General features: G+C 35.0%; 21 protein-coding genes and 1 non-coding gene across 28 annotated transcripts; 12 read left to right on the top strand and 10 right to left on the bottom strand.

The window, feature by feature from the left end:
* Nucleotides 1–3,114: 3,114 nt before the first annotated feature.
* On the top strand, nucleotides 3,115–4,541 carry LOC125196181 (polygalacturonase inhibitor-like). Its single transcript, XM_048094589.2, has 2 exons — nucleotides 3,115–3,448; nucleotides 3,653–4,541. The coding sequence occupies exons 1-2, from the start codon at nucleotides 3,270–3,272 to the stop codon at nucleotides 4,461–4,463; spliced, it is 990 nt and encodes a 329-aa protein (XP_047950546.1). The 5' UTR covers nucleotides 3,115–3,269; the 3' UTR covers nucleotides 4,464–4,541.
* A 2,529-nt stretch (nucleotides 4,542–7,070) lies between these two features.
* LOC125192492 (polygalacturonase inhibitor-like) lies at nucleotides 7,071–8,279 on the top strand. Its single transcript, XM_048090084.2, has 2 exons — nucleotides 7,071–7,279; nucleotides 7,355–8,279. Exons 1-2 carry the CDS (start codon nucleotides 7,101–7,103, stop codon nucleotides 8,163–8,165), a joined length of 990 nt encoding a protein of 329 aa, XP_047946041.1. The 5' UTR covers nucleotides 7,071–7,100; the 3' UTR covers nucleotides 8,166–8,279.
* An 11,038-nt stretch (nucleotides 8,280–19,317) lies between these two features.
* Nucleotides 19,318–21,933, top strand: LOC125195349 (ureidoglycolate hydrolase-like). The gene is made up of 9 exons (XM_048126162.2): nucleotides 19,318–19,726; nucleotides 20,277–20,360; nucleotides 20,544–20,618; nucleotides 20,724–20,852; nucleotides 20,956–21,042; nucleotides 21,123–21,262; nucleotides 21,415–21,517; nucleotides 21,662–21,744; nucleotides 21,886–21,933. The coding sequence occupies exons 2-8, from the start codon at nucleotides 20,281–20,283 to the stop codon at nucleotides 21,720–21,722; spliced, it is 675 nt and encodes a 224-aa protein (XP_047982119.1). The 5' UTR covers nucleotides 19,318–19,726; nucleotides 20,277–20,280; the 3' UTR covers nucleotides 21,723–21,744; nucleotides 21,886–21,933.
* Nucleotides 21,934–22,018: 85 nt separating this feature from the next.
* On the bottom strand, nucleotides 22,019–23,654 carry LOC148929382 (uncharacterized). Its single transcript, XM_089057329.1, has one exon. The coding sequence runs from the start codon at nucleotides 23,409–23,411 to the stop codon at nucleotides 22,644–22,646; it is 768 nt and encodes a 255-aa protein (XP_088913455.1). The 5' UTR covers nucleotides 23,412–23,654; the 3' UTR covers nucleotides 22,019–22,643.
* On the top strand, nucleotides 23,654–25,163 carry LOC125223154 (uncharacterized). The gene has a single exon (XM_048126161.2). It carries the CDS (start codon nucleotides 23,981–23,983, stop codon nucleotides 25,079–25,081), a length of 1,101 nt encoding a protein of 366 aa, XP_047982118.1. The 5' UTR covers nucleotides 23,654–23,980; the 3' UTR covers nucleotides 25,082–25,163.
* Nucleotides 25,164–42,063: 16,900 nt separating this feature from the next.
* Nucleotides 42,064–45,054, top strand: LOC125192757 (protein WVD2-like 3). Its single transcript, XM_089070011.1, has 7 exons — nucleotides 42,064–42,186; nucleotides 43,171–43,717; nucleotides 43,827–43,911; nucleotides 44,040–44,125; nucleotides 44,213–44,284; nucleotides 44,384–44,494; nucleotides 44,577–45,054. Exons 2-7 carry the CDS (start codon nucleotides 43,187–43,189, stop codon nucleotides 44,814–44,816), a joined length of 1,125 nt encoding a protein of 374 aa, XP_088926137.1. The 5' UTR covers nucleotides 42,064–42,186; nucleotides 43,171–43,186; the 3' UTR covers nucleotides 44,817–45,054.
* A 1,011-nt stretch (nucleotides 45,055–46,065) lies between these two features.
* Nucleotides 46,066–49,595, top strand: LOC125194290 (uncharacterized). Of its 2 annotated transcripts, none has more exons than XM_048092432.2 (6): nucleotides 46,066–46,713; nucleotides 47,759–47,924; nucleotides 48,264–48,440; nucleotides 48,540–48,623; nucleotides 48,795–48,876; nucleotides 48,949–49,595. In XM_048092432.2, exons 1-6 carry the CDS (start codon nucleotides 46,319–46,321, stop codon nucleotides 49,404–49,406), a joined length of 1,362 nt encoding a protein of 453 aa, XP_047948389.2. In that variant the 5' UTR covers nucleotides 46,066–46,318; the 3' UTR covers nucleotides 49,407–49,595. The 2 variants fall into 2 exon arrangements, with proteins under 2 accessions (XP_047948389.2, XP_047948388.2); XM_048092431.2 differs by having other exon boundaries at nucleotides 46,069–46,713; nucleotides 47,756–47,924.
* Nucleotides 49,596–51,404: 1,809 nt separating this feature from the next.
* On the top strand, nucleotides 51,405–54,710 carry LOC125194228 (uncharacterized). Of its 3 annotated transcripts, none has more exons than XM_048092337.2 (7): nucleotides 51,405–51,795; nucleotides 52,412–52,775; nucleotides 52,854–52,928; nucleotides 53,013–53,904; nucleotides 54,082–54,185; nucleotides 54,263–54,357; nucleotides 54,445–54,710. In XM_048092337.2, the coding sequence occupies exons 2-7, from the start codon at nucleotides 52,445–52,447 to the stop codon at nucleotides 54,583–54,585; spliced, it is 1,638 nt and encodes a 545-aa protein (XP_047948294.2). In that variant the 5' UTR covers nucleotides 51,405–51,795; nucleotides 52,412–52,444; the 3' UTR covers nucleotides 54,586–54,710. The 3 variants fall into 3 exon arrangements, with proteins under 3 accessions (XP_047948294.2, XP_088913210.1, XP_088913209.1); XM_089057084.1 differs by lacking the exon at nucleotides 51,405–51,795 and adding an exon at nucleotides 51,836–52,112 and having other exon boundaries at nucleotides 53,016–53,904; XM_089057083.1 differs by lacking the exon at nucleotides 51,405–51,795 and adding an exon at nucleotides 51,841–52,112.
* Nucleotides 54,711–55,922: 1,212 nt separating this feature from the next.
* Nucleotides 55,923–57,368, top strand: LOC125194229 (small ribosomal subunit protein uS19). Its single transcript, XM_048092340.2, has 4 exons — nucleotides 55,923–56,029; nucleotides 56,112–56,257; nucleotides 56,743–56,800; nucleotides 56,934–57,368. Exons 1-4 carry the CDS (start codon nucleotides 56,027–56,029, stop codon nucleotides 57,180–57,182), a joined length of 456 nt encoding a protein of 151 aa, XP_047948297.1. The 5' UTR covers nucleotides 55,923–56,026; the 3' UTR covers nucleotides 57,183–57,368.
* Nucleotides 57,369–59,732: 2,364 nt separating this feature from the next.
* Nucleotides 59,733–63,398, bottom strand: LOC125197110 (magnesium transporter MRS2-I-like). Its single transcript, XM_048095812.2, has 11 exons — nucleotides 62,972–63,398; nucleotides 62,640–62,669; nucleotides 62,162–62,318; nucleotides 61,847–61,968; nucleotides 61,357–61,431; nucleotides 60,852–61,076; nucleotides 60,650–60,694; nucleotides 60,402–60,446; nucleotides 60,285–60,314; nucleotides 60,082–60,201; nucleotides 59,733–59,998 (listed from the first exon to the last, which is right to left on the bottom strand). The coding sequence occupies exons 1-11, from the start codon at nucleotides 63,227–63,229 to the stop codon at nucleotides 59,912–59,914; spliced, it is 1,194 nt and encodes a 397-aa protein (XP_047951769.1). The 5' UTR covers nucleotides 63,230–63,398; the 3' UTR covers nucleotides 59,733–59,911.
* A 704-nt stretch (nucleotides 63,399–64,102) lies between these two features.
* LOC125197111 (magnesium transporter MRS2-I-like) lies at nucleotides 64,103–66,254 on the bottom strand. The gene is made up of 10 exons (XM_048095813.2): nucleotides 66,012–66,254; nucleotides 65,687–65,716; nucleotides 65,369–65,495; nucleotides 65,149–65,270; nucleotides 64,993–65,067; nucleotides 64,787–64,918; nucleotides 64,669–64,713; nucleotides 64,540–64,584; nucleotides 64,287–64,436; nucleotides 64,103–64,190 (listed from the first exon to the last, which is right to left on the bottom strand). Exons 1-10 carry the CDS (start codon nucleotides 66,252–66,254, stop codon nucleotides 64,104–64,106), a joined length of 1,056 nt encoding a protein of 351 aa, XP_047951770.2. The 3' UTR covers nucleotide 64,103.
* A 1,373-nt stretch (nucleotides 66,255–67,627) lies between these two features.
* LOC125197489 (magnesium transporter MRS2-3-like) lies at nucleotides 67,628–69,157 on the top strand. The gene is made up of 4 exons (XM_048096242.2): nucleotides 67,628–68,127; nucleotides 68,217–68,345; nucleotides 68,423–68,599; nucleotides 68,674–69,157. The coding sequence occupies exons 1-4, from the start codon at nucleotides 67,681–67,683 to the stop codon at nucleotides 68,959–68,961; spliced, it is 1,041 nt and encodes a 346-aa protein (XP_047952199.2). The 5' UTR covers nucleotides 67,628–67,680; the 3' UTR covers nucleotides 68,962–69,157.
* A 1,701-nt stretch (nucleotides 69,158–70,858) lies between these two features.
* On the bottom strand, nucleotides 70,859–72,259 carry LOC125196326 (auxin-responsive protein IAA7-like). Its single transcript, XM_048094797.2, has 5 exons — nucleotides 71,925–72,259; nucleotides 71,606–71,835; nucleotides 71,392–71,527; nucleotides 71,239–71,300; nucleotides 70,859–71,145 (listed from the first exon to the last, which is right to left on the bottom strand). Exons 1-5 carry the CDS (start codon nucleotides 72,143–72,145, stop codon nucleotides 71,108–71,110), a joined length of 687 nt encoding a protein of 228 aa, XP_047950754.1. The 5' UTR covers nucleotides 72,146–72,259; the 3' UTR covers nucleotides 70,859–71,107.
* An 11,802-nt stretch (nucleotides 72,260–84,061) lies between these two features.
* On the top strand, nucleotides 84,062–85,105 carry LOC125196670 (auxin-induced protein 22B-like). The gene is made up of 2 exons (XM_048095277.2): nucleotides 84,062–84,312; nucleotides 84,411–85,105. The coding sequence occupies exons 1-2, from the start codon at nucleotides 84,182–84,184 to the stop codon at nucleotides 84,772–84,774; spliced, it is 495 nt and encodes a 164-aa protein (XP_047951234.1). The 5' UTR covers nucleotides 84,062–84,181; the 3' UTR covers nucleotides 84,775–85,105.
* A 1,517-nt stretch (nucleotides 85,106–86,622) lies between these two features.
* On the bottom strand, nucleotides 86,623–89,752 carry LOC125196418 (uncharacterized). Its single transcript, XM_048094926.2, has 7 exons — nucleotides 89,444–89,752; nucleotides 88,967–89,096; nucleotides 88,729–88,856; nucleotides 88,234–88,372; nucleotides 87,686–87,791; nucleotides 87,317–87,371; nucleotides 86,623–87,237 (listed from the first exon to the last, which is right to left on the bottom strand). Exons 1-7 carry the CDS (start codon nucleotides 89,615–89,617, stop codon nucleotides 86,860–86,862), a joined length of 1,110 nt encoding a protein of 369 aa, XP_047950883.1. The 5' UTR covers nucleotides 89,618–89,752; the 3' UTR covers nucleotides 86,623–86,859.
* A 1,583-nt stretch (nucleotides 89,753–91,335) lies between these two features.
* On the bottom strand, nucleotides 91,336–93,195 carry LOC125191964 (transcription factor UNE12-like). Of its 3 annotated transcripts, none has more exons than XM_048089406.2 (6): nucleotides 92,891–93,195; nucleotides 92,643–92,717; nucleotides 92,338–92,451; nucleotides 92,193–92,258; nucleotides 92,053–92,118; nucleotides 91,336–91,945 (listed from the first exon to the last, which is right to left on the bottom strand). In XM_048089406.2, exons 1-6 carry the CDS (start codon nucleotides 93,104–93,106, stop codon nucleotides 91,688–91,690), a joined length of 795 nt encoding a protein of 264 aa, XP_047945363.1. In that variant the 5' UTR covers nucleotides 93,107–93,195; the 3' UTR covers nucleotides 91,336–91,687. The 3 variants fall into 3 exon arrangements, with proteins under 3 accessions (XP_047945363.1, XP_047945362.1, XP_047945364.1); XM_048089405.2 differs by having other exon boundaries at nucleotides 92,643–92,720; XM_048089407.2 differs by lacking the exon at nucleotides 92,643–92,717.
* A 590-nt stretch (nucleotides 93,196–93,785) lies between these two features.
* Nucleotides 93,786–93,858, bottom strand: TRNAK-UUU (transfer RNA lysine (anticodon UUU)). Its single transcript has one exon. It is a non-coding gene; the product is annotated as a tRNA-Lys (tRNA).
* An 830-nt stretch (nucleotides 93,859–94,688) lies between these two features.
* On the top strand, nucleotides 94,689–95,458 carry LOC125192463 (major allergen Pru ar 1-like). The gene is made up of 2 exons (XM_048090043.2): nucleotides 94,689–94,992; nucleotides 95,074–95,458. Exons 1-2 carry the CDS (start codon nucleotides 94,809–94,811, stop codon nucleotides 95,370–95,372), a joined length of 483 nt encoding a protein of 160 aa, XP_047946000.1. The 5' UTR covers nucleotides 94,689–94,808; the 3' UTR covers nucleotides 95,373–95,458.
* A 135-nt stretch (nucleotides 95,459–95,593) lies between these two features.
* LOC125192464 (thionin-like protein) lies at nucleotides 95,594–96,667 on the bottom strand. Of its 2 annotated transcripts, none has more exons than XM_048090044.2 (2): nucleotides 96,524–96,667; nucleotides 95,594–96,088 (listed from the first exon to the last, which is right to left on the bottom strand). In XM_048090044.2, exon 2 carries the CDS (start codon nucleotides 96,081–96,083, stop codon nucleotides 95,703–95,705), a length of 381 nt encoding a protein of 126 aa, XP_047946001.1. In that variant the 5' UTR covers nucleotides 96,084–96,088; nucleotides 96,524–96,667; the 3' UTR covers nucleotides 95,594–95,702. The 2 variants fall into 2 exon arrangements, with proteins under 2 accessions (XP_047946001.1, XP_088913346.1); XM_089057220.1 differs by having other exon boundaries at nucleotides 95,594–96,091.
* A 1,724-nt stretch (nucleotides 96,668–98,391) lies between these two features.
* Nucleotides 98,392–100,950, bottom strand: LFR (ARM repeat superfamily protein). Its single transcript, XM_048096310.2, has 8 exons — nucleotides 100,721–100,950; nucleotides 100,086–100,255; nucleotides 99,865–100,007; nucleotides 99,508–99,764; nucleotides 99,289–99,394; nucleotides 99,065–99,203; nucleotides 98,855–98,982; nucleotides 98,392–98,760 (listed from the first exon to the last, which is right to left on the bottom strand). Exons 1-8 carry the CDS (start codon nucleotides 100,923–100,925, stop codon nucleotides 98,505–98,507), a joined length of 1,404 nt encoding a protein of 467 aa, XP_047952267.1. The 5' UTR covers nucleotides 100,926–100,950; the 3' UTR covers nucleotides 98,392–98,504.
* A 7,061-nt stretch (nucleotides 100,951–108,011) lies between these two features.
* On the bottom strand, nucleotides 108,012–109,966 carry LOC125196547 (uncharacterized). Its single transcript, XM_048095110.2, has 3 exons — nucleotides 109,176–109,966; nucleotides 108,890–109,082; nucleotides 108,012–108,764 (listed from the first exon to the last, which is right to left on the bottom strand). The coding sequence occupies exons 1-3, from the start codon at nucleotides 109,569–109,571 to the stop codon at nucleotides 108,196–108,198; spliced, it is 1,158 nt and encodes a 385-aa protein (XP_047951067.1). The 5' UTR covers nucleotides 109,572–109,966; the 3' UTR covers nucleotides 108,012–108,195.
* A 9,495-nt stretch (nucleotides 109,967–119,461) lies between these two features.
* On the top strand, nucleotides 119,462–121,565 carry LOC125197023 (uncharacterized). Its single transcript, XM_048095716.2, has 2 exons — nucleotides 119,462–119,790; nucleotides 121,071–121,565. Exons 1-2 carry the CDS (start codon nucleotides 119,599–119,601, stop codon nucleotides 121,428–121,430), a joined length of 552 nt encoding a protein of 183 aa, XP_047951673.1. The 5' UTR covers nucleotides 119,462–119,598; the 3' UTR covers nucleotides 121,431–121,565.
* Nucleotides 121,566–121,896: the final 331 nt, after the last annotated feature.

Here is a 121,896-nt window from a genome sequence, read left to right on the forward strand (position 1 = left end):
TCTTTATTTAGAGTTAAAAATCCTTGGCACTGAATATAAAGTATTTTTAAATATACGAGTGAATTGTTGTTGATGCTCCGGTAACAAATTAAAACAAATAACAATTGTAGGTTTCGATGAAAATACTCATACTAGGAATATTTTTATTTAAGCAATTTTTTAATTTATTACTTCCTTCCTTCATCCACCAATATGAGAGGAGTTTTGATTCGGTACGGATTTTAAGAAATATAGTACTCCCTCCGTCTTAACTAAGTTGAGTCGTACTCCTTTCTGGAACATCCCAATAAAATACCAATCACTTTTACTTTATTCCATCAACTACTAGATTTTCTCTTTATTTTCCTATTTTATTCGCCTCTCTTATCTTTTTAGCATAAATTTTTAATTTCCGTGCCCAAAAATTTGGACTCAACTTAATTGGAATGAAAGGAGTAATTGGTTGAAAAGTTTAGTGGAAGATAAATTCTACTTTTAGTATTTGTTTTACAATAAAATGTGAGTGAATTAAAATTAATGGAATGCGGTGTTCATTACCAAAAAACAATAAAAAATAAATTAATAGACGAAAATGATCAAATTAGAAGTTTATTGATGAATTGAGGGAGCATTTATTATGTACTGTAGTTGACGATTTCCAAATTCAACTTAGTCCTCATTATCTCCCTCTATTTCTGAGCATTGGCATAAATTCCTGGAGTGAACGATACCTTAGCCAAGAGTATTTCATACTTGTACGTATAAAATTGGTGACTAAATGACACGTGGTAGGATTGAGGACAGAAGGAGGTGTGGGAATGGGATTGTAATTGGTTGGTCATATCATCGTCAATTCACTGAGTACCCAAAAACTTTACTACATTCGTCCCATAAAAATATTATATTTTCAAATAAAACGAATTTTAGTATACATCTATAAGAGAGAAAAGTGATTAAAGTATTAATAATGTAAAATAAACATAGCTCATTGGAGAATAAAAAGTTAGTATAAAGTATATATCTTAATGGAAAAGAAAAAAAGTGTCAAAAATTACTTATGTATGAAATTAGATCCTTTAAATTACCATCGATTTCACGTCTGATAAATCTGACCATGCGAGTTCCTCTTTCTAAAATCGCCACTGATTATTACCGTGTGACATGCTAGATTGTTGTGAAAGGCTTTGTTAAATTTTAAAAAGAGCCGTTTCACGGATAGGCTCGGATTGGGCCTATTGGGCTCCCTAAACCCATTACAAGATGAATATCAAAGCAGGCCGGCCCATGATCAAATTTGACTTCGGCCAGATTTACTTTAAAGATGGTGTCATATTAACGTCAGATATATTTCACATATAGTTTGATGTCTCAAGAGTTAATATCTAGTGCTTTAAAAACCGGACCGGACCGGTCGGTTTGATCGGTTCGGCCGCGAATCAGTGAGTGGTCTGGTCCGGTTCTCTCTGTAAAGCTGCCAGCATGTTGGGCCGCTGCGAACCGCCGAAATCGGTGGGTCGAACCGGTCTAGCTAGGAATTGGAAATCGGTTTTCTTTATTGTTAGGGCATTGTATGTATCATGTACCGGGGGTGTTTGGTTGACAAGATTGTATCAGAGATTAAATTTGTAGTGTGTTTGGTTAATGAGATTCATTCACACACTCAATCCTAGATGGATAATCATGGGATAATTAGTCATAGCTAACCTCTTATGACTAAAATAATCTCACAATTCAATCCTAGATTGTATTTTTATATTATTTTATCTTGCAAACCGAACACCACCTACGTGTACTAGAAAGATAACAGGTGTTGGGTTATTTTCATTTGGGCCAGCATTTTGGTAAATGGAATTTATAGTCTCATATTTGTACTAGGTTAACTAAAATATTAAAATCCGATTCGGTATTTTTTAGTACAATATCATACTCCATACACATATAGCATAATGTAATAGAATTAATTAGTGATTGATGATGACAAATATTCCATATACATATAGTGTAAAGTATTAGAGTTAATTAATGATTGATGACAAATGATTTCGATTAATTATCAGGTTGTTATTTGAACGAACATGGTCTAAATAAATAGGGGAAAAGGATTGTGTGTTGAATGGCACCAACAATGCTACTTTCGCAACTAATTTAGAAATAAAATAAAATAATAAAGTACCATATGCTAGAAGCTGTAATAAAAATAGAAGCAATATGCTAGTGGGAGGACATTCAATTCAAAACACTAGGATTTATATCTTGCTTTTTTAGAAGAAAGAGGGAAAAAAACATAAATAGGTATCCATTATTGCACTAGAAGATGAGATCTGCCGCACATCACATGAACTTGGCTAAATGGATTTGAATTTGTCTGAATTTCATGATTGAAGTCCAATTACTAAAACCAATGAATGAATTGAGAGAAAAAGCGAATGATAAACACTTAATTCATAGTTAATGAACAATTAATTAATAATTATTGATCCAGAGCGGTCACCAATCACCATCCATGCTCTCTCTGGCTACTGTAACGAGAATTGAAAGATAATTGAACCCATTAGATTTATGGGCCCATAATAGTAGTACAAAAAATTTTAAAAATTTTAATTTTTAAAGAACAAATTAATATAAAAATAATTTTCTATTTTTATGGGATAGAGTTAGGACATAATTACATATTTACATGAATATAAGTTTATCTAACAAGTAAGATGAGAAAAGAAAATTGTTGGAATCGAAATCTGTATATAATTATTTAATTATAAACCTATATCTTTTATTTGGATCGACTTTATTATTAGAGTGTCAATATAATAATCTCATAACTAAAAGCAAAATATCTTCGTATGATAAATATCTCGTGTTCAAAAACAAATTGTACACACCCCCAAGTTCAAAACCGACATAAACATAATTGCTGCCGTAGACCATTTGGCTTTTCTTATAGTATTACAAGTATAAACAAGTAGCATGAAGCTCGCACTATGAGTGGTCTATTATTGACCTTGATAGATAAGATCATGAAATGTCTGAATTTCAAGATTGAAGTCAAAATACTAATAAATAATTTAAACATACGCGTATACTCCTTCAATAATCCAGTTGTCCTAATCTCTACATAACTCTCCCCTAGCTAACCCCTCCCTCTTCCTCATCAATAAATCCATTAAAATCAAGTTCCTATTCGACCACAAACTCATACATACATTAAACCAAACCATGTGCCTTCTCATTGATACTTACATTACAACTTTGTAGATAATGAATTGAGAGAAAAAAAAGAAGAAGCAAGCATCATGAGGAGCCTCTCTCTCCTCCTCATCCTCTCTCTCATAGCCATCCTATCCCAACCCACATTCTCCAAATCAGTTCGATGCCACCCTCAAGACAAGAAAGTCCTCCTCAAAATCAAACAACACTTCAACAACTCATATGACTTCTCCTCGTGGAACCCCGACACCGACTGCTGCACTTGGTACTTATACAGTCATCTCAGTTATTTATTTACACTTTACACCATTATAAAATATTCTTATATTTTTATTTTTTTCTTTTATTTATTAGTATGTTGTTGCATCTTCTACTTATATAGTGATTTCAATTTTGCTACTTATATAGTGATTTCAGTTCTATTTACACAGATATAATATATTGTTTTTCTTTTTTAATGTGTCAAAAGGTACATAGTCAAGTGCGACCGCCTCACAAACCGCATCACCAGATTCAATCTCATCACCGCGGACGACGTCGCAGGGCCCATCCCGGATGCCATTGGCGACCTCCCCCACCTCACATCCCTAACCTTCCACAAACTCCCAAACCTCATCGGCTCGATCCCACCCGCCATCACGAAGCTAACCAACCTCCAAAGCCTCACCATCACCTGGACCAACGTCTCCGGCCCCATCCCGCCCTTCCTCAGCCAGCTCAAGAACCTCACCGGCCTCTACCTATCCTTCAACAACCTCACTGGCTCAATCCCTCCCTCCCTGGCCCAGCTCAGGCTCCTGACGGGCCTGAGCCTGGACAGGAACAGGCTCACTGGGAGCATCCCAGAAGCGTTGGGGGATATCCCAGCGAGCCTGATGTACATTGACCTGTCGCACAACCAGCTCTCGGGGAGCATCCCCAAGGGCTGGGGCAAGTTCAACTTCACGACACTTCAGCTGGAGCGGAACAGGCTCGAAGGGGACGCTTCGGGCCTGTTCGGGAAGAGTAAGAGCATTGAGAATGCTGACCTGTCGAGGAATATGTTTGCGTTTGACCTGACTAAAGTGGAGATTCCGTACCAGTTGAGGTACTTGGACATGAACCATAATAAGATATTCGGATCGTTGCCGGCGGGGCTCGAGCCGCTGACGTTTGTGAATGTTAGCTACAACCGGCTGTGCGGCCGGATTCCGACCGGCGGGGTATTTCAGGAAATGGATTATTTGTCGTTTTTTCACAATAAGTGTTTGTGTGGGCCACCCTTGCCCGACTGCAAATGAGAGTAGTAATTTTGTACACTCCATTTTCTCTCTATGGAATCTTGAATAAAATTTTATTCCAAATGTTTTACTTTTACATATGATTTTTGTAATATACTCGTATATGGAAATAGTTCACTTTGACAAATTCGATTAAGCAGATAATGACTCAAAAAATCTTCCGTGATATGCGTGGACTATCTCGTGCAAAAAATTTAATGGAAGCAAGTGTGTAGTTTTAAAATACTCCATCTATATTCTTCATTAGAAATCTGTATAGAAAAATTTAATGGAAGCAAGTGTGTAGTTTTTTTTAATAAGAGGCTATCATTAGTAAAAGATTAAAGATGTGTTATTGTGCTACTACTACGGAGTGGTGGTACGTAAAAGAGCAATACTTCTCGTGCTGCCACCAACTAAACATTAATTACATAATTAGATTTATTAATTAAGATAATTAAGTTTTAACTAAAATGATTAGATAATCATAATTATTAAAGTACAGTACCATTTTTGGGACGTGCACAGATACAAGCATATATAATGATGAACTGACCAAACAGTAAAAAACCATAAAAACTAACACGTGGAACCGTAAAAAATGGATTTGTACTTCGCTGGGCCTATTGGGCCCTGTAAACCGCTTCCAAGATGAATAACATAGCAACCCGGCCCGTAATCATACTTGATTGGGAGTGTATGTTTGTGTCTACGTAGAAAAGATAAATGGTGTTGGGCTAGTTTCATTTGGGCCATCGTTTTGGGTTATATTCGATAATTAGAGTTTCTCAAATTCGTACTCCTTGATTAACAAAAATTTTAAGATTTAATTCGGTAATCTTAATGCAATATCATATACAGAAATTACATGTTAAATACCTTATATAAGCACTACATCAGGTTTTGGAGAACTAATTTGAAATACGTTTGCCGTTATTGAATCAAAATGGTCTTAAAATGTATGGGAAATGGGTTGTGTGTTGAACACTTGAATGGCACCAACAACGCCACTTTCACAACTAATATAGAAAAAAAGGAACAATTTAAAATAAAATTCATATCACTAGACGGAATGCAACACATGCATAAACAGGTTATACACATGTCTATTTTCAAATAATAAAAATAGTAGCAATAGATATGTATTATAGTGGGAACACATTCAATTCAAAACACCAGGATTTATATCTTGCTTTTTTTTTGAAGAAAGAAAAAAAAATCATAAATAGGTGCTCCATTATTGCACAGTTGCACTAAATAGATGAGATCTGCCGCACATGAATTTGGCAAAATGGGATTTGAAATTCTCTGAATATCATGATTGAAGTCCAATTACTAATACCAATAAATGAATTGAGAGAAAAAGCGAGCAAGATGATAAACACTTTAATGAAAAATAAATTCATAGTTAATGAACAATTAATTAAAGTATTTTGGTATGTAAAATCAAAATCTTTTATTTCTCATAAACTACAAAAATGACATGAAAAATTATAAATTTTGGCAGAGTGTATTCTAGCCCAACCTGATTGTAAAATATTCCGGCAAAATACGATCTACGTGGAAAATCCTAAAGTCTGCACGCAAACCAAAAATTTAAAACCTTATGACGTTGTTTCCTTCTCTAACTTTTTCGATAAATCTAAGAATTTGACTGATAAATCGTACTTTGAATCGAGAACTATACTATTTTGTTTCTTAAATGTTTAAAGTTGAACCCGATGCTTTTACACATCATACGTCACGTGAAGAGAAGTAGCAATAACTAGGATTAAAAACGTCACGTGCAAATAGAGAGAGAGAGAGGTGAACAGAATGAGATATAAGACCGAGAAGAGGCGGTTCACTTATCTCAGCAAACAAGCACAACCCTAGATCCAACAGCTGACATTCACGATCCACACTGAGATGCCATGTGATGACCATCGGTGCAACCAGATAAACCATAAGTTGGTTCCGGGTTTGAGCCAACATAATAAAAATCTGGGCTGACTGAATTAATCACCGCAGCCAGGCCCAATAATTAAATCATAGACTCAATCAAATAGGTTCATGTATCGACACTCCAGAATTCAATACCGACAATACATAATTGCTGCCGTACAAACATTTTGCTTTTTTAGCATGAATATCGCACAATGAGTGGTCAATTTTCGACCTTGGGAGATAAGATATTCCGCCGCATGTGAAATGTCTGAATTTCAAGATTTAAATCAAAATAATACTATTTTCATTTCAATAATACTAGTAATGTAAACATGCGTGTATACTCATTCAATAATCACTTGTCCTACTCTACATATCTCTCTCCTACGTTAAAATAAAATTGATACGCCTCTACATACATTGATACATATACACCAAACCAAACCATGTGCCTTCTCATTCATACTCCTATATACTCCCTCCGTCCTAATAAATATGAAACATTTGGTTTCCGGCACATGATTTTATGCAGTGTTGTTTTGTGAGTTAATGAAGAGAGAGTAAAGTAAGAGAGAGGGAAAAGTAGAGAGAGTGATGTTTCTATTTTAGGAAATGTTTCATTTTTAGTGGGACAACCTGAAAAGGAAAACGTTGCATTTCTAATGGGACAGATGGAGTATATATTAGTACAACGTTGTAGTAATGAATTAAGAGAAAAAAAAGGCAAGCAACATGAGGAGCCTCTCTCTCCTCCTCATCCTCTCTCTCATAGCCATCCTATCCCAACCCACATTCTCCAAATCAGTTCGATGCCACCCTCAAGACAAGAAAGTCCTCCTCAAAATCAAACAACACTTCAACAACGCCTACACCTTCGCCTCATGGAACCCCGACATCGACTGCTGCACTTGGTACTTATACATTCATTTCAGTTAATTTTCACGCCGATATGAGATATTGTTATATTTATTTTTATTTGGCAACAGGTACATTGCCAAGTGTGACCGTGTAACCAACCGCATCACCAAATTCATCCTGAAAACCGCGGACGACGTCGTGGGCCCCATCCCGGACGCCATGGGCGACCTCCCCCACCTCGAGTACCTAACCTTCCACAAACTCCCCAACCTCATCGGCACCATCCCACCCGCCATCACGAAGCTAACCAACCTCAAAGACCTCACCATCACCTGGACCAACGTCTCCGGCCCCATCCCGCCCTTCCTCAGTCAGCTCAACAACCTCACCGGCCTCTCCCTATCCTTCAACAACCTCACCGGCTCGATCCCACCCTCCCTGGTCCAGCTCAGGCTCCTGGGGAGCCTGTTCCTGGACAGAAACAGGCTCACTGGGAGCATCCCAGAAGCGCTCGGGGATATCCCAGCGAGCCTGACGTACATTGACCTGTCACACAACCAGCTCTCGGGAGAAATCCCGAAAGGCTGGAGTGGCTTCAACTTCGAGAGTGTCCAGCTGGAGCGGAACAGGCTCGAAGGGGACGCTTCGGGCCTGTTCGGGAAGAGTAAGAGCATATGGAGGGTTGACCTGTCGAGGAATGTGTTTGCGTTTGATCTGACCAAAATGGAGATTCCCGACAGCTTGAGGTACTTGGACATGAACCATAATAAGATCTTCGGGTCGTTGCCGGCGGGGTTCGCGCCGCTGTCGTCGTTGAATGTGAGCTATAACCGGCTTTGCGGCCGAATTCCGACGGGAGGGGTATTTCAGGAAATGGAATATTCGTCGTTTTTTCACAATAAGTGTTTGTGTGGGCCACCCTTGCCCGACTGCAAATGAGAGAGTTGTAATCTTTGTAATGTATGCGTTTGATCTGACCTTGCCAGATTGCAAATGATTGTTGTAATGTTTATATTCCATATATGGAATAATGAATAAAATTTTATTCCCAAATGTTACTGTTTCTATAACATAGAAACGTGTTTTAATTAATAATAATAATAATAATAATAATAATAATAATAATAATAATAATAATAATAATAATAATAATAATAATAATAATAAAAGATACATAGTGCCATTAACTAAGCATTAATTACCGAATTAGATTAGTATGGTTAATATATAAATCAAATTTAGTAAATGCAATTTTTGGGGCGCGCATAAATGGAAGCGCGTACAAGATAACCACAGACGTAAAATTACTGTTGAAATAAATTACTCTAGTAGGAGTACATAAATAATTGGTGGATATAGGCTATGATTGATTTTTAAATTAGAACATTGTTCTTTTATACGTACATAAACTAAATGCAGTAATACTCCATCAATAGGTGTCATAGACTCATAAGACTTACCATAAATTATTAATATTGTATATTTTATTCTATTTTCAGTAACTATTTTTACATAACATTTTGCAGAAAATTGTTATAGCAACCAATACAGCTGTATAATGAAATGACACATAAGAATAAGCGACGACACTGTATTTTCTTTGAATTCGCCATTGCCTTTCTCATAGTAGAAAAACTGTGATTTGAAGTGATAAACCGGAGGGTATGTGTCAAAATTTAGCCATGTAATTTTGTTTAGAAAATTTATCATAATCAACACTTATCTTTAAATTATTTCTCAAAAATGGGAAGGAAGAAAATCATTTTGTGATTCTGCCAGTGAGGCAGATGAACACTTATCCTTAAATTATTTCACAAAAATTGAAAGGGAGAAATTGGAACTTGAAAAATGGACTATTTGTACTGTATTATTGAGCTGCTGTTGTTGTAAAAGAAAATTACCAATTGATTGAAACACAAGCAAATATTTGCAAAAAGAATGTGGAATTTTATATTGAAATGTGCGCCAGGGATATTGGGCACTTTGGGAAAGAAGATTGGCGACGTGGAACATACGCTTATTGGAGTCGCTCAGCCGATCGTTACTCATAATTACTATTCTTGAAATATGAGAGGACAATTGGTAGAACGTACTCCTTTCGTTTCACAAACTTTATCTAATCTCATTTGACTATTTTCATCCGTCTCACAAAATTTGTTCCAATTGGTATCTTTTCAAACATAGATCCGTCAATCTCCTCAATATGAGACCTTTATTCCACTACACACCTCCATTTAATACAAAATCAAATAGTTTCTCTAAACTCGCGTGGAGTCAAACTGCGACAAACTTTTTGGGACAATGATTTAGGAAATGGTATGGACAAACTAAGAAGCATTTTATTTTTAAAACATCACAAAGTGTATAAAATGATATAACTCACTCTTATTTATAGAATGGTTATTCTAGAATTATCTATTCTATTTTTTAATATTCTTTATCTAGATTTTTCTCAATCATCAAATTTTCATGGAACATCGGCCGAAATCACCCAAACCGCTTTCCCACACCCAAAATCCAACTCTTAGAGCATCTTCAACCATTCCACTAAACTCAAACTCATTTTAGTGTAAATCTCACACTAAATATTGATTTTACTCCAACCATTTACACTAAACTCAAATTTAAAAGAATATTCTCTATATTATGCTTTTTTTACTCACAAATTTGAAAAACTTTTAGGTATTGGTTTAGTGTAAACCTAAAGATAGGTATTTTTTTCTCAAAAACCAAAAATAGGATTGGTTTTTGAGTACTATTGGAGCTAAATACCTATCCCATTTTAGGTTTTAGTGTACCATTGGAGATGGTCTTAATCCCCAAATTTCGACCAATCCATCATGTAACTCACCTTATAATCCTCCCTAATTAACCCTTTCTCAGCTATTTGTTACAAACTCAATGTCCCACATCGATTGTAAGAATTGTTGGAATCGTGACTAGTCAAAGGGACATTACCGTGTCATTGATGTAACAGAATATTTAGGTGGTGTTCGGTTTCTTAGATAAAGATACAGTTTATGATTAAATTGTGAAATTATTTAATTGAAGGGGGTTGACTATGACTAATTATCATATGATTATCAATCTATGATTCAGTTGAAAGATTCAATCTCATTAACCAAACACACTATATATTTAATCCTGAGATACAATCTTGTAAACTAAACAATCCCTTTAGTATCACTATAGTCTTGTATTTCATATTCAATAAGTGATCTTATATTATGTCTCTAAATATGTTAGAAATATACTAAATTTTGCAGTATTAGATTGACATTTACCGAATTTGACCGCCATTCATTTCTAAAATATTCTACACTGAATTGGGTTTAGTACTAAAGTAAACTAGGGGCTAAGTTGAGTCTCCAGATATATTAAACACTTCTAAGTGCAAAACTCAAATACTATAACTAGTATTAAAATGGAATTTTAATAAACCATGACACGTAGTATTCGCTCTGTTCCATAAGAGTGTATTTTTTTAAATTTTTAAAATTCTCTCTCTTTAATGAAATGAAACTCATTTTTCACTAACAATATTTTAAATATTTTTTTTTATTAATTGTGTATTAAAATTTGTGTTCAATTAAAAATGTATATTCTTGTGGTACAGACGGAGTAAAAGAAATTCTTCCTATCCTTAATCAAAATTAAAGGATCAATCCTTGGCATTACATATGAAGTGATTTTAAATACAGAGTATGAAGTATTAGTGGATGATCCGGTTACAAAACTAAAGAAATAGTAGGTCTTGATGAAAATATTCGTAATAGATTTTTTTTTTTTTATTAATTTTATAACTGTGGTTGACAATTTCCAAATTCAACTTAGTGCACATTATTAAATTTTTCTCTCTATTTTGAGTTTTGGCATAGATTCCTCGAAGGAACAGTAACTAAGGAGTATTTCATACCTGAATATGACGATTGTACTTAGAAAATTGGGGACTAAACAACATGTGGCACGTAGGCCTGTCAAATCGGGCCGCAGATACCCCATCCGAAATTCCAAAAATCCAATACCAGATATTCGACTCGAATTTTATTTCGGGTACCCGGATACCCGACACGGGTATCCAGCCCCGAAAAATCCGGTATTCAGTCACAATTGTGATTGTGATTTTTTTTTAAAAAATTAACCACAAAAATTTACATTTTATTTAATATTTAGTTTGAATTTAATACAAAGATAAAGTAATATTCAAGAGAAAAACTAAACACAAAATAAGCATTTCACAATTCTAAAAAGTATGTATAGCCAAGTTTTAAAATTTATACTGCAACTCTCCATGAACGGCCAAATAGTATAAGTTATACTACTACTACTATATACTGCCAATTCTAAGTATAGCCAAATAATAAAAGTTGTATTAACAAATTAAAATATTAAGGTAGTGATGGGACTACTATTCTGAGAGGAGAGGGAGAGACTGGGCAGTAGAGGATGGAAGAAAGAGCTGCTGGCGGCTGAGAGGAGAGGGAGAGACTATCGAGAGGAGATGGCCGACGGCGGTGGGAAGCGGCGGAGGGAGGCGCAGCGAGAGAACATGAGAGGGGAGGGAGGCGCTGTGCATTTTGGGGTATACCCTATGCTAACTATTTCAGCAAGTATTACTAATATGTAATTAAGAAAGAAACCAATAGTTTATTAATTTTAAATTTTTTTTGGATAATTCGGGTATACCCGATCGGGTATCGGATAACCCGATACCCGAAAATCTAAAATTCTCACTACCCGATCCCGATCTGAAACCCGAAAATTCGGGTTTTGGGTATCCAATTACCCGATTTTTTAGGGTTTGGATATCGGGTATCCAATACCCGTTATTCATTTTGACAGGCCTATTTGGCAGGATCATTGTACCATCATTGACCCACGAGTACCTGGAAATTTTACTACTCCCTACGTTTCGCCATAGTTGAGGCGAAACTTTTCGGCACGGAGTTTTAGAGAGGAATATTGAGTGTGTTAAATGAATAGATAAAAAAGTAAGAGAGGGGAAAAGGTAGAGAGAATAAAGTATAAAGTGAATAAAGTTGAGAGAATAATGTAAGAGAGAGTAAAGTAAGAAAGAGAAAAAGGGGTTACCATATATAGAAATGACTCAACTATGAAGAAACTTCCCGAAATGGAAAAATGACTCAACTATGAAGAAACAGAGGGAATATTAAATTTGATCTTTGAGCTACCAACTGTCGTCTATTCCATATTCATTAACCTTTTCTTAAAATCCGCAGTTGGCACTATGTGACTCGCTAGATGTGTTGTGTTAAGAAATCGTCTCTCAACATCTTTTGAAATTAGTTAAATTGAGAAGGGTGTAGGTGAGCTGCAGCACAGGGGATAAAAGCCTTGTGATATAAAAAAGCTAAACAGTCAGTTTTGCATCGGTTGTAACAGAAATTAGAAATCAAATTTGGGGATTCATTGTGGAGAGAGCTCAGAGGTTCATCGATCAAGAAAGAGGGAAGTTCTTGGTGATCGTTGGTGCAGCTCGCTCAATGATCGTTGCTCATATTGGTTAGTCATTCAGCTGCTGCGTTTCAGTTGTGATAGGCTAGATTGAGTGGTGTTGATTGTTTAGTTTCTGTGGTTGTATGCATCTGTAAACCCTTGTTTCTTCATCAATACAATTTTGCCTGAGTTCTCCCGTGGATGTAGGCCGCATTGGCTGAACCACGTAAATTGGTGTTTGATGTTCTTGTTTTCGATTCTTGTTTGCATTGCTGTCAATTGCATATTTGTGATAATAAATTGGCGCCGTCTGTGGGAACGACTGATTTTGCAATTGATGATGGCTGCCTCTCGATTTGATTTCGAGAAATTCACGGGTAGACACGATTTTGGGCTGTGGAAAGTAAAGATGAAGGCGATGCTTGTGCAACAAGGGCTATGTGAGGCGATGAAGTATGAGCAACCGGATAAATCCGCAGATCTTGAAGATAAGGCAGTAATCAAGAAGGTCGATATGATGGATAGAGCTCATAGCGCGATAATGCTGAGTCTTGGAGATCGAGTTCTTAGAGAAGTGTGTAAAGAGAAAACACTTCTGCAGTTTGGACCAAGCTGGAGACGATCTACATGACGAAGTCTCTGGCAAACAGGCTATTCTTGAAGCAGAGGCTGTATTCGATTAAGTTTCTTGATGGGAAAGAAATCTTGGACTGGATGATTTTGTCAAGGCAGTGGATGATTTGGAGAGTGTAGATGGAGATATAAAGGATGAGGATAAAGCCATTATGTTACTCAATGCACTCCCGAAGAGTTTTGATCAACTCAAAGATGCCATTCTATATGGAAGAGATAGCTCTCTCACATATGAAGAGGTGCTTACTGCCTTGAAAGCAAAGGAATTCCAGAAGGCTTCTACTACCAAACCAGTTGATCAAGTTGGGGAAGTCCTAAATATTAAGAGTGCAGACAAGAAAGGTTCCAAGAAGAAGTGGCAGAAAAAGGGAAAATCAGAGAAGAAAGAAGAAAAGGAAACAAGATCTTGTCACTATTGTAAGAATCCAGGACATATAAAGAAAAATTGTTTCTCATGGAAGAGAAAGAAGGAAGAAGAAGCTGAGGGTCAGAACACTGCAGATGTTACTCAGACTGTAGAAATTGCTCATGCTCTAAATGTTGCAGACATAGACATCAATGAACAATGGATAATGGATAGTGCTTGCAACTTCCACATGTGCCCTAAGTTGGAGTGGTTTCATGATTTACAGCAATCTACTGGATCAGTTCTACTACGCAACAATCAGATTTGCAATGTGAGAGGAATGGGGAATATCAGACTCAGATTGAAAGATGGATCAACAAGGATTTTGACAGAAGTCAGATATATTCCAGACATAAAAAGGAATCTGATATCTTTGGGGGCACTTGAAGGAAAGGGGTACTCTTTTCTATGTTCTAATGGCCAGATGAAGGTACTTAAGGGATCAGAAGTTGTATTAACAGCTAAGAGATGGCACAACTTGTAATACTTAGATGCCGAGGTTATATCTGATGATCTAAACCTGGTGAAGAAGATGGATGGAGATATATGGCATCTCAGGCTTGGGCATGTTTCAATGGATGGAGTGAATCAGCTTATCAAGAAAGGAGTCATTGAATTTGACTCAAAGATGAGATCCAGAGAGTGTGAAGTTTGTGTTCTGGGAAAGAGTAAGAAATTGGTTTATCCTAGTGGAAAGCACAGCTCTACATCAGTGCTTGAGTATGCCCACAGCGATATATGGGGGCCTGCTCAAACTTTATCAGTGGGAGGAGGTAGATACTTCTTGTCAATTGTGGATGATTACTCTAGAAGAGTTTGGTTATACATCATGAAAGAAAAATCTGAGGCATTTAGCAAGTTCAGAGAATGGTGTATAGAGGTTGAGGTGGAGAAAGGTTCTAACCTGAAATGTCTTAGAACGAACAATGGTTTAGAGTTCCTATCTCATGAGTTTGATGATTTCTGCAAATTGAAGGGAATTAAAAGACATAGAACGGTTCCCAACAATCCTCAACAGAATGGAGTGGCTGAGAGAGCCAATCGAACCATCCTTGAAAGAGTGAGGTGCATGCTGATTTCATCTGGAATGCCTCACAAATTCTGGGGAGAGGCAGCATCCACAGCAGTGACACTGATGAATAAATGCCCTGCTGCATCAATCAATAATGAAACCCCAGATTATAGATGGTTTGGACATCATGGAAATTATACAATGTTGAGACCTTTTGGCTGCAGGGCTTACTCTCACATCAAGTAGGGAAAGCTAGAGCCAAGGGCTCTTAAGTGTGTACTTTTGGGGTATCAAAAGGGAGTGAAGGGATATAGGCTCTGGTCAATGGAGCCAGGGAATCAAAAGGTGGTACTTAGCAGAGATGTGATTTTTAGAGAGAAAGAAATGCCTTATAAAGATGCAGAGATCAGTAAGCAGGCATCTAGCTCGAATGCTCCAGTTGAGGTGGAGCTATTGAGGAGTTCTGATGATGTGGAGGCAGATGAAAATGCTAATGTACCAGAAACTGAAGAACCTGTCTATGAGATCAGTGATGATGAAGAGACTACCACAGAGGAAACTAACCTTGACAACTACAGATTGACAAGAGATAGAGAAAGAAGGTAGAATGTAAAAAGGCCGGCAAGATATAGCAATGCAAGTTTGGTGTATTATGCATTTTGTGCAGCTGAAGAAGTGGAGTCTAGTGAACCTGGAACCTATAAGGAAGCAGTTAGATCCAGAGAGAAAGACAGGTGGATAAAAGCAATGCAAGAAGAATTAGATTCATTGCTGAAAAACAAGACATGGATTCTTGTGACCAGAAAAGTGATGCAGAAACTTATTGGATGCAAGTGGATCTTTAAGAAGAAGGTGGAGGCATCAGATGGAGATAGAATCAGATATAAAGCCAGATTAGTGGCTAAAGGATACAATCAGAGAGAAGGCATTGACTACAATGAAATATTTTCTCCGGTGGTGAAGCATAGCAGCATCAGACTTCTTATGGCAATGGTTGCAAAGAATGATTGGGAATTACACCAGCTAGATGTAAAGACAACATTCTTACATGGTGAACTTGAGGAGAGCATATTCATGGAGCAACCAGAGGGTTTTATTAAACTAGGAGATGAGGGAAAGGTTTGCTTATTAAAAAGAAGCATTTATGGCCTTAAGCAATCAAGTAGGCAGTGGAATCTACAATTTGATCAGCATATGAGGAAAATTGGTTTTGAAAGCTCCAAATATGACAGCTGTGTATATATGAAGAAGAGAGATGGGAAATCAGTAGCTTTCTTGCTCCTATACGTGGATGATATGCTAGTTACTGGATCAGATATCAATGAAATTGAGAAAGTCAAGTATGATCTCAAATGCAGATTTGAAATGAAGGATTTGGGTGAAGCTAAGAGGATCTTAGGCATTGATATCATAAGAGACAGGAAGAAAAGAGTCCTTTGGTTAAGTCAGCAGCATTATATTGATGAGTTACTCAAGAAGTTCCAGATGAGTGAATCCAGAATAGTCTCAACACCTTTGGGGCAGCAGTTTCAGTTATCTGCAAATCAGTGTCCTAAGTCAAAGGAAGAGCAGGAATTGATGAGGAAGATACCTGATAAGGCTAATTTCATGCATCGGTTATATGTGAAAAACGTTATAATTTGCTGGGTCTAACACGTTTCCTAAGCCAGGTGTGTGAAGAAAAATCGCTAGATCAAGGAAATGCTGAAGGAGATGGTCTAGCGAAGGAAAGGAATGAAGTGAGCAGGATTTAAAAGAAAAGAAGGCGTGACAGAGGGAGTCAATAGCTGAAGGCAACAAAGTCTTATCTATACCTCGCTGGGCCCCACTCCAACGCCTATATATAGAAGAGCATGCAACGCACATCATAGAACTTTTTCACTCTCTTCTTAGCTCACACACATTACACACACTTGGGAATGTGAGATCTGAGGTAGTCGGGTACGAAGGGTTACTTTTCTTTAGAAGTTTCGCAGTTGCAACACCGTCCGAGTGTGGACGAAGATACAATCTCTCTTAATTTCAGTTGTTTTACTCTTTTTGCTGTCGAACTTCACTTTTGGGAGTCGACTTGGCTGTTGATGATACTTGTTATCTTTTCGCTTTGTTGAATTGTGTTTAGCTGTGATATTTCAAGTTGATTTACGTAGATCTCGCTGTTGGAAGTTTATTTTTACAAGTATTATATCGATCTCTGTTTTATTTTGATATTGTGGTGTTTGATATGGGAATTTGGTGATAGATCTGTGGTTTATTGACTGTTTGGAGGTTGTTGTTCGAATCTGAAGTGATGAAGTGTTTCTGTTGGTTGGAGTTCGTGTTGGACGCTTGGATCCGGAGTGGATTTAGCGTCTGAGGTTGGATCCGAAGTGAGAAAAGGAAGTTGTTAGATGGATTTGAGTTTTCTTCTTGTTTTCTGTTTTGCTTCGTCTAGCGTCTGCAGATCTGTTCAGTTCTTCGTTGATTATGCATTGATTTGACTTAGAATTAGTTTGCTCTGTTTTGATTTCGTTCGTGTTGATTTTCTTATGAGTTTTTACGCAATTTGGTTGTAGAAGATGATGTCGCTGTTATTTAGTACGAGAGTTAGTTATTCTGCCAGCTTTTCGTCCGTACTCTGCTTTTTCAGTCATGGTCCCCACAGTCAGTTTGTTTCCTAGGTCTAGGTAATTGGAGTAGTTTTCTTAGATCTAGTGCTTGAGCAGTTATTTTCTCGCAACGTTCTCTTGTTATTTCGCCTAGGTCTAGTTATTAGCGTAGGAGTTTTAAAATTCCCAAGTCAAGTTTAATTTGTTTTCCTCAACCCAAGAAAAAATGCGTGGCAGCAGCCAACACCAAAAACACATCCAAATCTTTGAACATGAGTATTACGCATCCTTCTCTGTGGGATCGATCCTTACTTCCCTATACTAGGTTTAGTAAAGTGGTTGAGGGTTTTTGAAAGAAGTGCTCTGTGTGTCCGACGACCAGGATTTCCTGCGACCAACGAGTTCCTAGACCGCGTGATCTAATGGATTTGCTGGACCTAGGGAACCTGTTATTTCCTTCTGAACACACTACGAACATAAATCGTACCTTTCAATACCTTATGCTAACATCATTGGAAGTGTGATGTATGTAATGATTTGCACACGGCCTGACCTTGCTCATGCTGTGAGCTTGACAAGCAGATACATGAGCAATCCAGGGAAGGTGCATTGTCAAGCTTTAAAGTGGATGTTGAGATATCTGAAGAGAAGTTCTGAGTATGGGATCATGTATAGAGGATTTGAGGATCAAACAATGGATAGCCTTGTGGGATACTGCGATTCAGATTATGCATCAAATAGAGACAGTAGGAAGTCTCAAACTGGATACATATTTACTCTCTTTGGGTCTGCAGTCACATGGAAGTCTAATCTGCAATCTGTTGTTGCTCTATCTACAACGGAGGCAGAGTATATTGCTTTGACTGATGCTGTAAAAGAAAGTTTTTGGCTGAAGGGTATTATGGAAGACCTTGGGATCAGGCAGAAGAAGGTGGTTGTGAATTGTGATAGTAGCAGTGCGATTTCACTATCGAAGCATCAGACTTTTCACAACAGAAGTAAGCACATAGATGTGCGTCTCCATTTCATTCGTGATGAGGTTGGAAAAGGGATGGTAGAGGTCAGAAAAATAGGCACTGAGCACAATCCGGCAGATGCTCTAACCAAGGTGGTACCAGCTTCTAAGTTTACATATTGCTTAGAGTTGGTGAACGTTCTAAGGAAGTAGTAGAACAGGGTTTTGGAGGACTATGACAGCAGGTGTTGATGTTGGATACGAGGTGGAGATTTGTTAAGAAATCGTCTCTCAACATCTTTTGAAATTAGTTAAATTGAGAAGGGTGTAGGTGAGCTGCAGCACAGGGGATAAAAGCCTTGTGATATAAAAAGCTAAACAGTCAGTTTTGCATCGGTTGTAACAGAAATTAGAAATCAAATTTGGGGATTCATTGTGGAGAGAGTTCAGAGGTTCATCGATCAAGAAAGAGGGAAGTTCTTGGTGATCGTTGGTGCAGCTCGCTCAATGATCGTTGCTCATATTGGTTAGTCATTCAGCTGCTGCGTTTCAGTTGTGATAGGCTAGATTGAGTGGTGTTGATTGTTTAGTTTCTGTGGTTGTATGCATCTGTAAACCCTTGTTTCTTCATCAATACAATTTTGCCTGAGTTCTCCCGTGGATGTAGGCCGCATTGGCTGAACCACGTAAATTGGTGTTTGGTGTTCTTGTTTTCGATTCTTGTTCGCATTGCTGTCAAATGCATATTTGTGATAACATGTTGTGATTGACATTGTTAATATTAAGAAAACTAAAGAGGTTAATTGTGAACGTATATTTCTTATTTACCTCTTAAAATATTTAAATATACATTCTTAAGTAAATTTAAAAGGAAGTAGATAAATTGAAAAATATAACATAAAAATTACTACTAGTACTATAATCTGCACTTTTTGTTGTGTATACAAAATCAATTAAGAGCAATAAACGCGAATCAATGCTTTTATTTGAAACCCAAACGACAATACAAATACAAATACAAAGTACATGAATGACTCTCTAAGGCTATTTCCGGCTTGAAGCTTCGATGATAATTGTGTAGTAGTACTAGTTTTTATCATTAAATAGCCCTCCACAGTCTAATTAGTTTGGAGGGTTTTTTCAAATCAAAATCTTAATGTTTTGAGCTTATGATAGTGATGTAGTGGGAGTAGTATATAATCAGGGATGAATGTTTTTTTTGATGGAAATTTTTTGAAGTGGCGTGACAACGGACAACTCCCCTTCACAATTTCCCAACCAAGAACAATTATTTAACCTGAAAATCTCTCTCCTCATCCACTCTATCTACTTGCTTGCTGGAATCTCATCTCAAAGCAATGAATATGACACCATCAGAACCATGGAGGAGTTTTCCGGGTACCCAATTCATCTCCACTTTCTGTAGACATTGAAACTCTGCAGAAACAGGTATTCTCTCTCAAAACCTAGGAAAATAATGCTATTGTTATAAAAATACTGTGTCTTTTTTAGTCTACTGGGATTGGAAAGATTCGATTTTTTTAATGTTCTGAAGTGGGATACTCGATATTGCTGATAAAGATAAATTTAAATTTGAGGAATAGGGATAATGAGGAAATGATTCTCGATGAGTTTTGAAGTAACTTGATGTCCTTGTGTGATAATCTTGTATGATCTGAAGTGGGCTTAAGTTATTTATTTTGTTGTTGTGAAACAGTTATTTGTATAAATTTCAAAGTATGGAATATAGTATTTAAAAATCCTTAATATATGAGCAATATGATTCTGTCCTCATTGTGGATTATGAGGCATTTTATACATACTCTCCTACCAATGAATGTTAGTATTTGTCAAGAAATGACATGTTTTCTGACTTAGTGGAAATTTTTGATTTCAAAAGCTATCTGTGATTTTGGATAATGATTCCAAGATAACTAATGTTATGTTGGTTGCATAGATGAAGTTATGAACATGTAGTATATTTAATGCTGTGTTGTAGATTCATGAACTTTCAACTCTCTGATACACACGCGCCTTCAGTCACCAGGATCCTTTACAGGGAAAAAGATGTACAAGCGAGGGTGTAAGATTTTGACTAATCTCACATTGTCCGTTTCTTCTATTTATATGCATAAGAGTCACATTTCGTCAATAGTATAAGGTTTCCTGAAAATTCTTCGCTCATGAACTGATGTAGCATCTGTTCGTATCTATGCCAAAGGGTGCATGTGGCAGTTTTTGCTTATAGTGCCACATGAACGTGCAGGTTCGTCAAGAGTTTGATGATCATTTCTGGTCTCTCGGTCAGAGAGGATGCAGTTGGGAACATATTTGGTCGATGGTGAGTCATAAGTTCATTCGTTCTTGTTCTTGTTATTGTTATTCCATTTCTGTTGGTTTTCTCTCAGTAGCTGTAAATAATTTCCCAATTCTGACTTGGACACAGGGTCGGTTCTGAACCAGAGCTGCCGCCCGTTTCCACTGGTTCTCATATCGATGCTATACCGTACTCGGGGAAATATGATGAAGTAGTCGGAGTGTTGGGTGCCATCGAGGCAATTAATGTACTAAAAAGGTACTGACTCTTTTTTGCAAGCACGCATGGGTTTTGCAGTTGTTTTCAATGTTTTCCACATTTATCAGACAAGGAGCTTCTCTCAGAATTTGAAGCTTAACAGGTCAGGGTTTAAGCCTAAGAGATCTCTGGAGGTGATCATGTTTACATCAGAAGAGCCAACGCGATTTGGAATCAGCTGCTTGCGAAGGTTATGGCCTCGTATTTTCTTGAAATGCTCTACCATGTCCATTTTCTCTGGCTGAAACTTGTTTGATTGTTGTGGTGCAGCCGCTTATTAGCTGGAAGTGAAGAACTGGCCCAACTTCTCAAGAGGACAGTCGATGGCCAAAATATATCCTTCTCTGATGCTGCCAAATTCGCTGGATATGCGAACAATGAGGACTTTTCCCAGTGTGGCTTTAAAAAAAGTAACCTATTCTGCTTTTGTTGAATTGCATATTGAGCAAGGTCCCATCTTGGAAGAAGAGGGTTGGATTGCTCATCACGTAGTAATATTTTTTTGTTATGATCGAAAACATTGTATTCTTTCCTATAAATGCTAAAATTTATATTTCTGCAGCAATATCAATTGGCGTTGTCACCGCCATTGCTGCTCCAGCAAGTAGCAAAGTGGATTTTGAAGGCAATGGAGGGCATGCTGGAGCTGTTCTGATGCCAAAGAGGTAGTACTATTATTTATCAAACTTTGAGGTTCAGATATCTGGAAAATGAGAGTCTAAATGAGTAGATTGCTCATCCATAGTTGTATCATTGTATGTAGTGAGAGTAGATTGCAACATAATAATCTATGAATTGTTTTGGGACAGAAACGATGCAGCTGCAGAATTAGCCCTTGCTGTCGAGAAACATGTTTTAGAATCCGGATGAATTGACACTGTTAGGACCGTTGGTGAGTAGCACACCACCTTCATGCTTACGTTTCATTGAGGATAAACAGTATTCCAAGCAAAGCACATTTGGAGATTGGCATGATTCTTTTGCGTTAATTTGTCATTTAAATCACGACCTCTGACCCAAATTGCAAATGCAGATACTCGCGACATAGATGAACGGAAGAGGAATCTCGTGATCGAGAAAATCCATCAATCAGCCCTCAGCATTTCCAAAGCTCGTAATGTGGAGCTCTCAGAATTCAAGATTCACTCTCCGAAGAGTCGATCACCAAAGCAACTGAATAAAAATCAGCCTGCCAAGAACTGAACATGCCTTACAAGAAGATGATCAGCAGAGCCTATCATGACTCCCTCGTCATGGCCAGGTAAAAACTTGCCTACATTCAGACATACAATGCATAAATCTCAATTTGCGCCTCGTCATTCATGCAACCGAACTCTCTGCCTCGTGACATGACTTAAAAAACCTTGTTTGTAAATCTCCAATAGGCGTGATCTTCATTCCATGCTATAAAGGTACTCTGTCAATCTTATGCATCAACACGATTTATATACGGGGATTTTATGACGAGAAATTGTCTGATTTATATACTCTGTTTGATATGATTGTAGTCCTAGATCAAAATAGACTTATTGGATAGTACATTATAGTAGTAATGTCTTCCAAATGCTGTATGTACCTTTCCTTTCCTACCTTACATCATACCAGTAGTAGGAGTAATTTCTAATTTCAGACTCTTTCTATAAATGTCTACTGCCTGTATAGGGTACATATATGAGCTATAATAAAAACATTAATTAATCCAATGTTTATAAATAATAGGAGTACTCCAGTGAGATGATAATTAAGGCAAAACACACAATAAAAAGTAGTAGCAGTAAATAAATAAATTAATTAATGTGGAGTTGGAGTGAACCACATGGCTAGAGCGATCTTGGATACCTGAGAGGCATGAGAGGGATAATAGATGGAAGAAATTTTGGCATCCACGTAATTAAAGATGCCAATATCATGGCCACCGTAACTAAACCTGCTAATATCATGAGACCGATAATTATAAGCATTTTCGACGAAATAGATAGAATCGGGGGTCAAGTTGAAGTGAGGGAAGTCGGCCGCCGGCAGCGCAAATGAGTTGTGGCCTCCGACAAACATTGCGAGACCATCTAATGAAGCGTCCATGTACCTCATGATTTTACCTTCCTTCACATCAATTTCATACACCTCGAAACTATGTGTTTTGTGTGGATAACTCCAGTTCCCGCCACCGCTGTTACTGACGATGTTTTTGGCGTACGATCCGTCGCGCTCGACCAGCTCCAAGCCATCCCGTATCACTATAAACAGCCGCCCGGAATGCTCGTCCATCACCAGATACTTGAGGTAATTGCATCTGCTTATTTTTATATCATCATCGTCTTCTTCAGACTCATCAGACTCATACTCAGAATCATCAGAAAACAGGGGAAGCTTCCATAGAAAGGACGATGGAGAATAATCGAGGTCCCAGCACTCGACCGTTAGTTTCGTGAAGCAGAAGAGGCGGCTGTGGTGGGTGGAGTAGACGAGTTGGTAGTAGAAATCGTGTCGGCCACAGATGGGGAGCCAGTTGGTGGTGGTGTGGGCGGGGAAGCAGGTGGCAATGCGGCTGTTGTACAACATGATGGCGCGGCAGTCGTGGGAGGAGGACGATAGGATAATATTGGTGGGGAAGATGTGGATGTCGGGAAGCTTTATGTGACGGCCGGTGATGGGATCGGAGAGGAAAGTGAGTCGGTTGTCCAGGTTGTATGATGCCACCCAGCCGTGGGACGATCCCACATATTCAACCCGGCCTTGTGCCCACGGCAGCGGGGGCGCTCCTTGTTGATGCTCACCACTTTGCTGTCTCCGAGGCTGTAAAACTTATACGCTTCCGAGGATGGCGGTAGCATCAGCCAAGGGGAGGATGATATTGATGTTTTGCTGCTCATCATCCTACCGCCGCCCTTCATTCCTATTCCTCGGAATATAAATTGGAACGCCATCGTCAATTTTAAAGATTAGAATTCTATTCAAGATTCATCTCAAATTCTCAATATTATATTACTTGCGTCACAAGTCGCATATTTTTTTGTGGTCAAGAATTGAATTCTTCTAGTATTTCCAAATCACAAATCTATTAGGAGTAGTAACTTTTTTCAGGTACTATAAGTAAAGAAGCCCTAGGTAGATAATTAATCAAGTAGTCCATGATGAGTATGATATTCCGAAGTGCAGCCGCCACATTCCAGTATGGGCGTGTGATTAATCCATGGCTGATGCTGCCACCAACATTCGACAGGAGGCACGGCGGCATGGCGTACAACTTCTACATCCCGGCAGACTCCTCAGTGGTGCGGATCAACAAATACGGCCCGGGACGGGACCCTCCCTGGGTCCCGGACGACAATGCCACGGTGGTGGGGTCTTCCCACGGGTGGCTAGCATTGATGAACCGCCGCAACAACGAGGTGTTCCTGTCGAACCCCATCACCCGCCGCCACATCAAGCTCCCCCCCATCGACTCCCTCCCGAACCCCGAGCTCAACCTCCGCTGCGCCCAAGCCCGCGTCTCCAAACTCATCCTCTCCGCCTCCCCCGACTCCAAAGACTGCCGCGCGGTGGCCTCATTCGGCCCGCACGACCGCCTCGCCTTCTGCCGCCCCGGCCACAGCCACGAATGGGCCCCCGTGGGCCAGCTCTTCATGGACCTTGACCAGCCCAGGTTCAAGTACGCTAAGAGCTACCAAGATTTCGTCTTCTCGAGCAAGAGCAAGAGCAATAGCACCGTCCTCACTTGCCTCACCTTTTCCGACCTCCACAGCCGGGGCTTGGAGGACTGGGACCTAACCGTCCTGGACTCTCCAAAACTGGTGTGGATCCGAGCGCAGAACGATGAAGCCAGGCCGGATGATCCGGTGTCGTCGGTGGAGGAGCACCTGGCGTACGCGGAGCAAACGGATGAGATGTTCCTCGTCTCCCGTTTCTTCGATGAAGCCGAACGCGCTACTTTTGGATTCGTTGTAAGTAGAGTGGTGAAGGAGGGCGGCGGATGGATGAGCACCTTGCGATGTTCCTTGGGGGATATGGCGTTGTTTGTAGGAACCAACCACTCCTTTGCCATCCCCAATTTCAACCCCAATTCTATTTACTTCACCGACTCTAAATCTCATCAAGGCCGGGGAGATGTCGGAATATACCATTGCGCCCCACAGACTTTCTCAAATTGCTACTATCCCATTCCCAATAATGATATTATTGATATTGCTGCTGGTCCCTCACCCATTTGGTTTACTCCAACGCTTACTTGATTTTTTTTGTTTTGTTACACTACTATGTTTTGTTTGTAGGACTATTTGATTATACTTAACTTTTGATTGCTTCAATTATTATGCATACGACCAAATCAACCTCATATCAATCTCAAAACTCTCTGATTAATATTTCTATCTATATATCTACCAAATTAAGAATGCTTTTAAAATCGAATCATCGAGTGACCGGAGATGGTGGAGAAGAAAGAAGCACAAAGCAAAGAATGGTGAAAATATTTTTTGACTCTGACAAGTTTAGAAATTGGTACACTACAAATTTTTTTTGGATAAGGTTGCTTTTTAATACGATTAAGGACGCTAATTAGTGTATCTAATGTGTCCTTATTTTTTAGTGTCCCAATCAAAATTAGGGAACACAAATAAAAGCGTTCTGAAAACATAAAAGATTAAGATATTTTATTATATACTTAGGGACGCTTTCTTTTGCATACTAAATGGTTATTCTTAAAAAATTTCTAACGCCAGTAATTGCATCTCAAACAAAGAGAGGTACTTGTTGTTTGATGTATGCATATATGTACCATTTGTTAGAGTGCTAAAACAATAAAGTGAAGAGAAAAATAAGACTAGTCAGCTTTGTTCATCTATATTTGCATTTTCCAAAGTAAAAAACAGGATCATTTGGTACAACACACATTTCCACAAGACCACTACCACTCTGCACACCGCCAAAATTGTAGATACAATCACCACATAACGATTTTAAACTATTGGGGTATGCATTAATCTTGGATACAACTTAAGTAAATACTATAAGAATAGGTTACTAGCTACTCCATCCCATATATCTCTAAAAAAATATTTTTATGTATATCATATTATTTCGTCCCATAAAATAAATTTCATTTTATTTTTGAAAAGTTTATCACTGCATATTATACTTAATAATAAGATTGGTTCCACTATGCACTAATAATATTTTAATTATTTTTTTCTTTTATCTTTCATATTTTACTAGTTTCATGTAGTGAACTTGTGTCATCCTAAAAATCCTTACTTCTATTGAAAATAGAGAGTATTTTATACTCCACTTCGTTTATTTTGACACTCTAAAAACTCAGTCGGATTGTACTATATAAAATTTTGGGAAATCATTATTCTTTAGATAGGCGATAGAATATATTTTCTCTCATAAATGAATTGCGGTCTAATTGGGCCAATATCAATCTAAGAGCATCCACAGTATTTGGTTAATATATTTCTAACATATTTAGAGACATAATATAAGATCACATATTGAATATGAAAAACAAGAATAATGTAGTGATACTAAAATTAAATGTTATGCCACATCAACAATGCGGTCAAAACCCTTTGATTGGTCATGATTCCAACAACTCTTGTGGTCGATGTAAGACATTGACTCCGTAATAGATAGGTGAGAAAGGGTTGATTAAGGAGGTGATTTACGTGACGTATTGGTCAAAATTCGGAGATTATTATGAGTTGGATTTTGGGTGTGGAAAAGCGGTTTGAGCTTAGGCGATGCTCATCTTGAAGAATTGATCAGACCGAGACGTGGGTTTATTTGGATGAGTTGGATATATATGACTTATTTTGAGAACGATCGACACATTCAAATGCTTCTTACAGATTCGTAGATATATTTGAACACATTCAAATGCTTCTTACAGATTCTCTCTCAACGAATTAGCACATAAAATTCAAATCAACATTAGAAAGAGAATTGGCTATGATGGTTGTTGTACGCAAACTGCTGAAAGATAGTTTCTCGCTCAATGCTAGTAGTAATTTATTTATTTTTTTAAATCCAAAATATGATATACTCATTAGAAGAGCATTAACATGATTCTTACAAAAACAACTGCATAAAAATAAAATCTAATTTGATTGACTTGTAGCCCTTCAAATTTGATTAACATCATTATTCTCTGAAAATTTGATTCTCGATCATTGTACAAAGTTTGATTTACTGTTGAAGAAGTAAATGAAGCGGTGATGCTCCTAATTTGATTCTCTTCTCTACAATTTTTTTTATCATCGCTCGATCAAATCTTGATTTACACATTTGTTGAAGATGATTTACAAATTTTGATACTCCGCTAGCTCAATTGTTTTATTATCGCTCAATTGTCGCTAGCTCTTCTTTGCTTATTATTCCTCATTTTCAGAAAATGTGATTCTCGCGCTCAAGTTTGATGCTCTCAAATTTTTTATTATTGCTTATTGTCTATGTGATTCTGCTCTGCTCTGCAAATTTTTTATAATTGTTGCTTGTGGCTCAAGTTTGATTCTCTCAATTTTTTTATTATTGCTCATTTATCTGAAAATGTGATTTTCGCTTCTCTGCAAGTTAATGATTACTAGTGTTAACCCACGTGCGATGCACGACGGAATATTTTTTTGTCATACGATTTTAAATTGTTAATCGATTAATTAAATAAGAAACAATATAATTTTATAAGATTTAAAATGGAAAAATATACTACTATATAATAAAAAATTCAATAAATATATACTCCTCAATTCGTTTTACACCTAAAGACATTAAATTAAACATATTTATAATGGAATTAAGACAAATACAATTATGTGGACAATGATAAAGAGACTATATTAAGTGTTGACATTTTTGAAAAATATGTTTAAAACAATCCTTCATATTTCTCTACTAAAAACAATAAATTGTGTAAAGATGAAGATAAATACTATGTATGTTTGAGTTAAGAATGTTAAATTCTTCCCTCTCTAAGAACTATAAAAAGTATTGCTATAAAATTCTATAACTATATACACGCGGTACTCTAACTATTGTAATCAAAGAAAAAAACAACAATAAATGAAATGGAATTACAATGAAAATTAGTCAAGAAAAACCCTCTTTCCGCAAGACAAATTACATCACGGTTAGTGCTCTCGGATTGACGTATTTTTCCCAAAGATGAAATGACTTCCTCCTAACGTATATGATCAAACCTGCTAGGCACCTATAAACTTGATGGGGCTTCAAAATCGAGCAAAACAGTGTTCCTAAATGTGCAATAAACTGTTGAGGTCTTGAGAGAGAATGAAGAATGTTTTGTTAGTATGTATTTCATCTGCAACTCTATGTCTTTTATAGGTACAAAATTAGTACATGATATATCATGGAATTAAAACATCATAAATTATAAAATCAAGACAATATAGGTTACAAAATTTGTTAAGTGCTCATTATTTTATTTAAATATTTGTAACCACCAATGAGTCATTGTAGTGCTTTAAGAATTAGTCATAGTGCTTTAAGAATTAGTCAAATGCTCATTAAAATATCTAAATAAATATTCATGAGAGTTACTTAAAATATTCAAATTGGTCCATAACTTATAAATATTTCAAAATAAGGTCAAAACATATAAATATTTCAAAAAAAAAGCCAAAACTCGCCTTTTATATATTGTTGTTCTTCTCTTCTCTGCAAGTTTTTTTTATTGCTCAATAATTTGATTCTCGCTAGTTCTTCTCTACTCAATTGTTAATTATTGCTCAATTGTCTGCAAATTTTTTTATTATTGCTCAATTGTTTTGTACATTTTTTATTATTGCTTTTATTCTACTCCTCATTCCAGTGGCATATCCAGAAATTTTGATTTGGGGGTACGAATTGTACGACAAATAATTATGATATAAATAAAATAACATTGTTTATAAAAATAATTTAAATAGTAAGAACTTTTTTATATGAAGTACGAGTTGTACTAACAATATTTCCTACGTCCCACTTTAGGAGTCCCGATTTACCATTTTAGTTCATCCCACATTAGGAGTTCCGGTTAGAATATTCCATAAATGATAATAAGTCACATATTCCATCAACCTTATTTCACTCACATTTTATTATAAAGTTAATATATAAAAATGAGACTCACATTCCGCTATCATTTTTTATCAATTTTTCTTTACATTTTCTAAAACGCGTGTCAAACTCAAATGAGACTCCTAAAATGGGACAGTGGGATTATTACCTAAAATGTTAAAAATAAGAATTTCATATTAAAAAATTAAAGCAATAAAATGAAAAAAAAATCGAGTATAAATAAAGCAATTAAAATAAATAAAATAACAAACATAATAGGGAAAATCAAAATGATTAAAGTGCAGTAAACAATCCTAATGTCTATAAAATAAAATATTAGTGCAAATTTTTACCTAACTAAATAAATTAATTACTGGAGTACTACATTATAAAAACGAAAATGTTGGTAGGAGTGCTGAAAATTTTAGTACAGAAATTTAAAAAAAAATATTCAAACCCTAAACATAATTAAAAAAAAAATGAAAAGGACAATGCATAACAAAAATGAAAATGTGAGTATAGGACTAAAAAAGTATTCAAAGATAGTAATGAAAAAGAAAAAGAAAGAAAACATGATTAAAAAAAATGAAAAGGAGAATTCATAACAAAAATGAAAATGTGAGTATAGAAATAAAAAAGTATTCAAACATAGTAATGAAAAAGAAAAAGAAAGAAAAAGAGAGTAATCATTAGAAAGTTCGGTCCAGCTAGGGATCGAACTCGGAGCAATGGGAAGGCATTTTCAGCAGCTTACCACTGGAGCACCAAGGTTATATCTAAATTTTCATTAAATGTAGTATTAATACAATGATTTTTCGGGGTACAGTTGTACCCCCTTGATCCCACTTCTATACGCCACTGCCCCATTCGTCCCTAAGCATTTTGTAGGAATTTTCACATGTATATATGTTATTGCTCCTCATGATTTGAAAAAAAATGAGTCTATATTGAATGTCGGCAGAGGAGCACTAATATAAAGATTAGTTTTATAAATCCCAAAGTTAATAGGTTAACGTGTAAATAAAAATAATGTTATTAGTGGGTAGTTAATCATGAAAAAAATGAAGAGTCATAGTATTAATATTTTACATAACACGATATTTAAATTTAATAATATAGTAAGTATATTAGAAAAAAAAAATTATATTATCAATGGCATTCATATAATTATTCCCAAAACTCCCCTTTTATATATTTATAGATTATCATCCCACTAATAAATGAAGAGTGTCCTACTTTCAATCATACATACATAATATCGTAGACCATAGTCTAGGGGTGGGTAGGCACGATATACCTTACCGAAACCACCATACCGTATACCTTACCGTAAATACGGTATGCGAAAAATTCATACCTTTACCTTACCAAAGTTTTTGGTATACCGAACTTCGGTATACCTTTTTTCGGTATGAAGAATTTCCATACCGATACCGTAACTCATTTTCGGTATATCGCACCGAAGTTCGGTATACCTTACTTTTGCGGCATATCTGACTTTCAACATCAATTAAAATAGAAAATTAGAGTTTTCAGAATATTATTTATATTTTATAATTTTAAAAATAAATTAAATATAATTTATACATAATTATATTTATATTTCATAAGAGATTTTATAATTTAAAAATATATAAATAACTATATATAATTGTGTTTATATTTTTGTGGTATATACCTTAGTTTACGGTATATACCTTAATTTACGGTATATACCGAATTTCGGTATACAGCGGTACACCGCAGTATTTGAAAATTCATACTATTACCTTACCGGAATCTTTCGGTAAGGTATCATACCGTACCGAAAGTCACGGTATAACGAAAATTGGTATTTTCGATATTTTTTCGGTACGATAAGGCCGGTATTTCGGTATTTTTCTCCAGCCCTAGACCATACACACACTTCACTTTGTTTTAGTTTATAATGATGAGATTGATTTTAATTTTATTTTTCAATTTAGAATTTTATTGTAACTAGTATCACGCATGTTCTATGCACAATTTAATATATTTTGAACGTATTAATTTTCAATTTTAAATTAATTAAATAAAATTAGAATCAATATTAACAATGAGATATATGAGAATAAAAAAACTGTACAAATCAACATGGAAGCATAATATATTTTAAACAAATCACATAATATAATATTTGAAACAAATCAAATAAGAAACATCTAATAGAATTAACCGTGTCATAAGACATATAAATGAAATCATATCATGTGTATCAAATCATATGAAAAGGCCATAATTAACCTCCCACTCACCCCACTTAATCACATAGTCTACTAACATCCCCACTCACTCTAATTGGCGCCCACGGTAATTATCACTGCCCTCTCCTTGGAAGTTGTGATTAACCTCGGTATACCTAATTTAAAATTGGGGTATTTCAGATGGCGCCACTAGACCAATTACCCTGACTGCAGAATATTTACTTTTCATCTTCATCTCCCGACGGTAATTATCACCGAACTCTCATCCTAAATTGAAGTTAACTGCGGTACACCTACTTGCAATTTGTTTGTCGCATTTCAGTTGGTTGGGGTCTTCAGATTTTGAAATCTCCAATGAAGAGGAATACTCCCTCCATCCCAAGATATTATACCCTTATTCCTTTTTGGGTGTCCCAATATATTTGAGTCATTTTTATTTATGGGAAAAATCCACTTTACTACCAACTCCACTTACACCACTAAACAACATCTCATAAATTCCTGTGCCCAAAAGAAAAGGGCTCTAATATCTTGGGACGGAGGGAGTATAAAATACCCGTCCTTCCGGTAATTTCATTTTAAATTTGTTGACATCTAGTTAAATCTTATATTAGTATAATAGTTTCATTGAAATCTTGTTATGGGGTATAGAGTTATGTGAAATGATAATAACTATTGAAACTTCATTATGTATTGACATCTAGTTAAATATTTCATTTTAAGTGAATCTTGTAGATTATGATGATTCCATTTTTAGAATAGTATTTGATTTAGTGTTGATAAAAGAGGTATTGAATTTTGACTCATGTTTGAAGGCTTCCTTCTCATGGAAGAAGAACACTTCGCATATGAATATATCTAATAATTTGAACTGTTACATCGGGATGGAAACGGATTTAGCATTACTACAAATACACTTCAAGAGGTAGGGGGAGATGAAGCCGTAAATGTTGTTAAAGGTGGAGCTTTAAGGCACCTTCTAGACTGTTGCAGAGACAAGTTTTCACAATAGCTCTTACATGTCTTGATACACCGAGAGATCACGGGGATTCAAATCCCGTTGAATGAGCACTGGTTTGAAATTGTTGAGAAACAAATTAAGTTCACGACAACAGATTTTGCCCTTATCACGGGGCTCAGATTCGGGAAATCCCATTTTCAGCCATCAAAGAAAGTGCACAACATTCCTAAAAGTAGTATGTTTTACACACATTTTATGCATACTAAAATTAAGGTAACATTGAAGTCATTGTACTCTGCCTTCATCAACCAAGAATTGGAAGGCATTGATACTTATATCAAGGCAACACATTTGATTATTTGCTACTATTACCTCCTTGCCCGAGAGGATTTCACGATAGATGAATGGGCATGGGTGTTGGTGGAAGATTTAAAGGAATGGAACAATTTTCCATGGGGTGCATACGTGTATCAAATGATGTTTGATTACGTGGACATGGCTCAACCGAAGGAAGGTAAAAAGAAATACCGTTTAAATGGTCCAGTTTGGGTTTTGCATTACTGGGCATATGAGACCTTTCCCAAACTGGAACATGTGGCTGCACAAAAGATTGACGGTGCAAAATTACCTCGATGTCTGAGATGGCGGCAGATTATAAACAAGGGTTCATATGTCCCTTTGCTGGATAAAGCAGACGTAAGTTTTGTTATATTGAATATCTTAAAATTATTTCATGAATATCAATTGTTTGTCTAATATACATTTAAATTTATTCTGCAGTTGATTGTTACACCTATGGAACCGACGACAGAGGAAATAAAAACAATATATTTCATGTCTTTGAGTGAAGAAGACTTGTTCGGTGTTATATATTCACGTCGTCGGAATATAGCAAAAACTGTTGTCAAGAAGAAGAAAACGATGAAGAGAAAAAAAGAAAAAGTCAAGAAGGAGAGGGACGAAGCAATCAACAAGAAGCAAAGTAATGAGGAGCCTAGTGAGGACGAAGGAAATGATATGGACGCCAAATACTCAACTATAAAGGAGTCCATTTTCGAAGTTCTGCCACAATTACTGCAGATTCTGCATGAGATCAGTACGAGCCAAGATGGTGCATCCACTTCGTATGAGTCGATGGACGAAAAATACACAAGTGCGAATAATTCCGTTGTGTCTCTGACTCCATCACTTAAAGGGCTAACTGTTCAGTTCAGTTCTATCAAGGCTCCAATGAAAATGTATCGGAGGAAGAAAAAAAGGTCATACTCATTTTTATTATTAAATAGATTTTACTCTTTTATATTTGATTACTATAGCTAGAATAGTATTTTACAAATTAAATTGTCAATTTTGTTTTTGCTTGAATTCAAGGTCCCTTTGTAGGTGCAGGAAGGATGTTTGCCCGAAACCGGTGGTTTTGGTTGAAAATCGGCAGTTGTCCATAATTTTTTTGATATTGATCACGTTTCCAATTAAATAAAAAGTTAGTTTGAAAATACTAACAATGAAGTTTACAAAAAATTAACTTTTTTAAAAACGTGATAGGATCAAATATGATAATCTCACAAGTCAGTTGACACAACAATTGTGCATGATCATTTATTGCACATTATAATTGTTTGTGAGAAGGCAATTGGAGGAATATATGACAAATGATTTAGGAGATTGTAATGTGGACAAACTAAGAACATTTTATATTACTTCACAACTTACAAAATGATACAACACACTCTTATTTATAGGCATTCCTTGATTATTCTAGAATTCTCTACTTTACCTTTTAATTTATATCTAGATTTTTCTCTAAAAAAGTTAAGTTTATTTATTTATATTCTAACAATAATCTCATAATTAATCTGCAAGAAACATTTGAATGTGTTGATCCTTCTCAAAATAGGTCATATCCAACTCATCCAAATACACCCACACCTCAGTCCGATCATTCTCCCTTATGTTCATCAAAATCATCAAATCTTCTAAGAACAACGCCAAACTCACCCAAACCGCTTTCCCACACCCAAAATCCAACTCATAATTAGGGATGTCAATCGGGTCGGCCCACCGGATTTCGGGCCAATCCTATTCAGGTTGCGGGTCAATAGGGTGCGGGCTAGTCGGATTGTGATTTCTTTCGGGTTATAAAAGTTCAATCCTAATCCTAAAAGGTCGGGTTCCGGGCTAGCCCAGCGGGTTAATTGGTTTGGTACCGGTAATAGTAACATGCGATCAATCCAATAAATAATGATGAAAAATAGTTATATTCATAAAATGTAAAATATTTAATTATGATAAATTTGAGATATATGCTTAAACTTAATCATAAACATGATCAATACTAATATTTGAGATATTTTATGAAATTTTGATGCATGTTTTAGAAATTTTAAATAATTTATTTTGAGAATTTAAAGTTTTTAATTTATTTATATTAATAAAAATTAAATATATAATTTGTATATTTAATATAAAATTGAAAGTTATTTTTTACTTATATATATTATAAAACTAATCAATAAAGTGTCAAATTAGGAGTAGAAATAGAATAATAGAAATTTTATTGGGTTTTCGGGTCTGGTGGCCCTAACGGGTTGCGGGTTAATCGGGTGCGGGCTAATAAGGTTTTAATTTTATCGGGCTATAAATTTTCGGCCCTAAACCTATAAATTTGGCGAGCAATTCGGGCCAGCCCACAGGTTGCAGGCTACACTGACATCCCTTCTCATAATCCCCAAATTTCGACCAATCAATCACGTAAATCACCTTATAATCCTCCCCAATCAACCATTTTTTAGCTATTTGTTACGTACTCAATATCTCATATCGACTGTAAGAACTGTTGGAATCGTGATCGGTAGTAGAACATTTAATTTTAGTATCACTTGTCTTGTATTTAATATTCAATATGTGATCTTATATCCAGAGCGGATCTCCTACACCGCCTTTCCTACTCCATTCTTACTTTATCTCTCACAACTTAATAAAATAATCTTATACTGTAGTGATGGTTAAGTGATGGTAGGATTATTTTATTAAGTTGTGAGTGTGGAGTAGGAATGATGGAGTAGGAGATCCGCTCCGATATACTCCCTCCGTCCCAAATTAAGAGTCACTTTTTGCTATAAAAGTCCGCCCCAGTTTAAGAGTCACTTTTAGAATTTTTCATATTTGGTCATACAATTTTACCCCATTCTTCTTCAAATTTACATAAAAATGTCATTATTTACATTAAAATAAATCAAAAAGGGACTCACCTTCAACCAACTCCACTATCTCACTTCATTTATTACACACTCCACCATCTCACTTCATTTATTACACACTTCAACTCTTTCTTAAAATCCGAACCATAACAATAAGTGACTCCAAATGTGGGATGGAGGGAGTATATCACATCTCTAAATATGTTAGAAAATATACTAAATTTTGTATTAGGTTGCTATTTGCCGAATTCGACCGTCATTCATTTTGAGAAAAAATATTCTACACTGAATTGGTTTTAATATCTATACATATATAAAAGGCGAGTTTTGGGTCATTTTTAAAAATTTATGAATTCTGAGTATAGATTTAAACATTTATAAATATAAGGTGTAAAAATGAAAATATTGATGTGAATTTAGTTTTCTAATAATGATAATAATTTATTTATTGTTTAAGCATAATTTAAACATAATAAGTCAATATCGTTACGACTCTATTTAAACAAAGGAGTTACTACCGTTACAAACATAAATTGATATATTATTATTATAGCAGTACTTATAATTATCAAATTTGGTTGATACTAACATTTTATGTTATAGAATCCAAAAACTTTTATTGTTTAGGGTGGAAAATACTTCCGATTTTGACCAAATAATATACCATTACCACTACTAAAATGAATTTAGACATTAACTACAACTAAATCACAAATTAATGAGCCAACTATTTTATAAGTGACATAATTGCATGAGCCGTTACATGTTCAGTGTCCATTTGAATTCACTAAAAATTAAATTTCTAATCATAAATGGATGAAATTGAAAGGTTTTAGAATAGCCCCCAATTCATTTGTTTGGACTATATATATGATTTGATAGTTTATAATTCACCCACTCGATGCTTTATTTTCTGCAAAAGTTTTGATTGGTTTTAGGTATTCTTCTAAATTTTTCAACGATATTATTTTTGCTTTTAATTTTAATATATATTTATACATTGCTATTGTGGCAAAAGTTCATGTTCCGATCAAACAATTTTCTAATTTAGCATCAAATTTAAATATATGTATTATACTATTGTTATTTTTTGTTGAAAGTTCTTATATAGATGGAGGCAATCTGACCGGAGAAGATGACACCGGCAAGGGCGATGAAGTGCTGGAGATTATGACTGGAAAAGGTGAGGCTATTGGAGATAGAGACAAGCGGATAAAAAACGTTGGGATGGATACTGAAATTCCAGAAGAGAAGATGGAGACGAATTTATTCTTAATTAGTAATTTTTTTTATTAATTCTAATTAGTTGGTCATATTATTTACAAAAAATTTTTATTGAATTTACTGAGCAATATATATTTTTATTTGGTTTCATATATATTTATATAATGAATTTTTATTGCATATTTTTATGCTTTTAGATTTCGTACGATGATATTGTTTATAATTTCATAAAATTATTTCACTATGTAAAATAAGTTGAGGAAAAATAGAATGAATCGTGCAACGCACGTAGGTGATACTAGTTAAGGTAAATTACAAGTGTAGGGGCTAGGGGTGAAAATTTAGTTGTCGGGTTTCGGGTATACCCGATCCCGACCCCGACCCCTGGCATGTTTTGGGTACCCGAAACTCGGAGGTTCGGGTATGGTTTTGGGTAGTTAATGTTAGGATTACATGTGGCAGGATCGAGGACATATGGAGGTGGGATCACATGGGGTCGGTTTGTACCATCGTTGACCCACGAGTACCCAAAAGTATTAAATTTGATCTTTTGAGTTGTCGTACATTCCACGTTCATAATTCTGATCCTGCGACTTCCTCTTCTTAAATCCGGCATTGGTACTACGTGACTCGCCAGATATGTTGTGATTGACATTGTTAAATTTAAGAAAACCTATAAAAGGTAAATTTTGAATGTTTTTCTAATTTACTTCTCAAAAGCTAAATAAACATTATTAAAAAATAGTATTCCTCCACTAGTAAATTCCAAAGGAATTGTGATATTAAAATGAAAAATATATATAAGACCAACGGACGGAGCGCAGTTGGCAGCGCGTTAATCCTCTAACCCGATCATTAAAACAATTGATTAGGATTAGACGGATTCCGCCAAAGGCATGTTAACACAATTGATGAATTAAGAACAAAAAATGCGATTGAATATATCGAGATCGATATTCATCGATGGAAGAGGACCCAATGCTTTTTTTCGAAACAACGGCATGTGAATACAAAGTATGAACTCAAAATAGATGTAGTCGTGGATCTAGAAATTAAAAATGGTGGGGTCGGATGAGAAAATTAATATAAGGAGTAATATTTAAATATATAAAATAGTAATAAAAATACATAAATGAAATATCTCTATTTTATAAGCGCGATAATTGACTTCTACGAGTATTCATGTTTGGAAGCTAACTTAAAGTTATTTCATTGGAAATAGCTATGAATATATCTTTTAATAGTTGTTCGTGTTCAACATTAGTACTAGAAGAACAGATGAAAGCGCAAAATCTTTATAAAAGAAATGTATCCATTAATCTAAATGAAAAGTGATTAAAATCAATGATCAAAAGCAATTATTATATTTATTAAAACTAGAAAAAAATTTTATTAGTTACTACTCCTAATAGTTTAAAATAAAAGTAAAATATAATAAAACATGATTAAAAGATAATCAATAAACTACTAAAAAATAAAACTAAAAAATAATAAATTATGATTAAAAGATGATCAATAAACTAGAAACAGAGAATTCTTATTTAAAAATAAAGTTTAAACACTTACATAAAGATATTTAAAAAGAAAAGTATTGATTGTATTTTTTAATTAATAAAAAGCCCAAACCTAATACATAAAAAGAAGAACGGAAAAGCCGCGCTGCTTGAGGTCATCGGAAAAGCTGCGCTGTGGAAAGTGGAGACTATTTACTAAAAATGGAAAAGAAAAAGAAAAAAAAGCAAAGCAGACCATATTTTGCGGATGAACCGAAATGACAAAATTGGATAACATTTCACGGACGGAGGGAGTAGTTTCGAATGAATTAGTTGAGTGTATTATGAATAGATTGAGTGGAAAGTGAATCTCAATTTTATAAAATTTTATCATTGCCAATTTACCAACATAGTCCATTACTATGTACTTGCGTAAAAGACGAGAATGAATAAATTGAGCGTGAAAGAAACTGATGAAATCTTTTCATGGTGCACCTTCGCAGAGCAAAATAGCTTGAGGTCTGAGGATGAATCGTGGGGCGGAGTTCCGGATGCCGTGGGGTCGGGGGCTGTTGGGAGGAGTCTTCCGGCGGTTCTCCGGGGATGGCGGCGGGGTCGGCCGACCCCGTGCGACCCCACCTGCATCCGCCGCTCATGTAGAACAAATAAAACTCTTCAGGCTATATTCGTCTCTTTGGGGCTAATTCTTTTTGTCAAAAAATTGATGTAACTTCAGTTATTCTGGAGCTGCATCCTGGAGATATAAAACAATGTTCCTTGATGTGTTGAGCTTGTTACTAAGGACTCTGTGCCTGTAAGTATCTAAATAAATTGTTTATGTTTCTAGTTGCATTTTGCTCTTTGTTTTGAAAATTATTGAATTATAACAATAATATTATGGTCTTATTGCTCGTTTTCAGCTTTGTTGATACATATATGACCATATTATAATTTCATCAGTCATCACATCTCTCTCACACACTATCTGATTGCTAAGTTACATGCGAAAATTATCCTAAAAATTGACTAAATAATCCGAAGTGTACAAGTTGGATCGATGTCATACTATCATATTTGTCGAAATCCGAAGGATTAAAATATAGAGCGAATGTGAGATAGATTCTACTAATTTTTTCCACATAGTCTTTTACATTTTTCATTACTCAAGCCAATAAAAAAAGTTATTCCTCTGTTTAATGGAGTATAATCATTTTGCCATTTCAGTAGAAGTTATTTCTCTTCTTAGTAAAAGTCAACACATTTCTAACATTTTACATTTCCTAAAATATTCTTCTTTTATTTTACTTACTTAACATAATTTTTCTAAATTATGTGCCGAAAAAAAACGTGTCTACTACCGCGAAACGAAGAGAGTAAAATATTTATTGACGGACGATAGGTTGGAGTAAATTGACGAATAGAAAAGTACAAACACAGCAATGTTGAAAGATAAAAAAAAAAAGGTCTTATATTCACCTTTAATTGATTATATGATCAGTCGTACCATCCTACTCCAATTATGATAATTACATTGTCATGTATCTCCTACTATATAGGGAGTATATGTTCTGTTTGTATATGTATTAATTTAACTTTAAACATTGTAATAAAATATTAGTAATTGAATTTATGGTATAGATGATTTGAAAGTAGAATAATCTTTTTATACTTGTGTTGGCGGCTGAAACCTCAACAACTTATCAAAATACTTGTTGTATGGCATATTAGTTAAGCGTAGGACAAAGTTACAATATTAATAAAAGCTATCGGTCTCTTTATTCCATTACCAAATGTTACACTAACTATATTTGTTTCCATTATAATATGTATAAGTAGAGGTTTTTGGGGTTTGGTAAGAAAAGAAGGATCATCCTTTTCGATAACCACTTTATAGATTGGATTAAATTAAACACAATAATTAATAGGTTACCGCGCTTTAGTTAAGGTGCAGATAGACCTAAAAAACATGGACAGCAATTCGTTTGCTTGATTTGTAACTTAGCCTTTTTAAAAATATTTATTCTTATTTTTAAATTGTAGAAAATGGATATGATTGAGCTACATTAAAAATATAGAGAGTGCAATAGCATCAAATTACAGAAGTCGTTGTAGAATGTTAGCATATGATAATGTTTTGTATTACGAGAAAAGGAGATTAAAGCAAGTTCCACAGTGTCTACAAACTATCACATATTTCTTTTTCAATAACTATAATTTTATCATAAAAATTAAATCAGACCTCTATACTATCACAAACATTATAAGTAATTTGTAGTTTTGTACTATGATATTACTATACATATTCATTAAATTTCACTAATGCCATTAAAAAAAAAATTGTTTCAAAAAGCGTACAATAAAAGACTAACATACTTTTTTTTTTAATAATGATCATCCCAAAAAATCAAAATACAAGCAAAAGTCAATTTCATTAGCAATATAAAACTCCAAAAAAATACCTTATTAGATTGTATTTACTTTAGAAAGTTAAGAAACACTTTATGCTAATTGAGTTTTTTTTATTTCGGCTTCAATTAGCTAGGCATGTTTCTCGACTAAATTGTCAACCCAAAATAGCTGCTAAATTAAGGATTAGTCGGTAACTAATCGCTACATAATGAAAGCGATCAACCAATATTTGCTGAACATTTTAGATAATTATAAATATTAAGTGGTTGATTACGAAACGATATTCAAAGGTGGTAAAACAAATACAATATTAAAAATTCAGATACAAAGATAATTTAATTATATATGTCATACTTATTGTTTACTCCTATTTTTTAGGTATGAGCTTATCAACCTTATCCAACTAAAAAAAGAAAGATTCAACTCTTGAGCATATATATTAATGGAAAAAGGTTGAGATTTTTGGTATTTGCATGATTAGTTTCTCTTTTTCTCTCTTTCTTTTCCATTTCCTCCAGTATTCAACTCTTGAGCATAGTATTATTTTTTGAGATTAAGTCGTTATTTTGAGTGATCAATAAATCAACATGCTGTACACTAACATTTTAAAAAAAATATTAATCTTTATTTAGTAAATGAGAATTAATCAAAAATATAGAGTAATAAATAATAAGGTATAGGGGCAATATCAAAAGGGTTAGCAATATTAATCAGTGATGGGATCCATCATATGCAATAATTATTGGGCCACAAATGGCAAATACTAATTACTATTGTCTAAACAGTTGAGACTTAAACGTCGTTATGACAATCTATCCCTTCATAGTTAGACTGTCAAAATTATCATTAGCTGTATAACTATGGTTCCACCCATTTATTTCAATAAACAAATCGTAATTAGCATGAATAGATTGAGAAGAAATTACAAATTTTCTTTTCCTTTCTCTCTGTATCAAAAATAATTTTTTTCCTTCAGTTGTTCCTTATTTTGCTTCAAGAAATTCAAGATGCAATATGAAAATAAATTGCGTATTTCATAAAATTAAAGACCGTGACTTTGTTAAGTAATGAAAATATGCAGATTTTCATGATTCAGAGGATAATTTAGGCCAATATTCACAAGGTTTATAAAATGATGTAAAAAATCTTCTTTTACCACAACTACAAGTAACATATTCCTATGTTTGGACTCATATTTTCAACTTCGAGTTAAAGCAAAGTTAGTTCTCTCTTTGAATGGTTGTTTCTTGCACTCTATTACAAAATAATTCAATCTATGCACCATGATAGATTGATAGTAGTAAACAATACATAATTAATTCACAATATTCACTAGTTCATAATATAAAAATAAGAAAAATAAATGTTTCGAATGTATAAGTGCAAGTATGGAAGTTTTTTTCAATATATCCAATAGTCGGAATGAAATATTTTCCCAATTATTTACATATTTCTATTATCATACTATAAAATTTTAAAATTTACAAACAAAAGTAAAAAAGAAAACCATGTACGTACAAAATAATTCAAATTTTTTACCTCCAATTTCCAGGCACAATTTACTTTTTTTAAAAAATAAAATTTGAAAATTTAAACCGCCGTCAACTAACGTCGTTATTTTTTTCCGCTCTACTCTCTATAACTATTTGCAACAGAAGACAGAAAAAGCCCACCGTCACACAGTTCACAGTTCACACACTGGGAGTTGAAGAAGGCTCTTGATAAGGAAAACCAGAAGCCAAATTAAGCAAAAAAGATTTGATTTTTAGCATACCCGTGAGCAGAATTTCCTACATTTTCAATTCTTTATTCTCTTCTCAATATTTATGTTGTGTGCGTTTTGCTTGCACAAAACTGTAACTATTGATCAAATTTTCCTTCATGTTTCGTTTTATCTGATTTATGAACTTTTTTTTACCTCAGATCTGATTTTGATAAGAATGTTTGGGTGCTGGAATTATTCCCTCTTTACGAAATTTAACAGAACTTCTCTGAACTTTGAAATTGATAAGAGTGATTCTACAATTTATTCTGCGGCGAAGTATGCATTTTTCATTTTATCATCTGGTACCTTGTGCAGCCAGAGTTGTACCTTGTAAGAAGCTGGGGCATGGACTAAGATATGTCATTTTCTTAATTCTTATTACTGTTAATGAATAATTAGGGGTATAATGAAAACGAAAATCTTGGTTGGCTGATTTTTGATAGCAATGTTGTTGTCACAATTAGATTTACATATCACTGAATGCAGAAAAATATTGAAGTTATAATGTCTAGATTTCGATTGACATGGAAGATATCGAATCATCGGTTGTTTAGATGCTCGTTAGTGTCTCATATTGATAAACCTCTTGGAATTGAATTCTAAAATGTGTGTAAATATGATATTATGATTGTGTTTGTGTATTTTGGAAAAAGGATGCTTATTGCCAACATAGGTAAATATGATCATGGGTTTGTTTTCATGTTCTGTTTCATCCGTGATCGATAGCTAGTATATTTTGGTGGCTAGTTCAAGGTTAGAAAGCACTAACACACACCTTTCAAAAGGATCGAGTTTTGTGAAGTGTTGTGAATGCTACCAAGTTTGATGAAGTGTTTTAGATATTGTTTCTTTTGTTGATTGAGATGACATGGTGGTATATGGATGTTTAAACTGCTTTTATGTGAAATCACTTCAGTACTGAGACATTGATTATGTAAACACTTTAGAAAAGTAGAAAACGTTATACATGGATTGTTAAACCTGTGCTTTTGTAGTTATTGTCTTAGTGATATGGAGATAGATGGCAGCGATGTTCATATTGACAAGGAGCCGGATGGTGTCATTATATACGCAAATGGTGACACCCACGGCTCAGGTTGTAGGAATGCCTGTGAGCAGGATGTGGCACAGCTGCCTGAGATTATCGACATTGATCCTCAGCTCGTTGATGTATCAGATGAGAATGCCGACTGTGTGGTGAAGGAATGCAATAGTGTCAAGTCCGAGGAAACAAAACCTTGTCAGCAGGAGAGTGTTCCTGAATCCAAGAATGGGATCGAGAAGGATGGTGTGACAGCAGAAGGTCAAAAGGCGAGAGATCATGATAAGAAGGCACAACCCTGTGGCAGAAAAGCTACCAAACCAGCTGTTGGGAGCTGCAAAGCAAAATGCACAGTGCCACAGCCATTTGCTCTGGCAACTGAAAAACGCGCTCTACATGGAGCCCGTCCTAATGGAGGTGAGTGCGGCAATACCACTGATGGAGACAAGCCATCACATGTTCGTGTCCCGCTGCAGCCTAGTTCTGTGAAGCAGAATCTGGTAAATTCGCAGACCAATTAGAACATTTATCTGTTTGGATATGTGATCCGGTTTTAATGAAAGTTTATTAAGGTATTACTATAGTGACTCTTTGAGCACGTGGGTGCAGATGGTCACACCTATTGTCCAAAGGAAGCCACTGCAGCTCGATAACAAGAAGGTAGCTGACGAAGAAAACTGCTCCGTTACCTCACCATATCCTATTTTAGCATAAACCTATTTTTTAATACTACACTATTAGTATCATCATCATCATGATTATTTGTTATAGTAGTAGTATTCGTGTGACTGCTTATCTTGATTTGCCTAAACTATTGAAGTACTGTTGCGCCAGCGAGAAAGTATAAGATAACAGTTGCCTCAGCCCCAACGTTTAAGAGCAGCGAGCGTGCTGAAAGAAGAAGGGAGGTACTATAGTATCTATTGATTTTACCTTGCAAGCAAAGTAGAATATGTGATTATGTCCTGTTTTGTGACGATACTCGTCCATTTTAGTTTTTTACAAAATTGGAGGAAAAGCATCAAGCATTACAAGCTGAGAAAAATCAGTATGAGGCAAGGACTAAGGTAGTCACAAATTTGAAATTCTTTGAAAATTTGCTTTAACTCAAATCTGGTTGTAAAATGTTTCATTGCAGTACTTTTCTGGCTTATTCGATTTTGTAGGAAGAGTCTGAAGCAGCAATCAAGCAACTGAGGAAGAGTTTAAATTTCAAAGCAAGTCCAATGCCGAGCTTCTATCATGACGGACCACCTCCAAAAGTCGAATTGAAAAAGGTACTGCATTTGAATTCTGTATACTATAATGAAGCAAAATCTAGGAGTAGCGTTTGCATTTGACTGTTTTCTGAAAAACCAGCCACCTCCAACTCGAGCAAAATCTCCAAAGTTGGGCCGAAGGAAGAGCTTCAGTGATACAAAAGATTCCAATAGAGGGGCAGATGAAGCTGGCCACGGTTTTCACATTTTCAGAGACAGGAAAACCGGGAGTGATAAACGGAATGGCTGGGAAAGCCAGGAACACGGGGAGGAGATGGATGAGTCGTTTACGTGTAGCCTGATCGGAGAGAGGCACATGGACATTGCTGTTCATTCTTGAAGAGCAGTTATAAGTTATTTATTTAGTGTTGGAAACAAGTTGATCTATTGAGAGATGAAAAGCTCTGTATTGTGCCTTGTTCATCCAAAATTCAATATGAGTGCTTCACTGCTTTGTATTTATGTTGATGCGTGGAAGTGTAAATTTATGTAACTTGTTCAGATGCATTTGTAAAAACTTTTGTCTGATCATGAATTGCTTTTCCATTACTGTGAATCAAATCTGTGTTTATAGACTATACTTACAGCTTCACTTTAAAGAAACTTAGTAATTTTAGAAAAAAATTATTATGCTGTAGTTCATATATTTAAATTCAAAATTAAAATTCAGAAATAAATAGTACTTCCTCCGTCCCTGAAAATTTGTCCCCTATTTCCTTTTCCGTCCGTCCCACAAAATTTGTCCCCTTTAGAATTTACCTAAAATAGACTATCAAAATACCCTTCACTTTTCCCCCAAATTTCAATGTGGGATCCATACTCCACTACAAATCTCCATTTAATACAAAGTCAAACACATTTTCTTAAAACCCGTGCCCGGTCAAAAGGGGACAAAATATGGGGGACGGAGGGAGTAGTATTACTTAAATATTTAAGTGAAGCAGTCCTACTTTTAATTTGACTACTTAGAACATCGGTCCACGCTCTGGCGGTCGCGTTTTTGAGCACGGAGTACTTTCCACCAAAGCGCGTGCAACGACGCTCCATTGTTGAGACTACGATAGTTGGAAAGAACCAGAGAACTATCCTCATCGAGCAGATATTACAGATTCAACCACCAACCGGTTATCTCCTCTCCAGTTATGTCCTCTGTGGTTCCTTACTTCCTTACTTTTACAATTAACCGCGGTTCTAGAATATTTTATGTCGGCCAAATATCACACGGCTATTAAACCTTCAATTATTCAATATTCCATGGATATACTCCCATTTTCAATAAAGCAGTCCCCAACTATATTAATCCTATTAAGTTAATTTTATAGTAATGTATCTATTTAATTAACTTTTCTTTATATTTATTAGTTGAACAAATATACTTTAATAAAGTTAAATTTATTTTTGCTTAATTTGTATCAATTCAAAAATTCAAATTTTGAGAGTATAAATTTTGCAAGGATCCAAAATATTCGAGAATATAGATATCAAATTTTATATAAAATTCAAACTGGAACGAATTATATATACCAATTCGATTCCGTTGGAATCAAGAATATTTTTGTTCGATCCCATATACAAAGCACGATTAATATCTCATCACGATTAGATTTTTGTGGTAAAATGTTTTTTTTTATTTCCCCCAGTGTTGCTGAAAATTATCGACCATTGGCTTGAAGCCACTGTACGGAACCGTAAAACTCAATTTTATCCGAATCGAAAATCGAAGCACCTGATTATCACCGTTAAAATAGAGTTTTTGTTCCACCGCAGATCCTTCTTTCTCCTAGCCCATGTAGATTCAATTAAGAGCTGCTTGAAACGATAATCCCTCGTTGTTTCGGCTACATGGAAGGGGGATGGCCTGGATTGAACAACAGTGCTATGGAATTTTTCAATAGCACGGCCGTGATGGAGGCGTTCGTCGACGTCTTGGTCTGCGCGGTGCCGATTTGGGTGGCGGTCATGATCGGATTGCTGATCGGCTGGTCGTGGCGCCCGCGGTGGTCCGGATTGATCTTCCTCGGCCTCCGATCTAAGCTCCGGTATGTTTGGACCCTGCCGCCGGGGCTCGGTGCGCGCCGCTTCTGGCTCGCCTTCACGGCGCTCTCCGCATTCTCGCTTTGCCGCGGCCTCTGGTTTCGATCCCGTGGAGTGAGCGGGAAGGTGGACAAGTCTTCGGCAGATTCAGCGTCTGATTCCGCTCAGGAGTCGGTTGATAATGGTAGCTGCGGTGATATGAGGTTATATTTTATTAATTCCTACGCAAATATTTGCATATTGATTATTTTTGTTGGTGTGTGGATTTATTGTATTCAATTTTGAAATTGATGCTTGACACAGAACATTTATTATATTCGCATACAGTTCAGAAATGTGCTATAAATTGCAATTAATTGTGTGCTTAGTTCTAGTTTTTGTAGTGAGGTTAGTGGTTGAGGTGTTAGTAAAAGTTAATTAGGAAATAGAGAACTTGGAATTCCTTTGGATTCGGGATGAAGAAAATTAATCTTCACCGTGATATATACAGACACGTACTATGATTACTATTGTTTACAATTCGAAGAGCTCTCGTGTTATCTTTAGCTGTTGTGTTCACAAATATGTAGAAGGAACACATGAATATAGTATGCCGCATTACTTGGCCAGAACTCTGTTTTGAATGATAAAGGTGTCAAGGATGACATCTTGCAGTTACGCTAATCACGTATGTTTAAATGCGTTAATGATCACTGTTGTTTCCATCTGTTGGCTCAGATAAGCGAGAAATATCTGCTTTATGATTATCTATGGAGTCTTCATGGTTGAATCTTGGAAACATTGTTGCTTAAGAATGGTTGATTACCATGCATATCTTATCATAGGGTTTTTAATGGAATATGTGGAAGGAAATAGTGATTTAGTCTATTGGTGGTAATAGCTGCATTTTCCATTATTTGACATCACCTCTTTGGGTTATTGAATGATTTTAGATCGATTGGTTTCTTCGTCATGCTTTCGCAGCTTTCTTCTACAATATAGGTTAATTCCAGTAATAGAGCCATTCAGTAATTTATTATCCTTTCTCATGATATTATTTTGACCTTTTGCTGTGAAGGTTGATGCATTTTAGCAATTTTCTTCCTGATTACTGATTAGTTACTGGTTGTTAATACACAGCCAGTTCTTCATTAAACTGAAACTGCTGTCTGGTTGGTATACTACTCAAAACCAATTACTGTTTTGATTTGATCTGTGGAATATTTTATAAATATATGATGCTCATTAATAGCTTTGCTCTTTCAGTAGGCACCTAACTGGAGCTCCAGATGGAGAATCGAATGTTGTCATAGAAAAAGACTTGGAGCACCTTTTAAAGCTTCTTAATGTGAAAAATGGAGACATGGCATGGCAAAACATGATGGAGCGTTCCACAACAAACATGCATTACCAAGCTTGGCGCCATGAGCCTATGGTATGAGACTATTAGTAGGATGTGTACTTTGTACATCTTGCAGTTTTGGATCAAGTTCTCATGGGAAATTGCGTCTCTATGTTCTTTAATGCATATAAAAACTTAAAGATGATATTGTACATCTGTTTTTACCTTGTAGGTTCTTTTCAACAATATGTTGTCGAACACTTGCTATATTGGTGACTCCGTGATTCATGTTCTTATGTCTAGCATTTGAGAATCACATGTGACTTATATCTAGTTTTCTTGTTACCATCAGTCTTTCATCCTACTATTAGGAAATGTTTTCCATAGGACTTGCAAGCTTATGAATCCTGATTCTTTATATTTTATTCACAGAATGGCCCAACAGTTTACCGAAGCAAAACCATTTTTGAGGATGCAACTCCAGAGCTTGTCAGAGATTTTTTCTGGGATGATGAGTTTCGGCCTAAATGGGATCCTATGCTCGCATGTGTCAATATACTGGAAGAATGCCCTATTACGGGGATGATGACTATGCACTGGATTAAGAAGGTACTTTAAGCAGAAGCAGCTGTGCCACTTCAATACTTTCATGTTTGCTTTCTTGATGGATTTTTCACCTAACAACACTAATTATTCCTGCCTATACAGTTCCCTTTCTTCTGCAGCGATCGAGAATATATCATTGGGAGGAAAATATGGGAACAAGGAAACACATATTATTGTGTGACAAAGGTATGGTATTTGGCTCTACATGGCATGTATTCCCTCTGCCATTTGCATCTTATGAAGTTGAACACTCCTATTAGGAACTTGCATTTTGCTTTTCGAATGTGATGTATGATATGATTTTACTCCAAAACTTTATGGGCAATGGACATTACTCTGCAAATGCTGTTGGTGCAGGGAGTACCATATGCAGCTTTGCCAAGGCGTGACAAACCTAAGCGTGTCGATCTATATTTTTCGAGCTGGGTTATCAAGCCTGGTGAGAATTCGTTATCAATGGTATTAAGATCTACTCTCGGTATCTCATTGTAACGAAATGCAAAACATGCAGTTCAATCGCGTAAAGATGGCCATACATCAGCATGCGAGGTCACACTCATTCACTATGAAGACATGGGGATCCCAAAAGACGTTGCTAAGCTAGGCATTCGTCACGGGATGTGGGGAACTGTGAAGAAGCTACATGCTGGCTTTCGAGCATACCAGAATGCTAGAAAGCAAGAGTCATCATCCCTAACCAGGTGTGCTATCATGGCCAGAACAAGCACGAAAATCTCGTGCAAGGAAGGAAATGATCCTAAGGAGCAAGAACCCGACGAACGACAGCAAAGTGAGCTGGCAGGAGTGGACATGCAGAGAGGTGGCGGTGGAATCGATTGGAAGTGGGTAGCAATAGGTGGAACATTGGCTGTTGTTTGTGGACTGAAAACAGGTCTGATTGGTAAAGCGTTGGTGATTGGAGGAGCAGGGCACAGGATTGCTACAAGACGAGGCAATGGAAGGCGATAGTCGGGTGAAAAGAGGCTTTAGAATTGAGTAATGCAGCTATAAGAGATGTACCCTTTGCCATTGCATATTTGATTATTGCTCTAGGTTTGGATGTTCCACGCCTTGTCCAGATCCTAGTCATGGCTTTCCTCGATGTACTCGAATATTTCTGGCTATAACATCATAATTATGTGTTCTCCTTTTTCTTTATCCTCGTTTGCAACTTTAAAATCGAAATAAATGTATTTTTTTTTGTCTTTAAATAAATTTGTGGTAAATAACTGCATTATGGAACATTTCAGAGACACTACTCATTTACTATCATTCACAATTTACAAATTGCATTAAAATCGAAACCACGCTGGATGACTGATGAAGTGAGCAGCACATGCCACACCATCGGTAGAGGTAGGCTTGTGCCGCTCAACAGCGTTTCACTGCAAGACTGTGTTATAAGCTTGAATCGGAGGCTGTGCGATGTTATACATTGTGCGTACACTCTATGGACCATTTTTACGCAACGTTGCATATGCACGTATGTCACTCACATTAAAAGAGGGCAGCCTTCCTCATTAAGTTATCAATTAAAGAAAAAGAGGGTATACATAAAATTTTGGACATATATCGATGGACTAGTCCAAGATTTGTTATTAGCTACGCTGTCTGTTAGTTTGTTAGTCACAGGCGCTGCAACAAATTCCAAGTTTCAACAATTCTGTAAGAGTAGTACTAACTTTTATCTCTCTTCTACCACATGTGTTCGTGAGTCATGACATGTTTCTGTAGGCTTAGGCCATCTGCAATGGAGGCCAACGGGATCACGTATGGTGGACTCGAATCCGAGATGTTTGGCTTATGACATTATCGTTCTACCACTAGGCGGTGCAAATGTGACTGGCCACGGGTTCGGTGGCATTGTGTATGGTCTTACAAATGCCGTATATGTCTATACATGAATAATTTTTTTTATTAAACCTGTTACAGTAACGTCTGTCTATATATGTAGTATAAGAAAACAAATCTAAATTTAGAAGTACAGAAACCGAAATAATGTAAGAATATATCTAATCTGTATTTGGAAAGAAGAAAGGCGTAATTTTATTAGAATTTCGAAAGTAGAGTAGCATTTTCCAGAGCCATACACTTGTTTATAGGTTAATAATGTATATATATATAAAATCGCCCCATTAATTAATAAAAAGAAAAATAATTAAGTGCTCCATACTGTTAAAGCCTTTATGATGAAAGCAACTTAAAATTTGGGTTTATTAGGACAATATGAATGGATGGATGATGTCTCGTGGGGTGTCTCTATGCTTGAACACATTTGATAGAGACTTGACTTTCTTGAAGTAGAATTTTTTAATTGGTCATTTAAATTTGAGGTTCTATCTTCCTACAAATTTGTCACCATTCATAATTAGCTTCATGACATTGTTATGTTATTGTTATGATAAAAGATACACTATCATCAATTCTAACCGCTTTAAACTTATCAACCTCAATAATTATTTATATTAGTCCAAAAATGTGAGATTAAATTCTTGAAAATAAATATGTATAACCTATATAGGGTACAATAAACCTTTGATATAGTCTATATATAAAAGCATGAATAAATGGGAATCTACATGAAATGTGATAGTATATCACTAAATTAAAAGTTGATAAGTGCATAGGCTGGTTAAATTAAAGTTACTTATCATTTAATTTTGAGTTATCATCTAAAAAAGATCACTTACCGTCTATAAAAGGAAAGAAAATTTCGAACTCAAAAGTACCAATGTAGAAACATATATGATACATAAAGGTCAATTCAAAGCATTTGGTAGATACTGTTTAGTGCACAAGTGGGGGGAGAGAAAATGGAAGTCGAATATAAGTGCAAAAGATTTGGACCATTTCTAGAGTTTTGGTGTAGATAATTAGTGGTACCACATGAAGCTTGACTAAAGATAAGATACAAATTCAATTAGATTCTAACTAACCAATCTTAAGATCTAATTGCTAATGTGTAAGGTCCCTTTCCTTACATGATGCAAATCGACATGTATATGGAGTATATGCATTTTCATGGTTATGGATGTTTTCATTGGTAGTGGAAGGTGAAATTATAAGTATATGGATAGTATAGGTACGGTGTATTTGTATTTTGAGACATGCAAATGGAAGTATAGGACGTGGAAGTATCTCAGCCATTATTACATCCAACTCCTCATTTCCTCTCCTCTGTCACGCCTGCTTCAACTTACCACAGCTTTACCACTTCTCTCTCATCCTCTCACTCTCTCTCTCTCTCTCTATATATATATACACAGAGTATATTTATGTGTATGTGTTGCATGTATTTGGATTCCATTTGTGTACTTCCTAAAGCACAAACAGTTTGAAGGCATTGTTGTGGCCAACGGTATGTGTGATTTCTGTCTTGATTTTGCTTTAATTGAATAAGTTTTGTTACTTTATTTTCTTAGCTAGTTCGTATATTTTATATTGATTGCTTTTATTCTGTGGAAATTGTTCAAGCATAGCATTTGAATTTTCTAATTCTTGGGTTTTGTGTTTGAAGCTTCTTGTGTTGACAATTTTCTGATCCGATCACCGGCAAATTGTTTATGAAAAATTATGAAGTGTGTGTGCTTAATCAGGACTAATTATGCTTTTATAGGTTGTGTTTTTTAGAATAGATACATATAGTTGATGATCGTCAATGCAGCAAATGTTGAGGTATGCAATTTTAATACCCTTATATCACCAATTGGTTTTGGGATGGAATCGTAATAGGATTTGATTGGTCTCACTTCGCATATCAACTATGAAAAAAAATCAAATTATTGGTTTCAAAGTGAGCTATATTTACCATCATCTAGTTCGTTTCATGAATACAATATCGATTGCTCTTTTGATCTCGTTGTTCTTTGTGTTCCCGTTTGTGTTTGGAACGTTGATAACTTCAAAACATCGATTTAGGTGTGCAAAAAGGCTTTATTAGGCCTACTATGACATGTTTGTTGTGTTTATTTCAGGAATCGCGACCACTTTTGAGACGCAGCAAGCAGATGGCGAATGTAAACGAGAAGGATGTCGATTCAGGAGGTGGGGAGGATGTTACGAATTTCAGAATCCGCACGAAATTGCTAAGTACTTGCTCAGGTGCAGGTGTAAATGCAGCATCAAGTGTGAACCTGCTGGCTTTTGCAACAACGGATCATCCCCTGTCTGAATTAGTCTGGTCACCGCACACCGGCCTGAGCCTCAAATGTGCTAATCGTGGGGACGATGCTAAGAAGCCTTTTCTGCTGTGGAATGTTGGACCGAGCAGCATGGAGCGAGGAAATGGAGATGATCATGACTTGATCATTGATAAGGAGTTAGTAGCTCCAAGTCATGGTGAGTCCATTTCTATTGCACCCACGATTTCTCGTGTAATTATATGATCATATCAACATTTTTTTCCGTTTGATGAAGATGTGGTCGAGAGGGAGGCGGATTCATTCCATCCGCAGACTGTCCAGACCGATCAATCGAGGATAGAAGTTGCTGGTATGATAATAATTCTGTTTCTTTCATAAAAATGATGATTATCCATTTATCTGAGTTATAATGTTTCTGTTTTATATCGTAAAGAAGGCGTGGTTCCTGAAGCCCCGGCTGAAGGCTCGTGTATGGGAAGCAGGAGGAGAGGGAAGGCGTTGTCGGATGGAGACATCTACAGGAGATCGTCGGACGAAGAGGATGACAGTGTGGAGAGTTCTATGAGCACTAGGCTGACTCCGAAGGGTGTGAAGAGAAAGATATGTGATGAGGATGCGATTCTCGGGAGCAAGAAGATGAAGAAGCAGATTCATGGAAGCGATGGATCTACATTTGTGATGAAACCAGATAGTTCTTTCATGAAATGGATATCGAACATGATGACCAACCGTCGTCCTCATCCTAATAACGAGGATTCTGAATCACCTCTGCCTCTTGCTTGTGCGAACGATGTCTACAGCAAGAATTTCGTGTGCTTCAAACCACGAGGCTCTGCAGCTGCAAGCATCAGCATGGGGTTTCAAGCCGTGTTGCAGTCTTTGTACTGTCGAGAGACGGATGAGTTGAGCGCGGGAGAGGAGAAGGTAGTTGAGCCCATCGATGTTTCTAGAGAAGGCGCGGTGGATGGTGTAAAATCACCTGAAAATCTACATGTTGAGCACTTAGCCAAAGATACGGCTTCAGATGGGATGGCCCGTGCTGCTGATGCTTTAGGCGAAGAGACGAAGATTCCTGAAAGGGAAGCGTGTCCGAATACGACAGTGGGACCGAGCAAACCTCGTACAAGTTTGTGGATTACCCGTCTCGCTACCAACACTCATAGGTCGGAAAAAGGCAAGGAGATCGCTGAAGAAACTATCGGGTGCTCCTCCTACGGTGTTTCTCCTACTCATCGGACTATCGCCACATCACAGAATACAGCTTCTAGGACGGAGATGTTTGATGCAATCAGGAGCCTACGGCTCAGTCGGGCGGATGTTATCAGGTAACGACCGTTGAGATATTCATATGTGAGTTGTCATTTTCTAAAAAGCAGACCAACTTAAAATACCTAGTGAGAAAACTTCACTAGGATTTGGTTGGTCTCCCTTTTACGTATCAGGTACGTTTCAATGAATGAGACCATATAGATTGATTTCGTGTACGGTTAATTGGATGTTAGATGGATGGATTCGGAGGCCCCTTTGCGCGATCTAGAGGGTTTCTTCGTTCGATTGCGGCTCGCGGGAATAGGGGGAGGTAGTTACTATGTGGGTTGCATAACAGGTAGGAGGGGCTTTTGCATATGATGAATGATGGATGTGGTTTTTTTTTAAGGTATGATTATTTTGTTGATTTCATAGGTGAAAGTACTTCAAATAAATCCATCTTGGTGGATGTTGGCGGCGTCAAATCCTCCATTGCTACACAATATGTGTCTAACCATGACTTTCTTGAGGTTGTTACTACTCAATACATTCATCATAAAAGCATAGAAACTACAACCTCTTTTGTTGGTTTTGATTTGTGTTTGTGGGTTTGGCAGGATGAAATCAAGGCTTGGTGGAACAGGAGCCTGGGTAGCGGCTGTCGGATTCCTTCCTTAGCCGAGCTCAACTCCAAGTTCAACAACCGACACACTCTTGGTCGGCCGACAATGGATGGTGGACGGAGAACGGAACAGTGAAGAACGGAGCAACTCTCTCTTTTTGTTTGCTTTGAAATGGATTATGGAATGCATCCATTTTGTTTGTTTTGTGTGATATAATATGTTTATATTATCAAACATGTTATTGAATGTTTTTGAAGTCACTTACATAGTTACATAGTTGAAGAAATTGAATCAAAGGAGCATTGTATTATAAAAATGTAACAATGAAGGCAATATTTTGCAAGAAAAAAGCAAGAACTCAAATACCAGTAAAACATATGAATAGATCATCATCTAGAAATCATTTGTAACGAATGGAGAAAAAAAAAGAACACCGTTTTTCGATCTATGTGGGCTTGTAGTGGGGTCAGTCGACTTCCTAACTCTACCCATATTTTGTAATGAAATTTTGAATGAATTAAATTATTTTTTTCCTTCAACAATAAGAGTCATATTTTATCATTTTGGTCCGTCCCATAATAAGAGACCTATTTCACTTTTACCATAAATGATAAGTAGACTTCACGTTCCACCAATTTATTTCACTCACATTTTACTTTTATAAAATTACTATCTCCGCCCTTCAAATATTGTAGTACTTTGATCTGACACGGGTTTTAAGAAATATAATGAAAAGTAAGTTGAAAAAGTTAGTGGATTGTGTGTCCTACTTATATATATTTGTTTTATAATAAAATGCGAGTATGAATGAGTTAGTGGAATATGAAGTCCACTACAAAAAAATGATAAAAAGTGAAATGAGACAAACTTTGGGAGACGGACGGAAGTAAAAATATGGGACAAACTTTCAGGGACGGAGGTAGTAATATATTTAAGTGGGCGCTATATTCCACTAATTTATTCAACCCACTTTTCTATACATTTCTTAAAATTCGTGTAATAACTAAATAGGACTCTTAAGTCCTAATCCGGGGCAGAGGGTTATACAAATAATACTCCTTTCATTCCTTGTTAATAAAGACACGTCTTTTCAGCATGAAGATTAAAAATAATATTTTAAGTGGATAGTTAATAAAGTAAGAAAGATGAAGAGAATAAAGTAAAAGAAAGAATTACTTTTTTTATCAAAAATATAAATGATTCAAATATCTTAAAATTTATTGATATAGAAAAATGATACAATTAACATGGAACCGAGAAAGTGATAAATATATTGAGTTGAAACCAAATAACAAAAAACTGAACTGAGTGAAAAAATCTAATTATTGTACGAGTGTTTTTTTCTTTTTCTTTTTTTAATGTTGCTGGGTGAAAAGAATATAATAATAGTAAATTAATAGTATTATTATTAAACGGACTGGATTTTACTGTTTGTTGGATAAAGCCCATATAGAGGCCAGCCCATTATCCTTCATCACTCATTAATAAAGCCCTAGAAAGTTTGGAACCACACTTTGTCTCCTCAGCAGCGAAAAACCCTAGCCGTAGAGCAAGCGTCTCACATTCACCGGAAGCAATGGTAAGCCATCTTTTCTCAGCCGTGCGATTACCGGCGGCGTATGTATGGCATTCACTGACTCTCTCTATCTGTGTCGTCATAGGCTGACGTTAATCCAGATGTCACCGCGGCGCAGCCTAAGAAGAGGACGTTTAAGAAGTTCAGTTTCAAGGGCGTCGATCTCGATGCGCTCCTTGATATGCCCATTGATGAGCTCGTCAAGCTCTTGAACGCTCGGGCCAGGCGTAGGTATGCCATTTTATCTTACTTTTTTCCCTAAAAATTGTGTTGGACGTTTTTAATTTCGCGAATTAGGTTTTATTTGTTTCTTTGTATTTTTATGGTTTCTGCGTTTTAAGAAATCAATTTGTTGCCGAGAACAGGATCGGATTGATTCAATAATCTACAATGCGTTTTCGATTGCTTGTCATATTGTTGTATGTGTTGCTTAGATTTAATTTCCATCATTATTAGTATATGCGAACTGTGAGTGATACTTGGTTGGAGATGAATTTGGATAGATGATCTAGATCTCGTTTGATTGTAACAGTGTCGATTTTGTCTTGAATTGATTTATAATGCTGCTGTTTTTCTTTGTGCATAAGTACAGTGTTTGTGTGATATTGTGAACCAGTTGATTAAAACCAATTTGAATGCCAGATTTGGTTGTACATGTGTTGTGCTTACGGTCTCAACTCTTTTCAAAATTTTAATTTTTAATTGTAAACGTTCAGGTTCCAGAGGGGTTTGAACAGGAAGCCAATGGCTTTGATCAAGAAGCTTAGGAAGGCTGTAAGTCATCTTTACTTTTGTGGTTGTGTCCCTGACATCCGACTGCTAGTCCCGTGGTGTTCTAGTAGTGAACTTTATAGTCAAAACTCATCTGCATTTCATTTACTCTGGTTTATTATCACAACTTATGCAGAAGCTCGAAGCTCCTGCTGGTGAAAAGCCCGCCCTTGTCAGAACCCACCTCAGGAACATGATCATTGTCCCTGAGATGATCGGGAGTGTCCTTGGGGTGTACAACGGCAAGACCTTCAATCCAGTTGAAATCAAGCCTGAGATGATTGGCCATTATCTTGCTGAGTTCTCGATATCATACAAGCCAGTCAAGCACGGTAGACCTGGTATCGGTGCCACCCACTCATCGAGGTTTATTCCTCTCAAGTGAGCATTCTATCAGTGGAAGGGAGCATTCTTCTGTCAGTGGGTGGAAGAATGTTTACTTTAAATTCCTAGGTTTTGGTCTTTCTATGTTTTTCTTGGAGCTATGGATCTTTAAACTATTTTTGCTGTCTCTCACAAATTTACCCAACTGCAAGCTTTTGATTATGAGTGTTATCGTTTTTTGAGGTTATTGTCTATTATATGCATGATTCACTTGAGTTTTTCAATAATTTTTTGCTGTTTATAATTAATACTCTATATAAATTAACCTTTGAAAAACCCATGATGCTAATTTGCACTTCATGAAAAAGTGCGGATTTTGGCCAACAAACATGCACAGCAAACAAAAGTGGTAATATGGTTAAGTTAATCGAAATTCAAAATGAAACACATTGTATTGCAAAAGCAGTGTTAAATTATAAATTTATTGAGATTTGTAGCATTATCTGTCTTCGGTTTGGTCACCCAAAGTAGTGACTGAACATTAATCTATCTGTATAGTGATGTCATTTTAAACAATTGTCAAATTGAAAGAGGAAACGAAATTATATAATCAAATAGCCTAAAACTCCAATCATTTTAACTTAATCATTTATCAGTAATATTTCCAAAATATCCATTGATGCGTACGGTGTTGTGGTATTATTGCAGACTTCAAATCCCCACTGTGTTAAGGTTCTACATTTGTGTTAGAATTGGTTTCTAGTTTCTACTTGTTTCTTGTTTCAGCCAATGCTATATTAACTGTTTTATTATACCTAGTAACCTACAATCATTAAGGGTTCGATTGGTTGCCTTGAAACTATAGGTTAGTGGAATGTTTTCCTGCATTTTCCTCTGTTTGGTTTACTTTTGGGAAAGGGTTATTGACCCGGAAAATTATTCTGACCCGTCTCACTTTTTGGGATAGTTAACCAATTTTTTGAGCTATCTCTACCTCCCCTCCACCCCTGCGATTAGTTGTATCCATAGTTGCAATAATTAATGCTAAATTAGATTTTACCAATTTATCCCTCATTCACTTCAGCAAAATTACTCTAAACTGCCTCAATTGAGAGGGAGCCTAAATCTCACGCCCAATTAGGGCGAACAAAAATTGGGGCAAATACAGAAGAAGAAACCACTCGCTGCTCGTTGTGCTCCCTTGACGAGGACGACGCGATAGGCTTCAAGCATGCCTGATTCGGACTTGATTGGGAAGGTATCGATTTCTTCACCGGTAATTGGATGGACCCAAGTATGTGCTTCGTCCTTAGAGCTCGAACCCACGTGCAAAGATTGGTAGGAGGCTTTCCAATAGTTCTATGTTGTCAATGAAAATGGGAGGGGAGGCTGAAATTTAATATTTGTAGAATGGGCAAAAAGTTGGGTGGCGGGATTCTAAAATTTTCGCCCCTCTTTCACCGTTAAATTAGGTTTCTGAAATTATCACACCTATTTTTATCGCTAAATTAGTATTCTGAAATTTTGGCTCCTATTTTACCGCTAAATTAGGGTTCAAGGGTAACATGGGGTTTACAAATTAAGTCAAGGGACATAGTGGTCTTTTTTGTTGCATATTCTATTATTTTGTTATTTTATCAAAATCTACAAAAATGTGGCGGAAGAATTCCTATTTAGCAACCAAACAATGAAAATGGTTACCTATCTCTATCATGAAAAGTTGGAAAGTATTATAAACTAGTGATAGTATTTGCTTTCCTACATTTTCTAACATAGGCAACCAATCTAACCCTAATTAGTATAGATGTTGAACAACATAGAGTTGCACTCGCCAAACAATCTAACCTTGCCGTGAATAAAAATCTAATACTCGAACAACAAAACTAGATACTACTAACTATGTTGAGTCAAAAATTTTGAGCATGGAGATTAAGAAATTGTGTTGAAAAGTAAGAGAGAGAAATAAGAGTATCCACAGTGGGAGGGCCGCAGCCCTTGGCCCGGAGTCGGCCCAAGCGCGGCCCCCCACTATTAGGGCGGAAGGGAGGCGCGGCTCAGGGGGGTGGACGAGAGAGAGGCGAGCTCTCGGCCTGGCCTAGGCTCTTGGGCGCAAGGCGCGGCTCATCACTGCACAGGGCCGAGAGCTGCGGCACTCTTAATTTCCAATTTTTTATTTTTTATTTTAAAATTGTTTATAAATATTATTTCCTTCTGTTTTTTTTAGTGTTTTTAAAAAAAAATTGTTGAATAATTTTCCCCTATCTATAATATGACAAAATTTGGTTTCAATTCACTCATTTTTAAAGTATGCATTTTTTAAAATTATTATAGGCATATAATTTTATTCTAGTAATATTAAAATATAACAAAAAAATGTATGAAAATAATTTTAATTTTTGAAATATAACAAAAAATGGTGGCCACGGACCACCATTGTAGTGGCCAAGTTTTCATAGGCAGGGCCAAGTTTGTTGGGCATGCCCAAGAGGGCCACTATTGTGTACACCCTAAAGTAGGAAAGGTGAAGAGAGAGTGAAGTAAGTGATGAAATAAAGTAAAAGTGGTAAGATATTTTGGCTTTTTTGTCAAAAAATGAAATAAGTCAACTTAGTTGGGATGGAGGAAGTAAATAACAATATAAAATTCCAAATCAGGTAAGTAGTAAGCCCAAAAAATTTCCAACTTAAATAAATTGCGTTACTACATAGAGGAAAATGTCATCTAAATATATCCAGAACATCTTGGCTGCACCAAATTTGGATGCATCGACTGTGGTTGATTTAGTCCACGTCAAGATCCGACGAGCCCTTTGTGGCGCGCGTAATACATTATAAGGACAAAAAGTACTGCGCAAAAAATCCCTGTCAAGATGACCACCTGGAAATCAAGCAAATAGTTTGAGCTGTAGTGAACAAGAATTCATCGACCTAACATTAAGCAATTCGATCATCACTACTGACCCATTTAAACATGTATCCATGATCATCGTTCCATGTGTATGGAATGTTCATACCAAAAATTCCAGCTACCAAAGAGTAAATGGATAAGCATACTGTTCCAGCACTCAGAAACAGCTCCAACTGGCACAAGACGCGGAAAATATCAGCATTTTGGCAAGGCAGTGAAGTATACGAGTAACTAGATTGGATCTGCCAAGAGAGACCTGGATGAGCTGGTTACGATGATTATCAAGCTGCAATTAGGTGCAAAATTGAGGTTTAGATTACTAGATATTTGTAGAAAAAAGGCATATCAAGTAAAATATTGGTTGTTTCTTTACCTGGATATTGATATAATCTTCAGTGTTATCGATGTATTCACGCAACTGAATAACAGAACAGAGAAAATTACTCCTAGAGAACAATCAATATAATGGTTTTTGGAAACATGAAATTAACTACAGAAAACCATTATAATGCAACATTTGAAATGATTTATACACACATTTTAAAAGAAACACTTTAAACAGATTTATATTCACATTTTAGAGACTATGTTTTCGAAGGGCAAGTATAATGGTTTACATACCGTGGTCAATTTGTTCAACGTGCCATCAATCTGCATGAAGTAGGCCTGTAAAACAAATAATAAGTCCTATCAATTTTCTTAAGAGACACGGCCGAGGGGAAGATGGTTTAACAAATTACCTCATAGATCTGTAAAATAGATACTAAGTCGTCTATCCTTTTTCTTAAGAGACCGAACTGAGGGGAAAGATGGTTTGAATTACCTCAAGAAGCATTTCAAGTTCCTCAACATCATTTTCATCCCCACGCATGGTTGCTATACTTGCCCTACTGGCCTTGGATATCTTAGAGCCTATGGTAGGGGATGCAAGGAACCAACTGGCTGCACCCGAGCCACTCACAGGTGATGCACCGGCCAACTTCCTCGATAAGTAGAGGTCGGCCATATCATCATCGTCATCCAAAAGCTGTTCCAGTTCGTCTCGCACCTTCAGAATGATAAAGGACAAGTCTATGAATTAATTAAAAAAAAATTCAGTATGCAAAGAAGCATATAACACAAATATAAGCAGCAAAATAAATACATGCTTGTCCAATACAAAGTGATATTTGCAATAAACGTCTCTTGATTTAGCTTTGCAAATATCAGTGTCTGACAAAAAAACATTACAGCACAAGAGGAGTATATGTCATTGTTAAAAGCAGTGCAATCAACTGAAGAATAGAAAGGAAAACAAATGCGAAACTGTAAACTAGTTGAGGTTCTACCTTTTGAACACGAGCAGTCAAGCGAGTCATTTGACTCTTTAACTTCCGTACCCGGTCTAGATTACGGCTACTGATCTGTAAACAAGTTGCATACAGAAAATGAAGTTCAAAGTTATCCGTAAATAAAAGAAGTCAGTGTCCATAAAGGATACGTGTATCAATAAATTAAAACTAAGTTTGATAAATTGAATACAATTAGGGGGTTTTTACTCTGAATGACAGGAATAATTGATAAAAAATAATCCATGCTAATCCTCTGTTTATTTCAATATATTAGTTTTGAGCTTGTTTGACCATCTTATCCTTCAAAATACTCAATCATAGGTTTCATCAATCTATCCTATCAATCAAATCAAATGTCTTAATCAGGTTGTGGAAGAAAGATCAATCAGAGTTCCAACATAATCTACAAGTTCATAAAAAATGGATAGAAACAGGAATTCTTCCACATAACATAGTATTATATGTTAAAAACAAAAAAATATATTACCTTTGATGTAAGCATATCCAAAGCTGGGTAAACTGCACTCTCTAATTCAATTGTGCGAGCAGAAAGGAAACTACAAATAGCTTCCAGTGCAACCTCAAGGGCCCGAAACTCAAATGGAGAATCTGCAGTTTATAGTGAGCCTATCAGCATTTAGAGGATATTGCATTGTAAAGAATGTCAAGGGAGAAAGCTTTTCAAAATTTACATAAGATCTTAATGTAACAAAAGCAAAAAAAAGAATGTCCAGAGAGAATGAGAGTACTGCAACGAAAACCACACTTTCCACATAGGCAAAACAATGAATTTATGGTATACCATCTTCTTCACCAGTCTCATCATGTTGTGCAGGCAACTCCTTGCCATCAGGCACATCACCATTAACTTCTTGATTATCAGTTAGTGGTTTCAATCTCCTTCGGAGGTCTTCCACTATAGGAACAACATTATCGTCCAATGGATCACGAAGCAAAACCTACAAATAATTATTTTGAAACTACGTCACATATAAGTGAAAACATCATACTAGTTTCTAAGAGGCATTTCACAATTTTAGTTTATTATCATGATACTTGAGCAAAAGCACAGGGTGGGTTCCAACCCTATGATATAAAATTAAGTTCAAACTAATCCAACTGTAATCCTGCTCAAGCACCGCACTATGCTGCTTATAGTTGATAGATTTGGTCCAAACTAATAAGCTATAATATCATTAATGTCTCACAAACTAAAAAACAGGAATAAACGATTTGAAACAAGAGTAATGCTACATAAGAAGTAAGAGATTAAACCTCACCTCTTCAGATGTGATTATAGCCTTGATATGCTGCAGCAACAGAAACAAAAGACATTTAATAAAAGATAATTACCAAAATTCAATACATAATTAAAGAATATGCAATGAACCATAAAAATGATCAAAGGTCACATTTTAACAATGATGTTCAGAGCCCAAGCTTTTAATTTTCATATTTTCAAAGCTTCACTGTTCCAAACTAGTAATTGACAGAGTTCGAGAAAGGTAAGATGGAATTCAATTCATAAGGCGGAACTAGTAGAAAACAGCAACAATTACATAAAAGCCCCAAAAAATCGACATAAACCCTAAAAAAAGCTGAAAATTTTTACTTCCAAATTGAGAACAATGGCTCTCTCGCGGCCGAGGATGGTGGACGGGTACGACAAGAGGGGATCGAGAATGCGAAGATCACGAGCGTGTATTTGCACGCGGTGCATGATCGCGTATTTGTCGACATCCAGAACGATTTCCTGACCCGATGAATCCAACAGGATCCAATTGCGCGACCCGCCGCCCTTCTTCTTCAATCCGCCGACGGCATTCAGAGGTTCCGCCGGCACAACGTACCCTCCTTCTCGGCCCGTCATCGGAAATTCACATCAGTTGGCAAGAAGAATTATTGCTGGAATTTTAATTGGATTGCATGAATTTGAGCGTTTGGATTATCTACTGCTCTTTGCTATTTGCTGTTTCTTTTCGTGTGTGTTTTTGAGAATTTTGAGAAGAAGAAGTGAAGAGCTTGAGATTTCTCCTAACTATATCGAATATGACAAATAATAAAATAAATAAATGATTGTATAATCACATATTCCTTTTGCTTATTATTAATATTACTCACATGTGATTATCTTATTGATTCTATTTTTTATTAGTGTATCAATTGTTTTCCTCATTTTTCAATGAAATTGTGAGTTGAGAAATTAGAATACATTAAATAGAATTGATAAAATTGTTAAAGGTCGAGATAGGTTGAATCGTTAATCAAAAAAGTACATCACATCTTAGATGAAATTGATTGAAAACCTCTCATTGCCTAGCGTAATCGAATATTGTTAACAAATTTGGGTATTACTAATTGTTTAAAAAGTTTATGCGGCCAATATTGTTTTGGTAAGTAACCTGGCTTTATAAAAGAGGTATGAGGGAATCGTAAAAGATAGCTTTAAATTCAAGCGTTGACTAGAGGAATTTTATCAAATACGAAATTTATGGTTTCTTTAAATTTCTACTTCTAAGTCCCAAATTAGGCGAGACTAAATTCTATAAATACTTCTCCAACTTAATTTTATCATGATCGATTTCAAAATATTAATTATTCACAATTGAATGACTTTCCTTATCTAAATTATAGGAGTAATAAATAACGGCTGACAAGTATTATGTGTGTTTCAATTTTCAAACAGCATTAAGAATTACTACATAATATATAAATGCAATTAATCCCTTATTATGGTTGGAACATCAAGATCCGAGAAGGCCTTTCCAGTAGGAGAAAAACATTATAATGCAAAACAGAAGCGAGCTAAACATCACACTGCAGATGACCACCTACAAAGTACAAACAAACATGAAGCAAATAATAAATTGAGTGATGTATAGTAGTGAACAAGAATCAATCTAGCATAACATGAAGCAACTGCTCACCCATTTAAACATGTATCCATGATTGGTGTTCCATGTGTATGGAATGTTCATACCGAATATTCCAGCTACCAAAGAGCTTATGTCTAAACATAGGTTTCCGGTGTTGAGAATCAGATCCAACTGAATCAGACGATTCCGATCTTTATCTAGCTGCCACCGATCGATATATGAGGTACAAAGCCGAGTTCAATTACTACTCCACATATCATATCATATATAGTACACACAAGCACAGCATTTTTTGTTTCTTTACCTTGATTCTCACATAAGCATTGGCATTATCAATATGTTTCCCTAGCTGAATTACACAATACATAAAAACTTAGTAGTAAGTACTATTAACTAATACTATTATAATGCAATAAGATGATGATCTACATACCGTAGTCAATTTATTCAATGTGTCATCTATTTGCATGTAATATGTCTGCAAACAATAGTAATAAAGTCATCTATCAAACTTCAATTGAACTTGAGGAGAATATGGTTCAAGAGTTTACCTCAAGAAGCATTTCAACTTCATCAACATCATTTTCATCTCCGGGCACGGTTGCACTAGCCAACTTCCGCGACAAGTAGAGTTCGGCCATGTCACCATCCTCGTGCAGAAGCTGCCCTAGTTCGTCTCGCAGCTTCAAAATCATACAGGGTAATAAGTTATGAATAAATTTCAACAAATGCAAGTCATAAGAGGGGTTTGTTCTACCTTTTGAACACGAGCAGTCAACTGAGCCATTTCACTCTTTGACTCGCGTACACGTTCTAGATTACGACTACAAATCTGGAAATTAACAAGTTGCATAGAGAAAATGAGTTTTTAAGAGTTTAATACTGCATTAGATATGAAATGCTAACAAAATACTTTTGAGGTAAGCCTATCCAAAGATGGGTAAACTTCAGTCTCGAGTTCAATTGTGCGAGCAGAAAGGAAACTACAGATAGATTCCAATGCCACCTCCAGTACTCGAAACTCGAATGGAGAATCTATTGTAAAGAAAACAAAGAATGTTCATGAGTGTTGCATCAAGCAATCAAAACTACATATGCAAAACAAATACTAATGAATTTAGTGTAGTATATACCATCTTCACCAATATGTGAAGAGCCATCACCGTTAGCTTCCCGATTATCAATTTGTGGTTTCAATCGCCTTCGGAGTTCTTCTACGATAGGAACCACATTCTCGTCCAACGGATTGCGAAGCAAAACCTACAAATAATTATTTTTAAATTGTATCACATATAATTATTAGCATACTTTTAGCAAGTTAAACCCATCACAAATAATTTTAGTGCTTAAATCATAGATTAGTAAATTCTTTTGCTTGATATGAAATTAAGTTGAAACTCTAATTGTGGCTCACGCTAATAGATTTAGTAATTCAAAACTTAAAACCTCACCTCTTTCAATGTGATTATGGCCTTGATATGCTGCACCAATAAACAATAATATTTAATAATAAAAATAATAGGAAAGAAAATCTCAAATAAAAAAAAAAAAAAAAAACAGCTCTGGAGATTCAAGAAAGTGATACATATACATAATTTGATTCAAAATTTCAAAACATCATTGTTCCAAACGACTAACGAAAGATCCAAGCAATAAATTTAAGAAACCCCCGGAAATCGATTAATGCATAAACATAAACCCTAAAGAAAAGTGGAAAAAAATTATTTGAAAATAGAAAAATATAAAGATAAACCTAAAGAAGAGGAGAAAGTTTACTTCCAAATTGAGAATAATGGCTCCGTGCCGGGCGAGGATGGTGGGTGGGTATGACAAGAGCGGGTCGAGAATGCGAAGATCACGAGCGTGTATTTGCACGCGATGCATGATTGCGCATTTGTCGACATCTAGAACTATTTCTTGACCCGTTGAATCCAAAACAATCCACTTGTGCGACTGCGACCCGCCCCCCTTCTTCTTCATCCCACCAAAAGCCGGCACAACTAGTAGCGGATCCAGCATCTTCGATTTGGTTCACCTCCGATTTGAATTACGTAAATAGTTACAACAATTTGTACTTGGCTTGCATGAGCGTGTTTATTAGCAACTAATGTTGAGAGTAAATTTTCAAACTATAAGTGTTATTATAAATAAGGATAAATTTCTATTTCGATTTGTATTAATATCCGATCTACTTAGGGATCACCTGATTTAAAAACTACGAATTCGGTTAAACTATTTTAGGAAAAAACTTTAAAATTCATAGAAATAAGATCACACGAGTTTATCTTTTTGTTGTTTTTAGGGCATCTCCAACGATGCTGCATAACGCAATTTTGCAGTGAAACAAACCTCCAACCATACTCAAAAACGCATACAAATCTGTCCTTTTTTTGCGTTTGTGAACAGTACTCCTCCATCTTTGCAGTAGCACTGTAGCTCGACGCAAAACTTACCAGAAATTGCAATTGAGTCCTTCCTTTTGATGATATTCGAAGAAGATCGAGAGCCAAGGGATGCAGAAACGGAAAATTGGAGAAGAAGAATTAGATGAAGAAACAATTACCTGATTATAGAGAGTTGTAGATGGTTGAAGAATTTGGAGATGAAATCGAAAATACAGAGAAGGGAGAAGGGGGAAAATTCAGAGAAGGGGAAGATTGAAGAGTAACGGCGATGGGAGGGAGAAGGGAAAATTGCAGAGAAGGGAAGATAGAAGAAGAAGATGACGGCGATGTAGGTTTAATGGCATGGGCTAATTAGATTTTAATTGGCATGGGCTAATTAAACATATGTAGTATTTGTTTTTGAATTTGAGATGGGCTAATTAATTATCATATGGGCTAATTCATTACAACATGGGCTAATTAATTATCATATGTTTAATGCAGTCTATTTATTTGTTTTAGGATATAGACGGTTTCATCAATATTTAGTTCAACGAGTTAATTGATATAGTAGGGGAATATGGAAAATTATTGACAAAGTATGGTGGGGTGAATGTGTAATTTAAATAAATATGTAGTTAAGACTGAAAAGTAAAAAAAGTAGGGGAATATAGAATATTTTTTTGGGTTTTGAGTTTTGGTGTAAATGGTTGGAGTAGAATTATGTTTGATGTGACAGAACTGCAAAAATGGGTTGGGGTTTAGTGTAAATGGTTGGAGATGGCCTTAGAAATAAGATCACACGAGTTTATCTTTTTGTTGTTTTTCAGTTTAGGATTTAATTTCAGTTATTTTATTTATGTCAAATTCTATCCCCTCCCTTAATTGCATAAATTTATTTATTTAATTTTATCCTTTCCTTTCCAATTAGCAAGAGGATTTTTGTTACATATATATAGGCTCTATTGCTAATTCAAATATTAGCCTATGTTCGTTTCCCTCGTATGTTCGATCATTCTTGAGAGCAATTTAACACGATTACGCACAAATTGAAAGGGAAGATGTTGGAATCAATGAGAGCGAAATATCCCGGGGGAAGGAAGAAGGGAGGGTGGCTAGTAGTGAAGTCAACGGGGGCGGTGGAGGAGGTCGGGAAGCAGGCCGTGATGCAGCGAACAGGCCTCCCGAGCCGAGATCTTCGTATGCTGGACACTGCTCTCTCTTACCCCTCCGCCATCATGGGGCGAGACGAGGCCATCGTGGTCAATTTGGAAAGCATCAGCTGCATCATCACATCCACACAGATGATTTTCCTCAATTCCAAACACCCTTACCTCACCTCTTTCATCAACAATATGCAACAACTCTTTCGCCATCGCCATGATTTTTACACCACTAAAGAAGCGCCAATGGATCAAACTGATGATCAAGAGAATGTGATTCTGCCGTTTGAATTTTTCGCGCTCGAGGCGTGCCTCCAAGCTACTTGCAAGAGCCTGGATGAGGAAGTATGGATGCATTTCTTATGCAACTTTTTTTTTTTAAAATTAAACTATTTTAATATTTCGATTTGATTTGGATATTTGTGTGAAAGCAGGCAACGAGACTGGAGCAAGAAGCTCATCCGGCATTGGATAAGCTCACTTCCAAGATTAGCAATCTCAATCTAGATTGGGTTCGAGTTATTAAGACGCGTTTGGTAGCAATAACCGGCCGCGTGCAAAAGGTATATATTTGGTAATTAAATGTTCTTATATGCTCAAAATATAGTACTGTACTAATAAAATCTATTTGACGTATTAGGTGAGGGATGAGTTGGAGCATTTGCTTGACGACGATCAAGATATGGCACAGATGTATTTGACAGAGAAGTTAGAGGACGACGAAGAGGAGGATGTTAGGCCCAATTTGGAGGAGCTCGAGATGATTCTAGAAGCATATTTTGTGGAAATGGAAGGCACTTTGAATAAGCTATTAAATGTAAGGCATTTTACTCGTTTTGGGAAAATGATATTAGTATTTATTTTGATGAGGTGTGGTTTATGTTGATATAGTTGAGGGAGATGGTGGAGAGCAGAGAAGAATACATAAAAACAATGCTGGATGTGAAACAGAACCAGTCTCTGCAAACGCAAGTGGTGATCAATACAACGAGTTTGGCGGTTGGCACGCTTATTGTGCTCACAGGGGTGTTTGGCATGAACATTGGCATCGAAATGTTCGATCCAACCAAATATGGGACGTCCGACTTTCTCTGGACCGTCGGTGGAGGCACCATGGCCTCGGTTTTCTGTTGTGTTGTGGCAGTTATCTGGTACAAGAGCCAAGGTCTTTTGGATTAAAGAGGCACAACAATCTTGCTACCTCACTCTTAGTTATGATTGTTGCTTAGTTTTTTTAATAATTTTAGATGAGATGATAAGCTGATACTATGATCTTAAATATTCTGGTGGATGTAATGATTTAAATTGTATCATCAATTTAATTGCATTGATCATAAATAGAACAAATAAGGAAAACGAATTCATGACTGGCCCATTTTAATGTTTATCAAATAAAAGGAAAAACTAGCCCAATTTATGGCCCATCTTAATCTTGCGATTCAAAAGATTATGGAGTATTGGAGTATATTTAAGGTCTCAATAATTTATAAATCTTTCAAGGCCATGTTTGGTTGACGGGAAAATAAAATTGGCAAGTAAAATGATTCCTGGAAAAATGAAACCCAGGAATATAATTCATAGTAACTTTATTTTCCTGTGTTTGGAAATATCAAGATTTTAAATTTTAATTTTAATTTAAACATCAAACTAAAAATATACTTATAACTTTTTTATTTATAAAAAACAATAATAAAATAAAAAATTTAATAAATTATTACTAATTATAAATAATAAAAATTATATTAGTATATTTATTATTATGATGGATAGTTTAAATATGGATTGCCCACACAATATATAATAATATAATTGTAATTATAGTCACATAGAATATTAAACTCATTTACTATAATTATAAATATTATTGTTATTTTTATTATTATTGTTATTATTATTATTATATTTATGTATATTATAATTGAATAAATATAATAATTATTATTTATTATACAATTGATATTATATAATTATATTTTAATTATTTAATAAATTATTAATTACTTTTATGAAATATTATAAAATATAGTTATAATTATGATGATTTTAATCGTAGTTATTTATTATACTAAAATTAAGTACTAAGCTTAAATTATTTTTAAAACATCATAATTTATAAATAATAATAATAATAATAATAATAAAACTAGCCAATATTGCATTAAATATGTAAGAATCCTAGAATAGTTAGGATTTATAATCCTGGAAAGTTGTACTAACTTTCCTTGCTCTCGGATTCTGATTACTTTCCCATTTTAATTAAAAATCAAAACAAACACAGGAATTTAAAATTTAAAGAATCAGATTACTTTTCCAAACAGAACTCTGGCAACCAAACATGGCCCAAGTGTTTGGATAATTAACCTTAAGTTTTAAAAGTAATTGAATCAACGTACACTATAAAGTGTATAATATATATTCTTACGAAAGATAATATTATACAAATTAAATTTTAATTACGCCATTAACAAATAACAATATTGAATTTCTAAATAATAGTACTGGGCCATCGTCACACACAAATATTTAGTATAAATCGTTTCGGTACATTATTTTATTTATGTACCAAAGAGTTATTATACTAACATTTTCGCAAATATATCTAAAGTTAAATGATGAGACAATATGTGATATTTTGGCAAACAAATAAATGAAAAAATGTATTTGTATATGTATGTATAATTGTATATCAGCATAACACATGCATGTGCTCCCTACCTCCCATCATGCTTGATTAAATTCCAGCTCATATATCAAAGCAAACCCTAATTGACTTGCATTTACCACCATGACCATTCAATCAAAATTAAATACTAGCTTCAATCATCCAGATAAATTAAAAGTAGTAGCAAGATTAATTAATGCATATACCGAATAAAATATAGATTTGCCAGGAATAGTCCCATAAACATTCACATGGTCATGTTCCCTTCTGCACCCTACCTAGCTTAGATACTAAACAATAATCATGAAATACTCCTAATAATGTTCATAAAATATTAGTAGCAAGTTACGAAGAATCTTGTAATTGAAAAAACAAATTTCATTTTTTAATAATAAAAAGACATAGGCACAACTGTGACAGCCAAATCAACAATTTATTAACCAAAATGAGTCATAAACTTTAATCATAACAAACCAGACAACAGATGATGCGTTTGCTTCTTGTCTAATACAAATTTGTCCATAAAACCTTCATATCTATATGTTACAATAAGATACAGACAATACTTCATCAAAAAACTACAAAAAAAAATCACAAAAACCGAAATATAATGATACATAATTTGACCATCATCAAACCAGTGGTTTATCACATAATATTCCATTAGCATCTGCTCTTGCATTTCTCCATTGCTCTTGGTGCTAAATATTGATTAAAAAAACAAAGAAAATGAGTACCCTACTAATTATTTATCATTTTACTATATGAAATATGAGCATTATTGTGTAACGTACCTAATCCAATCGCCTCGGATCCTTTCATAATTCGGAGACGCTTGCATGAATCAACAAACATCCTGAATGAAATATTTATAGTAATTCATTGTTAAAAATGATCCAAACAATAGATCTCATATTATTGTTAGCATTGAAGAAAAAAATACATACTCCCATGGAACATCACCAACAAGCATCCAGTCACCATCCTTATCTTCATAACTAGGAACATATTCTGAGCTGTTCAACAGATCCATCAATTTCCTCTCATTCATGAAGTCTATCATTCCTTCTGTCCCATAATTCCCTATATATACACCAAAATCAAATAATTAAACCAAGCAATCACACAGCAATATAGTTTTTGTCAATTGATTTGAATTACCCATGGTGAAGGAGCTGAACATTTTGGCTAAGGCATCAGAGAGCTCTTGGTAGCTCTTGTACATCTTCAGGTCGACCTTGCGCAGGTAGGGGGCGCCGTCCATCGACACCTTCACGAAGGCGGCGCCACCGCTGCATGCCGCCTTCTCCGACTCCTCGCCCTTGCTCTTCTGGTGGCTCATCACGTTCTTCCGAAACGCCCTCACCGGCGGCCATCCCACCACCTGTGCCCTAGAAATTTCAATCGAATCGAATTAAATCAAATTGAACACTCGATCGAGAGGGAAATGTCAAATACGACTCGATCTCAGAAAACTCACTTGGCAGGAGGCTTGATGTGATCCTTCGGAGGCAGCATAGCTTTCTCAGCGGAGGAATTCTGCATGTTTTCCTTCAGATCCAGGGCGTCAGATTCGTTTGACTGGAGGTTGAGTTTGAGATCGATCGTCTCGGAAAAGCCTCTCTTTCCCGTGATCTTCGCGGCGGCGCCGGGCAGGCCGAGGCAGAGCTCGGTCGCCTTCAGATTCAGGCCGACTTCCATTCAATTCGCCGGTTTATTCTTCTCCTCGGATTTCGTTTTCAATTGGAGTGGCAGTAGAAAAATGTGCGTGTTTGCAGTAAGAATGATTATGAGAAGGGAGCAAGAGCAAATGTGTGTGAGCGTGGTTTGCGTGTATATATAGCTGCATTGGGCTCATCATGTCGCGAGGAATCGCGTGCTGACACGTGGCGTTGTGATCATCTTGGATCAAGAGCATTTTGTTAGGATAATGATTTAATTAGCCAATATATAAATGATAATGAATTCCCCTAAATCTCAGCTTTTTGTGGTATGGTGAAATGACAAATAAGGTGCTTCAATTATTTAGTATGGTGTTTTTGTTTTACCAGTGGTGTGACAGTTTATTGCTCTGACAACTTTAATCTAAATAATTATACTACTACTCCCTAAATACATAAACATTAGTCTTATCTGAGAGTGTCAGTTATTTAAATACTATAGTGAGAATAATGAGTTCAATAAAAGTCTTATTATAAATGTAATGTTAGTAATGATTAAAAAAAATTTGTATAAGAACGAATCCAATCATAAGGCAATTACCAAAAGTAGAAAGTTCATTATTTTGAGTTTTTGACATGGGTATCATCATAAATTAGAGATATCATATTACTCTCTCTCTTTTTAGCATTTTAAAAGAATTATCATCATATCATATCACCATATAGTCCAAATATATATGTGCATGTTGCGATGCTTATGTTGTAAAACTCAATTAATTCATGAAATTGGAATCAATGGTTCGATGAATTATCTAAATATATGAATTGACTAATCATAGTGTTGCTTGTGGAAATATTCGTGACTCATCCAAAATGAACTCTTTCTGATAGTGATTATTTTCTGTACAAAACTCAGGCAATAGTCCTTTTCTTTTTTCTGTAAAACTGGCATCAATCTTAATCGTCACAATTAATGCTTGCTTTGACTAAATTACGCTCTGTCTCTGTGATACTAAACATTTTATTAAAGCATAAAACCAACTATTGTATATTATATTCTTAATTATGTGAAAGTCTTTTTAGAGATAAACATATGTGTATAATGCAATGCAGATATGCTTGCAATAGATGACGGACGAAGAATGGAAGAAAATATCGCCTCGAAATATGGGGCGGAGCTGTCCTGATGTGGGGTTCGCAGTAGCTTCAAAGACTGGATTCAATTGATTTTAGCAGCTTCAAAGATTGGATTCAATTGATTTTTCTAATATTCACGAACCGGCGGTGGAGTTGATCGACCCTCCGAATCCACCTTGATCCCACTTTAATTACAAAGAGGGAACATTTCCAAACCCTAGTTGTGCCCTAGCACCATAATCATAATCTTTTTATAGAAACATTGCATGTGTTGGACCAAATTTCTCTACCAAATTTGATGGTTCCTATCAACATTTTCTTTAATTATAATTTACAATATCTAAAAGAATGATGTATCTATTTTCATCTTTTGGAACTTGGTGCGTCAGTCGAAATCATGCAAGAAAACAAGTGACTGTTTTTCGGATTTGGGAAAAAATACAACTATTTTTAATACCTTTTTGGCAAAACAAAGAAAAAATCAAAAGAAAGTGACTACCATTTGAGTTTACTTTTGGAGCTTTATTTTTTTAATGATAACCCAAGGTGATGTACATATATTCAATATGTGGATATGTTTCAAGTGGTCCAAACAACCCCTAACAAAGATACATGAATATAGAAAAGAATAATCAGTTTCACATTTTGGACCACATTGGTCATGTAGTTAATAACTTAAAGTGTTAGGTAATAAAAATTCAAAGCCACACACATTTATTTTATTGTATAAAATATATAATGAGAAACAAATTTGATCATATCTTGGTATTTTTTGAAATTTGATTCTAAGAATGTGCAAATGGATGGTAGACATGCGACTGAGTTATAGATATTTATGTTACATGCATGGATATCTTCGATTTTAGGTTTCAAATTGGATTAGTTAAATTAAGCTGAAGATTTCTATCATGATTATAAGGTTGTGTTTATAAGACTACCACACATTTAATTCAATAACTAAGAAAAATTATTTATTTTCTTAATATAATGTATCAAATCAACTTTAGTCGAAATAAATAATCCATTATATAATTAATCCTCAAATAATATGGAGGAAAGATTAATTAATTGTGTGACAGGCCTACTGAATTTGATGACAGAGAATAAGTTTGGAAGTTCATGACACATATCAACATCTACTAAATCTTTTTTAAACAAACACAATCGAAATTAATTTGTCGGTAATTGATAAATAGTCCAAATTAATTATATGATTGTCAGTGTAAGCAATAAAGTACCCACTAATTAACTATTGAATTTACTTCTACATAGTTCGCCATTTCAGTGATCACTAAGTATAATTTAAATCAAATTGGACATTCGAGAAGAAAATATTATTGTTGATTGGTACTCAAATTTCCCACTTTTTCTATGTCATTTGATTGAAATTTTGGAGTAGATTAAGGGATGACAGAGATCGAAGTGGTAGGCTTGGTTGAGTGCAATTTTCTATTATCCTTTTTTATTATAATGCTCACCATATTACTATTCGTAGGTCATCACTTAAGTCAGACCTGTCAAAATGGATATCGGGTATTGGATACCCGATATCCAAAGTCGGATAATTGGATATCCGAAACTCGATTTTTCGGGTATCGGATCGGGATCGGGTAGCGAAAATTTTGGATTATCGGGTATCGGGTTACCCGATATCCGATCGGGTATACTCGAAATATCCGATTTATCCGATTTATTTTCTAAAATTAATAAATTATATTTTTATTATAATTAAATATATTTTAATTTCTTAACTACAATTTAATTAATACTTAATAGTTAGCATATAAGATATGTAATTTAATTTTTTAATATTTTAATTTCATTGACTTGTGATATTTTGAATTTTTTATGATATTATTGTTAGATCTTGATTCTTATGAATTATTGAATTGTGATATTTATAAAGGATGAATGTTTGAACTTATTAATTTTGATGGTTATTGACTTATTGTGGATGGATAAAAGATGTTAATATGTAGTATAACTTATGAATTTTGTATTTTTCAAAGTTTGTAGTTATTTTCTTTTAAATTCGAACTATTACAAGAATTTGTATTCCTATAAATTTGTAGTTATTTTCTCTTAAATTCGAGCTATTATAAGAATTTGATATTTCTAAAAGTTTGTAATTATTTTTACTTTGAATACTAGTACTTCAACTTTGTATTAAATTTGAATTAAATAATATTAAATAAATTCTAAAAATTTGTAGTTAGTTTTCAAAAAAAAAAAAGTAAAAAAAATTCAAAATCACAATTGGGACTGGATACCCGATTTTTCGGGACTGGATACCCGAGTCGGGTATCCGGGTACCCGAAATCAAATTCGGGTCGGGTATCGGGTATTGAATTTTGGGAATTTCGGGATCGGGTACCCGAAAATTTCGAATCGGATATCCGCGGGTACCTAATTTGACAGGCCTAACTTAAGTCGTTAATTCTCGGTAACATTACCAATGTTACATACCTAAAGAAGAATTAATCTTAAAAAATAATCTATTAGAAAATAAAGTTTATTTGATCTATAAATCACATATAAAATTCTTTACAAATCAATGTGGAGCACTTGAATCCATAAGTTATGATTTTCTCTTACTCAACCAATAAATCCTTTTGGTAATAACTTAAACTAAATGTCCATTATATTAATACAAGTATGATTAACTGTTGTGGGTCACCCACACTGCAAATTAAATATAGAAATATAAATATGAATCTTGGAACAATAATAAATATTCCATATGTTGGTTGAAAATGGGACAATGGATCCCCATGGCAATTGGTGGGGCCCCTCTTTGAAATGTCTTAAAAGCGCACCATCTCTTCTTTATTTTGCCATCTAACACACGCTTCATGTGGTACCATTTTATTAATTGCTCAAATTCTTGTTAATATTGTCTCTTGCAGTCAACAATTATTTCCCCCTTTTTCAATTGTTTTTAGTATAAACTTTATTTTATCTTGTTACTTATTTCATGGTCAATTAATCATCTTTTAACCTTTTCGAGTTGGACACGAATAATTATTGAAATCAGTATCTCATAAATAGGGGATACATCGATCTGGACGGATTATGTAAAAGATGTCAAATTCAATCAAATCGAATAAATTAACACCTTGTACACCTATTATTTTACTAGCTTTGTGACAATATTGTAATTGGTATACAGTATATTAAATTTATTACTACTGCTGCTACTACTATTATGTTACTAGTTTTAATTGTACACCTATTATTTTATTTGTTTTAAAAGTCGACAAGATATATATCAAATTTGATTTAATGGAAAAGGGAGCTGAATCTAGCAATTGGTTGCTTCGGTATTTATATTTATTTGGACACAACTAAGATCTCGTTTCTATTGTATTTCAGTTTTTGTCGTTATATTTTCGTTACATGCATAATTTATTAAATTCAATTGTAGTAGTATATATTTATTTATGTACATAGAATATATCACACACTGTTTTTATATTTTAAATACATTATGTATTACTTAGTAATTTAGTATTACCTTTGAAGTTAGAGGACAAAAAACTCATTATTTTATTTTATTTTTATACTCCTCTAATTTATAGAAATTAATTATCATATTCATAATATATCAATTAAAAATCAGTACTATAATTTAGAAAGTCTCCATGAATCTAAGCATTTGTGTTCAACTATATGCTAATTTATGCACAATAATATGCAGATTTATCTTCAACATATGTATGCATGTATGATGTGTTTTGCTTTTTACCCTCCTTAAACATAAAATCAGTTTAGAGGTTTAAAAAAGCAAAAGATCTCAATCATTGGATAAACAAGATCATTAGATGAGATTGAGAAAAAATAAAATCAAATTAAATCAAACATCAAATTTTGCATCATATAATATAAGTTAGGGGCTCAAAAAAGATGATGAAAATCCCCTACAATCAGATAGAATCACCTTTACAAGTGTGGATACGGCTTAGTTTGATCTTCTAAAGATTTTGTAGCAATCAAAATTCTCCACTTCATTTTGTATTATATATATGTGACAGGATTAACCTTTTGGTTGTTCCCCTATTTTATTGCTAAATGTAGTGTTTTTAATTATTTTATTATTATATTAGTGTGGATCTCGTTAGTGGTGCTAATCATGCCCAAACTTACTAATTATGTCGCACATTTAGGGAATGATATAGTAAGAATTATCAAATAATCTAACACCAACCACTTCACTTTTCCTTGTGCAGTTTAAAGTTTTCGTATTTAAATATTTGATAGTACTAAAAGTTTGTGATTTCGGCGTCACCAAAGACCCTTTTGCTTACACACGAATAAACTATCAAAATTCTTATAGTCAAATTATTATGGACTTAATTGGATGGATATTTATTCCAAATCGATTGTAAAAAGCAACAATGTAGATTTAATAATCAAATAAGATTTGTAGTACTGAATAATAGTGATAGTAATTTTATAAAAGTTCTCATATGTTTAATTTGTAACATTAATATTTTTATGTAATATGGATGGGGTAACCATGAGAATTAATTTTTTTTGTCCAGAATAAGTTAAGAGTCAATTTTGCCATAAATCTGATTTTTGAATTTCCCTGTAAATATAATCCAATTATTATTTGGACCAAAACAGAGAACAACTGTTGCTGTGACATTCCTTCCCATCACAATCAGACCCCGTTATGAATTTAATCAAGCCATTATTATAATTATCCGAAATTTAATTCTTTTTCTGAAATTAATAATAACAACGACTGTGAGAGTGATAATATGCCATCCATGTTAAACTCTCGTTGTTTTTCATGTTTTTTCATTTAGATTTTATATTAATAATATCTCTTTCACTTATTTAAACCATTGATGGACCACCTCACGAGCCATTAAGCCCATGTTAGAGGCCCAAAACAATGTGTACTTTCAATCTATTTTGGTGAAGTTGAAAATCATTATCCTATCTCTAATATCATGAAAAATTGAAAGTGGCGTGGTAAGATTAGCTGAAGATTAAATTAATCTGTAAAAACTAAAAAACCACGTTGATTGATTAAAAAAGGTTAGCCAAAATTTAATACTTCTTTCATGAAATTTAAATTGATTAAAAAAGATCAAAAATATATTTTGATCTTGCATGTAGATTATAGCGAATGGATATGTGAGGTGTAAGTCACGAATTTGATCTGATAAAATTAAAATTTAGTGACGAGTCAATCCATCAAAATAGTACTGCCTCCGTTTTAAAAAAATCCAGTACTAAAGTATTTGAAATGACACGAGTTTTAATACACAAGTGGTGAAATGAAGTACTCCCTCCGTCCCACCGAAGATGACTCACTTTCCTTTTTAGTTTGTCTCACCCAAGATGACCTATTACTAAAAGTAGAAATCACTTTATCTCTACTTTATTCCATCTTTCTTACTTTACTCTCTCCACTTAACACACAATATAAAAGTGTATAAAATCCCGTGTCGCCCAAGAAAAGGATCATATTCCTTGGGACAGAAGGAGTATGAGATAAGAATTGGTAAAGCAAGAAAGAGAAAGAGAAAATGTAGTGGAAATAGAGTTTGTGAATTGTGGAATCCACTTTTTAAAATAGAAAGTTTAAATAATTTCAATTTTTAATAAAAGATACCAAATAAAAATTGTTTCTATTTTTAAGAATCGGAGGTAGTAAGCCCCGTCGTCTTTATAGATCATGCTTTCATCTAAAGACAACCACATTTCTTTGCTGTATTCTAACATCATTCTCCTCAACTAACAATTTCTCATTTATGCTAAAATCTCATTTTTGTCTCTCACTATTTCTCAATCACCGCAATAAATTTGCTATCAAACAATATCGATGCTAATAAATCGCTTATTTAATTGTTGAATATAAAAATATTACTCCAAAAAGAAATGATTGGTAAAATAGTTATTGACGTGGCATGACTTTCAACTTGCAAAAAGTGTGGCTATGGTCTGCCCTGTTTTGGAGAAGTACTGACAGGGAGCAGATTTCAAACTCAATCAAATCGAATCCAAATCGAAAGTTGAAATATAATAGTACTAACATTAATCAATTGAATATCATGATAAATTACCATACCGAATCATCTTGGGAGAAAAAAAAATATTTTAGATTTATAGTCACCATATCAACAAATATATATTCATTTCACTCAGTGACAAATTATTGTATGACCATAAAACTTGCATACAAGCAAAGAAATAGGGGCAACAATTATGACATCATTAGACATGTCTAGTTTTAGGCTGATAAACCATGGCTTGCAGAGACAAATATCAAGCAAATCGAATGACGGACTTTATGATTAATCGTGGCTTAGAGATGATTGAACTCTTTCTAAATAATCATCCAATAAGCATTTTTAATATGTTACTACAATATAACATAAGTGTGTTATTACGATAAATATTGTTCTTTAAAAGCATTTCTGATACTACTAGAAACATGTCTCTTACTAAAAAAGTCACCAAATGATAGTAATAATTTCTAAGTAAGGAGTTAATTGTAAGTTAAAATAATTTATTTTATATTTTAGTAAATAATTTTATAATATCAACATAGTGCACTACTCCTACTACCTTTTTTATTTTATCTATTTTACTTTAATTAATAATCTCATAATATCAACATCTTTCAATATTTTGTATAATATGTTTTGTTGATTTGAGGAATGAAAACAATGATTGATTACTAATCCAGTAATCCGAATCGACATTTAGTAAAATTCTACTAACAGTAGTCTTATTTATTAGAATGAAATAGACATTACAAGTAACAGCCAATCGTGTGAAGTTGGAGGGCTCCACACGCTTTAGTGACAGAACACGTGCGCGTTGCGTTGTTGGGTTGGGGGGTGGAAGTTTTTGGGCCACAATATATTTTCTAATTTTAGTTTTATTTTATTTCACTATGCTCTAATTAAGTTTCTAGATTGTAAACTTGATTAATATTAGAAAGTGCTGAAATATTTTAATTTTCACCTATAGCCTGCACATTATTCATACATTGGCTATATATTTCCCCCAGTTACAAAATAATGGTGTAAGTTTTTTGTTGTACACGCGTATGTAAAAGTAATGTCAACACACAAATTCCACAATAATAACTACGTACTTTTACAAATCATAGTGTTTGATTTACTTGATTATTATGTTTATGAGTGTTTATCTATAATCAGATTTGCCAAACAATTTTAGTTGATTCTAGACAGAATTAACGATTCCCTCCAAGTTTTATTTTGTGTGGAGTATTTTCTTGTTTGTTTTTTTCTTGATTCTCTTTAGCAGAGTATGGGTTCGCATACGTTAGATATGGATATATGCTCATTGCTGCTTGGCTTAGGTGTGCCAATGTCTCGATTTTAGGCATTATTATGGTGAATTGGCTAAGTATTCTTCGGTTTTAAATTCTCTAGTACTTGTCAAACAATACAATACAATGCACATTTAGTGAATGAGCATAACATATAATGTTGGAATGCATACTACCCGTTGTTTTGTTTTCTTGTGCCCATTCGTTGCTTTACTTTAGTAATGGTTTCGATAGAGTATTTGATTTGATTTATTTATTTATTTATTGCTGGCTTGTTATATATTGCACAACTCAAGTTGAGGGTATATTTTTCAAGCAATAATGTTTTTATGATGAATTAAGGTAGGGTTGGTGAGTGGTGAGTAAACAGAAACAATGATGCGTGACTAAATTTAGAGCACACAAAATAGCTTACAACTTTTGAGCATATCCATAACATGTGAAGTGCAGTACAATGCAATGGACCCATAACTAGTGATATTTATGCTCTGGATCCAGAGATGCAACAATTTAACACCCACGGATTTATTACATGAAACTCCAATATTTTATCCTATTCAGAAAATAAAACTCGTGGAGCCGGAATTCACCGGCTAACAGCTAGAGAAGGTTCTTGCTAACTTCATATGCCATTGTTTGAGCCGAGGAGGAGTTAATTTTTTCTTTTCATAGCTATCTGAGTTATTTTTCTTAGTATATAGATATGTTCCGATCACACATTATAAATCCGATCGTATTTCTCCCGAAATAAAAGAAAAGGTAGGAAATTTGTCTTTTTAGAGCTACCGCCCTAATAAAAAAAAAATACCCTGTCCCCGGCCAGAAATATAGTGAAATCACCTTTCCTATTCTTTTCCCCCGACCCCGCTACTAAGAAAGATGTTCACTTCTTATTTATTTCAATTTTAAATTGTGTTGTATCAAAATTGGATTCTGTCGAGTGAATGCAATTAAAATAGGATTTAGAAACTCTTTTGATTATTTGAACGCACCAACTAGTTATGAAATTGCACTGACAGCCTCGACTCTTGTCCTAGCTAGTCGGAGAGCTTGATTTGCCTCAATTATTTGTCTCTTTCCTTCAGCTAAGGACCGAAAAATGAAACAACGGAATGATCATGATTAAGTACATGGGTTAAGCAAAATTGTGATTTTTGTATAAGTGAATGTCCAAACATTAGTATATAGTAGTAGTAATTTTGTTTAAAATATTTAGGGAAAGAGAAATTGTAGAAATCAAACCGATATTATCTTTTTCCTATTCTTCAACTAACCTAGCCTAACGATATTTAATTTGTTGTCTTTACATCTTGCGAAAGAGCATAACATTTAGTAGACATAAAATGATTAATGCTTGTGTTTGTGAATTGAATAATGAAATACACATATAATTGCACAACATATGTGCCATCATGTCTAGGCTTTAAGGATACTCTCTTATCAAAGCAAGGTGGCCATGATCATCTACCAAACTTTGTTCTAATATACACATATACATAATATTATAATGTTACATTTGCATGTTAGTTTGCACTAAGTTTGATTATTGTCTAATCAATTTTTGCTAATTAAAAGACATTTGTCTTTGGAAAAGTGATCTTTAACTAATCTAGTGCATTGCAAACCTTTTGTAGGGATCCTTTAATTTTTTTTTCTTTTTTCTTTTTTTGGATTATGAATTTTAATTAATTCGTTCTACCGAACTTTAGGCATATCCACACATCATAATTCATCAAATGTTTAGTGTATTTTTTTTTCTCTCTCTTTTTTTGTGTGGATAAGAAACAAAGTATGAGTTGCTCAATTCTTTATGATATTTGGTGTTTGTTAGTTGTGTATCCCTTTCTTTGTCAGGCAAATATCAAGATTTTAGCTTCGTTTCATGTGACCCTAAATTTAGTTGGCTCCACACATTAAATAAAATTAGTTAAAATGGTAAATGATGAGACATCTAACATTTTAATCAGTTGTGTGGAAAGGTTGTGATTATATTCTAAAACTTGATCCCATCATCTTCTCATATCGAAGAAATAAAATAAATTTATCAAGTCACTTTTAATAATCAAGAAGAAAAAGTAGAAATGTTAAATATAATTTGTCATACAGAAAGCAGACAGAAAATGGTATCTTTTCTAAATAAAAGATTTTTATTTTTAGAAAATGGATTCATAATTCATTTTGAAATTTTCAACTAATCAAAATCGTTTCTTCAGGAATCGCAACCTAATATTTAAATGAACACAATAATTTTATTGGGGTCGTCATTAATATTCCTTGCAGCACTGAGTATTTTAAAGAAAAAATGCTTAATTTTAAGTTGACATAATTCATATAAGATTCAATAATATTGCATTAAATAATGCTACTCCATTTGGAGAATCAATAGTAATGATTGATAATTAATCATTATAGCGAATTATTAGTTTTATTTATTTATAGTTGTATAAAGTTGTTGAACAATTATTTTTCTTATTCTTTGGCAAAATAAACCTTCATGAATCGATAGTTCGAAAATAAGAAGTGAACATAATAAACATTTGGTTAGTCAAATCTCACGGCCTAAGTCATTAAAATTAGTAGTACTACATAAAAATGAATGTGCGTGGTTTTATTTAAAATTAAAAACGTGTTATATTAATGTAGTAGAAAAAGAAAGAAATAAACTACTTCTAGTTAAAATGATGGATTTTAACAAATGTAATATAATACTACTATGTGGTAGAGATTAACTTAGCGAAAAAACCCTTATTAATGCAATGAAAATCAAACTATCAACTGGAGATTAAAAAATGAAAAATGAAAATCAAACTATCAACTGGAGATTATTATTAAATAAGATATCCGATTCCGACTTCACGTTCCACACTTCCACATATATAGATAGTACTCCTATAATTTATTCAATTAAACAGAGTCCGGTTAGAGCCAATTCCAACAAACCAACTAATTTTCAAATAATCATATCTAGCAAATCAAATACTATTATGTCTATTTCCACATAACTATTACTCCATTTTAACATAAAAAATTATTAAACTTTGCATTTATATTTATTTACACGAATTTTAATTATTTGAACTTTCATATAATAATCAAAATTAGAAGAGTAAATTATTACTGTACGAATGTAGTTGAGTCGGATTATAGTATTATTTGAATCAATGAATACACCATCATCTTAGTTCTAGTTTTCTATGAATCCCAATAAACACAGACTCTTCTAAAATTTGAAATTTCAATTAGTAAAATTTGGTTTTTATTTGTCATTTCTTTACTTTTATAAATATAAAATTTTAAATAAATACATCTAATAAAAAAGTTGAATTGAAATAAGTTAAAAAATGAAAATAAAATAAAAAATTGGTATTGAATCGTCCAAGTGTTGATATTTCCCAAAACCCAATTATACAAAACCCCCAAAAACGCATCTTGACCATCTGGGCGGCTGAGCTTGTCCCTCCCTTGTCCCCTCCTCCCTCCATTCCTGTCCCTCCCCCTTCCGACAACTCTACCCTCTCTTTCTCCCATATTCACGCACCCTTCCTTTATAACCCACCTCTCCATCCTTATCCTCTTCACCCATCACCACCATTTCACTTTTCCCCTTCCAAGACTCGATTTTTAATGGATTCCGATCTCAATTTGAAGGCCACCGAGCTCCGATTGGGGCTTCCCGGCACCACCGATGCAATTTCTCCCCCCAAAAACAACAAGCGCTCATCCCCTGACTCCGATTCCGCCCCCTCACCTCCCAAGTAAGAAGAATTGGGCTTTAATTTGTTGTGTTAGGGTTTCAATTATTGTAATTTTTGTAGCTGTGGCTGACCTTACGTGAATGGTTTTTTGACAATAGGGCACAGATTGTGGGGTGGCCGCCGGTTAGATCTTACCGGAAGAACAATTTGGCGGAGGTGGAAAGTGGGAGTTTTGTGAAGGTGAGCATGGATGGAGCTCCTTACCTCAGGAAGATTGATTTGAAGGTTTACAATGGCTATTTGGAGCTTCTTGAGGGTTTGGAGAAGATGTTTAAGCTCACCATAGGTGAATACAGTGAGAGAGAGGGATACAAAGGGTCTGAATATGCACCTGCCTATGAAGACAAAGATGGTGACTTGATGCTTGTTGGGGATGTTCCATGGGAGATGTTCAAGTCATCTTGCAAGAAGCTGAGGATCATGAAAGCCTCAGATGCCAGAGGCTTAGGCTGTGCTGTATGAATCATCAAGAGAGAGAGGATGTGGAGAGATCATCATCATCATCCTGGAGCTTGGGTTTTCGAAGATGAAACAAGATAGTGAAACTTCCCCTTGGAACAGAGGTGTTCTTGATAATATTGCAGCATCCAACCTGGGATGTATTTGTTGTTGCAATTAGGGGGGAAGAGTAAACCGAAGGCATACACAATTTTGGTGCTGTTGTGTAAATACAGTGTATTTCTTTTCGAGTTTTGGGTTGAGGTTCTTCATGTGTTGTGTAATTCAATGGTTGTATCTTGTGTCATTGGTTGACACATTGAAATGAAATGAATCATTGACTATTTGGAGTTCATGTGATTTTGATTCTACTGTTGTTTGTAAGATCCATAGATTTTTTAGTGTCAGGACATCAAGAATCTTTCAGTGATCAGGTAGATGCAAGATGAAAATGAGAGAGTTCATGTAATGGAGATTTGATTTTTGTAGTTAAATTTTTAAACTAAATTTGGTGTTATAGTTATATATACAAATAGATTTATAGTAACGTGATCAAATGAAAACTCTAAATATTGTACAAACTCAAAACTATGATCTGGATCACTGAAAATTGTCAACAGATCACAAAAAAGCATCAACAGGAAAATATCAACAGAAGTTCAACGTTGTCAATGATTGATGTTGTGTTGATACTGTGTTGACATTAAAATCTTAAAATTTTACACTGTGTTGATATTGTGTTGATATTGTATTGAAACAGTGTTGAAGCTGTATTGAGGAGTTTTGAGTTTGTACAATATATAAGTTTGCATTTTATCACTACCCTAGATTTATAATTCCATCCTAGGGGTGGGTAGGTAAGGTATACCTTACCGAAACCAACATACCATATACCTTACCGTAAATACGGTATGCGAAAAAGTCATACCTTTACCTTACCAAAGTTTTCGGTATACCGAACTTCGGTATACCTTATTTTCGGTATGGCGAATTTCCATACCGATACCATACCTCATTTTCGGTATGCCGTACCGAAGTTCGGTATACCTTACTTTTGCGGTATACCTGACTTTCAACATCAATTAAAATAGAAAATTAGAGTATTTAGAATATTATTTATATTTTATAATTTTAAAAATAAATTAAATATAATTTATTCATAATTATATTTATATTTCACAATAGATTTTACAATTTAAAAATATATAAAATATATTTTATATATAATTGTGTTTATATTTTTGTGGTATATACCTTAGTTTACGGTATATACCTTAATTTACGGTATATACCGAATTTCGGTATGCAACGGTATACCGCGGTATTTGAAAATTCATACTGTTACCTTACCGGAATCTTTCGGTAAGGTATCATACCGTACCGAAAGTCACGGTATACCGAAAATTCGGTATTTTCGGTATTTTTTCGATACGATAAGGCCGGTATTTCGGTATTTCGGTATTTTTTCCCAGCCCTATTCCATCCATCATAATTCGATGATATTTTAAAGAAGTTTTTTTAAGCATTGTTTTGCACTATTTTTAGAGCCCTGTGCTAGAAAAGCAGCTTCTTTTTTCTCCAGGAAAATACAGATATTAATGTTAGCACTAACCATTGCCCCTCTTTACTTATGGCCAAACAGTCTTTGTGCCGCTCTTGCGTGAAAAAAGGCATGATTACCTAATCATTCTTGAAGAAAAGTGTGATTTAGTCCCTTGTTTAGTTATTCGCATTCATTTCTAGGACATTTCAATGTGATTCAAATTCATTTTTGGGACATTTCAATGTTAGCGAGTCATTTTTGGGATGTCCCTAAGTTGAGTAAGATTCCTTTTGTAACAGGGGAGTACGTAAAAAGGGAGTCTATCACAATGTCACAAAAAATAACTAAATTTGAGAAATTGATAGCAAAACTGGTTTAGATATTACAGATGAGAAGTTGGAAGATTAAATTACATATCTTAACAACAGTAGGCCAATCAACCTACAACTAGAAAGGACAACATTCTTCAGCCAGTGTTGAGTCGATCCTTAATCAAGAATCAAATTCAAAATCACCTCAGATCGTAGTAAGAAGATTAACACAAACATGCCTCATGACTATTTTGTCTATTGCTTTTTCTTCTTAGGCCTCCTCTTTCTCCGTGGTTTTCTAGCGTCTGAGTTGGAGCTCAAGGTACCAGTAGTAGAGTCCACGGGGCCTCTCTTTTGTGGGGGAGGTCTACCGAAGCTGCTGCTAGAGGTGTTGCTAGATGTGGATATTTCAGCTCTCCTGTAAGGCTTCTTACCGTCAGCTTTGCTGTATGGCTTCTTATCATAGGTAGGTCTACCGTTGATACTAGAAGTGTTGCTAGATGTGGATATCTCAGCTCTGTTGTATGGCTTCTTATTGTATCCTGCAAATTTTGGTTCGTTCTTAGTTGAACTTGCAACTGGCTTCCTGGATGGACCAGGAGGTGGCATTAGAGCACGAGCAGAGATCAGCTTCTGAAAGTATACAAAAAAAGAAATATCAGCTTTCAGCTTGTAGTATGAAATAAGTGAAACCATTATACCACTTGCTAACCTGATTTCTTTCGTCACTGGACATTCCGGATGCTGCCTTGCCAGAGGCTTGATCCCTGCATGCCAAATGAAAAGTTTCTCTTGATAGTGTACTCAATGAAGAAATAGAAAGTGAGAAGCTGATAGTAAATTATACACTTTATGGAGCAAAGCTTCCTACGACAAGAAGATTAATTAAATATTGCCATCATCGAGACAATGCAATGGCTTGTACATAGCATGAGAACAGCATCTTTAATTGAATATTTGGGGCTCACATTCTAATAGGGCTTTGGAGAATCAAAGGACGAAAGCAGAATTTCTAGAGATCCTGGGATATTGAATTGAAATGAAATGCAAAACTGAGACAGCCCTTAGTTGGGATGAGTACCTTGCACTCCATTCATCATCTGCTTCACCCTCTTCACTAGAGCTCCCATTTAGAAAGAAATCATCATCACTGGGATCTAAGGCACCATCATCCTCACTCCCTGTTTCTGTGGCATAAATTGATACTGATATAATTCTATTGAAGTAATGTTAAAAATATACAGTAGTGATAAAAAAACATGACATATTGTGCTCTCACATCACACACTAGCTCTCTTCAATACTAGCATCATCAGGGGATGAAAGCTATATCTAAAATAGAAGCTACTGCTTTACTTATATTTTATAATAAGAAATGTAGCTCCAGCAAAATATTATTCACTTACTAATCGACAAAACAATCAATAAACAAACCAATGTTTTTGCAGAATATGATTTTCCAATTAACTTCTATACCAATGGCCTCTAAACTTCATAATTACTTGAGAAGTATGATACTGGTCCTAGGAGAATACAAATAAGACAATCCGTTCACTCTATCTCCTAGAAAAACCCAACTACTACCCAGCTTAAGCAAAACTAGTACTCTTACTTAGCAAAAAAAAGTACCTTCCAACTCCTTTCCACTTGCAGCAGCTGCAATCAGATTATCCTTAATTTGCTTGCGCAAAGTATTTCTTTTTTCCATGATTTCAGCCTCGTCACCTCCAACATATAACGAGACATATTTCTCGGTTTTTGGAAAGAACTGCATTGATGTTACAAAATAAAGAATAAATTATTAGTTAGAGTCTTTCTGAAACTAATGCACGGACTCAATTTCAATGAGAAAAGAATATATGCAATCTTATAGCACTATATGTCGTTGAATAAACCCAAATCACTTTGTGCATAAACTTATTCTGCTCCGTTTCATCACCACAAATCACCTAGGAATAGCTGCTCTTTTTTTCCACATAAAGCAAATCTGATTAAGATGGGTACAGAATCTATAGCTCTTATTGTGTAGATAGAGATAGCTATGATTAAAAGATAGTACGACCATATACAGTTCGAGGATGACTAATTAGTATCTGTTCAGCAGCATAACATGCCTTAACATACCTTGACATATTCAAGATCTTCCTTCAGTTTAGATAGTTGCTCAGATATATCTGCTTCCTGAGCCTGCCCAGTTGAAGCTCGCTGCTGTTTCTCCAGCCGCCTTATCCTTCTTTCGATCTTTCTTCTCTCTGGCAACGAAAGATTGGAATTAGTAAACACTTCCAGCAATTCTTTAGAGTTGGAGTACTAAGAACAAGGACATTTGCAGTAAAGAACCAAACGAAATTTCTCTACTCACCAAAAAATTTGATCCTTCTATACCGCAAAAATATTTTACGCTCCAGAGCCAGACGATTTTGAATATCCTGTTGTCTCTTGAGCTCCTCCAACTTCTTCTCTTGAGCTTCCTTTATCTCAAGAGGCAGATCCTGTGCATCACCATAGAATTGATCATCTACACCTTTCGTTAAAATTAGCAAATTCATAAGAGTTTATTAGCTTATCAACACTCTGACATCCAATTTCTTGAGTTTTACAAGTTCTAGCATCCGAAAAGACTAATGCTTAACCAAAAAAAACCCTAATTTACATACTTTGCAATAGCCAATAACTTACTTTCAGTGTAATACCAAACAGAAATTGATTTCAATAAACCGATATCTACCCCCAAAATAAGGGGTTTCGCCAAATCAAACGCAAAATTTCACCACATAGCCAGCAAAAGTAAACATACAGCAGGGAAAACCGTTAAAAAAGGGAAAGTGGAAGGAAATACTTTGCGAAGCATGCGTTCAATGGAGCGGATTTGGTTCTTAAAAGTGACGGATTTTGGCTTGCCGGCCTTGGACTTCTTGTCGATTGCTAGGGCCTTGGGGCGGCGCTGGGCGGCGGGCTTCTTCCTCTCGATGGTGGAGGCGCCTTTGCGCTTCCCGTAGCCTCCGTGCCCCATATTCAACAACTGAGGAAGGCGGCGCGGCGGCGCGGTGGGGGAGGGCTTCGCCGGTGAGGGAGAGAGAAAGAAATGGAGGCGCCACTTAATTAAATTCCTTTTCAATTACGTATTTTAGTTTGGGCTTTCATGTTATGTGTTAGCTAGGTTTTACTTTGGGCTTCTAATTTAAATGATTTTTGTATAATCATCAGTATATCTGATAGTATTTGATTTGATGATAATCTCAAATTAGTAGGAATAAAGTTGGCATTAGTTACGTAATTATGATAACAGTGCAATGCAAATAGACGGGATTTGAATTTCAAAATAAATGATTTCCATTTTTTTGTCACTTTTAATGCGAATTTAATGTCGGACACGATATGTCATAAATTAGTTGCACTTTGTCTTTTCTCACTTTTCTAAGTCTATCTTCTTTAAATTTTCCTAACACCATCAACCCAAAAGTCTAAAGTTATCCCTCGTCTAAAGTTATCTTACGTTTTGAAGTTGTGTTGAAAATACATAACAAAGTTTAGGAAATTGTTACTTTATTGCTGGCTAACAATTATCCATTTCACACAATATGGCTGCTTGAGGTTAAGTTCCTCACCATGTATGCTCTGTGCTGTTTGTTGATGTAAAAAAAAGTCTCTTATTTATTTGTTTCTTGTTTCCATCAATGTTTAATTCTAATCAAAGCACTTCCATTATACACATACAAGAGTGGTCACATTATATGCAGCGGCGTATCCATGTGGGAACAAGGGGTACAACTGTACCCCCAAAATTTCAAAATTAATTGTATTATTGAGGTAAGAATACACATTGTTGCATGTGATCTGGTGGTAAAGCTCTAGCATATTTAATTTACTTGCCCATGTTCGAATCTTAGCACTGCCAATTTGTGGATTACTTTTTAATCTGTTTCAATTTTCTTTCTTTATTTATCTTGTACACTTCTTAATTTCTCAATATTTTCTTTCTTTATTTATCTTGTACACTTCTTAATTTCTCAATATTTTCTTTCCTTTATCTTATGTGTACACTTCTTTCTTTATCTTAATTTTAATTTATTTTTTTATCTTATACACTTCTTAATTTCTCAATATTTTATTTCCTTTATCTTAGGTTGTACACTTTTTTCTTTATAGTTTTTTTTTTCATTTCAATGGGATCAAGTTCTTTTTACTCTTCTTCTTTTTTTTTTTCTTTCTCTCAATTTGTACACTTCTTTCTTTATCATAATTTTAATTTATATTAATAAATAATTTATAATTTTTTTTGTCTTGTACTCTTAATAAGTTACTCCCTCCGTCAATGAAATGTGGTCCATTTTTGTCATTTCGATCTTTACTTGAAATATAGTACACTTTCTTTTTTCTCATTTTTGGTGAGTGGAGCAAACTTTTAACTAACTCATTACACTCACATTCTATTATAATTTGCTAATATATAAACATGGAACTCATATTTCACTAACTTTTTTCACTCACTTTTTTCCACATTTCTTATACCCGCACTGAGTCAAATATGTACAACATTTTGCGAATGGAGGGAGTATATCATTATTGCGCACCCTCAAACCAAATATCCTGGATACGCCACTTATTATAGGCAAGGTAAACATGCTGGATTAGGTGGTGATTAATCGGCCAGTTTGATTGATAATTGAATTGATTTGTCGATGATGATGATGCAAAAGTCCATTTTCACCAATATAATCGCCAACAAAATAAAGGGCCAGAACATGAGGCAAAATTATGACCATAGATTTACATACAACATACAATGCCAACCTAATATTAGATTTACATACAACATACAATATCATGATTCTGGGAGCATCTATCCAAAGTTTAGCCTTCCAGCTGGATCATAGGGAGAGATGACGAAAAAAGTAGTAGTCGAGTCGACTTCCACAAGACATGATAAAGCCGAGAAAGGCAAAAGTGTGGGACTGCAATCAATGCATATTGCAAGTTCGCAAAACAACTGAGTAGAAAGCGATTTTTACATCCATTTATAGGCGAGTAGAGGGGATACCGGGAGTTGTCAAAGGCACGTGCAAAAAGTTTACTAGATGGTTCATGAGGGCTCAGCTTTGACAAGTGTAGAGTCGTCAGGTAGAGTAGTGGGGTAGATTAGTGATGCAAGTGAGATAGGCATGATGCAGAGTGATTTGGATTGGAGGAACTGCATAGCAGCTCCCACATCATCTTCCATGAGTTTAGCTACCTCACATTCTGTTTCCTCGCTCGCCCACTTCTCGCACACGGGATTATTAGGTTCAGCATTGATCTGTGCTGCCGCTCCAGCCACACCCACTCTACTCATGCTCAGAACCTTTCACAATATGAAAATGAATGCAAAAATTATCTCATCACCAAATGTATGAATGCACATTTCACACAGGGTGATTAAATCCACTATATTATAAGCGACTCTTATACCTTGACCTGAAGCCTAAGGAACTTGACGTAATCCAGTATCTCATCGAGCATGGCAGCTCTATCCGTCTGCCAAAAGAGTATAACCATAATCACAAAATGTGCAACGAGCATAAACATTGTTGAAGAATAGACGCGCGCACCTTGGTGCAGCTGGGAACGATTTCTTGCAATGCCTTGATCCTCTCCGATATCCTTTCCCTACGCAGCTGTATCAAAACATAAATCAGATTCACTAGAAACAGAAAACAAAAAATTCTCTAGCAACTTGCTTTGATAATGATATACCCTCTCAGCAATACTGTGCGGATCCGTTGCTTGCCCCCTTCGTGCCCGTACCCTTGGCCTAATGGAAGGCGGCGCAGAGACTGCTGGACCAGATGTAGGATGACCTTGAAATGCCTGCATAAGGTATCAAAGACTTCGTTTATCTCTAGTGCGAGGCGAAAAACGAGAAAACTGTTGAAAGGAACCCACAGATGCTAGCAATTTGAAATGGTTTTTCAGCCAAAGATAGATGACAATTGAAAAGGACGCACGCAACTGCAAGCAAGTAAGATGACAAATGAATGCTAGAGAATGATCTGTTGAACCTGAGAGATAGAATGAGTCTGTGATTGATCAAAACAAGGATACAAATTGCTCATGCTATTCACAGCTACTGCATCCTGCTGAAACAGAGAGGAAATCTAATCAAGGAGCATTCACCACAAATACACACCACTTCACCAGAGAAAACTGCAATTTTTCTCAAAATCGGCAACCAATTCATCGACGCAAAGGCACCAAATTAACCCAATTCAACCGATAAAAACAATACAACTAAAAAAATCGAGCTTACAAGTCCAGCGTTGCCGACGGCAGCAAGGGAGCTACCCATGCTGAGGCCGGGCGGAAACATGGACGGCGGTTGGTAGAGCTGCGAGGCACTAGGGTTCAACGGCGGTGTCACCGACGAACTACCGACGGCGGTGGCGGTGAGTCCGGCGTAGGAAGGCATCGAGAGGATTTGGTCGAAGAAGTCGGCGGCGTAGCCCTCCGACGGGTTCGTGGCCATGCCGGAGATTGTGCCAATTGCGTTCAAAATTTGGGGATTAGGTTTTCGAGGTGTGAAGAATTGGAAAGTGGGAGCTAGAAATGACAACAGTGGCGATTATATGAATTTAATCATTTTTATTTGTGTATTTATTTATTGTGGCCCTATTTATCTCATCTATAAAAGGTTTGATTAAATTAAACAAAAGTAACTTAATTAAAAGGTTGTGGAAGATTTAATTATTCTTTTCATAGAAAAAAGTTGGTATTGGTTAATGATTGCGTTTTAGTTTGTCTTACCAAACCTTTATTAAGTATTTTAGGATAATTTACAGTTCAACAGAAAAGGGCAATTTGTAAATTATGTAGAAAATTTTAAATCCTATAATTGGTTTTGGCATGTGAGAACCATATCTAATTGAATGAATATGAAATAGTAAGACATATGAGACATGACAAACTTACTATTCATGATATAATTAACTGAAAATTGAATTAAGCACTTCGCGGTGTTTATTTGTTTTGAGCGTAGAATGAGCGAGGTGTTGACTAGATGGATGGAATGGAATGGAATGATGGCTCTCGAATGAGGCCGTCGCCGAAGAGGTCTTATATAAACATCAGCTAAACTACATATACTTGTAAAAAAGGCAAAAACAGAAATATAACTCCAAAAAATACAGTTGAAATATATAAAAAATCGCCGTCTGTGGGAATCGAACCCACGACCACATGGTTAAAAGCCATGCGCTCTACCAGCTGAGCTAAGACGGCTTGCTGTTTAATGGACAAATTGATTCGTAATGATTTTATTTCAGTATTAATCAGCAGATGGTTGTTGAGGCAGAGGAGCTGGCGGCGAAGATGGATGAGAGAGGATTGGGGATTGATGAGTTTACTCGGTCTCCCCTGACTAGAATGTATATATAGAATCCGGCTTGGTGGATGAGTCATGGTCGTGGTTTCGGAGGTTTTACCGTGGAGGGGGATGACTTCCTGAGGGCTATTATGCAAACATTGATGCTTATGGTGAGGGAGGGTGTTTTTTGCAAGCTGAGAAAGTGTTTGATTCTTGTTTACAGCTTCAAAAACTAAGTGTGATATCTGCGGAAGACTTTTAAATTGCAAGACAGATGAGAGAATTAGAGCTGATGGGAGGTACAATGGGTGTTGTAGCTACCTTTCAAGAGATGCTCGAACCTCAAGTACTGTGGAGTTCCAAAGGGCATTGTGGAGAAGCTCGAGCAGACGAGGAAGGACAGGGCCACGTTTTTTACACCATCGTTAACATGGATGATGATGAACTTAGCCATGACGAAGTTTAGCTGGTGCTTGCTAGTAAAAAAGAGTAGCATATATCCAGGTACAAATCCATTTTTTTGTTTTGCCCCTCATTGGAAATTATGGTGAAATAAAGATAAAAGTTTATTCTGAGTCTTGAATTATTGTTTGTATTGGAGCAAAGCTCAAGATATGCTCTTCTTTGTCTTACATGTTCAGATTGGATGTGAATTTGGGACACTAAATTACATAAAAAAACTATTCTCTAACTTTTAAATGGAATAATTATGGTATAAGTTCGGCCGTCTGCAGTTTAAAGACACGGTTTGGAATCATCTCAACAACCCAAAATCACATATAAATACCCATGCTTTCTTGATCCTCATCCCAAATCAAGTCACAACAGAAATCTACTTAATCCTTCATCAGTCAAGAGAAGAATCATGGGTGTTACCACATTCTGTGACGAATACACTTCCCCAATTGCGCCATTGAGGATCTTCAAGGCCTCGATCGTTGATTCTCACAACTTGATCCCGAAGCTCCTGCCGCAGGCCATCAAAAGCATTGAGATCACACAAGGTGATGGAGGTGCTGGGAGCATCAAGCAGATCAACTTTGCTGAAGGTCAGCTTTCAAAGTTATTATTTCCCCTATATATAGTGCTATGCTAATTGGAAAATTGATAAATTTAAGCATCGTGTTCAGGTAGCCCTCTCAAGTGTGTGAAATACCGCGTGGACGAACTGGATGAGAAGACACTAACTTATTGCTACACATTGGTGGAAGGCGATGCTTTGGCAGCGAAGCTGGAGAAGATAACCTACGAGGTTAAGTTCGAGGAGTCCGGCAATGGGGGCTCAATTTCCAAGGTTACGAGCAAGTACTACACTGCAGGGGACTTCACTCTGAAGGAGGAGGAAGTCAAGGCAGGCAAAGAGAGGGTGTTGGGAATGTACAAAGCTGTTGAAGCTTTCCTCATTCAGAACCCAGATGCCTATGTTTGATTCAATGTCATATGCTCTCTCTCCCCCCCTCTCTTTGCTTTTTTTTTTCCTTCACTGCAGCTTTGGTGTTCCTGTTCAACTTTTTGAGGGGTAATAAAATGTGTTCCACTTTCAATACATTTTTCTGAGTATTAATCAACTAAAAAGTTAACTAGAGATCAACAAACAATTGACATGATCATGAAATAATATCACTAGAAATGAAGGAAAACAAGGAAACATGGTGCAAATGAGCAACATATCATAACTCCAAAGTTTCCAAAAACAACCATTTTGTGCAACATTGCTCACAAACTGATAAAGGAGATACAACAAGAACATGTATATATGTCATGAAGAGTGAGAAGCAGATAACTTGAGGCATTCACTCTGACATCTACGAAGGCAAACGTCGTTCCAATTGGGTACCTGGTGTTGGTTAACGCACACAGTCCGAGCACAGGCATCCGCGCAAGCATCAAGCTCAGAAACTCCACAGACCGTGACACATGTGTCTGGGATTGGATCCTTGGAGAAGCCCCCCACTTTCTTCAGCATCCTCTTCGACGTGCAAACCCTCTCACAGACAAAGATGTCGTCTGCGCTCTTCTCCCTTCCCCGAGCACTTTTGATCCGTTGCTCCTCAGCATGTCTCGCCTTGATTCTCAGAGCTTGACCAGCAGCGAAAACGGGAACGGCTGCACCGAGCAGTGTCCACCATACCTCCACCATTACAACTGCTACAGAGAGAATCTCAACTTTCTCGAATCATTTTTCTATTTCACTTTGCTTGAAGTTCTTAAAATGCATGCTTTAATCACAAAATTCACAAGTTCAAATTGAGGCATCATTCTCATTTCTCAAGCAGTTCCCCAATTTAGGGAGAAAATTCAGCCAAACTAAGAGATAGTCCAACAAATGCCTAAAATCTAAAATTCAAATAGCTTCTGTTCAATTTTTCATTTTCATCAGTTTGATTTCACTATATCCCAATTCTACATTTAAAACTGCAATTAAACTCATAATTCAGTTAAAGAGTGAGAACTAAAGTAATGCAAATCCCTAAGCTCGCTATTGACCTAAAACTGCAGAAAATGGGAAGAAGACAAAAAACATTGGATAAAACGAGAAAATTAATCTGGAAAGGAAAGTAGTCTTTCAGCTCGCGTCACCTGGCAAGTGCGCTCGGTCTCTTGACCGGAACCCTAGCTCGCAGAGATGGCCGGCGGAGGACGGTGGGTGGAATTCAAACACCTGAAAAATGTCGCGCTTCGATAATTAAAAAAAAAGAAGAAGATGATAAATTCGATGCTATCGCGATTTGTTGCCCAGCTTAGGCCCAATCATTTTCTGTTTATTGGGCTAGCCCATACGGCAATTCATGCAATATAAACTGAAAGAGCAATATTCCACGGTATCGGTTTTTAAAATTCACCATGCCGAAATACCGGTATACTCCGAAAATTTTTGATAAGGTAACAATAGACCTACTCACGGTTCAAAAACCGCCATTCAAAAAAAATTGAACCTAAACTGATCCAGCAAGGTGTCCAGCGGTTCCAGTTCACAGTTCAGAACCGTCGGCCCTAAAACCGACGGTTCAGGGCCCGTTCGGCAGTTTTTTTAATCGTCTTTTTAGTTTTTAATTATCTACAAAAGGTGCATAAATAAAATTAAAACAATAAGGATGAAAGTTGCAATTTTATTGATATAAATTTTAACGAGACTACAAGTTACAAATTAGAACTTACAACTTACACTTATAACGATTACAATTTACAAAAGACTTAAAGTTTTAAACAATAAATTTAAATATACTAAGGTGGCGTTCGGTTGCATGACTAATAATCATGAGACTATCCATCTAGGATTAGGTTGTGAGATTATTTTAGTTGGAGGGGATAGACTATGACTAATTATCATGAGACTATCTATCTTGGATTAAGTTGTAGGGTTCAATCTTAAGAACCAAACATGATACATAATTAATCATGGGATTTAATCTTGGCAACCGAACACCCCCTTATAAATTTCAACTAGACTTACAAAAATAATTGAAGTTTTGAACAATTAGTCGGCGAAGGAGAGATTTACCGCCGGAACCGGCAGTTCAAGTCAACGGTAGCTGACTTAAAACCAGCAATCTCTGACCGGTTTTCAGGTCTAGACCTGCCGAACTATGCCTGCCACCTGAAAAGTTGCCGCAACCGGCGATTTAAACCGGTTTCCTGCACCCCTACGCCTGCAATGCCTGAAAAGCGTATATCCTAGATCGGAAACCTACTTTGAACCGGCGAACCGGCGGTTCCGGTTCCTCAAAATGTTGAACTTGAACCGTAGGAACCGCCAAACCGTCCAGCGGTTCGCGCCATTTCTAGTTCCGGTTACGAACCGACGGTTAACTACCAGTTCGGTTCGGTTTGAGCAGGTCTAGGTAACAATATGATATTTGATCGTACTATTTTGATGAGATGTCCGGTATTCACTGAGTTTCAGAGTTTTTCTTGGTTTCTTCTTTCATTCTCTTCAATGTGAACAAAGATTATGAGCTCTGTTTATGGTGTTTTTGGGATCTTTTTTCTTGGGAGTTTGTAGATTTCATTCTTATGTACAAGAGCTCTGATTATGGTGTTTTTGGGATCTTTTTTCTTGGGAGTTTGTAGATTTCATTCTTATGTACAAGTGCAGTAGAAAGTCAGCTCTTTATGATTTCTTGGCCGCCCTCTCCACTGCCAGTGCCGAGGATCTACAACCAGGTGCACAAGATGCAGCAGGCGGAGTTTTGAGACGCCCCACCTCCGTCTCCAGATTGTTGACAAGCTGAACCATGGCATTTCTGATCAGGCATTTCGTAAGTAGTATGCCAGTGATATGCTCAGAGATAGCACGGACTGTGGGCATGCCCGTTCAGCCCTCGGACATCAGCAAGGAGCTTGCAGGCTTCTAAAGGGAGAAGACTGTATACCATGAGCACTTGTGATTATCTATTATACATTACTTGCATAATTCATGGGAGAGACCATATATATAAGGAAAGATAAGAGGTGAATGTGTAATAACATTACAGAGCAGAGCTATCCAGATCAAGAAACTTACTAAGCGTGATACACGTCCAAGATAAAGCAAGAAGCCACACTTTACAGTTTGAGTCTATTACATGCCCCAAATACCACGAGCAGATGTGATTTTGTTGCTGGGTCGAGATGTCAATTCATGTAATATCCGAGCAAACGTGTCAGCGTACCTTGTCTCAGAGAAGAGCATCTCTGCAAATGCATTCTCGTATGCTAGCAGCACTGGCTTGTTCTGAGGCTCCAGTACGAGATTCTCCAGAATCATCGCTGCTTTTCTACAGACTTCTGGCACCGGGTGTGGTGTTTTTATCACCTTGAGAAGCCGATCCACTGCCCTGAAAAATATTTATCGCTGGAATTATTTAGACACGAACTTTTAACTTGAGAGACAGAGAAGAATTTTAGCAGATTTTGCGAATTGCATCTAACCATCTCTCACTAGCTAGTTTCAGCCGACAGTCCATGTTAACTTCTGCAAGGTTGTATAGCGCACCAACAGCTGCTGCTTGAGCGTCGCCAGCTGGGAAACTAATAATATCAACCAATCGCTTGTATATCTGCAATTTGTATGAGTTACTTGGCACGAGTCTAGGAGAAGAAAGGTATCTAAGCTACGTGTTATATAATAGACAAAGTGACCTGTGGAGCAAACGGCATGAGAAAAGATTCGTTCTCAGGGTTGAGTATCATGCGGCCAAGCAGTTCAGCAGCTGCACAATGCCAGCCTCTAACAGCAGATCCGAGCATCCCCATGATGGCCTGGAGGGCACGTTTTTCTCTGGATAGACATAATAGGAATTAGAGTAACGGGTCACATGCAGCACATCCATGACAAGAGCAAAATATTGAGTCAAAAGAGTTACGTCATTTTGATGAACGAAGGCTTTGATGAGCTAAATATCCTGAGGTCTAGCAATGGGCCCAGATTCATGATTGTCTCAAGGGAATTTGTGACGAGTTCTTCATCTTCTGTTCATATTCAAGCATTTTGGAAAATTTAGGAAAAGAATGGTGAAAGTAAACAAAAAAATGGAGAACTTAGGGGCACTATAATATTAACAACATGACACAAGATTCGTAACCTGTAACATAATCTTCCAAACACTGGAACATTGTTTCAAGACAATGACGATTCTGACCCATCGCGAGTTCATTCTCAGCCATAAAAGAAAAGTTCCTAATTATATTTGAAGCAGCTATAGCACACTGCTGCTTTTCTGCACGCCCTTCATCATTGAGGTTAAAGAGGCCATCTTCCTCGAACCACCAACCTGAAGGGCGAGACTTCGAAGTACTCTTTTGGGCAGATGGATCTTTATTTGAAGAACCAGAACCAGCACTACCATACGCACAAATACATATCAGGATTTAAGCCAGTACCACAAACTGAAATATATGAAGTTGAATCAACAGGAGAGACGGTGTTAATTATTCCTTACGTAGGATGTGGAACAGAATCACCGGAATTGACAGTCTCATAATCATTCCCAAATCCAGTAACAGCAGAATTAGCACCCAGCAGTCTCGACCTTGGTGTCTTTGTGAGAACCCTTGGTAGAGCTATGTCACGCCAGTCATCTATCTGCTCAAGTTGGAAACTAATCATGTAAGCTCAATACATAGAACAAAGGTAAGTAAATACGCAGAAATCGTTACATACAACTTGAAGTAGAGCATCAAGCAATCCAGGAATCCGGGCTAGAGGAGTGGCATCTTTTCGGACATCATCTTTCTCTTTGAATGAAAGCAATGTGAGAGCATTCAATGCCCATGTCAACTCACTCTTTAATCCACTTTGAAGAGCCATAACTATCCTTTTGTTATTCTGCTCTGGTAAAGTAGTTGCAGAAGGACAAACAAAAAACTCGTAAACCATAAGCAAATTAGAAAGTAAATAAAATTAAACCACTTTCAAGGACATTTCCATACTATATCTTTAGCTTGGACACTTCATATCTAATCTATACACCCTATGTTTCGACTTTTCCTATGGACACAAACCAGGAAATCTGTATCTTGCTAAACCGCTGTCTTTAACATATGAATTATCTCAGTTCTGTAAAGAATTGCCAAGTATGATAGCTAAAGCACACATTAAAAACATACAATTAAACATACACAAGAAGAATCCCCTATTCTAACTACTAAACAAATCCACCACGCGGAATAGGTCACAAAGCTCAAAACTACAAATTCACGATTTTAACAGCATTTCCGAGTAGAATCATGGGCATAGATACAATTGTAAACATAATTTTGGACTATCAGAGGAATTAGGGTTTGGTAGGGAATTACCGGCGAATGCGGAGTGGACCTGTAGCGAGGGCCCGAGGAGGATGGAGGGTGCGATAGAATCACCAGAAGCCGCGGCCGCAGCTGTCGCTACAGCAGATAACGCGGCGTGGTTGGTTCCACTGCCGATTGGACGGCCTCTCTTGGCGGCGGGAGGGGCGGAGCCGCCGGCAGCTCCGCCCAGCTTGATTTGCTCTCTCTTTTGCATCTCTCTCTCTGAACGGGCCGAATCGCTTCTTCGAGCCACGTCATAAAGCTAATTTAATTTGAAATTCATTAGTTGGGCTTAAAATTGATTGAATTGCGGGCCTTTTCGAGCCCAAATAATATTGGAATTTGCAAGCACTACAGTAGTACTCCATCTTCTAAAAATGCTCTAAGTTATTTATCTCCTATCTAATAACCACGACAACAACATAAATAAGAAATCCATTCTCATGAGGTTCCATAAAATTGAATTGGCCCAAATATCAATGTTGTCATATAAAAAAATCAAGACAATACATATGTGGAATAATCTCAAGATTAAATACCCTATCTAATCAGTCGAACTATAGTTATCAAAACAAACACCATGATAATTGATAATACATGTAATTGCCTAACAACAAACCGGCCTTTTATGACTTTATACAACAAATGAAGCCTTCCAATTATAGTTAACCGACTGTTTTTAGTGCCAAATTATTCTAGTCTCCTTTTATGTCTTAATTAAAAACTTGGTCACTCCAAAATAGCCACTGGTTTGATTACTAGACCCCTTATATTTATACTATACGTATGCATTATTAGGATAGTAAAAGAGTTGTTGGAAACTGTTAACCAAAATTCCCTTTTCTTGAACAATATTTATCCCAACCACCACCTCAATAACTTAATTTGATTGGTTAGTTGAGCATCTAACTACTAATTTTCCTATTTCATTTCATTTCCCTATAGGTTATACTCCATGTACTTTCTTTTCGTACCATTATAAGTTCTTCGCCAATATAACCAATGGATTAGGGCTTAATTCAAAAAAGCACTTCAAATATTTTTTGAGGAAAGCACCTTTAATTTATTCATTAGTGTGCTTCAACCTAACAATATTTAGTCATAACAATATGTACGATTCCTATTAAAATGTATATCAAGGAAAATATACTTAATAGAGTTATTATGGTAACCTAAACAATCTCCATACATTGACTTCAAGATTATGACTACATACTATAATTTTATATTTTGTAGACATCCAATGATTATTTGCCCATTTAGGTGAGATTAATTCTTGTTCCTTGTTCTACAATATTTTCTTTTGTTATACTAATTAAACTATCAACAGTTGAATATGGAGTACTTTAATTATTCAACCAAAACAAAGATACTTTGATTTTTTCAACATTATGATATTTTTCTACTCCAAAAATGAAAATAGTTAATATATTAGTAGGAGTACTACTTTACAAATCACTCTTCAAAAATCCAGAATCTTCTCCAAATCCTATAATTGAAACTCTAAAGAATAAAATCAATAAAATAAGTTAAAGAATAGTCTTTCTGGATCAGATTCTCTCTTTCTACTGACATCTGGTACATATAATTGAAGTGTGAAACTAAAATTAAAAAAATTAAAAAAAGAAATAAAGTTGAAGTGGGATTTACAAAACAAGGGGACATGAAAATGAAGTAGCACACCATATAACATCAACGGTCTGAATTTCATCATACACAGCAACGGATAGATACAGAAGTTTTATTAGTACATGTCTATGGTTGGTTATATTTGCAAATATAGTACCACAAAACAAGCCCCACTACTTTATTGGATAAGAAGTGGGATTTCATTTTCAATATACGCTTTATTTTTTGTGGATTTTAAATTTGAAAATTTTGAATCAAAATGATAACGTTGGAATATTAGCAAACAAAATTTTAATACCAAAACTGAACCCTAAATCTTTGATATCAAACATTAATCACTCTATGCATATAGCCATATTTTACATAAGAATTTACACTTCACAAGAAATATCAATTCACAAACCATACCCATTGAGGAGAGAGAGAGTTGGTGGAGAGTAGCTTTCAGAGAGGTGGTATTATTGTCTAAAACTTAGGGCAATTGATTTTATTATTAATTTGCTGTGGGCAAGGTATAGGGGTCCCATTTCACTAAATTATAGTATAAGAAAATATAGCAAATATGACCCCACAACTTCTTGTTATGGTCCCACCCACCTTATGTTATAAGATATAATCCCCAACCCCACCACCACAATGATTGATTGTGATATAAAAATGGTAGTGACATTTGATCATACCAGAACTAGCTAAGCCTATATGGAGTAGTATTTTAGAATATGTGGAAGATTAATAGTAGTTAATTAAATTATCAAACTAATTTAAATTTATAAGTATAACACTATTAAATTATGAATATGTTTTTATTATGATTGGTTATATTGTGGCCAAGGTAATACTTTTCCCCATATTAAGAAACTTGAATACAAGATTATTGAATTATTACGAAATTTGAATCTTAAATCATATCTATAATATTGGTTGCACATTATTAATGTTAGTTCTTGATTTGATTTAGTCTCAACTTTTTATCCAGTTTATATTGAATTTGGAAAACGGTCTCAGAAACTGATTCACACTTAATCTTGTAAACTACTTAATTCGTACATCTCATTAAATAATCAAATGTAAATATTTTACTCGAAAACGTTCTGCTATAGTAATATGTATATAAAGTAATGCGACGATGTTGACCAATAATAGTTTGCATACGGGCTACGGTTGAATCATTTCAAGTACTTAAAACTGTTTGGATTATTCATCTGTAGTTTATTAAACTTTAGCATCTTTAGACTTTCATTAATTAATTTCAAATTTTGTGTGGCAAGTATTATTTAACTTTTGATATTAATACCCTCTTTCCAATAAAAATAAACCATATTTTATTTTTTATTCCTTTCATATAAATAGTCTATATCTCTTTTACGCTGCTTCTTTCATCCAAATACAAGTGAAACATTTGATTTTCAGTATAGAATTTTATGTGTTGCTTCGTGAGTTAGAGAAGAAAGAGTAAAGTAAAAGAGATGATGTTGTTTCCATTTCAGAAAATATTTCATTTTTAGTAGTATTACTCAAATAGGAAAACGTTTTATTTTTAATACGAGTATCATTTATGAGTGCTACCATGCATTTAATATTTTTAACTATATTTCACATTCTTTCTTTCTTTAGTACGTACTAAAATATGTGTCAACTTTAAAAGATTCATTTTTTTTTACGAAGAGCGTGCTATATTGCCAACGAAATCGTATCAATTAGAAATTAGACATGACAGGTTGCTAATTAATGTGACATAATTGTGGCCGCAAGGCATACACGTGGCATTAAATGTATTATTATTAAATTATTAATAATATCTTGTGGAGTACTGCTAAATTTTGAAGAAAAAAGAGTTTTCACACTTAATCAATCTTTCACCCGTTTTTCACATATTAATTAAAAATCTATCCGGTGTCAGAAAAATTTTTATGAGACTCCATTGGATATTGAAATTGGAATTTTACAGGATTGAATTGAATCGGAGAGAATAGGTTTCTATTTCAATTTCAAATCTGATATTTGGTAAAATGAAGCAGCTAATATGGAGTTGAATCGAAAGAATTTGTGCGCACAGACTGTACATACACTTTACACAAAATACACATTCACACACGCTCTACACAAAATACACATACTATACACACACACACTCATATACACTCTACACAAAATCCATATAGTATACAATACACACATTATGCACACACTTCACACAATATATACACATTACACACATTACACACATTACACACAAAACACATTCAATGCACACAATATACACACACTGCACACACTATACAAAAAAAACACACTCCGTATATCGCACACTCTCTAAAAAAAACCACTCCATATATTGCACACTCTACGCACACGTCATACATAAAATAAACACACTACAGACACTATACATAAAATACACATACTACACACATTGCACAAAATACACATACTACACACATTGCACAAAATACACACACTACACAAAATTTATACAAATTACACACTACACAAAATACACACACTATTTATAAACTGAAATTTCAAATTTGGTTCATTTTCTTCAGTGTTTTGGTTTGATTCCGTCTAGACTTTTGACGAATTTTGATTTTTCGGTTTGGTTCGAATCGAAAAAAATCTAAAAACTGAAAGGACAAAAAATTAAAAAAAAATCGAATGCTTGAAATGTGTGTAATTTTGTGAAATGTGTGTACCGAGTGTGTGAAGTGTGTGAAGTGCGTGAAATGTATATAATGTGTGAAATTTGTGAACCGTATGAAATTTGTGTACTGTATTAAGTATGTGTAGTGTATTTAGTATGTGAAAGGTATAGTGTGACATGTGTGTTGTGGATATATAATCAAACTATCTATATTTATGACTATTTGGAAATCTAATTTTTTAATTTTGATATGAAATTTAAATCGTGGAATTGAAAATTTATAATTCCAAAACTCAATATTTTTTGGTATGAAATAATAGATTTGAAATTGAAGGCTCCAATCAGAATTTCAACCTCCAATTCCGTGATGCCAAACATAGCCTAACGTGATTCACGCTTACCATAACCGATTAACCCCTATTCATTTTGTCGTATGATCAAAATTATTAGGGTAAAAATCAATCGACGTGTGTAAGTGTACGTTGGTTGATTGGGCACAATTTTGCCCAGTAGCACTGTGGCAGTTATTTTTCTACAATTTTACTGATCCCAATGCACGACCAACACGTGTAACATGCTTTGAAACTCATCTTTTTAAATTGCAGGATATTACAGCCCCACTCGTTCTTGTCCGTCAAAGTAATAAAGCTTCAAACTGACAACAATCATTCATAAAATATATTTTAAATGTCTCATATTATTTAGAGCGTTTCTTTTCTACTTAGTAAAAATGTCTCATATTATTTAAAGCGTTTCTTTTCTACTTAGTACTCCTGTTCTAAAAAGATAAAAGATTGTTCCACTTTAACTGGACACCAGTTTTAAGAAATGTAATGAAAAGTGAGTTGAAAAAATTAGTGGAATGTGAGTCCTACTTTTATAAATTAGTTTTATAATAAAATGTGAGTAGCAATGATTTAGTAAAATATAGGGTCCACTACCGAAAATAGTAAAAAGTGAAATGAGACAAACTTTGTGGGACGGATGGAAATGGAAAAATGAGATAATCTTTGTGGGACGGAGGGAGTATGATTTAAGAAAGTGGTATTTAGTGACTTAAATCAAATAACATAAAATAGAGCAGAGAATAAAGTAAGAGAGAGATGAGAGAACAAAGTAAAAGAAAAAATAAAGTAAGTGCAATTAGATATTTTGTTTTTTAATGAAAAAGAGAAATGACTCAAGTAACTTGGGACAATCTAAAATAGAGTACGACTCAAGTAACTTGAGACAGAAGGAGTATGGATTTCATATCACAAATTTCATTGTCTCGCGAATAACTAGAGTACTATCTCCGTCCTCCAAATATTGCCCCACTTTGATCCGGCACGAGTTTTAAGAACTGTAATGAAAATTGAGTTGAAAAAGTTAATGGAATGTAAGTCCTACTTTTATATACAATTAGTTTTATAATAAAATGTAAGTAGGAATGACCGAATGAGTTAGTGGAATATGAGGTCCACTACTAAAAATGATAAAAGGTGAAATAAGATAAATTTTATGGGACGGACGGAAATAAAAGAATGGGACAAACTTTCAGGAACGAGGTAGTAATTTTTTTTTGTTGTGAACACAAATGAGGAGTTTCAAGAATCCAAAGTTTTCTCATGTTAAATTAAAAATTTTCTATTAAAAGAATCTTCAAACCTGTAAATATTTTACTCGATATATATGTATACTATTTGTATACTATATTATTACTATATTATGTATACTATTTGTATACTATATTATGATATTCGTGCTGACAAGTTAGAACTAAAACACAAATCTATTTTTTTAATATAGTACTTCCTCCGTTCATGAATAAAAGTCCCGTTTTTCCATTTTAGTCCGTCCGCGAATAGGAGTCCCGGTTGACTTTTACCATAAATGGTAATAGAGTCCCACCATCCACTAACTCATTCTACTCATATTTCATTTAAAACTAATATATACAAGTGGGACCCCTATTCCACTAACTTTTTTCCACTCACTTTTCTTAACATTTCTTAAAACCCGTGCCGCCCATGAATGAGACTCCTAATGGTGAATGGAGGGAGTATATCATACTAGAAGATAGTTTTACTTTAACTATTTATATTAACTTCAGATTCTATACTAGTGCCATTTTTTAGTATATATGTCTCATAAAATATATGCAGTTACACTTTTGTCGTATTATCCCATAAAAAAAAATCTAAAAAATGGATCTAAGTTTAATGTATGATTGGATAAATTTTCTATATCAAAATTCATTTTTGATATATGGTTAGTTAGTGATGATATTATAATCAATTTCTCATTTAAGAGGAATCTAAATATTACTATGAGGCATTGATAATACTAATATTTTAGATTGTAGTGTTTTTTCCAGTGCTTCAAAGGATATCTTAAATTATTAGTTTAAATTAAAAGAGCAGCCTCAAATATTTGAAATTCTAGTATGGGTTCAAAATTCCAAAGTATCACTTTTTCTAAAAATGAAAAAGAAAAGGTGATGCGAACCATCAAATAGAAATAGGGAATATCATCTTGTTATGAACTATGTGATGACCTTCGCAACATCAAAATTCCATACACCCCACTCAAATTACACATGTAACACACCCGATTATTCCGTTGTTGTATATATATTTTCTCATCTATATAGTGTAGTACTATCTTAATATCACACACATCAAACCATTTATACATATAAAAATCAATTTCCTATTTTTTACTATAATCATCATTCATAATAATATAAATTTCACAACCCCAATGTAAATGCAACTTGTCCTTTAGCACCATTTTTACAGTACATCTATCTCTCTACACCATATTTCACTTATCCCTCCCCCACCATTGTTATTGAGAATCATCAACTCTTCCCAAACACAGAAAGAAAGACAATCATGTAGCCCCATCTGTTTCCCACCTACAAAACAATTGGATATGCATGCATCTCTATCTAACAAACTCTGTTTCAAATCTGGGAAACGACGTCGTTATCTATTTACCTAGAGATTATAAATCAATAATTGATTTCAAAATAATAAAAGAAGTAAATTTACAAAACCACAAAGCCAAAATCCCTCATATTAACGCTGGAGTTCTCGTTTTTACACACACAAGCGATTTACGAGAGGATATATATCCGTTGTTCTAATTTTTTTTAAATTCAAAAAGTGAAAAATAAAGTAGTACTCCAATAAAAAAACAAAATTTATTTTTTTATTCTTTTTACTTTTGTTCAGAGTTTTTCTCTGAGGAGCGCGGCCAATCCCGTGACGACCATCTTATTCCCCCTCTCCAAACTCTTGGGCCGCAGCTCCGGCAACTGCCACGTCACAGACCGCGCTATTTCGCCCGAGAAAACCACCGGCGAACTCGGTTTCTCCCCACCACACTCCGGCGATGACGTTTCCTCCCCGAAAATCAGGTCCAGCTCCCCCCTCTCGCTCTCTAGAACTTCAATGACTTCGGGCCCGGGCCGGACCTCGTCGTCGGGCTTCTGAACGACGCCGTCTGGGGCTGCGGTGCGTGTGTGAGGGCCGAGCCATTTAGACTTGACGTACTCGGCTTTGCGCCACGGCGCGATGTGCATTCCCTTCTTCTTCAGGCTCTGCCTGGCCGCTTCCGACGCGATCGAGATGATCTGCAGTAGCCGGTCGGATTTCCCGACGAAGATCGACGGTAGGCACTGCAATATCGACTTGTAACCGCCTGTTGATCGCGCGATCTCGAACTCCGATCGGAAATCCACGTCGATTATTAGCCTCTCTCCGCCTTCCGTTATCACATCGATGTATTCGTGCTCCCCTGAGCAAATTGACATCAATAGAGATGAGAATTAATCAAATTTGATGATGAATTTGGCATCAATTGACTGGATTTTATGGATTTCCTCTCGATTATTCGAAATTAGGATGGAAGAGAGAGTTTACCGGCTGGAACAGAAGAAGTTTTTTCCCATTTCGATTTGCAAACAGAGGCGTTGTATCCAACAGCAACAAGGCCATCGCTGACGACTTTTCTCAATTCGTCTTTCCGTTTACAAGTTTTGCTGTTTTTTTCGACGATTCTCGAAGTGTCTGCCAGTAAATTTCTCTCCTCCACGCTCGCGCAGGGAATCAAGCTCTACAGTGGCAACAGCAGAGAGTTAAAGCATAATTCGACAGAGCAAACAAATTAGGTTTTCAACAGCAAAGGAAAATTGGAAATTCACAGTACCTTGAGACTATCGGAGGGATCAGTGAAGGATGAATTCGCTGCTAACGAGTCCGACAAGAAATCGATCTCGTCGTCGGAGCTGTCGTTGCTCTTGCCGTTAAAGCAGTTGCATCGGTGACGGCCGCATTTCACGGCGGAGGCGAGCGATTGCTTATCGTTGTTGTCTTCCATGAAATTCTGAACCATTTTATCCAAACAAACGGAGCTCGGCTCGAATTCCGGCGCCGTGCCGCCGTCTTTCTCTCCTCCGGGCGCCTGCTTCTCAGCTGATGAATTCCTCAGAACACTGTTGAATGGACGGTCGAAAAGCCGCTTCAGCCGCGATTTCAACACCGGCGGCTTGACGACGTCGTGCCGGATCGCATCGATCGGCTGGATTCTCATCGGAAAAGGCATTTAACTGGAGAACAAATCACTACAAAACTCGAACAAAATTCCTTCTACAAAAATTGCAATGCAACTACACCTAAACAAGCAATCTAAAATCAACTGCTTCGATTCAACAGCAAATCATCCTATTACAATCATCCAACACAATAACAAAGGGATCGAAACAGAATTTCGCAGCAATATTTACTTTAAAAGGGAAAAGAAGAGGGGAAACGGCTTCTGCTAGGGGCTTTCGCGAAAAACCTGACGGTAATGGAAGGAAACAAGAACATTGTGCTTGTACGGGGGAGAAAGAAAAACCGTGAGCCGGAATTTGCATTTTCCGGCGATGCTGAAGTAGCCGGCATATAGATGGTTCTGTTTTTTCAATTTGGGATTGATTTTCTCTCTTTTTTTATGTGTGCTGAGAAAGGAGTGGGCGACGCTTTTATAGTAAAGACGAGACGTAGAGGTGGGGCCGAGTGAGACACGTGGTATCTTTCCACTCGTGGATTATCCAGAGCTCCGGGGCTGTAATCACATGCGACGAGCGTTACATTTTCTGCTATATGAATATGATTTTTTACTATTATAAAATCTGTGCCTAGTTTTCCGAATTAGAGTTTGTTGGACCCAATCAAATTATCATCTTTTATCACAGAATTTCTACCATTTATCTCTATCCTCCATTAAAACTCTCAATTTAAGTTTAACATAAATTTTTGAAAATAATAAAAAAATTGTAACGCGACATCTATTTTTATATATTTATTTTATAATAGAATATGAGTGCAACAAGTTAATATAAAATGGAGTGTACCTATCGTTTATAATATAAATGAACCGAAATTCTTAATGGCGGACAGACTAAAATGATAAACCAAGACTTCTAATCGCGGATGAAGAGAGTATCATTTATCGTGAAGAACTCCACATTAATTAAATAAACAAATTGATATGGAGTATTAATTATAATATGTTACACAATTAAAGTTTCATTTTAATTATTGTGAGTTTAAGAAATGTGAGAAAATATTTCTTTTAAATGAATATAAGTTAATATGAGTTATTTTTATATGTTAATTTTATAATTAAATTATATAAATTTAATTTAATAGATTGTGAAACTCATTTATTTAAAATGAAAAAAATAAATGTGATTTTAAATCGTGAATATTCTGATAAATATTATTATTTGTTAGATAGAGATAGTACTGGAGCATAAGATTGCCTGTAAATATAATGATATTGTTTTTTGTTAACGTAGCAAAATACTCACGGTCTCTAAACAATAATCATCTTTTCCATTTTTGTCGGTCTATAAAATTTATTCACTTTTATTTTTGTCAAAAAAATATTTATCTTATAAGATGAGTCCATTTTATACTACAATACTCAATCTTTTTAAAACTCTCTCCTAAACAACACTCTTTTTTTTCCTCATTATATAGTTTGTTTACTTAATTTCGCGTTGGTCGATTGAATTTAAAATATTGTATAATCACAAATAACAGCCTCAAATAAATATGAACAAAATTATTGATGCACTTCAATGACTATAGATAGGTGTTCTAATATTATCAACCTAGGATTAGGACAGCCGAGGATGTGCCATTTGTTTACACTATGACCAAGAGCACTAGAAACAAGATTTATCTAAATTTTGTCCAATCAAATTTATTCAGCTTGGAAACAAATATTTACTTCTTCATTTATTTTATTTTCTTATTTGGCCATGGAAAATGGTACATGTGTTACCTTATTTGTGGTGTAGGATGATAGTCGTGCTTCTACAATAAAAAAAAAAAAACTAGATTGAGGAACTCTTTGTCTTAAATGAATAAACACTGTTGGCTAGTAATATTCACACTTGGCATGCGAAACGAAAGGTGGAGCTTGCCACGAGTTTAAATATATGTCGAAAATCGAATTGAATTAAATCAAATTTTAATTAATCGGTTTCAAAATTTAGAAAATACTAATCCAGTACCCAATACTCCAGTATTTAGTTATGGAGTATCTGAACCTACTTAGAACCAATCTATTTATTTATTATTTTGGTTTTGATCACATATGTTCTCAATTCATGACAAAATCGGATTAATCCTGCTCGACTGAGTATGGGGATTAAGGCCGTAAATCTATTATTCTTTTAATGACTTAGTACTATAATGTTAGTTTATGGTTTGCTTTGGTTCTGATTTATTACTATATTTTGTTTTGTTATAAGTAATTCACAACTTGCTAGAAAAGTTTTATCAAAATTTTATCGTGAATTAAAAGGTCTCTTGTAATTTACAAAAGTGACTTATTTGCTCGTTTGATAAGAAAGATGAGATATAACAAGATTTGTTAAATAAGATAAGAAATGCGGGCTTCGTGTCAAGATAAGCTCGGATGAAGGTTTTTTCGTTGTTGTTTGGTAGACAAGAAATTATCTAGATTTTGTATTAATAAATCATAATAAATGAGGTAGAAATGTTATCCGACCAAATTTGTGAGATACATATCTTTGTAATTTAAGAAAATATTTGCGGGCTCGGATGGGCTATAGAGAAAACCAAGGGCTGACATAATAGGTTAACTATAATATCAAACACTCAGAAATAGTCATATAAGTATCTATATCTAGGCATTAATAACTTATCAAACAAAAAGTATAACTATAGAATTCATTCTGCTATATATTCCGACCATGAAATCCAATTAAATTCCATATACATTTTGTCTATCTAAATTAAATTGAGAAGAGAAGAATTTCTATATAAGCATTACGTACCATGCTGTATGGAAATTACATGTCAACAAAAAGCACGAATTTTTAATATTAAAAATAAAGTTCTTAATATACAACTAAAACGTCAGAATTATCGGTTGTTACTATTAATGTGTATGATTCTTCAAAATGATTAATTTAGTCATAAATTCATTATTGAGTTTAACTCCAGCTAATATCTAAAAATGGTCAATGTTAAGTGGCAAGAACACTATCCAAATATTTTTGTCACTACTATTTAGATAATTGTAAAATTTGGTCAAAACTGAATAAATTCTCATTAATTATGGTTCGTTGTATTTGTGTGACACTCAAAATCCAAAAACAAGTATGAGGAGTATATAATATAAAGCATTTGTTACAACTTACATGTAAACTTTTCCATAGTTTAATTATGAAAATTAGAAAGGAAACATAATCGCAAATTCGCAAGTCAGCAAACTAAAACAAAGAATAAGAAAAATAGTTACAAAATTCACGAGGAGATGAAGGTGAAAAAAACCCGTGAATAAGATATAAAGAAGATTGAAAAGGAAAAGTTGAATTTCCACTTGAATAGATTGGTCACGCCACGCAAGTTGGCAACTATTTCCGCCAATACGTTGAATACAAATATAATTAATGTAAAAATAAAATGAGAATTAAATCATATTATAAGTTTGTTTCGTCTGCCATCATTTCCATTTGTGAAATTTTTTAAATGTCAAAATTATAATGGAGGATGCAGAAGCGGTCAACTCCATCGCTGGCCCATAAGAATTGAAAAATAATTAAATTCGATATTTGGAGCTGTAGTAAATCATGGTTCGATATAGCTTTGTATTAATTATTTGAGGTGAGGCTTAATTATATTCTTCGATCGTTAACAGCAATCACAATTTTACTGCCTTTCGACATGACTACGATCTTCTGTCTACTATGTTCTACTCCACGAGTTTCGTTTTCTGAACTGATCAAAATAAACAGAATGCTCAAATGAATTATTTACAAACATAAATTATGTAGTTTTTCCATGATTTATTTTCTTTCTTTTTTTTAGAAATCATCAACAATTTTCAAACTTACTAAGATGAAATATAGATAATGTCAAAATTCATTCATTTTAAGTTTAATTTCTCTTTGAGCTAATGAATATGAAATGTGATAGTTGTTGTATATTTTCATAATCACCTAATTTTCAAACCTTAATGCAAGATTGTGAATGAAATGTACTGATATTTTACAAACCTATACCTAGATCAATTTTTATATATTATGCTTATGAATATACTTCGTATGATGCAGTCTTTGAGTAGAGTTTTTCACAATTAATGCTATAAATTCAGTCAAGAAAATAATCTTGTTTGAGTCAATCTTCTTGAAAACCTATTGGACTCTATTATGAAGAAGAAGAAGAAGGAGAGGTCCCCTTCTATAGTACTATTCATATTCAACTAATTATGTGAAAATGGGGGGGACCTATCTCGTACACAATTTTATCTATTACCAACAACTTTTATCACCTTCCATTTATCCATTTCATGGTCAAATACAATTATGAAAATCTTTCTATTTTGTTTCTAAATTCTAACTAATTGCAAATACTACTATTCAACACAGAAAGAGATGGAACATGAAGCACGAATACGAATGCATGTGATTCTTATCCAAACATTTTTCTCCCGTGGAGCTTCTCTCATTATTATTTTTCTATGTGCATATTTAATTATTTATGTAAATGTAGACAATTCAAAAGCTAAAATATAATCCCGAGTAGCAATTACTCCATATTAGGGCTTCATGGTTATTCAATGGATAAAATAAATTAACTCTATAAAATAATGTGGGAAGCCTAATGTTTGTTATGAGATCAATTGTCAATTATGTCATTGTTGAATTAATGCTCTTTGAGTCAACAAAATAATAAATATGGACCTCATTTAACTTTGTCGATTATCAAAATATCTGAAATAACAGAAACAGAAAAAATAATAAACATGAGGTGTTGAATATTTGTTACTAATTTACAATAGATTCTATTTTCGAGATGAGATATATGATTTTCTCTTGAACAGTACTTTTTTCATATGATTGATAACCTGCCTATGATTTGCTATATATGTTTGGATGTGTTCGAAAATTAGGTTGTTGGGAGTACTATAGTTCAGTGTAAAGCACATATGGGTAGACCCAATTTATGAATAAAGAAAGTCTAATTCAAAAAATTCACTATAAATAAATTTCTATTTTTCCTAAAATTACCTACTAAGTTTTTGGCGCATTTTTTTAATAGAGAATTGCTAACTAGTTTAGTACTTTTGATTGAGAGGGGGTGTCTGAATTTATTGTCCATTATAAGTCATTTCTAGGTTTGAATATTGATAAAATATTGAATTCAATTCAAATAATGTATAAACAGTTAAATAAGTTTGGTTTTTAGTGCTGAAACTTTAATGAGAGTAGAGTTTTGATGATGTCTTGAAATTATTGAATTTCCTAAGTGCTCATTACTAACTCTTTATTTGATGACTTTGGGAACATGGGCTACTTATTAATTTTAAGAATCCTTTACCTTTTGTATTTCACTTTGTTGCACCCCCCTTTTTGTGACTTTCATAAAAGTTGATCAAGACTTTACCACAATTTTTGCAAAAAGGGCCCCAACAACATCATTATTACCACATCATGTAAATTAATTGATGTGAATTTCTGAGAAAATTTTAAAGAAAGAAAGTAAATAGGTGATTTTTTTATTTCACTTTTACTTTGAACAAAAATTGTTTCATTATCATATAGACCAGTCCATGACACTCAAGCAGCTCATAACTAGCGTCCGCAAATAAGAGTTATGTCTTTCTATTTTAGTCCGTTCGCAAATAGTAGTCCCGTTCATTTTTACCATAAATGGTAATAGATCCCACATTCCACTAATTTATTCCAAGTGGGACCCATATTCCATTAACTTTTTCCATTCATTTTTCTTTAACATTTCTTAAAACCCGCGCTGTCAAGAAATAAGACTCTTAATGGCGGATGGAGGGAGTATGGAGTATTTAATAACATTGGTGCACTGATTGTATACATGGGCATGATAGAGAGAGTAAAGTAATAGAGAGAGAATAAAAAAAAAATAAAAATATTTTTATTTTTAGTAATTGATCATCTTATTTGGGACAAATCAAAGAAGAAAGTGAGTCATATTCAGTGGGACAGAATGCAATATATATTAGCCCAAATATTTTATGTGTATATGTTCTTTGTATATGTTTCAACCTAGTATTTCGCTGACAACATCATCGCAAACACTAGATATTGTTTCGGCAAACCTTAATCTTAAAATAAATAAAAGTTTTTATATATATAAATTTCTCACATATATGTTACAGTTACCTAAATACGTGTGGAAATCCTATAATCATGGAGATATTCAAACTTTATTCTTGAAAATGCAAAATTGGTTTACCATAAAAAGGATGGTGGTGGGGTTTCTAATACTCTAAAATCAATGTCATTTTCTATATTAGCTAATTATAATTGAAATTAGCGTGTGTGGGGGTGTCGGTGGGGCATATGAATGGACATGAAATTCCAAGTTGATAAACTATAATAGAGATGTTATGCTATATTTAGTGCACATCCCATCATATTGATAATTGATATAACCACAAGCTTTTAATTATATAGCCCACCAATAATGTGTATCAATTAATTGGCAAGAGTCTTATATTAAAGGCTCTTGCTATACTTTGTCTGTTTTTCTTCACATTGTAATTTAAAAAATAAAATCATGTTTTCCAGGTGAATCTTTTATTATTTAAATTTCATTTTTTATGTAGTTTTATATTCCCTATTATAGCACTTACAAGGTTAATATTTGTATATGAAATTTTATGGTATAATATGACTCACCACAGTCCTATAAATTAGTACTACTACTTTGCCAAATACTTGTATAAAAAAAATGAATAATCTATAATTTAAATGGACACAGTAATTTGATGATAATAAGTACCAATTGCGATGCCAAATAAATTCCGGTGGACTTTGGAAATGTTAATGTCATGCCTTGATTGTCTTAATCAAATTGTTATTTATAATTGAATGATTATAACATGCTATCATATGAGGCTAAAAAACTTTGTTTTTAAGTACTGTCACAGTTGATTCAACGTTGTGAGTGTCTAATTTCTTGGGCAATCCTCCAAGATAATGTTCTTATCTAGTTTCGTCGTTTCAATGGTGCTTAAACTATTATATTGAGTTACATCATATCAAAGATATCAAAGTATAGTCTCTGCAATGCTAGTAATTTTATTATATTTGGCATTGAATGTTTTTATCGGCCAATCTCTCAAAATTCAACGAGCGCAAAAAAAATTATCATTTAAGGACACAAAAGTTGAGACGCAATCACTAGCGTATGAATTTTAAAAAAATAAATATCAGGTCTTTAGGACAAACATTTATAATATGCATTTTAATTTCTTCATACTACTACATTGAATATATTCATCGGTATTTATAATTTCGACTGGAAAACTAAACTACACATAATTAAAATACTAGTAAAACTTAAACTCTTCACTCATATATAAATAACTTACTAGTACTAAAGTTTCTGATTAATGAAACATTACATGACGTGGCATCATAATTCTTTTATTTTTTAAATAAGATAGCTAGAGGCCACTTTTTCTCCTAAATGATTGAGTATAAAAAGCTACAACAATTTATAGGGTTTATCTTTTTTACTGTATGGTGCATGATTACAATTAAATTAAAGGCATAAATATACGTTTATTTCTATGCACCGAATTTTGAAGTGTTTGTGACACGACATAGGAAATAAATAAATAAATGACAATAAATACTACCATGATTAAAAATAAGCAAGGACAGTGGTGGATAACGACAGAAAGTTGTTTGATAAAGAGCATAAGAAATGATGACATTATTTTTTGCTTTTTCATATTCGAGTACAATGCCCATTAAAATTTAGTTGATATGTACCCCATACTTAATTATGTGACGTATGTATTTGAGTAATTATGTGAATGTGACATCTCGTATTTTTGAACGAATCTGTTTTCTAATTGTATTATAATTACAATTTTAAAGATTTGAATTTAAAGACAATATTTAATTTTATTCTATTTCAAATCTTTTAGCTAATAAAATTAAATAATTGATACTATAAAATGTCAATTTCAATTTTAAAAATTTCAAATATTTATTTTGAGTATAGAATTCAAGCCGTTGAATTTAGAGGGTATGATGTTAGAATCTAATCAAATCCAAGAAAAATTTAATGCCAAACAAAAGTTTTGAAATTCTAGGCAGCCATTTTCAAATCCATATCCTTAATTTCATGATACCAAAAACATACTACTAATATAAATAGGACATTTTAGTGACTTTTAAGAATTTAGAGCTTGAAAGATGAAGAAATCAGGGCCAATATGACATAAATATTGATGATAGTTGGGTCTTCTTGAGAAAAAAATAGTTATGATTATGATTACATGAATAAGAAAAGATAATTTTGTGGTCATGGATTAGTGGAGCCATCTTATTTTGCCCAACTCATGAACTTGCTCATTTCTATTCATCAACATCCCCATTAGATATTAAAAAAAAAAACTTAGACAGCTTGTATTTATAGGATATAGTTCTTGTCGAAATATACAATATGATACCAATTTATGGTCATGAGAAGGCCTATTTGCCTTATCTCAAGATAAGAGAGAGACATAAATGAGCAATGATACAATTAGAAAAAGCATTGAATGCAAAGTGCCAAAACACCTATTTTTAATAGCATCAAAGGATTAATGTAATTAGCTTTTCCAAACATTAGCTGAATTAAACAAGGCCAGCCATTAATTTGAAGTTTGAAGAAACAGAGCTCTCTAGTGTCATGCGTGGCAAGATGCTATCGGAAATGACGATAAAACGCAACATAGTCAGTAAAATGCCTCTTCACCTTTAAATCTGTCGGCCAATTCAAGTTATTACGGGGCTAAATGAGGAAGCATTATTAACTTTAACATTTAAAACGGCATTTTTTATACATTAAGCTGCCACATTAACTTTAAATTTGCCATGACAATTATTAGCTTGGTCGAAATCTAAAACGTTGAAATTAGCCAATAATTTGTGCGTTTAACTGCTATTTGCCCATATATAAATAAATAAACTCCTATGACTAGCTTAGTAGAAAGAGACATGAGAAAAAAGCCAAAAATAGGGAGGAGTAAAATATGGTGTGTGGAGGATATCATAGAACACATCAACATTGATAGTTGCTTATAAAACATTTACTAGTAATAAATAAACATGATATTGATATCTAAATTAAAATGAAGTTCTAAATTTGAACTAGTCAAGAGTAAGACAAATAATCATAGAAAATGAGACAATATAGCCCTGATTCAGGAAAATTTTCAATTTAATTAGAGGATGGAAAATGCATTTAATTTCATGAAAAAAAAAACACAGTTGAGAAGCTAAGTGAATTCTGAATTATTTGATTTTCTAATTTCAACTTATACCTAAATTCCAAGTCTTTGCCACATCTATACATAGATCGTGATGAATAAGTTGTTTTCTAGTACTAACAAAATTACCTTGCCGAATAAGGCAATGTTAATAGAATATTCAAAACTTGAATTTCAGTACAGATTTGTCAAAGTTGTCGAAGCGCATGGATGGGCCGAACTCAATTAGGCCTAGTGGTTAATGGACCTGTTTGAGCCCAACTCCGGCACATTATATGATTGGGCTTACTTTTTCCAGCCCAAAATCAATATATCATCATTTTTTCATAAGGTCATATTTAACCATTTTCAACACAAGATGAAAAAAATGCAGCTAATAAAATTCAAATTACGACCAGGTGATAATAATCTTTGTTTTATCTGAGGTAATTATGAATGAATATGATGACCTTGAATCATTCATGTGATTTGCTATTTTGAGTTAAGAAAAGATCACAAAAATAGATTTTCTAGTGACATAAATATAGTACTAATAACTCTCTGACACAAGATTAAATCTAAAAGTTTTTCTTACTTTTGCAATTATTTCTCATCTGCCCTCCATATATTATAAATATCCAAAAGCACCCCCACTAATTTAGAAAAGAATATATTTCAAATAAAAAATCCCAAAAAGCAAAATCACCAAAACCCAAATTCGTTCACGACATCTGAGTATTTTCTTAGCTATCTAAATAGTAGTAGTTCGCATCCGATCTGAATTTATTGAATCTCTTTAGTATTGAAAAAATTAAGGGGATCGATGGGGGCGCTGATGTCGAAGATGTGGTTCATGATGTTTCCGGCGAAGGAGTACAAGATCGTGGTGGTGGGGCTGGACAACGCCGGCAAAACGACGACGCTTTACAAGCTTCATTTGGGGGAGGTGGTCACCACGCATCCAACTGTCGGCAGCAACGTTGAAGAGGTCGTCTACAAGAATATTCGATTTGAGGTGCGTGTTTCTTGAATTGGAAGCTCTAATTTTATTTTATTAATCGTCGATCATAAGCGATTGGGTTTGAATTGCAAGTTGGGATTTTTTGGTGGTGGTTGATGTCAGTTACTGTTAATGTCATGTTGGATTCTTTTAATTTTGGCTCTATGATGATTGAAGATCTATGATAATTTTGGGGATAAGTGTTCACATATTCAGTCTGTATTTCTTGGCTTGATTAGTTATGAATGTTGTTGTTTCTTTGAAAGAATTACTCCACTTGATATGTTTCTTGAAAGAATTACTACTTGATAATTGATATGGGAGTTATTGGCTGCTTTTATCGCCCATTTCTTTACATTTTGGGCTGTATTTGGATATGTTTCTCTTGTGTAGTGTTTGTTTGAGATGCTTATTATGACAAATTGAATCGACATATTACTATAGAATTGATTTTATGCCACGACATATGAATGCTCTAGTTTTCTTTTGCCTTGAAGGTATAATATGGATCAGATATGTGCGATTGACATATTGAGTTCTGTACTTGCGATGAACGTGTCATGCACGGTTTTGAATGAGAGAAAGAAGTGAGGAATCCTCCTTTCGAATGCTGAGTCTCCCACTGCCTTTACTTAGCTAGGAATTAAAAGCAGGATGCATAATGATGGTCAAAACTTCATTCTTTTGGTTTCTCACAATAGTGGGGAGTTGCCTGTTTTGTCGAAACTAGTTGCATTAGATTGGATTCGCTCTTTTCCTAGAACTGTCTGATTTTTTCAAGAGAGCTGAGAGGTTAGCACGTAGATTCCTTTTATGCATAAGAATTCTGGAATCCTCTTGCTTGTCTGTTTGATTCGGCATTCTGTTTCAAGAACTACTGGATATACTGTATGCCGTATATCAGATATGATGCAGTGTGTATGTATGAACAGAGACAAATCCTCAGTAATTAGGCTACAACCGTGACATTTTGAGTCAGAACTTGAGTTTTTACTTTTTAGGGCTGAGAAAGACTTCCCTGGTAGTATTCAATTGCTTAAAGTATCGAATTGTTTTATCTATAAAGATGGCTCTCATACTTATGTTCTTCACATATGCCTGAGTAGAACTTTTCAACAATCTATTACTCCTATAAAGCATTGCACATATGAATATGGTCGAAATGCTTGTATCTGCTTCTGTATTGCTTATCACTGTAAAGAAGTAGTCAGGCAGTGATTTTCTTCATTAAATTGGTCTTTTCTTGTTTTATTCACTGACTGATGTCATTTTAATCTCCCACCGTTGATGATCAGGTGTGGGATCTTGGTGGACAAGATAGGCTGAGGACGTCGTGGGCAACTTATTACCGCGGGACACATGCTGTTATAGTGGTGATAGACAGCACCGATAGAGCCAGGATCTCCATAATGAAAGATGAGCTATTCAGTCTGCTTCCAAATGAGGATCTCCAGAGCGCAGTAGTGCTCGTGTATGCAAACAAACAGGATCTGAAGGACGCAATGACCCCTGCTGAGATAACCGATGCCCTATCCCTTCACAGCATTAAGAAGCACGACTGGCACATCCAGGCTTGCTCTGCACTAACCGGTGACGGCCTATATGATGGTCTGGGGTGGATCGCACAAAGAGTCGCTGGAAAAGCAACGAGCTAGAAGCACTCGACAGAGATGTTTCGTTATGATTGAATGGTAAATCATGTGATGTACCTTCTAATTCACTGCAACTGAATACACGCACATTGCTCTTTGTTAAAAAGGCAGGTAGTTGTTGGCATGTTGTTTACTCTATTTCTTGATTTCTGACCTATAGTTGCTCTCTTGAAAGTGCCACATACCAAATTTTTACTGTTTACAAGAAGCTGAGGGCTGAGGCCTTCTCCATTTGCTCCTGTTCCTCGTGTATACACAAAAAACAATTAAACAATACTCCCTACGTCCACCAATAAAAGACTTACTTTTGACTTTGGTTCAGGTATTAGACTTACTTTTGACTTTGGTTCAGGTATTATGAAATGTAGTGGAAATAGGTGGAAAAATTAATAAAATGTAGTATTCCGTATCTATTTTTATATTAGTATTTATAATAAAATGTGAGTGAGATAAAGTTAATTCAGTGAGA

This window comes from Salvia hispanica, chromosome 4 (assembly GCF_029641045.1).
Source record: "Salvia hispanica isolate PSC_SH4W2 chromosome 4, Shi_PSC_v1, whole genome shotgun sequence".
Taxonomy (NCBI): Eukaryota; Viridiplantae; Streptophyta; class Magnoliopsida; order Lamiales; family Lamiaceae; genus Salvia; species Salvia hispanica.

Bases quoted from the DNA above. Each gene is read 5' to 3' on its own strand.
- LOC125192463 (XM_048090043.2), top strand. From the start codon at position 94,809: ATGGGTGTTACCACATTCTGTGACGAATACACTTCCCCAATTGCGCCA. The intron at 94,993-95,073 runs GTCAGCTTTCAA...CATCGTGTTCAG, and splicing joins GCAGATCAACTTTGCTGAAG to GTAGCCCTCTCAAGTGTGTG.
- LOC125197489 (XM_048096242.2), top strand. From the start codon at position 67,681: ATGTTGGAATCAATGAGAGCGAAATATCCCGGGGGAAGGAAGAAGGGA. The intron at 68,346-68,422 runs GTATATATTTGG...TTGACGTATTAG, and splicing joins TAACCGGCCGCGTGCAAAAG to GTGAGGGATGAGTTGGAGCA. The intron at 68,600-68,673 runs GTAAGGCATTTT...ATGTTGATATAG, and splicing joins CTTTGAATAAGCTATTAAAT to TTGAGGGAGATGGTGGAGAG.
- LOC125192464 (XM_048090044.2), bottom strand. From the start codon at position 96,083: ATGGTGGAGGTATGGTGGACACTGCTCGGTGCAGCCGTTCCCGTTTTC.
- LOC125192492 (XM_048090084.2), top strand. From the start codon at position 7,101: ATGAGGAGCCTCTCTCTCCTCCTCATCCTCTCTCTCATAGCCATCCTA. The intron at 7,280-7,354 runs GTACTTATACAT...ATTTGGCAACAG, and splicing joins GACATCGACTGCTGCACTTG to GTACATTGCCAAGTGTGACC.
- LOC125196418 (XM_048094926.2), bottom strand. From the start codon at position 89,617: ATGGGGCACGGAGGCTACGGGAAGCGCAAAGGCGCCTCCACCATCGAG. The intron at 88,857-88,966 runs GTGAGTAGAGAA...TTTCGTTGCCAG, and splicing joins TAGAAGGATCAAATTTTTTG to AGAGAAGAAAGATCGAAAGA. The intron at 87,792-88,233 runs GTACTTTTTTTT...TTTATGCCACAG, and splicing joins AAGTGGAAAGGAGTTGGAAG to AAACAGGGAGTGAGGATGAT.
- LOC125192757 (XM_089070011.1), top strand. From the start codon at position 43,187: ATGGAGATAGATGGCAGCGATGTTCATATTGACAAGGAGCCGGATGGT. The intron at 44,285-44,383 runs GTAGTCACAAAT...TCGATTTTGTAG, and splicing joins AGTATGAGGCAAGGACTAAG to GAAGAGTCTGAAGCAGCAAT. The intron at 44,495-44,576 runs GTACTGCATTTG...CTGAAAAACCAG, and splicing joins CAAAAGTCGAATTGAAAAAG to CCACCTCCAACTCGAGCAAA.
- LOC125196547 (XM_048095110.2), bottom strand. From the start codon at position 109,571: ATGCCTTTTCCGATGAGAATCCAGCCGATCGATGCGATCCGGCACGAC. The intron at 109,083-109,175 runs GTACTGTGAATT...TTGCCACTGTAG, and splicing joins ATCCCTCCGATAGTCTCAAG to AGCTTGATTCCCTGCGCGAG. The intron at 108,765-108,889 runs GTAAACTCTCTC...CAATTTGCTCAG, and splicing joins AACTTCTTCTGTTCCAGCCG to GGGAGCACGAATACATCGAT.
- LOC125196670 (XM_048095277.2), top strand. From the start codon at position 84,182: ATGGATTCCGATCTCAATTTGAAGGCCACCGAGCTCCGATTGGGGCTT. The intron at 84,313-84,410 runs GTAAGAAGAATT...TTTTGACAATAG, and splicing joins TCCGCCCCCTCACCTCCCAA to GGCACAGATTGTGGGGTGGC.
- LOC125197110 (XM_048095812.2), bottom strand. From the start codon at position 63,229: ATGACGGGCCGAGAAGGAGGGTACGTTGTGCCGGCGGAACCTCTGAAT. The intron at 61,432-61,846 runs GTAATATATTTT...ACTTGTTTACAG, and splicing joins TGGATATGCTTACATCAAAG to ATCAGTAGCCGTAATCTAGA. The intron at 60,315-60,401 runs GTAAAGAAACAA...ACCTAATTGCAG, and splicing joins AAGATTATATCAATATCCAG to CTTGATAATCATCGTAACCA.
- LOC125197111 (XM_048095813.2), bottom strand. From the start codon at position 66,254: ATGCTGGATCCGCTACTAGTTGTGCCGGCTTTTGGTGGGATGAAGAAG. The intron at 65,271-65,368 runs GTATATACTACA...TCTTTACAATAG, and splicing joins TTCACATATTGGTGAAGATG to ATTCTCCATTCGAGTTTCGA. The intron at 64,919-64,992 runs GTAGAACAAACC...ATGATTTTGAAG, and splicing joins TGACTGCTCGTGTTCAAAAG to CTGCGAGACGAACTAGGGCA.
- LOC148929382 (XM_089057329.1), bottom strand. From the start codon at position 23,411: ATGTTGTACAACAGCCGCATTGCCACCTGCTTCCCCGCCCACACCACC.
- LFR (XM_048096310.2), bottom strand. From the start codon at position 100,925: ATGCAAAAGAGAGAGCAAATCAAGCTGGGCGGAGCTGCCGGCGGCTCC. The intron at 99,765-99,864 runs GTAAGGAATAAT...TGCGTATGGTAG, and splicing joins GATTCTGTTCCACATCCTAC to TGCTGGTTCTGGTTCTTCAA. The intron at 99,204-99,288 runs GTAACTCTTTTG...ATGTCTATCCAG, and splicing joins CCTTCGTTCATCAAAATGAC to AGAAAAACGTGCCCTCCAGG.
- LOC125191964 (XM_048089405.2), bottom strand. From the start codon at position 93,106: ATGGCCACGAACCCGTCGGAGGGCTACGCCGCCGACTTCTTCGACCAA. The intron at 92,452-92,642 runs GTTCAACAGATC...TACCTTATGCAG, and splicing joins AGACTCATTCTATCTCTCAG to GCATTTCAAGGTCATCCTAC. The intron at 92,259-92,337 runs GTATATCATTAT...GTTTTGATACAG, and splicing joins CGCACAGTATTGCTGAGAGG to CTGCGTAGGGAAAGGATATC.
- LOC125195349 (XM_048126162.2), top strand. From the start codon at position 20,281: ATGAACTTTCAACTCTCTGATACACACGCGCCTTCAGTCACCAGGATC. The intron at 20,361-20,543 runs GTAAGATTTTGA...ATGAACGTGCAG, and splicing joins AAAGATGTACAAGCGAGGGT to GTTCGTCAAGAGTTTGATGA. The intron at 20,619-20,723 runs GTGAGTCATAAG...ACTTGGACACAG, and splicing joins GGGAACATATTTGGTCGATG to GGTCGGTTCTGAACCAGAGC.
- LOC125196181 (XM_048094589.2), top strand. From the start codon at position 3,270: ATGAGGAGCCTCTCTCTCCTCCTCATCCTCTCTCTCATAGCCATCCTA. The intron at 3,449-3,652 runs GTACTTATACAG...ATGTGTCAAAAG, and splicing joins GACACCGACTGCTGCACTTG to GTACATAGTCAAGTGCGACC.
- LOC125194229 (XM_048092340.2), top strand. The intron at 56,258-56,742 runs GTATGCCATTTT...GTAAACGTTCAG, and splicing joins AACGCTCGGGCCAGGCGTAG to GTTCCAGAGGGGTTTGAACA. The intron at 56,801-56,933 runs GTAAGTCATCTT...CAACTTATGCAG, and splicing joins TCAAGAAGCTTAGGAAGGCT to AAGCTCGAAGCTCCTGCTGG.
- LOC125194290 (XM_048092431.2), top strand. From the start codon at position 46,319: ATGGAAGGGGGATGGCCTGGATTGAACAACAGTGCTATGGAATTTTTC. The intron at 46,714-47,755 runs GTTATATTTTAT...TTGCTCTTTCAG, and splicing joins GGTAGCTGCGGTGATATGAG to TAGGCACCTAACTGGAGCTC. The intron at 48,877-48,948 runs GTGAGAATTCGT...CAAAACATGCAG, and splicing joins GAGCTGGGTTATCAAGCCTG to TTCAATCGCGTAAAGATGGC.
- LOC125223154 (XM_048126161.2), top strand. From the start codon at position 23,981: ATGATGAGTATGATATTCCGAAGTGCAGCCGCCACATTCCAGTATGGG.
- LOC125196326 (XM_048094797.2), bottom strand. From the start codon at position 72,145: ATGGAAGTCGGCCTGAATCTGAAGGCGACCGAGCTCTGCCTCGGCCTG. The intron at 71,836-71,924 runs GTGAGTTTTCTG...TGAAATTTCTAG, and splicing joins CACATCAAGCCTCCTGCCAA to GGCACAGGTGGTGGGATGGC. The intron at 71,528-71,605 runs GTAATTCAAATC...GTGTATATATAG, and splicing joins GTTCAGCTCCTTCACCATGG to GGAATTATGGGACAGAAGGA.
- LOC125197023 (XM_048095716.2), top strand. From the start codon at position 119,599: ATGGGGGCGCTGATGTCGAAGATGTGGTTCATGATGTTTCCGGCGAAG. The intron at 119,791-121,070 runs GTGCGTGTTTCT...GTTGATGATCAG, and splicing joins ACAAGAATATTCGATTTGAG to GTGTGGGATCTTGGTGGACA.
- LOC125194228 (XM_089057083.1), top strand. From the start codon at position 52,086: ATGATCGTCAATGCAGCAAATGTTGAG. The intron at 52,113-52,411 runs GTATGCAATTTT...TGTTTATTTCAG, and splicing joins TCAATGCAGCAAATGTTGAG to GAATCGCGACCACTTTTGAG. The intron at 52,776-52,853 runs GTGAGTCCATTT...CGTTTGATGAAG, and splicing joins GTTAGTAGCTCCAAGTCATG to ATGTGGTCGAGAGGGAGGCG.